A 142493-nucleotide genomic window follows, 5' to 3' on the forward strand; every position below is an offset into this window, starting at 1 on the left:
CCAGGGGGAGCACCCTATTCCCCTGTGCAGAAGGGGTGCTCCTCTCCAGCACCTTACCCCAAAAGGCCGCCGTATCACGACGAAATAGTGCTCTGGCTACTTTACAATTTCCTCCTGCTACATTTTTTCAATTTGAAAACCCTGGTTGGCCTGAATATCATTCAGGTTAGCCTGTGTACGGTTAGCTCTCCGGTTTGTGGGAGGCGGGGCCGTGGGGAGAGGAGCTGAGGTTGGTCAGAAATTATGGAACAGCCTTTCAATTAAAAATGAGATTATTTTATACAGTCAAGCAACTCGCCCTTACCTCATCGATTCTCCCGGCTACCTCCAGAGCTTTTTGCTTAGAATTTTCCAAAACATACTCATATGGATGTTTGAAGACGCTTTTATCGAGCGTTTCCTCAAATCTTGATGGAATTACGTCAAAATTCAAGCCCTTCATTCAGTTGAAAATGAACACGAGTTATTAAACACGAATATCTACAAAATTACTCCGAAAATATGCCTCAAACATGCGTATATTGCAATATTCTTACAACTTTTCGCAGGATTTCACATCTTCTTGGCGAAGAACTTGCAAGAATTATCCTCTGCGATGATAAAACTTCGAGAAACGGTTCAAGCATGTTGATCGACAGCAGATATCTACCAGGCGTTGCTGGCGAAATTCAGAAGGCTTGGTCGCTAAGATAAGATGGCGGGAAAAATCGGACTAGTGCCCAGTCTATTCATGCCACATCAAATGACTTAGGGGTCGCTTGTACTGCGCGTTAAGACAGACTAGGGTTAGACGTAATCCACCTGGTGATTCATTGTATTCCTTCAGGAGTCCGTTATTGGATTTAGAAAAAAAAAAGACTTGACATTCTTACATTGCTCGTCGTCTGCCGGGGAAAATGGAAACCGCAATTGGGGATAAACAATTCCTGGCTAATTCCTGTGATAAACGAAGCTCTTAGAAAAACAAAGTGGTAAAAATCTTAAAGCTGTTATAGCTTTCTAAACTTTTTTTTTCGTTGTATGGTGCCGAGGCCGTTCCACCGCCAATCAGCGTCCGCGAGTCTAGTGAAGGGTGTTAAGTATTTTTTAACAACCATGACAAACCTCTTTTATCACCAGTGCAATGTTGATCGAGATCTGTACTGCGCAAAAGACATAAGATCGAAAAAAAATGACTAAGTCATACAATTAGGTTTTTTTTTTTAAAAAAATTGACTCTTGGAGTACCGCAAAAGTTTCCCCCAATTTCGGTATTCTACCGTGGCAAGTTTTCAAGTGAAGTTTTGTTTACTATCCGCCTACCCACTTTATCTCTGTTGTATCATGGTCCTCAAGTCTCAGGATGTGTTGAACTTCCAATCCTGGATCCGCGCCATATGCAGTAATTGACTTATAAATAACTTTGCGCTTATCCTTTAACCGGAAACCATAACCTACTGGAACTGTTTCCGGAATTATAGATGTCATGACTGACTTGTGTCGAACACACGTCAATCAGGATTCTATGTATATGTGGGAATTGCGCAAACAAATGGTTTTTGGGTCAGAGGTGCCGGCTTATTAATCCTTTTGAATTCTCAAGCGGTTGTTTGGAACAAACTAAGTGCTGCAGTAGCGTAATATTTACGTTGAAAAGCGACACTCCGTAGATTCGTTTCAGTCGCGTAACATTTTTGCACCTCGATTCCCTCGTGAGAAAACAAAGCAAAATAATAATAGCTCATTAATGACATTAAAATGGAGGTGTGATTTGACAAACGACATGCCTGGCCCTAAGGAGCGTTGTCCGACCCTCGTTAAAAAATTACGTAAATCAAATGAAGATAATTTTCGTCGATGTGTAATAAAATGTGTGCTTTATATACACGACTCGCTGAAATTTGTGTACTGCCGGAGTCTTTGACGCTGATTGTAGGGCGTTCCGAGAAATTTACAGACAAGTATGTAAACACATCAATTAATGTTCATGTGTTTGTTTGGAAAGAGTTCATAGCACTTGACAAGTCCAGGAAAGTTAAGTACGGGAACCATTTCCTTTTTCATTTATGCGGAATCATAACAAAGGGCAAAACGGTTTACCCATATTTTTCTGCTGGCATCAAAACTTTACAAGTACGATTCGTAATTACGTTTGTCAAAAAAGATCAATCTTATCATTAATTCCACGTTTTTAGAGCCCTGTAATTGGATGATAAGTGTTAGCTAAGCGTTGATTAACTTCCGTCAGCCAGTTTATGTCACAGTTGGGTCTCGTTTCACAGCTGCGCGCGAGTTTCACAGCTAATTCGTCTACAGTGAAAGTGGTTTTGCAATTAAGCCGCGGCGCTTTCATTCACTCAAGTCCTTTCCTTTCGCTGTGGAACTGCGAGATTTTCAGTAACCGTAAAATGGAGCAGCCGACGAAAGAAGAGAAACCCAAAGTCGAGCCCTGCGATCCACCGACTTCAACGGTTCCCGAATCAAACAACTCTACCGAGGTACCTCGCGGCTCTGCAAATCGTAAAGAGAGAAAGCGAACCCTAACCATGAACTCCGCGTTTGCTGAACTTCGTGACCATATCCCCAATGTTCCACCTGACACGAAGTTGTCGAAAATCAAAACATTGAGGCTCGCCATCAGCTATATCAAGTTTTTAATGGAAATTCTCGAGGAGAGCAACGATGGAAAACCAGGTCGAAGTCATCGCAACTTTGTGGCAGATTTGGCTTTCCAGAATGAGGGACGCGAAAAGAGGAAAAGAGAAAGCATTGTAAGTATAATATATATAAACGGATAGGTTTAGAAGCATTTGCCCAACGCTTCAACGAAAAGCACAAATTGTAATGTGTTCTTGATCTTTAGTGTTGCATGTTTCTTATTCGATAGCCTGCAGGTCCAAACGACTCGTCCCAGAGGAAGCGAGGCCGGACTGGATGGCCACAATATGTTTGGGCAATGGAGCTGAGGAACTGAAGTCCTCCTTCACTAAATCTCGATTCACCATCTACAGATTGCGCTTTTCCGCACCACGTTTACTACGTGTGATCTTACGAAATCGCGACCGACGTGCTCACAACATGACGGCAGTGGCGCATCCGAAAGTTTTACGAGCTAGCTTCGCCTGTTGACTATGGGACGCTAGAAAAAAACACTGTTCGTTGTCGCTTTGCCGAACATTCATCGTTTCACAATTGCAAGTTATTTGGTAGCTCTGGAATTCCGTTGTTCTACATGAGTTAAGACTTATACGTGGACACAATACGTGGGTGTAAAAACTGTAAGTGTGATGGGAAATGTTCTTCTCCTACGGCGAGCCACTGACGGTCTCAATGTACATTTAAACGATCGGTGAGTGAAGTTGTTAGCTTTTTTTGTGGTGATCGATGTTCGATACACTGAACACTGTTAAATTAGTTCGTGATCGCTGGAAAAGTCAACGCAAAATCGTCAAAATTTCAAAGACCACTTGATGAAGATAATTCAATGCTGATCTTAAAAGGCATTCTACTATACTTAAGTATCTTGTAGTGCCCTTTGTTATGTTGCTCTTACTAGTTAGCTCTTCAAAACACGCTGAGTTCGTATTTGAGCTACACAACCGGCGATAAACCACATTTTTTTAAGACAACTTATGTACTGTGCAAATGAATAGCCGTTGTTATTTGTATAATAGCGAGTCTTCCACCAAGAGCTCAGCTCTAGATGATATCTAAGAGCCCTGAAAATCTTTTGTTGATTGTTTAAACAAGTTGGTTAAACTGATGGGAAACTCTTAGTTAATGGATCAAACAAAAATAGCGTTAGATTATTTATTGTTTATATTGTTAGATTGCACTCAAAGTTGTGTATATTTTTACAATTTCTTTGTAATTCTGTCTCAGTCACTTTAAAATGAGAGGTATTCAGAAATGTCTGACTTAGTTGTCCATATGCGAAACATTATTAAAACGAAATTATTCCCAATTTTTTCTTTTGAATCTCTTCTAATCACTTTCTCTTCAATTTCTTTTAATTATACGTGCGATGTTTATATATTTCGTAACCGGGAAGCCAAATATCATTGTTAAAATATCTTTCAACTTTTATTGCACAACATTTGGGGCTCCATTTTGAACACAATTTACCAATGCATCTGCTGCAAGCACGTACTTACAGCAAGCCTTTTAGATTTTCGACTTTTGTGGTTTGTGGTTGAAAGCGAGCCGGATTTCACGTAAATAAGGCAGCTAAAGCTAAAGTTTAGTTCAATCCCAGTGTGCAACACCTCTTACTGTGTGGGAGGGTCCAAAATAACAAAATGGCCCCCTTTGACTTCACTGGAGAAGGCTACCCAGGTTAATAAACGATCGAGCTCTTTCATCTGCACTTTTCGATGAAAACCTGAAGACAAGAGACCTGTTTGGTTCCCATATAATCGTGAGACGGAACTGCAAAACGTCGGCGCCATAAAGAAGGGATGTTCCTAAAATAGTCCTAAAAAAAGAACATAGAAAAATAATCGCCGCGAGAAGAACTTTCCGACACGCCATCAAGAAATATTGTGCAGTAAGGACGGTGTTGTGGTCAGGTTTTTACGTCGATTTTGGAAGGAAGGCATTCAAATGTATCAATTTCTGTACACTAGTGCATATTCCTTCCCAGTCAAACCTTTATGACACCTGTGTGGTTTATGTTTGCGATTTAAACCAAACCACAACGGTGCCTACAACAAGAACGTCGACCAACCTAAAGGTTATGAGCTTCACATTGGCGCTGCACGTGCGTTATACATTTTGATACAGTTTCGTACAGCCGTCCACTGCAAAACAACGACACCAAGTGAATGATGCAGTAACTTGTGAAATACAAGAAGAAACGAACGTATATGGCCATATTCTTTAAGCTAAGGATAGTTTTGACATCGGGAAACAGGCTGAGTTGATCCAGATAACCACGAGATATAAATTTAGTGTATATATATTTTAGATACAAACATCATCCCTGCTGTGGTCGTCTACTTTAAGTGATAATATAAAAAACAAGCATAACATTTTATTCGGCAGAGAGGTTGTCAGAAAAACACTTGTTATCTTGAAGTTGGTACGCCATTTCCCAAGAAAACTTACCAAATTTCAAGAGTTTCGACCAAGCTATAACAGTGAAAGCTGAAGGAAACGATAAAAAGAGAACTAATAATTTCATGGGTTAAACTGTTTGACTGTTCGGGTATCAAACCAGTCTTTGGAGCATTGTTTCCTGTGCACAAAAAAATGATAGCTTGAAAACCTGGTGTTAAATCACTCTGCTGTTAAAAGGTCTTAATATAAAATTTTACTCATAGATTTTTTTTTGTCTGTGTAAACTGGTTTAGTTCTAAACAAAGCTATTATGCCCGGGCCCCTAGCTCAAAGAAACTAGGGAACTAGGAAAGTCATTTTGGAAAGCACTAAATCTCAAGGATTTTAAAATCTGTCAAGTTAATTTTAGGGTTGATTACAGGAAATGCACTACACCACTACAAACTTTTCCTAACACGAAGGCTACAGTGGCATCTATATTTCCATGAGGCATAATTCAATTGTATTTTATCTGGCAACGTATTTTGCAATGAAGTGTTTGTTTTCTGAGTTCCCCGGCTACGATTCGTGAGTAATTTTATTAAGAAATTAACTCTCTATTCCCTGGTGTCCTTTCGTACTTCAGCAGAATCTAGATAAAGTGATGTTTACTTTTCAAAAGTTTACTGAGAACTGAAATTGGCCAAGGTCTGAATCACACAACTGCTCTGGCCTTTGGTAGAACGAGAAAATGTTGCGGGAACACCAGCCATAGGTTCATCGTCATCTTGCAAGGTAAAGGCCTACAAAGTCTAGTCTTGACAAACTTTTAATTGCACCTCTCTTCCCGGTGTTAAACTGCAAAATATGTTTTACTAATGTTATTTCTTCTTCGATTTCGCTTATTTCAACAACAGCGTGTTTACAAAAGTACTTTAGTGTATCTTGTAATTCACACTACAGGCGGAGCTTCAATAACGGAAGCTATCGACAGATGTGCCGCCCTTTACGAAATCTTCTTTAGGCGGTAAAATATCAAAGAAATCGCGTTCAAATGACTGATTGTGTAAGGAAAGAATGATATGTTATTTACGGACTAATCAAAAAATAATAATAATAGTGGGTGGAGAATTTCTGAAGCAGTAGGGACACTCGAGGCAAAGGATCAAAAGTCTCGTTCGACCGCTCTCTTGAAACTTGTTAAGTCAAACTTTCTGCTTCCAGGCTAGTTCAACCTTAGAAGCAATTAAGTTCAATTTGTTCAAAGTTCTAGAAACAGAAATGTAATCAGAATTTACCTATATTCCATGATTATGTCATTGAGTATTCTTGTGTGTTGAGGATGGCGCCATTTTATAGTGAGAGTAACAACCCCGAGGCTTTTAAACAAACCACTCGGTTTTTTCATGATCTCTCGGACATTCTTGTTGTCAAGACATTTTAGGAATAACAAACTAAATCAGTCGCTTTTTCATCAAGCATATTCTACTACCTGACGTGACAATAGTCGCCACGTTTAGTTTTTCCTTCTGAGCCCATTTTTACTTCCTTCGCTGAGTGAAAACTGCAGAGTGTAGTAGTATTGTGTTTGATCGGATTTGATTTATAATGGGTGCATAGTAAAACAATGTCAAATTGCCTATTTCACGACCCGGTTCAAAATAAAGTGCCACTTTTCGTCTTCCAGGCGAGCCAAATCTGAACGATTTCAACTGAACGATTGTCTAAACTCTTGCAGCTTGGCTAACACACATGGTCTTAAATGCCTAAGATAGAGAAACAAGTCTTCGTGAGAATGTTTGTTGTACAATTTTCTCATTGTCTAGTTAACAGCTTTATCGGTTTATTAAACTAACTATCGGAGACAAAATACACACGCGTAGAGTCGGGTTCTGGTACACTAAGACTTCTGATAATAACAAACGAGCGGCAATTCCTTTTGAAAGTGTATCATGGGCTCCAGACAATAAATATTGATCAGAACTTAACTCAAAATGCCGCTGACATGCTTAGTCTATATTGAGGAAGCTTGTAATGTTTGGACGTATAAACTTTCAGCACTTAAGAGAAAAGAAAAGGCGCCTCGAGTTTCTTGTCGAAGCGTTCAACAAGGACGCCTAACTTAAATGCTTCGATAAGATTTCCATTTCCCAAAAAAAGAACTTTCGTTTCTTTTGTAAAATATTCAAAATTTAACGACATGTCAAAAAGTACACAACTCGAAGGCTTTGATTTGAATCATCGCGCATTAGGAATTTATGCTAAAAGATATTACAGTGAAACCCCGCTCTACGGACACCCGCTTATAACGGACAGTTTTCTTTGTCCCGACAACTAAAAAGCTCATATATTTTCTTTTAAATTAGCCCGCTTAATACGGACACCCGGATAATGCGGACACTTTATCATGTCCCTTTGGTGTCCGTATTAACGGGGTTCCACTGTATTAGAGAGGGTTTGACTTTGGCAATCATGGTGTTTACACAATACGATACAACCGAGAGTTGCATTTTTTGTTGCGGTCGTTCAGTTCGGCCACAAGTTTCAGTGCTAACGATACTGTATGGAAAGGGATAACGATGCATTCTTGGGGAAACTTTTCTCGTTCAATTTAGCTGTCCAGTTGTGCTGCTCAATCGGATCAGTAGCTTTGACCATATACGGCGTTACAAGTTTCCTTCTAACACAATTCGCACGCAGGTTAATTGAGAGAGTTTTTACTTTAATTTGTTTGTGTTTCCTTAATTATCAATTCGCCCTCTCACTTAAATATGTCTTTCATTCATCCTATATCATCGATAACGTCCACAAACTCATCTAAAATACATTAGACGAACACATGTTTGCGATTATTTGTGTCGCTGAAGTACTTAAAACAATGCCTATTATTTAGTCAAAATGACAAAACGTCGATGACTCTGTTATCTCGACATCTATGAATTTTTAGATAACAAAACTGCCTTGTCAAAGTAAGTGATTAATTGAGACAATCTTTTTGGTTTTAACTGAATCCCACTCGGTTTAAACTCGCTTGCAATCTGGGGTTAAGTTTTCTGTATTCCAGGCTACTATTTCGGATTTCGCGTATTTTAACTTAAAAGGTATAATCTTTCGTAAGGTCAGACTTACGGCATAACGTGTTTATTTTCACAGAAAGGCCTCCAGTGAAAACAGTCTGAAGATTTAAGCTGCTATTGATTACAGCATCTATTGATTACAGCATCTATTGATTACAGCGTCTTTACGTATATAAAGTTTGTTGTCAATGTGAACAGCTTGATTATTTAGCGGAGCAATGCAAAACGAATATGCACTGTTTACTTGTCAAATACTGCCGGTAAATAACTGAAGAACCCTCCTCGCTTGTTTAGCTGTTCGCCCATTGCACTGAGCAGCACACATTCAATATGCAAGAAAACTTTCAGTAATTTTACTTAATTAGTTGCACGATACACTCAGGTTGAATCAATAACTTTGCCAATTTTCTTATTTTTCTACCCTTATGATAGCATAGTCTGTTTTTACAAAAGTAAGAGACAAGTCTAAAATATTTCCACACAAGACAGTTTGCTCCCTTGTGACAGTCAAAAATCGCCGAACTTATTCTGAATTTATCTTTTTTTGATACTTTTCTTTGGTTAGATAACCTTGCATCGCGTCTAGGAAAGTTCTGTCACAGACAGAAAAAACACGCGAAAGTCGTTTGACTAGTCGCGACTTCAAATTTTGTAAAAATACCAACGAAGTGAAAATCTAAAACGATTTCAAAACGTCTGCAATCAAGAAATCACAACAACAGCAAACCGTCATCGCCTCAAGTCGAGCGAAATCCGGAAATAACACACTGCATTTTACTTGACTAGTGTTTATGTTCAGTGTATACCAGAATGTAGTGTTGATAATTCGGTGGAAGAGCCATCTTTCAGCAAGATAAGACGCCGTTTTGTGTCAAGTATTTAAGATGGCAAAGACTTTACGAGCCAGTACATTGTTTGAAGAAACGACAACTTTGAACCCACGAGAAACAGCGAAACTAGCGACATGCGAACGAAAATTAACACAACAAGCTTGCCACCGTTCGTTTATCAACAAAGAGCTGTTATCAAGGACATAAAGGAAACGCGAGGAAAAGTTCCATCAATTTTCTTTCGCGTGATCTTCCTATCAAACGGAAGTTATTGCGATAATCCCATTACCTCAGTCTACCTCTAGAATGATAAAAAAAAGAGAAATCGAGATTTATCTAAGATATATGCGTGGGATCTCCATCTGAAATTGTCTTGATTGTTTTTAAACTGATGCTAAGTCTTGATTTTGTTTTCCCATAATTGTCTTCCACTATTCAAGAGAAAATGCCTGGAAAATACTTTGTAGCTCGCGCTATGCGCTAAATAGGTTTGCATGATCAAAAGTTAGGGGCAATTGGAAACATTCGAAAAATTTAACTAATATGATATGGCACACGATGAAGAGAATTCTCAAAACAGTTTCAACACCTGAATGTCTACGTAATTTTCCAAGGTTGCAGACGATTAAAAAAAACCTTGACCGATCCCTTTAACCATAATAAAGGAATCTGGTCTCTGCTTTTGTTACCGGCTTACGTGTGATGTTCTCTTTGTTACGAAAATCTTGTTTTGAAGTGGAAGAGAGAGAAAAAAAATCAATAATTGAGGGCATTGCTATTTATCGATAACCGTCAGAATTTCATTTATGTCGACAACGAAACTACCATTTTAACCTTGGTAATTTTGACCATGATTACCAAGGTTACATATGGTCTTTCTAAAATAATCCTAGCATCTAGTATTCAAGTAATGAAATTGCAATGCATTTGGAATACCTAAAACAATGGCTTTAATTAAGTTGGCACACTGCCAATATTCTCAGAAATCGCGATGACCTCTTAGATTCAGGAGGAAAACGTTTAGCCGCATGTTCTACGTAGAAATACTTCATACCTTTAAATTATTTCTCTAGTTCCATGTTAAACATAATCCTATCGATACTGCCTGTTCATGACTTTTGGGGCCTCAAACCATATGTTTAATGGCGAAGCTGGGGAAACAGTGTAAAATTCAAGACAGCTTTTAGTCGCATTTGTTCAGTAACGTGTAAAGCTGTGTAAAACTGAGGTATGCTTTTTAAACCTCTGTTAGAACTAGCCAAGAATAGCGTAAAAGGATTTGAAATTTAAACTAGAACAAGGTCGCAGACCTTTTATGTTAGTTTTTCAGCAAGAAAAAGAGTAAACACAGAGAAGAACATAGAAGCAAAGAAAAAAATTAAAGATTTTTTTTTTTTGGGGGGGGGGGGGAATTTGAAGAGCATTAGGTTAATCCTTTAGAACTTAAAAGGAAACCCGCTCAGTAAAATCTGACAACAGTCAAAATTTTACTCCCAGTTTCCACGCTGTATCATTTTACTCAGACATCTTTAATCAGTAAAACAAACGAAACTGAGAAATGTACGGCTTTGTGTTTACAATGCTAAATCAACAAATAACCTTACGCCTACAAACAATGCCACCGACTAAACAGACACTTCGACAGACGAACAATGCATGACGTTGTGTCGAGAGAGGTCTCTACGGGAGAGGTTTCTGAATTCGAATGGGACATAATTTTAAGAGTCGTTCAGAGAAAGCAAAAGTACTGCTTTTCGTGACGCAGTTATTGAAATTTAGACCTCGAACTATGTTTTTTTTTTTTTTTTTTTTTTTTTTTTTGTAACAGGCGCTTAACTTAAAGTTATATCCGCACATATCTCTAAGGAAACAGTGTGACTCGATTTGAAAGTCTTCAAAGGTAGCTAGTTATTTTATTACAATTTTAAATTTTAAGATTTTATGTTAACTGAATCGGCCGAAACAAAATTTAGTAGTTATACTGGAAGATTGGTTAAGACAAATCTTACCTTAAATGCTGACCCCTTTTCGTGTCGAGAATGAGATCAACTTACTTAGCTTGCTGTTACTGTAATTCAGAGTATATGTTTCAGGCTTCCTACACTATTATACGTTTCCCAAGTCCCTTAGATAAAGCGTAAGTCCCCCTGCTATGACTGTTTATTGCAGAACACCATCCCAATTCGAAGAGCGCATAACTTGAGGATTTAGAGCAAATTGTTAAATTTCGCTCCACGATACGCTGGCGGCGATACCTTGAAAGTCACGAAAGTGTTTCGTTTCTGGGCAAAGTTTAAGCTGAATGGTCCCCTCGGTTAAATATCAGAATCGAGTCAACCATGTGCTATGTTGTTACTGTTTGTTATCTTGCTCTTCCTGCATGACGGTAATGCCAAAACCGAAGCGTTTTCATGTTATTTTATTTTATTATTTTTTTTTTTTAGCGTCTTTTTCGTGAAAATATATATATATTTTTTTTATTATTATTAATTATCTATTTTTTACAGCACGCATACTTACATTATTAATTACAAAAAACTACGTATAAAACTACAACAATACAGCTACTTACGCTAATTACAACTTGCTCTAATTACAATGCTTGACGAAACAACAGTATTATTTAAACCGCTTACGTTACACTACTTTTTAATCGCGGACAATTACTACAAACTTTTACTACGGTTACTAGAACTAGTGAAAACTGCAAAAAAAAAACAAAAACAAAAACAAAAAAATGACAAAAAAGCGACAATTTACAGTATATTTAGCTATATTTACAGTTTAACTTGCACCTTTGCTCTGCTAGTTTCTATTTCTATTTTGTTTTTAAGGATAGCCAAGAAAGCGTCTAAAAAATAATCTTCCTCATTTTTTGAAGCGGTGTAAATATAATATTTTGCAATTATTGTACAGAGGTTTAAACCGAGACACAGAGGCACGGTGTCTGTGATGCCGTAAAGTATTTGTGCTTCAGAGAGCGTGATTACAGTATTGTTTTTTCTGTACCACCAATCAGTAAACTCTGTCCAAAACAGCTGGACGTTGGGGCAAGTTACGAAGAGATGTGTAATTGTTTGCTTTTCAGCACATAAATGACAGCGGTCGTGCTCTTTAATACCGAATTTATGTAATGCAGCATTGGTGGGTAAAATATGGTGTACAATCTTGAACTGAAACATCGAGAGTTGAATATCTTTAGTGGCCTTGAAAGGCATCATGTACGTTTGATAAATTTGCTGGTCGTTCAAATTAGCTCTTTTCAGTCTTTTTTCGGCGGTGGCAGAAACGAACTTCTTTTCAACAAGGTAGTTAGTAGCAAGTTTGCAAGAGAGCTTCTCAAGGGGAATTCTATCTATGTTTGTAGGTTCCTTCGAATGCGGCTGTAATTTGCCTTTCAAAGTTTTAATCCAGTTAGATGGAATTGCTTGGCATAAACCGTAATAGGTTAGAAAGTTAGTTTTAAGGGCAAAGTGAGAGCAGAAATCTCGGTAAGATGTAAATGTGTCACCGTTGAAGATATCTCTAATTTTTTCTACACCCGCTTCATGCCATTCTTTGTAGTACACTGAGTAGTTACCAATCCTGATGAATCTATTGTTCCAAAGAATTTCATCAAGTATTTCCTCTTCTGAGGACGGAGTAAACAAATTGATTGACTGCCAAGCCAACAAGGCTTTCTCGTAAAATTTGAGAGGAATTCTTACATTGAGATTTTTGAGATCAAAATTGCACTTAAGGAGAAATTTGCCACCACATTTTTCTAACATGGTAACAGGGATATGCGTCCAGCTCGCGGAAGGGTAACCGTTATCAAGTCTTCGGATCCAGGTCGCTTTGAGAGCGTTGTTTATTGCATCAAAATCAGGCATTCCAAGACCTCCTTTTGCTCTCGGTCCAATCATTGTGGTTTGCTTTATCTTTGGGGTTTTCTTGCGCCATACGAATTGGGATATAACTTTATTAACATTTTGAATGAAATTAGATGTAACAGGGAGGACAGCGGTGTTATAAATAAGTTTGGAAAGGGCTAGTGCTTTTAGGATGACAATACGGCCATGTAGAGTTAAGTTCCTAGGGTACCACAGGTTAAGTAGGGAAGTCATTGAAGACAATTTCTGTTCAAAGTTCTTTTGAAAGGCAGCCTCTTCATCATAGGAGAAGTGTATACCGAGCGCAAGTATGGGATCTTTTGGCCATGTTATGTCTAGAGGTTCCTCCAAGTTGTTTTTGTTTGCGCCCAGCCACATGCCCTCTGTTTTACTTTTGTTTACTTCGAGACCTGAGCAGTTTTGAAAGGCATTGAGCAGTTGGAATAAATTTTGGGCAGATATACTATCGGAAACAAAAACAGTGGTATCGTCTGCGTATTGTGAAATTTTGAATTCTTTTCCGTAAATATTGATTCCTTGGATACCTGCATTAGACCTTATTGCGTTAGCAAGAATTTCGGCGCAGAGCACAAACAGGGAGCCAGAAAGTGGGCACCCTTGGCGAACACCTCTTTGTAGATTAAAGAAAGCGGAGGCGTAACCATTATTTGTTACACAGTTTGAACAGTCAGCGTAAAAGGTTCGAATCCACTGTTGTAACTGAGGGCCGAAATTTAAAGCCTCCAAGGTCTTAAAAAGGAAGTTCCAGTCAACGGTGTCGAAGGCTTTTTTAAAGTCAATAAAAATCGCCATGCCGGGAATGTTTTCCAGCTCAGTTATCTTCATGATGTCATTGATGAGTCTAATATTCTGTCCTATGTAGCGGCCCTTGACATAGCCAGTTTGGTCTTCATTTATTAATTTGAGAAGGACTTTAGCGATTCTGTGAGCTATTGATTTTGTTGCTATTTTATAATCAACATTAAGTAACGTTAATGGTCTCCAATTTTCTAAATACAGCCGGTTCTTTCGTTTTTTTGGTATGACCTTTATTATACCTTGTCTTTGAGTGATATTTAGTTTTCCTAATTTATGGGCGTAATTAAAACTTTCTACCATTTCTTCGCCGAGTAGATGCCAGAAGTGCAAACAAAACTCAACCGAGAGGCCATCACTGCCTGGGCATTTGTTTTTGGCACACTGTTTGAGGACATTGAAACACTCGCTTTTAGATAAAAGCTGTTCAAGCTCATGCAGGTCGTGCTCTTCTAACTTAACCAGGTTAGGGTCTTGTAGGAAGGCATTATGTGTGTCACTATTGCAGGGGGCCTTTGCATACAAATTTTCATAAAATGCTCTTTGCATTTCTAAAATCTCATTTTCACAGGTAGTTTCCCTTTCTTCGTCCGTTTTAAGTCTAGTTATATGTGTTTTTGTGAACCTCCTTTTTTCGAGATTTAAAAGTATTTGGTGTTTTTCTCCCCTTGTTCATGCCAACGTATTCTGCTTCTAATCATTGCTCCTTCAGTTTTATATTCATGTTATGTATCAAACAGGACAGACCGTGTTTGACCACATTTCCAAACACCGAAAAGAGAGTTGAAAATACGACGTGTAGCGGAGTATTTTCGACGAACTTTGAAGTTTTTGGAAATGTGGTAAAACATAGTCTTGAGGGATTGATATATCTTCCCAATCAAAACTAAAACTAAGGAGAAAACGGAGAAATAAAATCGTAAAAATGAATGTCATTTAAGATCAGAAATCTAAACACCGCCACAGTCACGGTTTACTTTGTTTAAACTCGATGAATTATTTTAAAATGAGTTTGAGAAGAACTGTGATATAACTAGAAGTAGTGGTATCAATTGAATTTATCCCTAAGCAATAATCGTCTTAGCTTAAAGAACAAGGTGAATGAGTGCGATTTGACAATGTTCGCAAGGTACTTTTTTCAGTCTCCGTGCTTGGTATCCTAGGAATCAATGTTACAGCGTTATCATCAAATATACACCAACAGTAAAGTTATTGTAGACGTTGTACACTAGCAAGCAATTAGAAAAATACATACTGACGTCATAGAGGTTTGAAATACCAGAGTTCTCGCACGTGCGAAGTCATCATCTCACAATTCTTCGAACACTTTTCCTCAAGAGAACTCTTTTACGCGTCCATCAAAGTTATCATGTAATTCCCAAACATTGTCAAGATTTAAAGAATTATTTTAAGGTCTTTTAAGGATCAGCAATCTTTAGATCAGCGATTTTGCCTTGGTGTAACTTCTAGGATCAGCGATCCCTTCAGGCCTCTTCCACACTACGCCAGAGGAGTTTGAAAACGGAGGTTTCACTCTGAAAACGCATCAAATGCTTTCCGTCCACACTACACCGGATGAATTTAAAAACGCAACAATGGAGTTGTGTTTGAGGAAAACTCTGCCGGAGAAATCACATGATTGTCGTGATGTCGTCATTTTCAAAAAGGTTCGTTTTCAAAATGTTTTCCGTCCACACGAAAACGCAAAGCCGGCGTTTTCAAATTCCTCCGGTTTGAAGAGCGTTTTCGAAAAGCTCCGTTTTCTTGACGAATCGGTTTAGACGGTAGGCCTAACCGTAGAAATAAAGCTGCCTTCCCTTAGTTTGAACGGAGCCTTGGTGTCAGTGCTGGGGTCAGTGATCCCTTCAGAGTCGAGCTAAATTTAGGTAACCAAATTAACGCTTTCAAAGCACTTAGGTGCTCGTTGAACGAACCTCAAAAAGCAACCAGCTGGATTGTTAACTCTCCTTGTTGATACCAAACATTGCTATCAAAGTTAATTCTGAGAATTCAACAGTAAATCAATAAATGTTTCCCAGTTAATAACACCTGTCTGCTTGAATTAAGATGTTGGTCAAAATCTGTTAGGTATTTTAATGGTAATGGTTCACTCCCTTAAAAGACCTTAAGAACGAAACTCGGAAGGAAGCTTGATGAAAACTAATAAAAGGTGTGTTGATCGAGCGATTTACTCACGATTCAGTTGTCAATCTTTCACACGCTTGCAATTTAAGAATCGATTCTCGTGTATTCATATGGTTTAACGATATAACAATTCGTTAATTAGTTATATAATTAAACAATCCGGAAATCACGTTTTCTTCCAAATTTTTTATCTCCACTTTAACCTCTTTCGAAAATCTTGCACGTACGATCCGATGGCTTCCTCGCTGAACATGTGATTAACTTACTCAATGATTTAGTCGCTAAACGTGAGTTTTATGTTCCGTTTAAACAATATTTCGACGGTTCGAGTCAATAAAAGACGGTCTCAATGGGGTGTGGCTTTTACATGTACGACTAAAGGTTGATATTTTGGTTTTTATACGTCTGAGGGTTAATTTATTTTGCTAACGGTTTACGGAAATCTTAAAATTTAAGTACTATTGTTTAAAATTAATTTTCCTTGTTCAACAAAGTTAATAGTTTATTTTGATTAGTGTTAAAGATATTTAAGGTTTTTGGACCATTCCAGGATGGAAAAAATTATTATTACAGAAATTATAGATTAATACAGCTTACTACTAAATCACCCGGCTTTTCCCTTTACCACCAAACCACAAGGCTAGACACAAAAAGGTCTCGACAAGAGATCTTGAGACTTTCTCGTTCGTGGCTAATTTTTTGGCGGTTTTCAACTTTTTACGGCTAAATGTTAAAATTTTCCAGTTTTGACGTCTAGCGGCTAAATTTGTCACCCGATTTGCCGCCAGCGGTCAACTCCATTGAGACTTTTCCTTCGCTTAGTGTAGTCGCAGCGCACATAGAGATTTAGACCTCTTTATTGGCAGATGGCGAGATTAAATTAATCAAAAGACTATTCAGGGCAAAATTAGCTATAAGAACATGCAAAACGACAAAAGACTTAAAGCTGATCCATTTCTAAATTTTCAAGAAGAAAAGGAATACTCTTGCGCTGCTACAACAACAATGAAATATTTTCTTTATTGTTTTATCAGAAAATAGCTCTGCCCGATAAATTTTGGGTGCTGAAATTCCGGGGCTTTTTTTTGTCCTCTTGAGATCGACAATCAACATCACCCGGACTGTAAAAGGAGCAAAAACTAACATTAACAATAGCTGTTTGTTAAGCTTAGTTCACACCAGCGACATAAGGAAATAAACATGACAGACCACAATGATATAATAAGGACGTTTGATCGTTATGTTTGCGAACACCCCAACATAATAACTACATGACAAACGTGGCGACATAAGAAAAAAAAGGTCTTTTCCTTATGTTGATCTTTATCATGTCGATGTTCACATGACCGACTTAAGCGAACATGTCGTTTTGTCATTATGTCGCTAGTGTGAACAAGGCCTTAGGCTATTAGCAAAAACAGCAGGTGTCTGGTAACCTTATTTACTTTCTGAGAAATTTAGAGGCCCACAATTCCATGAAGTGGTCTGAGGATAAGACCACTGACATAAATTAGCCAAAGGGGAAAAGTTCATGAGAATTGTCACGAACTCGACTTGATCCAGTTTTCACTCAGCAGTATACAGCAAGGTTTTACACAGAGCAACAAGTTCTATCCAGTAAAGCTTTGCTTATGCACAACTTGTAAAACTACCTCTCTCCAGCTGAACCGCGTATCTGAAACAATCAAGCATGGTTTCATGTATTGGAACACAGAAAGCGTGAGACACAACTGCATGACTCAGGGCAGACAGAAGAAAGGGTTTCTAGCTGATAACTGAAGAAGGCTAGCATCGTTTAAACGATTGCGTACTTAATGCGGATCTCTTGGGGCGTGTAACATTCATCTGTTAACAAGGTTACTACTTGAGAAGCTAAAAGCTCTAATTTGTATTGACGCGTAAGTGTTGTGCAAGACAGAATGTGTGAGGCAAACATCCACAGCCTCGGGGCAAACTCTTTACCAACATATGTTTAATTGGAAAAAGCTGTAACTCACCAAAGTTGGTTTGCGAGGAATGCAGTCGTTTTTAGTCTTTTAATAACGGTTTCTTTGTTCTTTTTACTGAGCAAGGTCTGGATATTGGCACGAAATCGTAAAATTCTCGCTCAAAAGTGTTCAAAGTTTTTAAAAGATTTCAACTTCGGAACAAAACCATGATCTCTAAATTAAAACGACGCTACATAGATTACAAAAATGTTACCGCAAATAAAATAGTCTTATGTCTCATTTCATGGCTCCAAAAATTATAAGCACTATATGTATGGAACATTCATTTGATTAATAACAATAGGTACAAAGCAAGAAATGAACGCAAATCGTTTGAGCCCAGGAGGGAAACCGACAGCTTTTTTTTTTTTTTTTTTTTTTTTTTTAATGAATCTCTTCGTCAGCATTCTGATTTAGTTGTCCATTCTACTCCTTCCCACTACTTTGAATTGATACCCTTTTTCTAGCCTTTCAGTTGCGACCTCGATAAGCTACTGGGCTAAGCTTTCCTTCATTCTGAAAAGAATTTCAGGCCGCTTCAAAATGACTTGTGCATTATCGTGCTTACCGAACCCTCAAACTGGCTAAATTCACAAGATTGGAATGGCGAGAGCAAAAAAACCACGAGATTAGATTCTTCAGAGGATATCAGCGAACTCGCCGCACTGCAATCAAGTTTGTACGAAGAAATGAAGATTTCGTTCTTTATAAATACTACGAATATCTTGTTTATTAGGAAGTTCCCCCCCCCTCCACCCCGTATAAAGAGGAATAGTCTTAAGCCCTTGCTATAACAGACACATATCCCAGCCCCTTGACATTTCAGTAATCTTCGTTGTTTGTGACATTTCAAAAGAAGATACAGACAACGCAAGTATTTAGAGCTAGGAAATTAAAAAGAGATTTAACTTCTAAGAATATAGTATTAGATTCAAGGTCAAACCACAAAGTGAATAGGCAAACATAGCGTATTTATGTGTATTTTCCTCAAATGCAAGTTCATGAAGAATATTAATTCTGCTAAAACTCTCTCTCTCTCTGACATAATTGGTTTCTTTTCTGGCCCTTGGATTTCTTGAATTGACTTTCATCGTAGCGTTCCGAACTGGTAACGCATCGAACTGAGTGGGTTGCCAAAGGAGCTAGGAAATTAAAAAGAGATTTTACTTCTCAAAATATGGCATAGGCTTCAAGGTCAAACCACAAACTGAATGGGAAAACAGAACGTATTTACGTGTATTTTTTCAATTGCAAGTTCATGAAGAATTCTGCTAGAGCTCTCTTTGTATGAGACTGGTTTATTTTCTGGCTCTTGCTGTGATTTCTTGAATTGACTTTCATCGTAGCGTTCAGAACGGGTAACACATCATTGAACTGAGTGGGTTGCCAAAGGTTTAATTAAGATTAAATTATACCTTCCTAAGATCAACTTGAAGCTGCTAATAATCGAGTGAAGGTCAAAGTTTCCTCTCAAATGTAAATTAATTGGTTATGTATATTACACGATGATAGAAAAGCTAAAATAGTTTAGACACGAAGTGTCAAAACTAAAATGGATTAAACTGGGTGACATGCTGAAAGACGGAAACCTTTATGTACTTCGATTCTCACTTCGTTTTGCCAACACAACCCAATGTCCTATTACTATTCAACTGGATCTGTCGCCGTGATACTATTTTTACGAAGAGAAATCCGGCTTTGATAGCTCCAACCTTTGTGGTTTTTCATCTGTCATTTAGAAGGTAATGCCTTTAATTAATAACATTGCGAGCTGTCGATTTGCATGGATCGCCCGGACTTGTTGCGGTAGGGATTTTGGTATAAAACGCCTTGCCTTAATCCCTCCCCATATTTCAAATACTCAGGTGCAACTCGCTAAATTGTAGTGTAAAAAAGAATCAGTTTACACATTGCCGAATTGTTCTGTGACCTTTACATCATGCACTTCGATCAGACTGAAAACCATAACCATTCTTTATTTTTCTCTCATGATCTTACAGTGTCGTGGCGTATACTTTCTAAGCGAGAAAGGTTAGTGGCCATGATACAGGTGGCCGGATTGGGTCTACCAAAATCAGTCTTGTTTGAAGAACGTGACATGACAAAGGATGGGGCAAATACGGAAACCCGAAGCAAAAACATCGATTACGATTTTACGAAAAAAATATTATCGCTTGGCTAAATTTTATCTTGTAACACTTCCTGAGTCCGTCGAATGCTCACGTACTAGCCGAACAATAATTAACTGAAACAAGTTGCGAGATATTTGCACAAATTTCCATCTCAAGTTATTCAAGACATTTCTTTTTGGAACGTTGTGGAACGCAAGAACATTGTTACAGGAAATAAGACACGATTTATCAGGAAGAATAGGCTTGATTTTCTAAGTGCATTTCGAAGATAGTGATCGATTTTTCCGTCGTTGATCGGAAAGTTATGCGAAAGTTTCCGCCATTTTCCAGATGCGTTTCTACTGAAACTGTCAATACAAACAGTGTTTAAGTTGTGTAAATTGATAACAAATGAAATACATCAGGTTCTCCTGTCATTTGTGAATATTTATGGTTTAATATGAACTTTAGAGACCTTTAGACTGGGGAAAAAGGTCGCCTTTTCCAGAAGAAACCTTTGTTCCAAGCCTTGAGACAAAAAACGAACACTCTCAAGCTCTATTTCGGCTACTTTAAATTATGGCGCGAAAATCGTTTTAATGAAGAAATAAAACACAGGCAAGCAAGAATTAACAATTGAACATATGTCAGTCCTAGGTTAGGTCAAAGCCGATAAGGGAGCGGAAATCGTCGAGAGATATCGGTCAACACGCACGCACGTGAACTGGCCTCGGGTTGGATTCTGGGACGGATTCCCCCCCGACCGAGACATGTTTGAAAACAATAGCACCTACGAGCTCTAGGAACATACGTAAAACTTTCTCATAACCTGTGCGGCAGCTGTTTGCCTTGTGAACACGAAAAAAACATCCATACGGACAGTTCTGACCGAGATATCACCAACGGTTCTCGCTGTAGCCGTGTCGGTCTGAAATTACAAAGTTAGTGATATTGAAACATGGAAGATCATAACGTTCAAGGGACAGATTTCGATGGAGAAAGTAGTTCTACCGCCAACAGGCCAGACGTTGGTGGAGGCTGTAGGAGACGAAAAGCCAAACCTAAAGCAGCGACCAGCAGGAAGGAAAGGAGGCGCACGCAAAACATCAATGCTGCATTTGATGATTTGAGGAAGCACATTCCTAATGTTCCATCTGACACTAAGCTATCTAAGATCAAAACACTGAAATTGGCTATGAGTTATATTCATCATTTGGAAAATCAACTCGAAGACGAAGCCCAGGGCCAGGAAATCGTTACGCCTGCTGAGGAATCCCGCCGCAAAACAGACAACAACGAAACCGATAGCAATGATAGCAGTAGCTTTGATCAAGTGGATTCGCCAAAGGTAAATAACAGGAAAACATCTTGATATTTCTGGGGGTTCACTGGGACCTTGAAATACTAAAATACAATTTTCGAGTGGAGTTTCCTGCTAAGGTCATTATTTCTTAATTGCTTTCTATTTAATAGCAGTCCTAAGTACTTTAACAACTGACCATGGTCAAAATGTTAACCGAAGAAACTGAACACGGTAGGTACTGCATCGATATTCCGCGTTCCGACAAGATGGGCTCATCACGAAAGCTACAAATTATGGCACCAAATCTCAGAAGGTGAAAGAGATAACGCGATTTTCTCGCATCACAATACTTTAAAGGTTCTCGATGGGGTTCCATCTCTTTTCTTTATTAAATGTGTAGTTAATTCTGAACAGATTGTTTGGTTGTTTTATGTTCATCATATGCTAGCATGTTGACCTATTTTAGTTGCGATGGAGTACGCCGCATACAACTGAAATGTCGACACAATCATGGTGACTTCTTAGTGTTATTGATAGCTGGGATTAAATCTTCTTTTGCTAATTTGCTTATTCATTTTTTTGTGAATAGAGTAGTGACGAAAAACAGAGATGTTCTGCTCCGCCACGTCGCAGCTCAAGAACTGGATGGCCACAACATGTCTGGGCATTGGAATTGATGGGGAACCTCAAACAACAATCTGTAGCGTAACAATAAACCACATTTGGCCTTCCTTCCTGAACGAAATCTCAATAAAATGTTCCAAAAGTGTGTCTATCCAGCTCTTGAAAATCAGTTGCAGAGATTATTTGCTCAACTCATGATGATTGCGAACACGCTGTGGAAGAAGAATTTCAGTGACCATTTGAAGAGCTTTCTTCTGTTCCTGCGTTATTGTATTGGGGACAATAGCTGTAGCACAGCGAGAGGGCTACAGCATCTGGGAAGACTAGAGACATCGGTGTTGTCATCTAAGGTAGCAAATAAAACAATATTGCAAATTATTCAAGAATCGTTATCTATAAAAGGAACTGTTAAGTCCAGAGGCAGCGTAGCAACAGCAGTTCATGAAGGTGGATTTGATCGTGGGTTTCAACTTAAGACTCCTCGACCGTTCTTTAGAATGCCTGTGCAAGTAATTCGGGAGGGTGATTCTCATCAATGAGAATCGGTTGTGTAATGATTAAGATTTTACGCCAAGCCGTTGTCTAGTATGCATATTTAAAACTCATCACCAGTCATTCCCCATAGGTGATAGAACGCAGAGTGACTGGAACTGTAGAAAGAGCTGGCAACTGTTTCATATCTGATTTAGGTGGCCATGATTGTTGCAGGGAGTCTTCCCAAATGATTTACATCTAGCACGCATCAGTAAACTAGTTGTCTCAAATACAAGTAGACAGTGAAATAAAGGCATATTATATTCACGATTGTCGTAATAGTGCCTTGTCGCATTTCCAAGTGCATTGATGAAAAACAGGGAACCTTTGGTTTAGTGTCCAAGTGTTCTGACAGGGTCCAGAATTCGACCAAAATGTCGACCTGTCACATCTAGCAGCGAGTACTGGGGCCTTCTTCAACGTTTTGTCCAGTGTTTATTTCAGAAACACTTTGGCACAGACGCTAAAGCTGTGTCTAAATACCATTGGTCTTAGTGGGAAAGACGGCTAGACGAAAATGAGCTATTTCGAGTGATATGTAGGGACGGCTTCATCATTCACGGCATTGGGAGTTGTTCAACAAGGATTTCTGGTACGTCAGTTAATAGCCAATGTAACTATTTCGATCTTACGGTGACCGTCTTTTCTGTTTTGTTATACGACAACTGGCATACGTTAGTCAGAATCAACGTTTCGATCCTCTAAATTACAAATTCAGTTCAAATCGTGCAAAAGAAGGCTTCGTTTTGCCTCCTTGAAACTTCGGGCAAACTTGAACAAACCATTCCTACACTGAAATTAAGCCACCGAGTGGAAAACTTACTAGTCTAGGTACTTCGAAAACTTCTTAGGGCCAGGTTAAAGGCACATTGAAGTTGAAAATCGGATTTAACAATTGCTAGCGACCAGAAGAGATGGAAAGATTCCAATTTCGAAACAGTTTGGGCGAAAAAATAAGAAGCGTTATCGTGGTAATTAATTTGATACTACATTTATCGCTTCTAAATATGCCATTTTGATAATTTACCAACCGCAGTAAAGCAAAGACGCTTTGTTATGAGATTTTATTAGGTTAAAACAAGTTAGAAAGAACAACCTCTCCACAATACGTTCGCTACTAAAGTCCCACTGCCTCAAACTAGGTATGTCGCTTCGGTTATTATGGTGAGAGCAAATGGTCACATAAACCGTCCCATCGGTAAGGACAGATCGACGATTAAGGGACAGACTTTACATTATGGTTGTAAACTGAGTTTTTGTCAACTTTCGTGAAATAAAAACCTAATATTTGTTCACGTTTGAGAAGGTTTGCCCCAAGTAAACAGATAAGAATCGCATTAGGTACCCAAACAATGACAAAACCGCCTGAGCTCGGAAGTGCTGCATACAATGGAGTCCAAGATGTCACTCTTGTGTGTGCCGCAGAGTCTCATCTTCATACAACACATTTCTCTTTAGAAATCTCCCATGATTTCTCAGTTGAGTTTTCTAAACGTTAAAACGCCTCGACAGGAGGGCGGAGTCGAGTTATAAATCTTGAACTGGGGGTGGGACATTGCGGGTTTATAAAGAATCCCCTAATTAGTTTGATAAACAACTGTAAACAACGTTTTATTTAGGGCAATTTCCTCCCATTCGAGGCAAGCCACAAACAGGTTTCTTACACGAAAGTAACTCATTTTATAAATTCACTTAACCACTAACACATTTGATGCCTAGCTGAATTCATAGCCGGCTTGGCGAAACCTTGCAGAAAATTCGGGCTCTCTTTGAACCCATAACCTTTGCGTGCAAGACCTAAGACAAAGGCGCTTATATTTTGTCTGTGCAATACTTGTCATGGTCTTCCAAATTTAGTAGACTAATTAATGTATAATGAACACAGTGAGTCTAAATTTATATCGTTCATTTTCTCACGGTTTAATCAGTTGTGTTTTTTTTAATCGAAATTCAAATTCTGGGCATATGCATGTCATCGAGCTTACGAAACAGTGAAAAAGTTGAGTGAAATTTTGATATCATTGCTAAATAAACAACGTTAGGCTTGACCTTGAAAAGGTAAACTTAGTTGAAAATGGGCCAGACAAATTGTACTAAAGCTGAACTAAAACAAACTAAAACAAACATTTTGCAGATTTTCCAGCAGTGTTGTTGCTATCAAAATTCCGGTCAGTAATTACCGGACATTATGTACGTGCTCCAAACTAGCCATCGTCAAATCGATCCACTTATGAGTTGAAAGTCAGGTCGGGCAGTCTCTGCCTCTCATTGTGATAGTAAAGATTTGTTCTTTTCTTTTTTAGGACTGAGAGTAAATTTTGCTGAACACCATAAAGTAAATATGCGTGATGCATTCTGACCACAACTTAATAAAACTGAAAGGTGCTAGACAACCACAGAAACTGAACACGATATAATGACCTCAAAGAACACACATAATCTTGTTGCGTTTCCTACAAAATCCTCCACCAGATGAACGGAGTACATAATTCAAAACATACTTTGACCAAGAAAAACGTTTTAATCAATGATTTTTGTTCGGTGATGGATGGATATTTTGTTTTGGTTTTGGGAATACCAAACTTTATGAAGAGAGGGAAATGCGTGTGGCTGAATTCCATGCATACAGGCGAATTCATGATGGCCCTTTTGGCTTTCCGCTTCACTTTTCATATCAACGTTCTAGCCATGCCATGCTTAAATATCTGAATACATTGCTGAAAAATACTGGTACAAACTGACAATCCACAGCGAAGAGAAGGACGCTGTAGCCAAAAATTGTAAAAATGTATATCTGTTTATGAAAGTAATTAAATCTCCTCAAAGTTTCGAGGATTGAGTACCCCTGCCAAAACAGCCAATTGAAAGTAAAAGCCAAGTGAGCAGCCACAGAAAGTCTTGCGTTATAATTGTCAATTATCAAAGGATGTTTGAAAATTCATGTAAAAGTCAAATAGAAGTCCACCCCAAGCTAAATGCAACAACGAAACTGTCGAAATATTCTGAGCGTATACCGGAGCAATGATGTACAAGCATTAAGTAGCTCTTGAAGAAAGAACCCTTGTCGTTTCTGGTGCAAATTTCCGCTTTATTTATTTGACATATGTATGAGAAAGTTTTATTAGCATGACTTCCATGACCACAATTGTAAGAAGGGCAAAGACGTTCCCTCTTGCTGTCCTCCATTGAACTTACCGCCATTATATTGTAGTCAGGCTTAAAGCGCTGAGACACCATTAAGAATGAACGAGTTTTTTTTATTGTGTTAATGTTCCTAGAAGGTTGATGAAAAAGGAACCTACGTTCTTCAACTAACAAATGTTTTTTGATGATTCATGACCTTGCTTAGCTTCTTCCAGACAACAAGATCGATGAGGCTAATCTAAATTCGATACTGTACACTGATTCACTGATGAAACATAAGCCTTCAAGTGTAAATGCTTTTCTAAGAATTGGCTTCTTTGCTATAACTATGCTTTTGGCAGAACAAAATGGAATTGTACCTTTGCCAAAAAAGGTCTCAACAGTGTATTAACAATTTTATCATAACTGCCTTCAGCTAATCCTTTCGTTTCTTACGGCCCAAAAGGCTACGATCTTCATCTTTACCCCGAGCTCTGTTGCCGGTTCTTCGGACCCGGGCGCCATCTTCCTTGTGCTTCGCTTCATGAATTCCACCTATACGCACAGTTATTTTCCTGGCCCGGGTTGTTCGAAAGGTAGATAACGCTATCCACCGGATAAATCACTATCCAGTGGATAGCATGTTTGTTTTGATACCATTTCTCCACTGGATAGCGATTTATCCGGTGGTCTTCGAGCAACCCGGATCAGGGGATTTCCAGCTTTGTACCGACAGAAAGAGAAGGAAATCATTGTCTCACAGGGTACTTATACCGTAAGACTATTTTGGTACTCCGACCCTAATCTGCAAGGTTTTTTTACCGATCTCCATATTTATTTGTGTCTTCCAGCAATTAGTTTCTTTGGAAAACGTTTGGAAGGTCTCATTTAGTTCCTGCATTCTTGTCAGTACATGGAATCATTGCCCTCTTAGACGACAAGAAAGCGGTTATTTAGCTATAATGGAAAACGTGCAGCCCTCAACCGGTCAACTATCAAAGAATGGTTTGCTTTTTTGAGAGCAAAGGTACTTGAGAGTTTAATTCACGGTATGACACGTTTAATCCAGTGAAGCTGTAGTCACTTGCAACCTGAATATAACTACGAAATAACATGAAATATTTAGGGTATAAATTGCAACCAATTCTTGGCTTGAAGAAGAGCAATTTTTGCCAAGAGTTCAATGCTTAAAAAGATTCATTTAGTTAAGTTATTACAACTTTTTGACATCCATGGTTCTTCCCATACTTGTCATGGTGAGCAAATTCAGGTTAAGCACAATCATCAAAAAAGAATGCTCTTACTCTGCTTATGTTGGGCTCACTTAGAATCGCCGTGCTATATTAGAATACGCATAGATACAAAGCAACTTATTGCATCGTGTTTCTTGTGCCTATGCATGTAAAGAAGGAGCGAACACTGATTCATCAACAAATGAATGCCACAGGTCGAGACTTTACTGCTCTTCAGTCGGCATTCGACGGATGTATAACCACTGAATCATTGAAACAAAGACTTTTGGATTAAAGTTTGCTGCATGCTCTATGAACAGCCGACACCGCAATCTCTGCATTGTGCTCTCAGAGACCAGAAACATTTTTAAGGTGGTAGTTACAACTTTAGCATAGCTGAACCGTCGATTAATCCGGCTTTAATGTCTCGAGGCAGCAATGGCCGAGATCTTCGATTCAACTAAGTGGCTTGTTTGAGTCATTCGTTTCATGATTTCCACCAAAATACGGCCGGCTGCTCTCAGTTCCCACGGCCCACGGATGCAAACTCTTCCTCCCTCTCTATGTTATTCTGGGTCTTCCAACATTTTGCTTTTGTGACTTTTTGGAAGGTTGTATGGATGTTACTAAATTAAAGATCCACGAGGTCCTCTTTTTCTTGCCTGGCATAGTTGCTAGGAATGTCCACTTAGCTTTGATCAGAGAGCAATTCTTTTTGCTACAAAGAACATTGATCTAAAACACTGGAGTGGCTTGCAATACAGAGAAAATACCATTGCAATCCTCTTCTTACTACAACAGGCTAAAATCATGATTATAGGCTTTTTGACCCGATTCATTGCTAAACTAGCTATTTCCTTTCAGTTTTGCATCATCGAACTCTTGGTTTCCATTACATGAGGAAGCAAGCGTATTTCGTCCATTACCTTTTCGAGTTTTATAACTTCGACACTTTTTCATCATGCTTGCGCCCTCAGAGAGCTTGTAAATTTTTTTTGGAGAGAGCAAGACCCAGGAATACAGTACATTACCAGTGTTGAGGATGCAAAAAGAAAAAAAATCTGAGCTCAGGGGAAAAGTTTGGCTATTGTAAAAAGGAATTGTAAATATTATCAAACGTGAACGGAATTCGATGGTTAACTATCTTGGTCAAGATAGACACCAAGAAAAGAACCAAGCAAAAACCGAGAATTACCTCCTAAATTATTACCTCAAAAAAAAAAAAATCGAACAAAACTGGCAAATAAACAAATAAAGCGTCAGAATTGAGAGCGAGATGCTTGTACCGCATGGTAAGAAAGGAAACCTGTTTGCAAGTAATCATACAACTGAATGGAAAAGCGAGCAAACTTTATCGACAGTACTGAACCTGGATTACATTGATTGAAAGTACATTGATTTATAACGGGAGATCTATGCCACTGAACACTGAACATTTGTGAAAAGCTAAATACCTTAACCCATGCTACGGCACCCACAACAATACTGTCAGTAATTTTAATCCAGAGTAGTTTAAAGAACTACTCTGACTACTGACTGATATGCGAAAGCTCCAGTTGAATCAGCGGATTCCAAACTGTGCCACCATTGTTCATCGAGAGCGTCCTTACAAACTACGCTGTTAATGAGCTTTCCAACACTGAGTAGCTTACGAAGAAGAAAAACCGTCTGTGTGTTCCGCAAACGACGAAGTCATCACGTCTTTAAATCGAAAAATGTTTTAAAATTCTTTTCAGTCTTTATTTGCATAAAAGAGAGTAAAAATACAATGTCAAAAAGGATTACGCCAATATTAGAAGTAGAGGAAGTAACAAACTGCAATACATATTTATGAGCGTGGAGGTTCTAAAATGAACCGTCTAAATATGTAGTAACGGTATCCCGAGGCTGGAATAGATTAAAAAAAAATCTGTAAGAAGATTTCTGAAAGACAAACAACGTGGAGACAAACTGTCAACAGTGATGTTTCAAGAGGAGAAAGTAAATATTGTTTGTAACACAATTTCACTGTAAATCCAGAAGATGGTTACATGCGCAGTAATTGCATTTTAAGGCCAGGGAAGCAATTAAGTCCTTCAGGTTGATTTACACTTTTAAGGTCATGCGTTTGTAGTCCGCTGTGTATTTTTCAAAGCGTATGTGATTCTTTTACGACTCTTCAAGGAACGCGCTATTAAATGTCTTAAGCTGGGAACTGACGAATCATATAAAACCACTCGCAACGAGCATCCTCGGAATTTGGAATCTCTCGTGAGTAGATTTCTAATGAGATTAACAACTCGCAAGTACTTCTGCACACGATGTAGTAACGACGAAAACGAGGAATGATATCTGAGATTTATGACCTTTTAAGTAGTCCTTTATCTCTCTAAGAATCTCAATATCAAAAGTTATTTCATGGACCAACATGAGACTCTTAAAACGTAGTGAAGGGTAAATATCAAGTTTTAACCACAAGCTAAATGTTGATAATCGAAAATTAAATGGCTCAAAAGGTGTTCCAGTATGGCGATACGAGATTGCCTCGTATTCCTGATAAACATATTTTGGATCGTTTCCTAGAGGGTGGCAGTAACATCCGTGTCTTCAACATTATTATGGCAACTAATGTTTAGGATGTTTGTCAATTGGGCAGCTGGGATGTCAGAAGGATTAAAAAATGTTTCCATTTCAAGGATAATTTATTATGTTTGTTGATTACCCACAAACACCAGAGCCAAACTATTCATCAAAAACCAACTCCACTCTGACGACAGAGGAGAGTGCATTTGGTAAATTTGGATTTTGGAAGTTGACAATTTATCAAAACTACAAGTAATGACTGACACATCGACCCACATCGAGCTGAAGAAACATTTCTCCTCATGAAAGCTATCCTTGAATCGACAATTCCAGAAATGCCTAAGGCGTTCGGCTAGCCTCGGTGTATCGTCTTGAAGACCTGTTGATAGAATTTTGCAAAGACGAATCTCAAATCCATTTTGTGATGGCAACAGTTGATAAGAACGTCATCACCAGTGCCACGGAATTTGCAGTGCTAGCGGACGCCACAGTCGATCGAGGAAGGCGACGAAATCCCTCATTGAGTTAAGAGCGTAATGTGTTGTTTTCATTGTTCAAGCATCTGTTTCAAAAAATTACGACTTTGAAGAGTGTTAAAATACTTTTTCAAATATTTCTTACAACTTGCATGGGTAGATCGAGGTTTGTTAGTCTGACAGGTTTTCGTAGTCAACTCAGTTTGTCAACTAAGACACCGACCTCGCGTATACGTTTACGTCTGAAAACGTTTTTTTTTTTTTTTAAATATATATATATAGTTTACGCCTTTCGCCCACACGTAAACCACATAAAAGTATTTGTCAGGAGCCCGTGGGCTAAACGTCCTAAACGCCCTTCAAGATGAATCGTTACTAAAATATAAAGATTTTGATGAAAAAGTCATTTTTCTAATCAAAAACAAAAAAAACATTTTGCTGAGTTTGCCTTTAGATTATTAGGATGAGCGTTGAATTCAAGGGATGTGCACAGTGGTTGAAGCTTTTTCATACAGTAACAGCCATAGTAACGGCTGCTTACAGTCAGTTAATGACTACAAATATAGGCCACAACAAATCTTTACCGGGACCCATGACCTTAGGCTCCTGGGGAAATCACGCGTACATTAATTGAAGAATCTTCAGCAAATTTAAACAAACTTATTGGTCCTTTTGAGAGTATCAATTTCGTATAAACTGAATGGAGAAGTTTCTGAATGGAGAAAGTTGAGAACGTCACTTAAATGCCGCGTCACGGAAAAGCTTAGAAATTCAAGCATAGTCTATCACAAAACCAAGAACCCATTCGGAGCAAACGTTTGTATGAATATTAGTTTTCAGCTGCTCTTATACATCATGAAAGTGAAATATAACGAGAATCAATAGTTTTGTAGTTTGAATTTTGGTGAAGTCATGTGAAAACCGGCAATATCAGTCTGTAAATGCTGACGTCACCTCAAAAAATCAAGGCATGCTTAATGTACCCAGGCTTTCTAGTTTAATAGCTGTCTCCGTCATATCTCGTCCCAGATGCGGCAGTCTTTCTTGAGTGGATGGCCAAAGGGATCGCGGGCTCTGTAGAGTGATATCATAGCGTTTAGAATTCCCTTTATCGTTAATGTGTGGACAAACATAAACGACACGTAAAACAATCGCCCAACTCGTGGGAATATGTTAATCAGAGATCTATATTCGCTATAGTCCTTAAAAACACACATGTGGACATACCCTATAACCATACCCATTTTGTATAGAGCGTTGAACTAGCTATATAAAGACACTAAAATTGTACAGCAATCTAGCGCCAAAGTGTTTTTCTTAACAAATTATCTATTGAGAGCGATTGTCCAATTGAGTGTCGTAAAACCAAAACCAAAGTAATTAATCACTCTAGTCAACCACAGAGGACGCAGACAATCCATTGAACCAATCAGAACTCCAATACTAATTATGCAACGTTTTGGAGTGATTTACCGTAGAAAATCCCACGAGCCACTTGAATTTTATCGGTGTACACACAATCAAGCTTTTAGACGAATGTGTACACCAAGAAAATACAAGTGACAAGTGGGATATTCCGTGGTATATTACGAGAGATGCCATAGAAAATACAGTGGATAACACAATCAATGCGACATACGCGCGACGCATGATGGGAAGGTTGGATGTAATACCGTCGAATATACAACGGCTTTCCTACATTCTGACTGGCTTTATTTTCTATTGTATGTTATAAGGCAGTGTAGTGGACGCGAAGCGCGGGCAAACATGTGTGAGCGAGTCACGATTGGTTTTGGTTTTACCTCTGATTGGATGACAAAGCGGCGCGAATTTTTTAGGCCAATCACTTAGCGTTGTAATACAAGACCAAAGTAAGTGTTAATTACTTTCGACGCTCAAGTGAAGGCCCGCTCTATCCACCTGAGGTGTAGGTTTGCAGCTACCCGGCAACCTTTTATTGAGCTAGCTTTAGGAAAGCAATTCACTGAAGTGAATAAAAGGGTGGTGTCTAGCAAGAAAGATGTAGAAATTAATAACTACCGAGCATCAATGTAAATCTAATAAAGTGTTTCAAAACCTAGTTTGTCTGCAGTCTCTTCTCTTATTACGAACAAACAGTAAAGTTCAGGGGACTGGGTTAAAGTAGCTTAAAGTTAGGGACTCGACTCGAAGGGGATGTACGATGAGTAGGGTTCTTTCTCTTTTTCACATCCTCCCATCTTCTTCTCCCAACTCCTCCTCTTAAAGGGGTTTTATACCTAGAAATGATTTTTGTTTTATAAAACAACTCTGTGGGACAGTTTTGGTACCACGTTAAAGGACTCCGTGGCGTGACTTCAAATATGAGCTTTTCCAGGTCAAATGCCACAATAGTTAATGAATAACTCGTCCCTAAGTGTTAAAAAGTGTTGTTCATTACAAGCCCGATAACCTACTGATGAATGGTTCGAGAAGCATGGAATTAAGTTCATCCTGTCCGTAAGCAAGTTGTCTAGATGACAAACCTCTGGAAACAGCGTTTTGAGGGTTTTTTTTTCTCGAAAATGGGAAAAAGTTTAAAAAAATATTAACAATATTAACTGAATAACAGGAAAAACATTTCATATACTGAAAATTTTATTGGTTTATAACCTAGATAATTGTGTCCTTTATTTACCAATCTTGAACATTTGACAACATTCGGTTGAAACCCAATGGATCGAGATATCGTGCTTGAAATATTGGTGATCTGTCTAATTGGTCTTTTTTAGAAATAAGCCTTTAAAGTTTTACTGCGGTCACCAAAAACCCAAATTAGCCCTTTGAACGAAGGGGGGCGGGGGCAGAGGCAGGGGGAGGTGGTATATAGAAAAGACTTACATAAATGTTTCATTGAATACCCTAATACAAACCGGTCATAGAAATGTTAACCAAGCAGGGGCGTCTAAGATGGTGGAGGAAACAATGTTCAGGACCATGATGCAGAATTCCATGCATTAGTACACATCTTTAAAGCTTTCCTGTAAAGTATAATTAAAATGTACTGTATTGAATCCATTTTGTGAGTACTTTTGGACTGTAAACAACTGTTGCTATGGGCGCTGCTACGTTGAAATATGGCTACAGGTGTGCAGATTTCTCAATTTCAACTTAAATCGAGGAGTGATTATAGCAAAATCGTTTCAAAATACGATTTGCAAATGGTCAGAGATGTTGAGTTAATCTTCATGTTTCAGAAAAATTCCACGTTTTGGAGAAAAAAATTATATTTCAGGGAAAAAGACCTCTTTAGTATTCATCAAAGACAAAGTGGACTGCTGAAGCGCATTCATGTTCACACTTTGTTTTCACATAAGTAGGAGCTTCCGTATGTATTATAGTTTTCTATGGGCTTCTGGTTTTCATCATGATAAGGCAGCAGGCCGGGCATATTGCATGGTGTTCCCCCAAGAATGAAATTTTCTCTTTTGTATGACGGGTTTTTTTCTTTTACAAAAATTCTTTATTCAGTAGGAACACTAATATTTGCGTTTCGTTGACGAAATTGCAGCAGCTACGCTCGGTTTACGTAACGATGCAACAGAAACAGTTGAGAGCCGTTTTGTTTCAAACCCAAATTTAGCAAAGACTGAGATATAGATAAACGCTGCTAGGCTGTTTACCGGGGAATACTGGGTTCTAGTGACATCAAATCTTATTAATCCACATTATCCAAATAAGGCGTTGGAACTGGTTAGTATAGGAAATCGTATGAATGCGAGTGCAATCAAGGATTTGCCGCTACGAGTGATGTTTGAAAATTTTATCAACATTGCACGAGCCTTTAGGCCGGTACAATTTGAAAGAATTTTCAAATATCACGAGTAGTGTAAATCCTTAATTAATTGCTCAAGCTTTCAAACGATTACTCACTCATTATATGACTGAGAAAATTGCGAACGTGCGAGCGTTAGTTTGCATTGCTGGGCAAATTAAAAATTAACGATAAATTGGCCTGCTGTCAGCCAATCAAAATGAAGAAATTTTCTCAGTCATACAATAAATGATATAATCCTGTGCATTTGTTGAGTTTTGGAATTGATTCAGAAAACTGACGCTGCTTTTTCAACCAATTAGAAGCAAAACGAAACGCAGTAATGAGCCAGTTTATTAGGCACACCATCCGCTAGTTCTTACTGACCCTTACTGGTTCATTGTGTCGCTTGCGGAATAATATACAGAGACAGCAGCTCATCACTAGAGATGGGCTGCTGTCAGGGAGAGAACAAGACCCCAAGAAGGACTCCCATATAAAAGTGAAGGGAAAGTTCTTTAGAACTTTGGAGAATAATTAACAATTAGACCCGTAGCCCTTGCGGGCTACGGGTCAATAGCCCATGAGGCGAAGCCGAATGGGCTATTGACCCGTGGCCCTCGAGGGCGAAGGGTCTAATCGTTTTAGTATCACCCAACTAGTCGGACAGAAAAGGTAATAATAAAGTTAGCAAATGCAAGTTGAAAAAATATTTATTTGGGAATAAAACGAAAGAAAGCGTCACGCTCGACGGCGCCAATTTCGCTACTCGATGACTATTACTAATAGTCCCCTAGTAGCGTAGCCAATCAAAATGCAGGATTTGCATTAGTCCACTAGTTGGGTGATACTAACCTCTATTAGGGCCCGGAATCAATTTTGAGGATGTCCTTGGAAATTAACTGGAACATGTCGGCCGGTGTCACGATCTCTCATCAGCAAAAGAGTTGTTGTTGTTTGTTACCAAACAACAACAACTCTTTTGCTGATGAGAGATCGTGACACCGGCCGACATGTTCCAGTTAATTTCCAAGGACCCTTACCCAGCAAGCAACACTTAAAAAAAAAACAACAGCCAATTAAAGCGGGTCATGTAGCAGCTCTCGTAAGGTCTCACATGAATGGCTTGCTACCCCTTTGAGAGAACAATAGAACAAACAGCAGAAACAATGCCCCTAGCCCTAAAACAATATCAGGTGCTACCAAGCAAAAGAATTACAAGCTTACGAGGTGCTGCTGTACTTCTGGTTAAAGCTGGGTCAGTCAGAATCAGGATCAGCAAGAACTTGTGGTTTACGCATACTGGGCCTCGATTGCAAGCTTCTAAGAGAGACAACCCTCGGTAACGTAACGTATGACCTTCTGAGCTATTTGACCCCCACCCCCCTCCCTCCTGGTTCCCTCCCTCCTCAGGTGAACGCTTGGCATTCCAGGTTCTGGTGGCCGTATAATAGAGATGTAACTTATTTCCACAGTCATTGAGGCGGATTTTAGATGAAATTTTGTTTAAAACATTAGGAAGTACTGTAGGACCATACCCCACCCCAACGGGGAGGGGGTGGGTCGACCATTTGGGGAGGCGGGGTAGAGTGTCAGAAAATCATGAACCAAAGCGCCTGCCGGTGTCGAGTTTTGCATACTTAAGTTTTGTTGAATTTTGGCAGAAAGTGCCATGTTTGACCAGGTCTGTTTCAGAGACGAGTTCAAAGATAACTCGTCAGTCCTTATTCTTAACTTTGGGCTAATATTACACGAACCCCTCCTCTTCTTGTAATCACGTGGTGAAAGCGGAAAATATTAGTCAGATATTATTCTGAGCCTTATTACTAGCTTTTAGAGTTCCGCCATAAACAAGAAGAATTTTTCCCACGAGATTGCGTCATTGTGTAATCCTTATCTTGTTATTGTTTCGTTTAACAACATCAAAGAATGTTTTCATTTACACTGAAATCAATAATAGCCATTGTGGTGGAATTAATCTTGTAATACGCGGAGAATGTTTTCATGTATATTGCTCTTTCCTATTATGTCATTAACAATAATTATTCACTCCCTCATATGATTTTAACACTTGTTTTTTAGTTTGTAAACACGGCAGTTCTAACGCATCTCTAATGGATGACTGACCGTGGGAATACATACAACCGTTGCTGAGAATTCATTGGAGACATTAGTTTAGATGTTACGTTATTTCTAAAATACAACATTTCAACCAAGCAGTTGTTAGCTTTAAAAGTTAACTATTTTTTGATGTAACAAGTTACCGGCGTTCACCATAAATCGAGTTTCGGCTCTTGCATCAAAATCTGGCCATGTTTCGGTCCGCTCCACTTTACACTCTTTTTGTTTATTATTCTTAAGTCTGTAGACAATTGCACTTCGCAGTAACGTGCTCTAATTGGCAAACTGAAAACGTACTTGGCTTGAGGAATGAAAATACAAGTGGATATTGGAGAGACGGCAGTCAAGATGGTGTTTAAGTGCAAAAATTGAGCTTCGAAAAGACGCCATTGTATGCGCAAATTATCCAAAGTGTAAACCTTTTTATATCCTTAATTCAGTGGACGGCCGACTGAACTTTAGCATGAGCGAGGCCAATGGCCATTCTGTGGGAGTTGGCGAAAAACTGAAAGTGTTGCTACGTAAAACAGCAGCTGTATACATATGTTTTGACAGAACGAAACCATCTAGTTTTTTTTTTACACTTAGTAAGATTCTTTTTCCTGTTTAGATTAAAAGAGGTCGTAATACCTTCAATCAGTCATTCCTAGCATATGAGAAATTTATTTCCACACTACAATATGGTTCAAAAATATTCCTGAAAGCTTTTCGCTTGAGCGTTAACCAATCGATCAGGTTTTCAATTACACTGCAACTGTTACTGATTTTACACGAAACCCAATTGTCCTCAGGCCTAGCAACTCCGGTTTAATGTATGCGACTTTTCCAAAATTTATTCTGTACGTGGCAAATGTAAAATTTAAGTTCGACTCTTCCCTTTTTTTTACTTTCTATCTGACATCACATTTATAGGAAATGAAAGCTTGAAGGATTTCAAAAAAATAGACCGTTTTAAGAAAAGTGTTGAAAGTTTTTAGGCAGAGAGTGAAACCGTGAAATATTATCGATATATCGCGTGCAGTGAAATATCGCGTGCTGTTTACACGATGTGGATGGCAGTTTAACAAGCGATGACAGATTTAAAATGCAATGCGGTTTCTTTTGTCCTATTGAAAAAAACGAAAAAACAGCGACAGAACCAAAACACTAATTTTTTTTTCGGCTTGGTTAGGAAATATTTTTATTTTTTTTACATTAGTCGAGAAATTCAAGACTGCTTATCAAGATCTATAAATGACAAAACGGACTTTTTTCCTGCAAGGCAATTAACCTGATGTCTTATCTGTTGTCTGCCGCATTTTCCAACAGATACGATAGTTTTACAGGATTTATCAAGAAATGCGGCAACATTTTTTCGTTTTATGGTTTTTAGATTTTACCCAGTTTCTCGGCGCAATATGCATGACAAAATAATCAAGAAAATTGGTGCCTCGTGACTTTACTCCCGGTCTATCGTTGCAGTGTTGGGCTCCATCCACGACGACCGCATCTTTAATATTGCTAGCATGTTGTTGGCCAATTTCGGAAGAATAACATACTCCGCCTTTATCTTACATTGCGCGGCGTTTTGCATTCTTTCCCTTCGAAAATGCGCCTGTTAATCAGGGCGATTAGCAATGCAAAAAAAGTCTATCTAGTCTTTGACTGAGTCGCTTCTCTCGGCTGGCCAGATGGTAGTAAAAACGAAAGACCAATGTCACGGAATCTATGAGTTGTCGACATGCAACGAACTTTCTTGAAGGTTTTGGTGATGCTAGGATGTCGTCGTGAGTAGAACAAAGCGTGTTAGCGCTTTTCATGCGTCTTTCGTGATGCCAAACGTGTGATGTCGCGACATCACGTTGCCGAATGTCATTGTCAATCGTTTAGGCGCCCGGGTAAAAATGCTCTCCGCTATAAAGAACGGAGCGCATTGCGTAATGCTCTGCTAAAGAAGAAAAACACAAGTTCGCCAATGATGTCGCTTCATCACTGAACAACCAACTTTTTCACCAGCTAGTACTTGCTCGGTTTGCATTTTTGTGTCCCGGTTTAAAGCCGGAAGTTGTGTGAAGGATTCATCGTTCAGCCCTCCACGCGCTCTCCATGAAGTCGATTTTCTTCCACAATGACACTTGAAGTTGCACCTTGAATCGAAGGCGTTGAAGTTTGTCAGATGGTGCTTTTTCATGTTGAATTTTGAAGCAGATGGAGAATGACTGAATGACAATGCCAGAATATCATTTACACTATCACCGTGAAGAAATATGCGCTCTATCACCACAACCGAGAAAGCATGTTTCCTCAGTTCTGGCTGGTTCATTCACACGTGCAGCCCGAATTTTGTTTCAGCCCTTCCCCTGACGTATGTATGTATTGCTCCATTGATAGTACAATGAGTGGGTATAATTTAGGAAGATTCCAAAAACTATTTCACTTTAAGTCGGTAAACATCAAACAAGTTGATCACTCCAATTTTGTTTTCTTTTAGGCGTGGGAAAAGAACTAAAAATGACTACGTGATGGAGCATAGAATCATTAACAGACAAATCATCTTTAAAGAATGCTGTCATCGGCAAACAGAACGACTCGCCAAAACAACAGGAAATACCTCCTTGTGGCTAAATCCTCCAAATTGTTTTCACAGGAAATGTTGATTATTAAGAATAATGAGGAAACATACGAGATAGCTTAGAAAGTCGAGTGAACACGTAGCGGAGATCAGATTCTACGAGAGTCCTTTTGTATTCTGGTTTTGAAGTACGATAAAAAAGTGAACATACTAAACCAGAGTAAATATATTTAAGTGAGATGTTTTGTAATCTTTTCTGGTGGGAGTGCCGGAGCTTTCTGATCATGGCATGATAACATGCCCCATTTATCACAGATGAATTGCACCCACAAAATCCAGAGACCACTGCTTCAATTGTCTGCTAAAAGCTTGAAGAAGTAATCGATGGATAAGCTGAAAGATGAGTTCCTAATGCTTTCGGTACGGCAAATTCGGAATATTCTAACGTTTACAATCCTGTACTTACGAAGAATTAGGCTGTTTATTTTTCCGAGCTGGGGTGTTAGGTTTCTTTCCTGCACCTTCAATAGTTTTTCTGTTTTCAAATGAGCAGTTTTGCTGTAATAGAATGGTTTATCGCTGCCCTGAAATGGCTTCCACCCTCACTGTTGGTCAGATGACCAATGACTTTACAATTTATCGATTTAACGTATAAACTGTGATCTGTTTTGCCATGAAAAAGAAACCTCGATCTGCTGATTTCAACGGCTTTATACCGCCCAGGAGGAAGGCGTTCAATTTAGCGCCTGATCTTTTCATCGACTTCTAAGATGAATTCTAAAAAGTTGACCTTCTGGCGCCATTGATCTATGATCAAAAAGCCACTTCTGTAGTAATCTAGTTCACCAAAAACTCGTTTTTTGCCCCACCATTGTTACATATTTGCTGATAGCTTAGATCGTAGATTGAGAGTTAAGAATCTTGGGAGGATTCCTGATAACAGCTTTGCTATGTACTGAACAGTTGTGCTGGCTAAAGTCATGCCATGTTTGAATTTTTGCTATAGGAAACGTACACCCTTTAGAAGAATTTTTGAATAGTTTTAAGTTTTCCCCGATGCAAATTCGCATTTCCTTTCATAACGAAAAACGGTATGTCAAACTTTGCGACAAAATTCTGCCCTCAATGATTCAATTTTCATGTTCTTTTATGTCAAAGATGAATGTAAAAAATGTTTAAAATCCACCATTCTGATCTAACTTCATCTTCTAAACTTTAAACATATACTACAAGATTTTGGATGCATATCTATTTGGACGCGTAGAAGTGTTAATTGATCGCGAAAAACTGCGGCAAGAAAACGAAGTGACCTAAGAGGATTGCCTGGAAAAAGACCGAGAACTCCGCTAGGAATAATGAAAGAATAACGCAGACTGTTTTTTTTCCAAGCCTCTCGGAGCAATTTCGCGCTTTTCAAGGGATCTATAGACGTTCTGGGTTTCAGGATGAAAGGCAAAGAGCAAACTTCAAGTTAAAGGGACCCATTCCAGTGCTTGTGTAGTGATGGGCACCTGACAATATTTGCACTGTGTCAGGGTCACGTGAAGCCAATAGGACAGTTCGCTTCTCGGCGGCGACGACATGGCGCAGTGTTAAAAGGTTTTAATTGATTGTTTGCTAAAGGTAAAATTCACTTATTGCTTCAACGTTCTTGATAAGTTCATGCGTGGTCCAAACGAGTACACTGTTCTACGCGTCTCTCGAGAGGACGTCGTCAGGCCGCGAAAATGTCGCTTAAACATCCAAGTAGCCGCAAAACAGCAAATCTGTCGAACAAAGCTCGAGCATTTTCGATTGCCTCCCTCGTGCACAAAGGTAAGCCCTTTTATACTTCAGCCGGGTCAAGATTATTCTTGCGGAGTCGGCGTAATGATGTGTTATCCGCTTTTCAGAGGGACTCGCGGACAGAAGAGACGAAAGCGATGACATAGTCTTTTCCACGGAGAGAGAGAATCGAGACACGCCGGTGCCGAGAAAAAAACTCAAAACCTTGAAACCAGAGGTGATACTAGAAGGCAAGGAACTGTGGAACTGCTTCTATCGGCTAGGCACAGAAATGATAATTACCAAGACAGGAAGGTCAGTTAAACTTTGCTATTGCACATTCGTGCGATAAGATAATTATTTACCTCAGATCTGGGAATTACGGTGAATTATACCGGCGTTTATCCCGTGCGTCTTTATTTAAGGGCTTTGGGGGTCCTCTTTACTTCAGGTTATTTAAAATTATTGTTTTGTCTAGTTGTCAACTAACGCGTTTTGCTTGTATCGACGGATTCGGCTTGCAATTGATACCTACGATAACACAAAGTGATCGCTTTGACAGGAAAATGACTTCAAATGCGGTTTATCCGTTAAAACTCTTTAACAGCATGTTTTCAAACAACGATGTGTTACTGTGGTTATGCCCTTTGTGGTTTGCCGCTTGCTCGCGAAAATCAGACGGTCTTAGCATTCTTCGTAACACTGCTTTTATTGCGCTATCAGCGATTTAATCAAGAACTGTGCAGTTTAATTTTCGAAACAAAAACAAAATAGCAAGTTTCTAAACGTTTAGTTGAAAGAAAATCTACAGTATACATGTTAATATAACTTGAGCTAATCTGCGAGTAATTGTTTTGGAAAATTTGCTTTGGAAAAAAGGCGAGAAAAGTACTGAAATGTGAGCTTTGAAAAGTGTATGGTTTGCACTACTCAACACTCCCTAATAACAACAAATTCGCACATTTTCAACAATTTGCTGCACTACCATTACATAGCAGCGGGCATACTACTACATAATACTTGATATAATATTCCTCTGCGTCGAAAGCGACAGTATTTTTAGCTCTCAAGAGTCTAGAAATGAGGGAGAAATACTGAGAATTCGAGAGATACCTAACTGAATGGGAATTAAATAAAACGCATGTAAAAAGAATGCAATCCAGCACGCTCTTTCATTTTCGCAACTTGTGTGGTTTTGGTCTAAAATTCTGATCTCCTGTCTGCCCTTGTCTCGTTCAATTTTTCCGCTTTTCCTCTAAACCAGCAGTTGAACTATTGAACACTTTTGATATCAATATTATATCACAAAGTCCAAAAACCGCTTCGGGGGGTTTCTGCCAGCGTTTTTATACTATTACCTTTTTTTATATAAACTCGCGTGACCGACTCCAGCCCGAATTTCATCCAAATTTAGAAAATGTTAACTCTTTTGTCTCTAATGATTTCCATTTACGCGTACATCTGAAATGAAGGCTTTTCTACTTCTGCGACAATTAACGGCAGCGTGGCCGGACAGGAATTCCTTCTTCAGTGCTCATTCCAAATTTCGCTTTCAAAAGTTAAATGGAATAAAGCACGAGGTGTGGAGCACATCGGGGGACAAGGGGAGAAGAAGACGAAAGTGCAAGGTGCAGGTGCGTCATTTGACCAGCGTCTTGCTTCAGACGGGGGAAACATGACCAACGTGGTGCTCCGCCAAAGTTTTTGTAGTCACTGATACACAGGTTTTTTCTCATAATATAGACGCAGTATAAAAGCCACGAAATAAAAGCTAAGCGCGCGGACATGATTTAGGTCACATTCTTTGTAGTACGACTTCAGTTATTTTAAGAACACGCTGTAACATAACCCCTTTCATGGATTAAAATTCACCGTTTCCAACTTGAAATTTCTCAAACATATTCCGCAGTGAGATGTAGGCGAATTTCCGTCGTTCATTACTGAAGAAAACCCCATTAAGGGCGGGAAACGAGGCTTTTTACGAAGTTTAACGAAATTTTTACGCATTTAGACGAGAGTTTTCACTTTTTTTTCTTATAGAAAAAATAGCGCTAAGTTATTGCTTCTCTCACAGCGTTGACGTAAAGTTATTTCGAGCCTATTCAGTCACAATTTTCGGTAAACTGAAGCAAGTGAACACAGTGATCAATAAAAACTTTCTCGGTGTGCCTTTCTCCGTAAGCACCTGCCGAGTCGGTAAGGGATAACTAAGTTAGCGTCTCCATGTATTCAGTGGGACAACACACATTTTTTTCTCCACTTTCAACATATAGAAATTTTCCGCTGGGATTCCTATCTGCAAACTACGCAATCATATTTCTTTATCTACAACTTTCTTTCCGACATTCAAGGGTCGATTTTGCGAAGTTTCTGGCTTGAACCTAAAACTGTATTAAGTTTCAACATTTCAGCCCACTTGAAACTGAAACTTAGGAAAGTAGCACGCGAAGCTGGTCACGTGATAAGTATGCGAACATTAGGGGCGAGACGTTGCGACGGGTTTATGACAAGAGTAATTTTTGTCTTTCACTTTTCGACAAACAAAACAATCGGTTATCTAGGGCTTTTGCCGCTATAGAGATCCAAAACGGATGACACATACTTTTTAAAAAGAATCTTATTTTCACATGACTGTAAAAATATCTCAAATCGATGACTTTTAGCAGCAAATAGAAGACGATTTGAGTCGGCAATCTCTTCACAGAGTTTAATACACTTTTATTCCATTCAATTAAGCCGATGTTTTAAATTTTAATAAGCTAAATGACGCGACTTTCCCTATTTTAAGGCGAATGTTCCCGACAGTACGTGTGTCATTTGTGGATCTGGACCCTGATGTCAGTTACGCTGTCTTGTTGGACATCGTTCCGTTGGACACGAAAAGACATCGGTATTCTTACTCGGACTCCGCTTGGTTTGTTGCGGGAGAAGCTGATGCTGTGCCTCCAAAAGTAACGTGCGTTCACCCTGACTCCCCATTTACAGGGCGGCAGCTGGAGGGACAAGTGCTCTCATTTGAGAAAGTCAAGTTAACGAATAACCGGGATGACAAGCGGGGAAATGTAAGTGCAAGACATCTAGTCAATATTTACTTTCAAGTTGATAACAACCCATGTAAGACTTCCTTATTTCGCGAGTCAGTTGTTTATCTGATCAAAAACTAGCCCCGCGCGGGTCCGCACTTTTCCGGCTGTTAGTCTTGAGTAGCGTTCTTTTTGTTGTGCTTATAAAAACTATAAAGCCCTTTTACATTAGTACTAATTATTTTTTAATTAACAGAACAAGAACGGCTATTAGCGCAATTAGTGATGTCCTTTTTGTAAAAACCGATAATTTAGCGTTCGGAAAAAAGCATTTAGTCGAATTGCACTCTAAAATCATCACGCACGTTTCCGTTATTATTTAAAATCGATCCGCGACCAAATTTAAAGTTTTAAAGCTGTTCTGTTTTACACGATACGGTGTCCCTATCATGTGCGCCCTCGGTCCAAGTCCTCAGTGGTTTTCCCATGAAAGGCGTACGGATTTGCAGCTTCATTGCATTAACAAAGTTTCAGCACTTTTTCGAAATTTACGAGCCATAAGTTCGGCCTCGTTCAATATAAATACCCTATTTTCGTTACGAATTTCCAAAAAGGTTTCAGAATTGGGTGAAAAAATTGCCGGAAAAACTCTTGGAAAAATTATGCCGCCTTAAGACGAGAGGAGTTCATGGTAGAAAATATTAACCCGATGTGCGGTGAAATTTGCCCCTATAGTTTTCTTCAACCTCATAAGCAACTCGCGAAAATAACGAAAAGAAATCGGCACGAAAATAAAGGCCTACAACACGTAAACTGTCTTCACCATATTTCAATTACAAAACTTTCACGCGGTTTCGTTTTATCTTCGTTTTCATCACAACTGTTCACGACTTGACTTGTTTTGAGTTGTGGCTGTGTTTGCCTGCTGTCAAGTAGTTTTGACAGTAAGGCGATCCTCTGCTTGGAGTTATTCCCGGTAAGCCATTAGCCAAGTGTGATACCCTTGGCCTTATTCCGCTGGAACAGCAAACAAAAGCGAAAATTCACCTGTTAAAATTTAGAGCAACCCAACCCACTTCAGTTCGCAACAGAATAAACAAAACTTAACGTGCACGGTTTTCAGAGGACTTCAGTTGGAATTCTTTTTGTAGAATTTTCCTCAGTACTGAAAATAATTTGTTGCAAAGTTTCTTTTGTTTTATTTATTTGTGTTTCTGAACTTAACAGAATGTAAATGATTTAGTAGTACAGAGGACTATACCTCTCTTGTTACTTGTTGACATGGAATTTGTATGCAATAGACGCTATTCTCCTCTTTCACAATGTCGAATGGAAAACCCGCAACGGGTGTTACACAGCCAAATTGATGACAAAGTCGCCATCTCGTCCAAAGATGTCGAAATTTACTATCTATAATTAAAGAAGAACAATCTACCTGCGTTATACTGGTTCCTAAAAGGTAGCATTTGGTTATTATTTAATTCATTTATTTCATCCATAGCTCCAATTTTAAACACTCTGTGATCAGTTGTTACTTGCTTCGCCTTTCGGTCACCCTGGTGGCTTTAGTTTCTTCAGTAAGACGACTGCGTTTAACTATCTTAAAAACTTTGGCCTGAATTTTTCAAGTTCGTCGTCGTTTATAATCCGTGTTAACCTTCTCCATCCTTAACCATCCTTGCAGCTGTCCTTGTTCCATTATTTTTATTACTATTTCTTTGGTGTTTTTCTGTCTTAATAAACTATTATTTTCAGGTTTCTTTCAATTTACAGGTACTCTTGTACGTGGCCCAAACAACTCAAAATACCGTAGCTGAGTTCCCCTTAAAAGTCTGCTCATTGATAATTTTCGCTACTCATGTAAAAGCTGGGTATATGCCTTTGATAATATAGTGTCATTTTTTACGGAGCCCACTCGTCCATTGAAAACCTCAGTTAAACATTGAACCCTAACCCTAACTAGATTCTAGGGTTTTGGGGGTGAATTTTCCGCGTTTTTATTGAATAAGTTCTCGTCGTCAAATTTCACGAGTTAATTTGTGAAGCTCTGTCCAGCACAGTATCTAACGCAAACTACATCATGTAGTGGTTATTTAGAATTGGTTACAATCTACCTTTTCTATCGCCAAGTTTACGATCTGGTCACGACTATGTCAAATCAAAGAGCTCCTGTGGGGCAACTCGTGAATGCAAACTGGAGCCAGAGGCCGGTGGTCGCTCAAGGGTGTCGAAAAAGTACGTTATATTGTCATCAGCAGTTTTGTTGCGCTGTTTTTTTGTTTGTTTGTTTGTTTTTGTTTTTGTTTTTTTTGCTTTTAATTTTCCATGAAATGATGCAAACCATTTGAAAAATTCTCACAAGGTACGTCTTTGCACTTACTTTTAGTGACCGTATAGTAGTGAAGTCATCAGTGACTTTAGGGAGCTTAGTCATGGCGTTTTGAGTTATTTTGGCCAGGTACAAAATTACCTTTGAATTGAAGGAAACCTGAAAATAGAAAAACATCAAAGAGATGATAATAAACCGTAAAGGAACAAGGATGGTCAAGGATGGAGAAGGTTTGCTCGAATCACAAAAGACAAACTTGAAAAATTTATGCTAAACTTCTCAAGATGCCCAAACCGTGATGTAGTTAATTTAAGCAACCCCCTAAAAAGCCGAAATGTAAACATCACGTGTATATATGGCTTTTTATTGAACTGTCTATTCAGCGTTTTATGGAATGTGATGAACGATCAAATTCTTGCCATGGTAAAGTTCCATCAGTTTCATTAAGATTAAAGGAAATAAACAAACAAATTCCTGCAAAATTCACAAACGCCTGAGCAACCATTCCTGCTATCCCCAGCTAAATAACCCAAAACATCCTCGTCACTTTAATTCCATGAGCAAGACCCAAGAAAAAGTACATCACCCTTGTGACAACATGGGCGAAAATATTCAAACTAGTATTATCTTTTAAAATTTTCAGATCATTTTAAACTCGATGCATAAATATCAACCAAGAATTCATTTGATCAAGAATCCAGAGGAGCAAAGCGATTCAACGGACTTAACGAGAGCAGAGACCTTCGTTTTTCCAGAGACGACATTCATGGCTGTCACATCATACCAGAATCACCTTGTGAGTGTTTAGCAACGGTGGCAACCGGTCAAATGAAATGAATTCCATATCACGTAAACATAATGACAAGAGAGAGACGCCTCGTCACTCTCTCGGAAAGTTCCTCCTGAGTTAATTATTTTAACTTTATTTTATAGTTACATTACTCCGCAGTGGCTGAATTGTTGCATGAATGTGTCGTGGGTGGATGTTCGTTCGGACTTATGTCCTGAATCAACATTTTTGAGGGCAATCGAATTGGCCATTGTTTTCTCCAATGCCAGGAATTTAAAGTTGATTTAACAATAACCTTATAGAATCCATCATGGAAGTAAAGTGAACTATACAAAGAAAAAACTCTCTGAGTGTCTTCACTCGACTCTCTACTCTGTTTACTATTCTACCGGGAGTGAAAAAAGTGACGTGGACTTTATACTACTACTAATAATAATAATAACAATAATAATAACTTTATTTATCCTGGTAAAGACCGGTCAGTCGATCAAGATATAGATTGACTGGTATTTCATCAGAGTCAGCTTAATTGCCAGCAATGTAAAATGTTCTTCAATATTAAAATCACAATTTAAATTTAATAAAGTAAGAGATTTTCTTTAAAATAATTTTGCAGATAACCCGCCTCAAGATTTACAGCAATCCATTTGCCAAGGGATTTAGAGATTCAATTAGGTTCTTAGGTGACACGGAAAGGTTTGTGTAAATTTCTCTCAATAAAATAACATAGGTCTAACTTCTGAAAACCATTCAATAAAACGGGTCCGAAATACGACGACAATCTCGTTCCCAGAGAACGCGATCCTTTTGGCTAGCACCAGCGGCTACTCTTTCTACGCATGCTCAGAAACCATGAACTTGAACACATGCGCACAATCAAACTGGAACTAGGAATTTTTGGTTCCTGTTTTTGATTTTGCCAAGAGCGTCGATCGAGTGCTCGATCACCACCGACCGAAAACCCGTGGGTTCTGGGTACAAGAATTGAAATACTAAAGAATGCTGTTATATTTTACTTCCACAGAGAAAGCTACCTGATGTCAAATGGCATTCAGGCGTATGAAAACGGGGACGGCGCATGTTTCCTTTCAAGTGGAGCGCTGACCCATGGCTCACGAGACTTATTTAGTGAAGGTTGGTACAGTTTCATTTGCCAGTCTCTTGAATCAGCACCAGTCCTCCTGTATTCGAGAAGCCAAACGGTTTTTCATGAGCTCTCGTGTTCAATATGCAGAAGACATTTTTAATATAATTTTATGAACCCATAAGTATCAAAAGTTAATCACAAGAAGCTGCACATTAATAAACGGATAAGCTGTCAGCGCTCAGAGCGACGCTTTACAACTCGTTAGGGGATCTTTGATCAAATATCATTGTTGACGAACGTGTTGCGCGCGGAGGTAAACAACAATCATTTGGTAAACAAGTTATGATCATCTTTTGTATAGATGTTGCCATGGCAACAGTTTACCCAAAAATCCCTAAAATGCAGGTTCTTATCAGCCTTTAAAAAATGAGCTTTGTGACTCTCATGTTTTTATCGAATAATCAAATTGTCATGACAAATCTTTCAGCAAAGTTTTAAATAATTCCCACCTGAGAGGTGAAACACAGCCTAACAACTGTTTGTTTTTCTTTGTAGAGTTTTACCAAGTATCAAGTCCACCCCAGTGGGGGCCATGGGAAGACCTCTCTTGTTGTCACACAAATGACGTCTCTATTGCGAACAGCTGTTATCCGCATTCGATCCAGTGCGCGGGCTCAAATGATATCTACCCCAGAGCGCGTGCGTGTTGGCGCTGCCCAATTTCGCATGCGGAAGAGGGGCTTATGATAAATTACTAACTCTAAACAATTGACGAAAATTTGAGTGTGAAAGCATTACAAGCGTAATGAATAAGCTTCGAGCTTCAAATTAACGCGAAAATAAGCCATTTGTCTTTATACGATAGATCTGAGATATTTCTAGTTATTTATTTAAACGTTTTGTGGGAGTTTGAACCTTTAACAATTAAAATCCTCTCTTTAGAAAAAGCAAAAGGTCAGTAGCTTGTGCCTTGCTAACTTATCTAGAAATCGTAAACTAACCGTATGTCTTCAACAAATAATTTATGAGGAATTATAATAACTTTTAACGTTTCTTTTTGACTTTTGTGATTTGTTGTTCTTTCTAAGCTTATGAGAGATACTTTTTGGTGTTCCGTAAATCTCTCACAATATTTCTATTTCGGAGGATTGAGAACTTTTTGAAAAGCGAAAACATCCGCTATCATTTGAAATAAGCGGTGAATTAAATAACAGATAAATAAATTTTCAAAATAGTAGGAAACATTGCATGCTAAATTTCTAAAAATACAGTGAAACCCCGCTCTACGGACACCCGCTTAATACGGACACCCACTTATAACGGACAGTTTTCTTTGTCCCGACAACTAAAAAGCTCATATATTTTCTTTTAAATTAGCCCGCTTAATACGGACACCCGGATAATGCGAACACTTTATCATGTCCCTTTGGTGTCCGTATTAACGGGGTTCCACTGTAATTATTTCGTATGGATTATATGAATTAAGAATGCTTAGCGCACGCTCTTTAGATAGTCTTTAAGTAACTTTTGTTTTGTTTCTTTAAAAATTTAATTTTCCTATGATGCAAAAAAACACGGCTTCTTCAGCTCCGTGGTCTAGCGACTGGATACAAAGTGTTGCCTTTAGGAGTTTCTGTGCGCGTATGATGATGTATTGAGATGTTAATGTTATTTACCGTGTGGCCGACCCGTTTAAAGGAATCTGGACGGTTTGCCATACTATATACGGACCTCTCAACCAGAGAGTAACTAAACAAACTATATTTAACGAAAAAAATAGAATTTGTCTCACATACCGGACAAATTAACAGCGGATTACAACCGCACTGTATTTAATCTACGTGATTTTTCTATGACAAATTTTAGGCTTCCAAAAAGTCTGAGCCCTTGCTTCTTGTTGATTGGTCAGTGACGTTGCTAGGTGACGTGACGTCATTACGTCACTCTCATGATGCAGTTGCCGTGACAAGCATGTTATCACCGGACGATAGCAAACGGAAGCTTTCAAACACGTATTTCTTTGAAAATTGTCGTATTTTTGTTTGTCTGTTAAGTGACAGACTTAGCTAGCTTGTAGCGAACGAAAATTACTGCAGAGAATACAAGATTGTAAAAGTTGTTTGCTGGTCTCAAGACCATTTGTAAATTAATTCGATCGATTATTATTCTAACGATCCCAAGTTGTACATATTACTTCTTATGTGTAGCTAGGAGGAGAAGTGTTCAAAGTTACAGTTCCTGAAATAAAAGTTGTGTTCTTCAAAGTGAAATGGAGTACTACTTTAATTCCGACGATGGGGTGGAGGGGGGTGGAGGGGGGTGGAGGGGGGTGGAGGGGGGGACGTGTTTACATAACACGGGGATTGGCGGCTGCCAAATGACAACGCTACTGTTTTTCAGCAAGGCGCAACTGAAATAAAACCTAATGTAATACGAAGGCTTTACACCGAAATTAAACTACAATGTCCTATTACGCAAAGCACTCACGGCTTTATTCAAAGTTTTAACCTGGTTTGTTAAATCTACAGCTCTTTTATAACAGTCAACATTTTCTACAACTTTTCTTGCAATATGTTTCCATGTAATCTTTGTACGAAATGCAGTATCCACTGTTTGCCCGTAGGCCACAGTTGCTGCCTTTATCTTGGCACGCATCTAGAAAAAAAAGAAATAACAATTTATCTATTCAAAAACCTATTTAACAAACAAAGATACAAAGACATGAGCTTCACTCACTCTCCACACAAAGACAACTCTTCTGACAGTTCAGGTCCATGTAATCCTTATGTTCAGTTTTACAGAATCCTTGAGAGGCCCAATAAGGACAATACCTGTGTTTGTCAGTGTAGCGACAACCTAAAAACAGGGTGTGATTAAATTAAAATTGATGAGGAAAATGTATTATTTCAAACTTTCAAACAGTATTTGAAACGCCCAAGTCTAATCAACAAGTCCCAGTCTAATCAAATTTGAGGTCAGATCAAATAAATTGTCATGGAAAACTTGAAAAGCAAGCGCTTCGTTTCTTCTCTTTTTTTTCTTTTTTCTTTTTTTTTTTTTTTCACTGTAGTGAAGTGGTAACGCTGGAAACCTAATCTTTCCAAATTAGTTCGACAGTCAAATCACCTTGGTATGCTCCACTAGTTTTGGCTGATCTGTAAGTAGATCATGTTGATCTTTTGTTCCTAAGGTTCCTTAAACACAACTTTCAGGCGTTTCACCAAATTCTATCCAGTTCTCCAAAGCATAAAAATTGAAAATTCAAAGCGTTCTTGACGTGAAACAGATAGTCGCAGTAGTCGTATACTCGTCCCCTAAGGCGAGGCCGCGATCCTTTTGGTCGGCATGCTCAATCGAGTCCGGCGAGTGGTCGTGATTATTGGTGCTGACAAAAAAGATCGGCCTCTGGTGACGAGAATGAGATAATCGATCTTACCTCCTGGTGAATGAATGGTAGGTTTTAATGTCGGTGGGTGGTCTGTTGGCTTGGTTCTACAGTACAGGAACCACGCCTGCTGGATGTCTTTAGCACTTAGTCCCCGTGTGTTTCCGAGGCGCGTGTCGCCATTTTTACGAGCGATAGTTGTGCGGCCATTCATGCTGAAAGTACGCGAGTCATAGTGCATTACACTGTCATAGTCATACGAAACACCAAGACTATTGATTCGACTGTCTGCATACTTGTGGAACGCATATCTAAACCCTAGCAAATTAAATCAAAATTAAATCGTCAGTGACTAGCATAAAATGCATTTAGTAGACCAAATGCCCAAAGTGCTCAAGTGCCCAAATCTAATTATTCGCACATTTTTGCCTAGTTAACAATTAGACGTCGAGCTATAGGTTTCTATCCATTGATATACGGCTAGATTACTCCGAGTCAACAATCAAAGTCAATCAAAAGCGAGAGGAAACTGTCTGAACAATTTGAGCATAATCTGCTTGAAGATCAATCATTATGGTGCCTTGTATACTAATAGCGCTCATGTTCCACGAGCGACAGGAAACTTGGCTGCGCTGGGGACTCAGCCTAATTGTTAAAAATTTCGTTGGAGTAACACAGTGGTTAAACGGCTGGGGAGTTGAACTCTGAACATGCATAGCCCATATGTTCAGTCCAGCATTTGTACTCGTGAGGGCGAGACGCCCGGACCGTCATCCTATCTAAGGACTGTAGCAATACTCCTAGTCTCCTCGCTTTTTGGACACCGGAGTTAAGCGCTGGCACTGATGAGGCACGAGATCTGGCTCCTTCTATGTCAAGGATAGGACAGTCTTTCAACCTTTTCATACTTACGGGGGTAGATATTGTTCCAGTAAATGTTGATGTAACGGTCTCGGTCGGGCCGAGACTGCTCGTGCCAGAACCCCAGAGCATGACCTGGAACGAAAAACACATCAAACAAGGTCGTTAACAACACTATGCCGATAAAATCTTTTTTACATCGCACTTTAAAACCCATACACCGTGCTTCAGAATAGCTTACCTATTTCGTGTACTACTATATGAAGGTGTTCACAGCCTCGTGCTATGGAAATCCGCTGAAACCCTCCTTGCCGTCCCACGTTCGAAAAACACCTACAACAACAGACAAGAGTCAGCTGAGATGTAGCTGGGCCGACAATTAACAGAGATTTAAAAGGTGACAAACTCTTTACTCACCCTCCCCCAGCAAAAAAAACTGATGTAAGACCGCTGGTTTGTACGCTGTACGAAGCGCAGGCACGGTACGTGTTTTACCCAGTGATCCATTGCTTGCTTGATTAAACGATGGGCGTGACCTGGAACCCGGGAACAAAGTACATTTATGGTATCATAGATATGCAATGCGTGCAAAGAGCTACAGCAATATATCTCATTGCGCGCGTTAAGTGCGTGTCAGTGACGCTCGTGTTCAGTTTTTCACGCATGCCAAAATTTACTAGCCAAGGCCGGGTAGTCTAAAAATAATATATCAATAACATTTTAACTGCCGTATCCCATAATAGTAATTAGTTGTCGTTACTTTAGCTTACTTCACCTTTATCAATGAAAGCATGGGCATTCAAAAGTGTTCATTTTGTTTTTACATCTACAGCTATCTTGAAACACAAGGTTCGACAGTCAAAACTGTTGTTGGATTCTACAGTTTATATTCTCGTATGTTTGCTTTCTAGAGACATTGCTTTAAAAATAGTTAGAAAAGACCTGTGCCTCCCGTTACATTGTTCAACCTAAGATAAACATGGAGAAGAACTGTACATAGAAAATTCTCCGTTCACTTACGAACACTCGGTTCAAGTTGATACGGGATCTCCGGTACTCCATTCCCGCCAATCCATCTCCTTGCGAGACTTGATATGGCGGCTCGTTTAGATCGCCTTGTTGGACTTGTCTGACTGTCACGCGATTTGTTTGCATTAGATGGATATAGTCCCATGTCTCGCAACTCCTTTCGAATGTCGTCGGTCATCAAAATGTCACCTTGAAATAGCTCGTATCCGTCTAGCAAGAGAGAGGCGGATTAAATTATATTCAAAAGAAATTGGTCTTTGCTCGATTATCACAATGAAATGTTTATCCCATCTTCAGTTGTTCAATATTTCAATTCTCCAAGGTGATGCTACGATCAATAACTAGCGATCGGTATTGAGAATTCATATGTTGATCTGTATGAGAGAGAAGATGGGTTACTGACCTCTACTTCTTCCGTTGTTGCCGTTCGCTTCCATAATCATTGCAAAAGCTGTTTTTGCTGTGTTGGTTTTGTCGGTTTTATCAGCTTCTGCTAGTGTAGTGTCATCACCTGTTCCAGCAATATTAACAGCAAATATAAGGCTCTAGACTGCAGAGGACCACAAAACATAGAATGAAATAGCTGACTTGTCTGTTTCTGGATCTCCTTTTTGAGAAATGTACATACCAGAGACTGGCCACTTCAAGCATAAACCAAACCAAATTGATCAGGTAAGGCAAATCCTACGAAAACTAATTCTTCCCGCAATGTTTAAGCATTAAAACCCTTCTTTTGCTCCCTTCCAGTTCAGTTCAGTTTTTATTATTGCACACTGTTTACAAAAAACAAGAAAACAACTTCCGGCCCCTTCGTTTGTAATTGATCTGGATAGAACATATCCCTTGGATTTTAGAATAACCCAGGGACAAACCCATGCGTTAACCTTGATCCCAGTCTCTCTCTTCTCAGCGACAAGGGAGGCTAAGGAGACTGAGGAATATCGAGGTTGCCCGTGTGTTCAATCGGCTATGGCGTCATGTTACCATATACAGTGGAATCCCGATTTCTGGAACCCTAATGTTTTTCGAACCTCCCGATAACTCGAACCAAAAGTCGTTTCCCTCTCCTCAGTCGAACACTGTAAGTTTATCCCCGATTTCTCGAACCATCCGATTTTTCGTTTCCCCTGGAGGTTCGAAAAATCGCAATTCCACTGTAGTAAAGAACGTGTTACTATAATGGAGTATGGCCTTTTCTTAACTGTACGAGAAATCAGTTGCTTTGTGAGCTCGGAACGTACAATTACAAGGGTTACACCAGAAGCATATCACCTATGCTTCTGGTTACACTCAACGAAGACAAACGAACAAATTTTGAAAGTTTCGATAAACTAAAGAAAAAGAAAATAGTCTAAAAGGACTAAAATGCAACAATCTCGCTTAGGGACATTTTGCTTATCGCTCCCCATGCAACTTGCAAAATATTCAGCCGCTCAGCTTATAAAGATCTTGGATAGCACACAAGCCATATTCATGAAGCTGGATAAGATAATAAATCAGTACGTCTTCTATTAAAACGAGGCCATTCACGTCATATTCAAACAGGTAACTTTATGTCCTTCATTCATCCGTCTTATCCGTGACTAAATCAATACTGAAACAATTCAGCTTACGTACCTTGATTCTGTATACTGCGCGCTTGAACAGAAAAAAACAAAACAGCAAGTATCAGATTTCCAGTCACACCTGAGTTCAACATCACGCAGAGCATAGAGAGAGGGAAAATACAGCTAACGGCCAGTTGTTGAGCTTTCCTTGCATGCAGACAAGCGCTACTAATATGTTTTTTTCTCGCGTAATTTTGTTGAAGGTGCTGACAATGTTTCCGTTTTAACCTCTACCAGACACCGAATGTGGTTGCCTCCACCCACCCCTACGTACAACCGGCAACCCACATGCCCCGCCTCATGATTCATTCACACCTTTACATTTGGGGAGACAATGTGATAAAAAGTTACCTCTTTCGATCCCACGCTAAGAAAACAGTTGTCTTTAAAGATTTCGATTCATGTTCTCAAACATTTGAAATGTTTGAGAAACTGTTCATCCGTCAATATTATACTGCTAGTTGAGCTTCAAAGGCAGTGGGGAGGACCGGAACATCCGGATGCTTGCCAGTAAAACACCCGGCCAAAGGTAAAACAACAGAAGCTAATAGACAGCAAACATTCCTTTATTCGATCAAACAGTCATGCGAACTCAAATCTTCAGAGAGCGATGAACGATTGAGATAAGCCCATTTGTGAAGATTTTTTTCATTGGTGATTCTCCCTTCTGCCAAGTCTCGGCCACTTTTTTATCTCGCTCGACTATCTGAAAACTGCACCGAGGGGAGAACTTTGCAGTCTACTGGTTTTCCCATCTCCCTCCCCTTTGAACGCCTGCCAGGCAGACTAAAATCACATTCATGCACTGGCTAAGTTATTCCATCTATTACAGGCAGACCGATACTATTACTTAATCCACTAAATTATTGTAATTTAGTTACATTACATACATACATTACATACATACATTACATACATACATTACATACATACATTACATACATACATTACATACATACATTACATACATTACATACATACATTACATACATATACATATTACATATTATATTTTAAGGTAATATCATGTACTCATATGGGATCGGGATACGGAAATAAATTGTTGTTGTTGTTGTTGTAGACGAAAAACAAACGATTACTTCCGCTTCAAGCAGCGACTGCAAATATTTCTGGTGTGCAACGAGTCTAACAAAGAAGTCTTTTAGATGTCACCGAACAAACCCGCATTTCTCGCTCGAAATAAAAAAAGGTAGAATAACAGACAATCATTATCTGAAACATGGTACTCTTCAAATCTCTGGCACATCAGAATTTCCATACACCACAGAAGCATGAAGGAATTTGAATCTTTGGACATCTGTACAACTCTCAGAACACTGGGCAAATTTCATTTTTGTCTGAAAAAGAAGTGCCATTGCGTGACGCCCTTCTCTTGCCGTTTTTCGCGATGCGCCCAAACTAACTGAACTGAGCTAACCAACTGAACTGAGCTAGGGACGGCCTGGAAATTACGGCTGCGAGAGAAATTTACTGCTGCTGTTCGGCATTTGAATTTAAAAGTAGTAATTTTTTCGCAACAGTATTGACGTCATAAGGTCCTTTGTTACCGCCAGTCACTTCCGTCACGCCCTTGTACGTGTCTGACGCCACAAGTGCATGAAAAGCCTGAAAAGTGCATATTGATTAATTCGATTCGAGATATAGCTCCTGGTATCTGATTTTAGATTATTCTGCCAAAATGTAATTTACAATTACTAAAAACCTTCACCAAAATTAAACGTAAATTTATATGTTCATCTTCCTTCTTTTAATTTATTGGAATGCGTGACTTGGGTCGAAGCCAGGCCTGTAATGTTGGTAAATTATTTTTCATGCATTGTGATTGTAAATTAATCTAAAGGATAACTCAAGTTTTGCCCAAGACGCTACGAAAAAAGATTACGTCATTTGCGTTAGCTTTATAGCAGAGGTTAAAACTCTGGAAAAAGGTATCACGTATGCAAACAGCTGCGATGGTTCGACCTAAAACAAAGATAATGAGGCTATAGTGTCCATATCGCAACCTAATTAGGAATATGCAAGCACCTGACTATTTCCCGTGGTAAACACTTTTGATCCGGTGTAATTTACTCTGAGAGCATAAAATCGTTTAGCGCCGGCCCCCGCTTTTGGAAAATCGGAAATTGAGTAACAATTTGCCCTCGCTAATTCGCCAGGCCCCTGTCTATGACGTAGATAGCGCTTGCCCCATTACCAAATATGTAACTCGATGTTTTAGTCGTGATGCCGGTCCCAGTTTCTGCACGCCCCCTTTAAGAAGGAAGCATTTATAATAATAACAAACGATATATAAAGGATAGACTGCAGCATTCAAGATACATTGGTTCCGCAAGTGCGTTCAACTGAATTAAGAGTTTGCAAGCTGTGGGAAGAGAAAACGATGCTTCGAACAGCTCTGTTTGCCGTTTTTCTGCAGTTGGCTTACTGTGTTTCTCAACCAGGGGAAATTCAACAGCCACCAGGTAAGAGAGAATAATTCAGGCTTTTACAGTGCAATACCGATCTAAAGATAGACAGTCTTGAAAAGTTTATTTTTCCATTTTGTCTCTGAGAATTCGGCAGACGAATCGAAATATTCCAATATATTCTTTAGCTTAGTCTCTATTTTCGTTACTTTCTCTCATTGAGTTGTGTGTATTTAAAAAGTGTGATTTACCTGTTTCAAAACTCTATGAAGTTTTCACTTGATCTCAGTTTTTTCAATGTTAATCGACTGAGCTTCAAGTGGAAAAGAAAAATCAATAAACATAATACCGCTTATCGTAACACGGTATTTTTAATACTCGTCTTGCTTATTCCATAGCTCCGGGTAATGGAAGAACATTGGAAGGAGATGTCTCAGTAAGGGCAGCTTTCCAAGTGATTGAAGAGGCTAACACTGATGTTGGAAATTTACGACGTAAGTATTTTTTCAGACAGTAATAAGGTCTAACAAAGCACTTATAGTCACTAAAAGCGTTGTATAATTAAGCAGTTAATTAAAAAGTGATTCGTTTGACTTTTGTCCCTCTATGAGATTTAACCCAACAAAGGATGATCATGTTTTAAACTCAGCATATTTCGTTGATTGCGTGAGTTCTTTTGGTTTCGTTTGGTTTCGTTCAAAGGTGCTCAAACATCATTCTAGTAGCACAAACCAGCCGTCTTTAACAAAACACGGGATTGATGCTGAAAACATTGGCCAAGGTTACTCCAGTTGCCTTGTGTTTTCCTCTGGAACGCAAAGAATGAAGGTCGCTCAAAGGCGCTAACATCCAGTTCTCGTAGCACGAACCAGCCGTCTTTTACAAAACACAAGATTGTTGCTGAAAAAAAAAACTTGGCCAAGGCTACTCCAGCTGCCTTGTGTTTTCCTCTGGAAGCGTAGAGATAGGAATTTTAAAACCTATTCATTGATTTTTCCGCACGAAATAAGGGAGCAAAAACTAAAATACAATGTGTTTTTGAACTCAGCGCAAAGTCGGTAGAATCAAATATGAAAACCATTGCTCATCACCAGTCTTGCAATATGCGATTTTTACCCATTCTAGTAACGGACAGACACCGAGGCGATTTACATGAAGGAGACATCAAACTGACTCACGCCCAACGACGACTGCTTGGGCTTCCTGTTCAGCGGGTTGATGGTGGACGGCAGAAGCGTGCAGCCATGAAGAGTCTGGCCCGCCGATGGATGGATTCAAATGGCCGACCTGTGATACCGTACCGTATTGAAGGCAGTGTTGGTGAGTGGGGCAACTTAAAAAAGTGTTACCCTAGCTCAACTTATTCTTTAAAAAGGTTGTACCCTAGGGCAACTTGTTTTTTAAAACGTTTTACCATAGGGCAACTTATTCTTTTAAAAGTTTTACCCTAGGGTAACTTTTTCTTCAAAAATTACCCTAGGGTAACTTATTCTTTAAAAAGTTCTACCCTAGGGCAACCTATTCTTTAAAAAGTTTTACCAAAGGGCAACTTATTCCTTAAAATGTTTTACCCTAGGGCAACTTATTCTTTAAAACGCTTTACCCTAGGACAACTTATTCTTGGTATCAGTAAGGGGAAAATTTGCAATTTTGCATAATTTTACTTTTTTAAGCGGTTGGATAAATCTTAAAGTAATCTTTAAGATAAAAAAAACTCCACTAAAAAGTCTTATATCTGCCGCTAGTTATCGCGCGAGAAAGATTGTTTTGCATATTAATTACTTAATTGAGAGTTGACAAGTTCTGTCAAATGAAATAATTATCGAGGCAAGAAGTCACATGACATCAAGATCATGCTGAGTTGACACGCGATTCGCGCGCCATAATCAGTGGCGGATGTCTTCGAAGAAGACAGAGCGATCTTGCCCGTTTTCATCGGCTAAAGGAAGGCCAAAGAAGGCGAAAAACACTTTCAACAAAGAGTGGGCCGCTAAATTAGCGGAAAGCGGCAAAAGGTTCGTTTTACAATCAAGAAAAATTGCTGGATGAACGCGACAACGATCGCGATCACGAAGCCAGCGAGCAAGCCGAAATGAGCGCAAGCCACGCTAAAATACTTTTGCAAGAAACTGTCGAAGCAGAGGAGATTGACGAAGAGAAGTGGACGAAATTGAAAGGCAGATCGATTGTACAAAATTAGAATCAGCAGTGCAACATTTTTTTTTCTTACCCAGCTATTGTCATTTCTTCCAGTATCTTTGCCTTTGCATCAACATCAGTCGATGTAGTCCCGTTTACGACGTCCTCTCCAGCGTTTCCCTTTGTGCGCTTGCATTTTCTCGGGAACCTTCTACGGGCCTTCGGCACGTTAACAGTGACATGGTCATAATTTTGAAGATTAGTCAACCGATACGTAAAATTTCGAACGCTAATATGGTAAATCAAAAGATAATTTCACGTTTACTAACTTTGGAATTCTGACTTCACACATGAAAAAGCGTTTTATTCACTGGTGAATAATTTACCGCGCGCCGTCGCGGAAATTTGTACCTGTTCCATGTTAACTGTCACAGTCCTATTGTTATACAGAAAGTTGATTCCTCTGCGGTGTCTCCCTTGGTGTGATAATCTCATAACACTTGGATGCCGCCGAATTTTATTTTTTCTCTGTTTCTCGAAAGTAAAAAATAGGCGAGTTGTACGTGCATTTCGAGTTCCAGGTCGGCAGCCCCTGGACCAAATTGGCTGAAATTCGGAGAGAATGTTGTCAGAACGAACGCCGACAAAACCGTGTCTGCGAATTCTGATTACTCTTTTCATTAAAAAGTTATGCCTTTTTTTCGCGGGCAGTCCTATTTTTCTCCCTTTTCTAACTTTATCCTCTTGTAAAATAATAACAAACGCATGTGCCAAAAATCTGAGACACGGTTTTTGAGATCAATGTGTGAAGAAACGGGTGCCATGTTAATCGTTTTCTCCGACCTAAATTTAGCGGGCGTATACCTTGATTTATGGGTTCGTGAAGCTTTGTAAATATATTCACATTTTCGAAACACGGTAAATTTTTACCGTTTTAAACAGGTCAGGTCATAATCTGTAGTTATTAAGCTTCCAGTAAATATACGGTTTATATGGGTTTTTGTTAAAGCCACGAACGCTAGAGCGGACCGCGCGCGGATGGTCAAATGGGTTATACTGATACCTTAAAAAGTTTTTCCACAGGGCAACTTATTCCTTAAAAACGGTTTTAACCTAGGGCAACTTATTCTTTAAAACGTTTTACCCTAGGGCAACTTATTCCTTAAAAGGTTTTACCACAGGGCAACTTATTCCTTACAAACGGTTTTACCCTAGGGCAACTTATTCTTTAAAACGTTTTACCCTAGGACAACTTAGTCTTTAAAACGTTTTACCCTAGGGCAACTTATTCTTTAAAAAGATTTACCTCAGGACAGCCTATTCTTTAAAAAGTTTCATCTTAGGGCCGGCTCCTCAAACTCGGTCAGTTGTTTGCCTTTTACAACCAAGCTCTCTCATCGTAACTCGCTAAACTGTGTGCCATAGTTTTTATCAGTATTTGGTGGGATTCATGCAACAGTATTTTTCATTGTCCACTGTACGGCCGATGCCAGTACCGGAAGGAAAATTAGGAGAGCGTTTGATTTTGAACTGTGGCATGACTCCAGTTTGTTAGAAGAACGCTTTTAAACAGATTATGAAGTGCTAATTGCATAGATCATTCAAATGCATGGATCAGTGATCTGCAAGGCTTCAGTCTAATGACCATGATAACTACTTTTAACGAGAATTTTCGTCTTTGTCTGTCACAGCGCATGCCCGCGATGTAATCGATGCAGCTATTAAACACTGGATGACTTACGTTCCTTGCCTCAAGTTTGTACTACGAGCTCATCACCATGCCAACTACGTCAGCTTCTTTGCTGGAGGAGGGTAAATACATTTACATTTTGATTTCTCTGGTACAAAACCTGAAAGAGTGATAACGTGAGACGAGAATGTGCACCTGAACTCAGAGATAGGTGTAGAGGTTCTGACAAGAGAGCAAAGCTAGAGTGGGCGAGCGAGAATTTGGGAGGATAGAGAAATTTTCTGAACGTTCAAATCAACCTGAGAAAGAGTTCTTTTCTAGTTTCGCGTTTGCATGAAATGTCTCCTATATTCTTCAGAATTGCATGGTTCGCCAATTTCCCCGTTCAGCATCAGGCTGTTTGCCTCCAGTTTATCTGTTCATGCACTGAAAATTGTCACTCATTTTCTTAGATGCTACTCCATGGTTGGAAGAATTGGGGGACAACAGAAGATTTCTATTGGTCGAGGCTGTGAATATCTTCACACTGTTGTTCATGAAATTGGTGAGTTGGTTGAAACATATGAGAATTAATAAGAAAACTTGAATTAAAACTAATTGAGGAATGAATGATATAATAGTGTAATAAATTTAACTTCTTTTTTAAAATTCTCTATAGGACACGCCCTCGGGTTCTGGCACGAGCAGTCCCGTCCCGATAGGGATCGCTACATCAATATTCTCTGGAACAACATTCCAAGTGGTAAGTAAAATAAACCAATCAAAATCGGGAGTAAAAAGAAAAATACGCAAGCGCAGGAAAATGTGTAGCAGGTGTCAATGGCTGGAACAAAATGTAACCAATAGCAAGCACAGGAAGAGTCACGCGGTCTTCATTACACAATGGCAATTTACATTGGTATTTGATCGAACTCTCAACAGCTGCAAAATAGTTTCGATTTTACCGTTTGCTTGGACAGGGCAGTTTCCTTTTGCGATACTAGCTAGCACCATAAAGTTCTTTAGGCCATTTTTACTCCCTAAAATTAATTCTAATAAATAAAAAAATAAAATATGGTTAGCAAATTGAAAAACTGGCTACAAATTACCATAGTATACGTAAGCTAAGTTTGTCAGAGAAAGATTTTTCAATTTGAAAGTGTGAGTTTATTTTTTTATTTTTTATTTTTTTGTGTGTAACTTGCTCGAAACTCAGCAATGAACAGTTTCATTGACGGCGAGCAACTTCACTTCATTTCAAATCTAAAATCTTTTCCATTGTCCAGGAGTCCGCTCTCAGTTCACCATAATGCCCTCAAATGCCATCAACTCACGCGGGGTCTCGTATGATTACGACAGTGTCATGCACTATCACTCCACTGCTTTTGGAAATGGACGGACAACCATCACACGTAAAGACGGAAGCACAAAGCTGGGAAACACGCGCGGGCTGAGCTTCAAGGACATTGAACAAGCGAAAAGGATGTATTGCAGTGGACAACCCACAAGCAGGCCTGTCACTCCAAAACCGCCCACGGGTAAACAACAATACAAGAAACAATACAGTTCTGTAGATAGACATGCCCTCTTTAAACGCGTCACGCAATCACGTCACGCAATGTTTCCTTTAAACCATTGTGTGACAAGTCTTCTTGTCTCGTTTTATCCATTTTAGTAGCCTATTACTTTGTGTCTCCCGCTTGTTTCTTCTTCCCCGTGTCCTGTGCTCTTAGCTGGGTCTCTGTGCTTACATTGTCCCAGGGTCAGAGGTCTCAGAGATGGCCGACAATAGACCATTTTACAGTTGTCTGCTCAGTGACCTGGCCTTTGTGTGGCAGCGAGGCTAGAGTTGACCTTGTTTTGATACAGACCTCACTGCTTTTGTCATGTAAATGCACCTAGTTAGCATCAGAACAACTTGTTTTACACAACAAAAGCAGTGACGTCTGTATCAAAACAAGGTCAAATCTAGCCTCGCTGCCATAGAAAGGCCAGGTCACTGAGCAGACAACTGTAAAATGGTCTATTCTTATGATATGTACATGTTCTCTCGATAGGCTGTCAGTACAAAGACGGATACTCCAGTTGTCCATCTTGGGCAGGCCACTGCAAAAGCGGTCAATGGCAGTCATTCATGCAAAAGTATTGTAAAGCAACCTGCTTCTGTAAAGGTAAGTACTCAAACTTCAATCTCGGTGAATATCAATGGATAATCTTTCCTAGCTTTTCCTATATGTTGTATTTATTGTTCAATTGTCTGTTTCTTAGATACCAGCTCATGTCGCGACCAACACCGAAACTGCCAAGCCTGGAGACAAAGAGGTTACTGTCAGGGGAGGTACCAGGTGTACATGTCCGCCAACTGCAAGAAAAGCTGTGGTATATGCTAAAGAATCGTGTCCTGCGAATGAACTGTACAATCGATGATTCTAAAACCAAGTAGAAGAAGACTGAAGCCTGAAAAGAAGAAGAAGAAGAAAGAAGAAGAAGAAGAAGAAGAAGAAGAAGAAGAAGAAGAAGGAGAAGAAAAAGACCACGACGACGAAGAAGAAAAGTGAACTCACTCACTAAGCTAAAAGTGGAGAAATACACTTTGTTTTCCGGAGTTTTTAGTTTCGTTTGTAATAACGTTTTGCGTTATTTCATCATAGATGCGTCAATCCTGTTAGAAATTGTATATTAGCTGCTATATTTATAAGAATGTCCTACGTTTTAAATAAAAAGTGCTTTTCCTTGTTGTATATAGATTTGTCACAGACTCTGTCTCCTGTACTCTTGTCAGTTCATTTCAGGTTCTTCTTGACATGTTCGCCTCTTTCGTTCCTGGTCTTCTCTGAAAAAAGGCCCTGCTAAAAATTTTATGCTCTCTCTCATGAAGGGCATTTTGGTCTGTAGTATCTCGATATACTTAAATTCTACCATTCTTGTATTTCAGAAGGATGAAAACAAACAGCGGTTACAAACATTACCAATAGACAACGCATGGTCTAAAAATTAATGTATCAACTTGACGTTTCGTATGTTACAACATGCGTTGTCTATTTGTAATGTTTGTAACCGCTGTTTCTTGTCGCTGTCTATTAGAATGTTTATGATTTTACCATTCCTGTTGCCCTTCATGCGTAACCCTTAAACATGAAATACAACAAGTAATGAATAAAAAATTATATAAGGATGCAACAAAATATCCATAAAGTCCTTTTCTTTTTCAGTTGGAAAAAAAGAACGATACAAGATTAAGATCATCAGTACAAACGAAAATGTACCACAACGAACCAGGCGATAAGATAGATTCATCGTTTAGGTTCAGATATGTTTCTTAAAACATTTGGTTGCCGGACTACAGAGACTCAAATTATAGATTTTTCCAGAGTTCAAAATGTTCTTTCACATGGTTGTCTAAATCCCTCTAAATAAACGTCCTATAGTGGCTGCTTAGCCTGTGGTGTGTCCTTTGTACCTGTATAACGTTCTGTTGGAAAGAGATTCTTCCCATAAAATAGTGTACACAATGTTTCTTAACCAACGTTTTTGCATGTTCCCCGAATTCCGGAGAAATTGAAGCATGCTTTTCGTCACATGTAGTCAGTAATACATAATCCATTTCTCCTCGATATTTTGCCAGAAATAGTAAGAGTTTGAACTAACGGAAAGTTACCAAGGAGTCAATATAGACAGTATGCAATATACTCCATGTGTATCACGAGACTTGGTGGCCTCCTAGCTACCAAGACTCTTTGATCGCCGCGCAACTTCCTTTCCCCCTCCCTCCCCCCCCCCCCCCCTCAACGTTCGCTGGAGAGGAGTCCTCGACGAGCTTTTATAAGGACATCTCCGTATTAAAGCACCCTCGTATTCAAGTAGCCTCCTGGCTACGAGTACGCGGACGCTTTTTGGGCTCGTCACGCAATCTAGCCCAATGAACGTCTACGTAGGAGGCTTTTGCGTAAGAGGCTCGTGCACACACGAACTTCGCACTCAACTCGCACATCGATTATCTCGAGAGAAAAAACAGCATCTATTTTCGTCTGCATTTGGAATTCCACAATCTGGTTGAAGTTTTGTCAATTTCTCCCCCGGGTTCTCCGAGCTTAATCCGGGAGCTTAATACCCTAGCTCGGCTGCAACAGATCACAACAGGGAATGGAGCGGCAGGGGAGGGGGAGGAGGGACTGAGGGGGCACGGGAGGCGTTTTCGTCCCCCATGTCAAACAGATTGCTCTGCTCACAAGTCTGTACGTCATTTGGCGAAACCTGCCGAGTTAATCGGTCTGTGTATGGCAACGTTTAGTTGCGAGCAGATTGTCCATTTCCGTGATGTATGATATCCCAGACTAGACTAAGCATAGACAGTGTAACGCATCACTGGGCGGATTTCTGCCTGGAAATACAATACACACTGAGTATACGGTGTCATGTTATTTACATCTTTCATCAACAAACTGGTCAACAAAAAGTAATTTCCTGGTTTTTTCTGTCAGGTAGTATTCCCTGATAGCACTTTTTAGATCTTTATAACTCGAAACAACACTCTTACAAAGGTTAGTGATGGCAAGGTCCACTAATAATCTGACAACAGAGCGAAAATAGCGAATGACCTTTAAAAAAATTTACGAGCACGTGCCACAAAATTGCGGGGTAAAACAAAAACCATCTGTCCGAGGTGATTTGCCGCATGACATAAAAGGAAAGGTGACGAAAAACTGAAATAAGAGAAGGCATAAAAATGTACCTACGACCTACGCGCGATTGTGAAATTCACTGCGTGCGTAATCTCGAGATAATGAGCGTCTAAAGATTCCTTTAGTCACCTTTGTTATCATTGATAAAGTCCTATAAAGCATTTCAAGAACCCCATTTTTTCACACCTGACACAGAAACTACCGCAGAAGCTGACGGTCGGAACAAATGATGTTGAAGTGGATTTTTACAACCTTCTTGATCGTGGCGCAAGTTCAGAAGCTTTCGTCGCAACCTACAGGTAAACTGGAATTTTGGCACTAACAAGTCACGGGCAGGGACCAGATTTTGCTTGCGAGTTGCCTTTGCTTTGGCAAAAAGTTAGTCGCAAAAGATACATGAAAGAGCGGATCCTAAAAGACCACTGTCTCTTTACCATAAATCTACTAGCTGATCAACTTTTTGCTTCTTGTCACAGGCATGCTTTACCTTACACCAATTTGTTAAGGAGAAATAAGATGTTGATTGGCTTTTAAGGCGGAAAGGTTTTTCAGTAAGTGTATTTCATTTTGCAATTGTTCGTCAGAGAACCAGGATTGCAGACGGAAAATTTAAAGGCGGTATGTAGTGTCTGAGACGCAGGCTAGGAATTAAAAGGTGTGATTTTGTTTGTTTGTTTTTTCACAGGCCAAGTGTGCGACACTCGCAAAACAACAGATGGCAACTGTTGTGTGTTTCCTTTCACTTATCATGGCGAGCTTTTCTATGAATGCACGACACGAGACTTTGACGGGAGGGAGTGGTGCTCTCTGAAGGAAGATTATGCACCAAACAGCTGGGGATTTTGTGGTAGGCTGGCATAATTAATATTTTAGTATATTTTTGCCCTCTTTACGTTGACGATACTCTGGCCCAAGAACTGGCTTTTCCTGGAGCCTAGAATAGCAAGCCAAAGCAAAGCGCGCAACGTTTCTCTCAACTGTGGGTGACCTCAGCTGGAAAGAAATGACGCGCTTTGCAAACACTAGTTGACATCTGAAATCTGAAAAATTTACTGCCCTCTGAGAAACGGGCTGAAATTTTAACGTTATTTAAGCTAAAACACCATTGCCGAAAATTTACAGCCACGGTTCCACCCCTCCTCCATCAGGCTTTAAATCTTGTCAGTGGATAACCATTTGGAAGACCTATAATTATCTCAGATGTTGTTTTGAAAAATATTGGATTTCCCTATGGTTACTATTTGCTCGAATTTCGTGATACATACTCCAGACAATGCCAGCTGTTTTCATTGAGATAAAGCTGTCGTTTTTCTCCGCAGCTTCAATTCAACCCGGATTCAACCCGCTCGTACGTAAATTCGTGCAATATGATTTTCTGGAGCTTTCTTTGACGTTGATAAGACCCCAATCCGGAAAATTTCGGGTTCTATCGACGCCCGATTTTTCGTTTCGTAGATTGATGAAACTCACAGGTACATATCCCGTTAACAGACCCTACACTACAATCGAAACCCCCCCCCCCGCCCGGGGGTACTCTACAGTTTTATACTGGGAATACGGGGAGGCTCCCCTTGAAGGTCCAACTCCCTACCCTTTTGTTTACCATTTTGACAGAAAGGTAGCCCTTTCGTATACCTTTTTTGAAAAAAAGTACTCCTTTCACATGCTTTCATAACCGGTCCGTATTAGTAATAAATCGCCCAAAAATGGAAATCTTCTTGTCATTTTCAGCCATAAGATGCTACTATTAGAAGAAGGCATAAAAAAATAGACATTGTGGGTTAATTGAAGTTTTGAGTAGTTTTTGTTTAAATTTCCACTCCCCGCGATTGCGATAAGACTTGAAAAGGTCCATACTGCATTAGTACAACATGTAAAGACCGTAAAGTGTCTCTGAGCACGTGACTGGTGCAGATGTCCATCTACACCAGACCCAGGTAACGATTACCTTGTCAGCAAACCCCCCCTCCCCCCAACCCCCCACGACAAAAACTACTTTCTAAATTTGAGTTGATTGAAAAATTAAGTACAGTGAAACCCCGCTCTACGGACACCCGCTTAATACGGACATCCGCTTAATACGGACACCCGCTTATAACGGACAGTTTTCTTTGTCCCGACAACTAAAAAGCTCATATATTTTCTTTTAAATTAGCCCGCTTAATACGGACACCCGGATAATGCGGACACTTTATCATGTCCCTTTGGTGTCCGTACTAACGGGGCTCCACTGTACCTGAAGTAAGGTTATCAAGAGTTTACACATCACTGGTATTGGTTTCCCTTCCCTGGGCTTCCTTTCCTTATACATTGATGTGCTTTAAATACATTTATAAATGGCAAAAATAAAACAAGAACAAGAACATCACGTTACACATACGACCTAAACACTGAAGACTGTGTTTTGTGGATAGTAACTAACTTATTGCTATCTTCCGTAGCAAACCAGACGACAAAGCCTGTCTTTGATGCGATCCTTGAAGCAACAGGAGATAATGGCAAGACAACAGGTAAATCGTTTGACGATAGAAAAGTCAATTTCGACAGAGCAAAGGCTGGAAGTGACTCTGAAGACACCTCGTCCCCAGTCTCGCGCAGCCACTTTATTTTCTCTCGTTTTACTTTTCACGCTAAGATTGAAAATCTCAGAGAAGTGCGGATTAAGCGCAGTCCACGCAAAATACGAGAAATATAGTTGAATTAATCTTACACCGTCGGCGCTCGTTTCTCTTTCCCTCTTTTATAGATGGAGTCGACGTGTTTCAAGGTGACATTGTTATGACGCCAGATATACGCAACAGCCTGAATAGCCGAGGGATCCTGGTGCCTGGTGATGATCCGAGTCGTTTTCTTCCTCAGGGGTGGGGTAAGCAGCCTCAGAGGAGATCTAAGAGGGCCTTGATGAAGGTATCCAGAGGTAGTGACTTGAGATGGCCCATTGGGAGAAGTGGAAAGCGAGAAGTACCCTATGAAATTACCTCTAGTAACAGTAAGTTTTAATTTGCTTCGTATTTCGAGTCAACTTTGATTTTTAATTAGTCAATTGAATGAGAAAACAACTTATTTTGTTTAAAGCTTCTAGAATCATCGAGAGAAATATTGTTTTTCATACTAGGTAACGAGAGACCAGTCATTCTGCGCGCTCTCAACCATTGGATGGAGAGAGTCAAGTGCCTGAAGTTCGTTCCCAGAAACCGTCACAGCCGTTATCTCAGCTTCTTCTCCGGTGGAGGGTAAGACGATAGTTCTTTATTTTTTCTTGACGGTTTTCATTTCTTCTTGCCGCTGGCTGACGTCTCCTCCCTGCCACTGATACTCGCTGAAAGCAGGAGTCCTCCTGGACTAATGGACTCCTGCTGAAACTGTAATCGAAACTTTCATTTTCGAGCAAAATCTTGGCGACCTAGTGAACAAACTTGTCCTGAACTTGCCTTTGTGTAGGCTTCGTATAAAAACGTACGAAACAGACTGCAGGCCTGCTGTCCACCGATTGGTCAAAGCCTTTTTCTTTCCAATCCGGAAGCAGCATTTATAGATCCTACTTTTCGAGGCCTATTTTATTCCTCGCCGATTTTTTCAACCTTCCCTCTCCTCCGCTGCCTGCCACTGAGTGTCCACGGGTGTCTACAGATTAAAGAGGCGTGTCTACGAACGGGACTATCTGCTTTCTTAACCACTTGCGAAGGACAGAAATAGAGAGAATGTAAAACGCTGGGTTCTGGGTTCGTACTGTTTGTCACTGGATGGAAACATCGAAAGCTCCTGAGTCTTTCTATTGATATAAACTGTTACCCATGATTTGTTTCAGGTGTTATTCTATGGTGGGTCGTCAGCCTGGCTCGGGCCCACAGAAGGTCTCAATAGGAAGAGGCTGTGGGTATTTGGGTGTCGTCGTACACGAAGTAGGTACGTATTTTGTGAATTGTTTTTAAAACGTATAGACAACTCTGCTTGTGTTCTTTGCCTAGAAGCCAGGATGAAGATCGTTGATTGACTGACTGACTGACTGACTGACTGACTGAATGATTGATTGATTGATTGATTGATTGACTGATTTGTTTTGTTTTGTTTTACACACAGGCCATGCGCTCGGGCTCTGGCACGAGCAATCCCGTCCCGATAGAGATTCCTACGTCACCATCAACTGGGGAAACATCCAAAGAGGTAAAGTATGAATATCCTCACATATCGTTAAATAATTTTTTAATAAATATATCCTCATATATGTTCGTAATAACGAAGCGCGCGAAGTCTAAAAATAGAAGGCAAATTATTGGAAGCCCGCGAGAGTCAGACAACATAAGCATGTTCTAAGAGAAATAGGAGGAAAATGAACGCCAAATTTTCGTTTTAAAAATTGTTTTGGAACACTTGCTTACGAGCTTGAAAAGGCGTCAAATCTTTTACTACTCCGTTTTGTTTGTCTGAGTTTGTCTGAGTTATGACGTCACTCGCGCGCTTCGCTATTGTCCAAGGCTAAGTTACTATTAATAATCTTATGCTTAATGATCTATAAATTCCACCTCAATCTTAATGCGTTGTTTTATTCGACGCTAGTATTTGAGTTTTCTCTGTCGCACTTTCACGACATACTGGTTCATTTTTTTTTTTTTTTTGCAATTTGCAATTTGCAGAATTTCCATAAGATATGATCAAAGGAAACCTTAAAATATGAAAGAACCTCAGAAACATAATGATGAACGAAAAAGAAACAAGAACTGGGGACGATTTATACACATTGCATTAAAAAATTTGAAACATTTTGTCTACATTTTCCGTGACGTGTGTTGCTTTTTAACAGTTCTCTCCCCTGTCCTCTCCACTTAGGAATGGCGTACAACTTTCACAAGTACGGAACCAATCGTGTCGACAGTCTTGGTGTTTCTTATGACTACGACAGCGTTATGCATTACTCCTCCACTGCTTTCGCCAACCGAGCGGGGGTAAGAACTATTGTAGGCAAGAACGGTCGCACTAACCTTGGACAGCGGTATGGTTTGAGTAAGAAGGACATTGAGCAAGCGAATCTATTATATTGCGGACGACAACCACCAGTCACCAAGCCCCCTCCAAAGCCCCAAACTCCTCGTCCACCAGGTGGGTCAGAGAATTCTGCAATCTATCCTAATTGAGGGATGTCAAAGGGTTTTGTCAGTTGCTATTGGTCGGTTAGTCAGTCAGTCAGTCCGTGAGTCAGACAGTCAGTCAGTTGCTTGGTTAGTTAGTCAGTCAGTCAGTTTCTCGGTTAGTCAGTCAGTCAATCAGTTGACCGCTTAGTGAGTCAATCAGTCCGTTAGCCAGTCGTCACTCAAGTGGTCGGTTACCTAGCTAGCTAGCTAGTTAGTTAGTTAGTTAGTTAGTTAGTTAGTTAGTTAGTTAGTTAATTAATTAATCAGTCAATCATTCTGTCGCTCTCAGTCGATCAGTTACTCATTTGGTCAGTCAGTCACTAAGCCGGTTAGTCATCCAAACATTCAGTTAGTCAGAAATTTAACTGTTCAATTGGACAGTCGGTCACATTCAGTAGCTGAAACTGTCGGTCGATTACCTTCTTTATATAACAAAACAATTCTGACTAAATAGGCCCTTTGCAGCTAAGCCATCACGTGACCTATTTTCATAATATTATGGGCTATAACTTAACGAATGCCAGAAATAGAAAAAGCTTGTCGAAAATATCAAAATGGCCAAGTTTGAGGCCCCCATCATTAAAGAAGGAGATTTTATGACGGTCCGAATTTTTGAAAGGGTAAGAAGATTTGTATGGAAAAAGTTGCTGGAGAGCAAGACTTTGCTCTCCAGCAACATTTTACATACAAATCCTCTAAATTTTCCGAAAATTCAAACTGTCTTATAAACTTACTCTTTAATTCCAGGGGCCTCAAACTTAACTATTTTGGTATTTTCGATACGCTCTTTCCATTTCTGGCATTCTTTAAGTTATAGCTCATAATATAAAAATTTTCTAGGAAAAATTTGGCCACGTGACCCCAGTTGCAAAGAGCCTATTAATTTGAGATATTAACGCAAAACTGATTTATTAAGCGGTAGTCGCCGACTCATCGAAATCTCTGGTCTTCTCTTCCAACTTTGCAAATAGTTATGTTTCGTGTCACCCGAATGGAGTGTAGTAATAATTTCCGTATTTTTTTTAAAAGGTTGTTCGTACACTGATCAAAACACCTACTGCTCATTTTGGAAGAGTCAAGGCTATTGTAGTAACCCACAGTACTCAAGCTACATGAATCAGAAATGTCAGAAAAGTTGCAAGTGCAACGAACCCGGTGAGTAAAACATGCTATTTGCTTGTCATGCAATTCAGGTGTTCACACAACGCAGCGTTTACGTGACGACCCACATCTTCAGTCCGCCCCCGGGCTTCTCACCTGCAGGGAAGAAGAATTTGATGCTACATCGCGACAACACAGCTACATCATTCCTTCTTCCCCAAGGGTGGTATGATAGTCCTTCACGGGTTATTTCTTGTCTGGTTGCCCCAAAGTTCAATGCATGATATACGTATCTACTTATTCTCCAGCGTATAGAGTAAGGTAATGTGTGGGAATTAAGTGCCTTTGTTAGTCAAGGGCATCCACAAAGGTCACAATCCAAGGCTCAAACCTACCTACTCCCATACAGCATTAAAAGGAGTGTGTTTATGAAAAAAAAAAACAAGAAAAAAACAAGGAACCTTTGCTGTACGTAGCGCTGCATGTAGACTTACCACAAGTCGACCTCATGAGTTTCAGGGTAGAATAGCGAAGCCGACCAAGCTAACTTTTCTGAAAGTCTACTCTAGATGATAAAATAAAGTTCTCCTCAGTTAGCTTTTTACTAACATCTAGTTAGACAACGGATTGGGTCCGCTTTTCCCATAAAGGCAGTAACTAGTTGTAAGTTTTGTTGTTCAGTTAGTTGATAAGTCTTTTTTCTTTTCACCTAGTTGTCTGTCAAGACAAGCACAAATACTGCGCTGGCTGGGCCAGGACACCGGGAACCTGTAGACGTTACGAACGCTACATGAATATCTACTGCAAGAAGAGCTGTGGAAAGTGTTAACTGATCCAGTTCAATAGCTTTTTCTGAGAATCGAAAGCCATAGATGAATATACCATAAGCTCCCAAATAAGACTTTTAAAAACAGTTGCACCAATCGCTCCTGAAAAGAATCCTTTTTTAATCCATAGCTAACTTTTGGACGCTTATTTACGAAGGATTTTAGTTGCCACATTAATTAAATCGAAAATACTGAGATTGTACTGTGTATTAGCTTGTATATTTTAGCAAAAACTCAACATTGGGCTAAACTGCTGTCAAGACTTTTTTTTATTAAGGGGCAGATTTTTATTTCAAGTTTATTATAATTTGAGACGGTATGAAATGTGTTTCTGTGAAATAAACTTTTAAATTTGATGAAGGTGAACTTTGAGTTACATGTTTTTTGTCTTCTCATCATGCTAGTCAAAACCAAACGTCACATGCCACAAACACGGTCGAAGCTTTTGGATATTGCTCTTAGAAGTTTAAGCATTTAAACTGTGGTTAATGAGCTCTGTAGTCTACATCATAGCTGTCATTTAAGGTTGTCACCAGTTCTGTTATCTTCCCCCTATTAGCCATTGTGCAATAGCCTTAGGTCAATGTCCAATGTAACGCAATCGTTTTACCATATGGGAAATCATACGACAAAGCTCCCAGTGATTTTCCACCATGCTTTCATGTGATTTCAGCGTGCTATACCCCTCCCAACTCCTTCAATCCCCAGTTAGTAAAATCCCATTGTTTTCTGACCCAGTCCCAGTTGTGAGCTAGTATTCAAGCTAGGCCGTTCTCCGCTTTCCCCTCCCTCCCTCTCTGTATTGGTAGCTTTGTCCTTTCCCATCTTTTTCCTCCATGTGGTTGTAATTACCTTTCGTGAGAAGGTGGCTTTCGCCTGCTGAACCTTCTCGGTTTATTCACTGCCACGTTCTATTACTTATATTGTGTGTATTGTGTGCAACCTAGGCTACATTTTGCCCTACAGTAAGTGCTATGGCCACCCTTGGAAATAGGTCCGGATCTCTCCAGGATGGTGTCATCGTACCATCTGACCTATTGTCCTCCCAGAAGGGCACCCCTCTTCTGGTCCATCCTATGTTACCCCCAAGGAAATAGGTCCGGATCTCTCCAGGATGGTGCCATCGTACCATCTGACCTATTGTCCTCCCAGAAGGGCACCCCTCTTCTGGTCCATCCTATGTTACCCCCAAGGAAATAGGTCCGGATCTCTCCAGGATGGTGCCATCGTACCATCTGACCTATTGTCCTCCCAGAAGGGCACCCCTCTTCTGGTCCATCCTATGTTACCCCCAAGGAAATAGGTCCGGATCTCTCCAGGATGGTGCCATCGTACCATCTGACCTATTGTCCTCCCAGAAGGGCACCCCTCTTCTGGTCCCCTCAGTAACATAGGTTCCCCTAGAGACGCCGCTACTCTAGGGAAGATAGGCTCTGTCTTCCCTGCCACCCATGTTTTGCCACCATAATCAGTGTTTTGTTTCTGTTTCCTGCTTCTACCCTGCAAATAAAGTTGGGGTTGCAATGTTGTTACCCATATAAATACCCTCGCTGGTACTGTTAGACCTGCCCCTCCCCCTGTATGGGTGTGACTTTAATAAATTATGCTAAATTGCACAGCAGCAGAGTCGAGGTTAACGACGTCAGTTGCATTATCGTCCCCGTAGCCCTTTTAGCTTCTCTTAGCTGGCGGGGCCTGGCCTTTGTTTCTCGTGCCAAGGCCCCGCTTGCAGGATGGGCTCCTGCCGCCGGCTAAGAGAAGCGAAAAGGGCTATGGGGACGAGAATGCGTCAGTTGGCATTAAGTCAAATGATTTTGGATACCAACGCTTTCCCAATCTCTCGCCTAGTCTCTTTTCCAGAGCCCCAGATCGTTTTGCCTAATATCAATATGGGAATTGGTAAAAGCTTGTGATAACCTTTCCTTGTACAAGTGCGTGTTTCCTTTTAAACTTGCTATTCGCTTCTTCCTTGAAAGGTTATTACTAATACTACGATGTAAAGCGAAACTCGTTCATAGCGTTGTATCTATGGGGCTACGGAAAGACTGTAAATTTGCTGTATTTAGCTAACGCCCTCCTCCACCACCTTCTTGTCATGCGCCAGTGCCAACTTCCAATTGTCATTTCCAAAATAAATTCAGTCGCACGCTTTTATTACTTTTCTAAAATACTTCACACACAATCTTTCTCCCTGTCTGCATGTCTCCCTTTCTTTCTTCCTTTTTTTCGTTTTTCTTTGTTTTCTTTTCGTTTTTCCTTCTTTTTCTTTCTTCCTTCTCGCTATCTTTTTTTTCCCCGTTCTCCGCTGCTTTTGTCTGCTTTTTTTAAAAATGATAATAAGAAAGTTATACGCGGTGTATGGCCTTTCTTTTTATTTTCTTTGAATTCGCCTCGTTACAGGCCAGTTCAAGCATTTAGGTTCCGAGAATCCGAGAAGCTTCAACCAAATAAAATAGCGCACAAGAACCATTAATCACTGTCTGACATAGCACCTCAATCACAAATAATGTCTGACTGAGGACTAGGAGAATTAAACAGTGAGGAAAAACAAAAAAAAGAGCTTTAATTGTGGTTTATCCCCCTGTTTATCGCGGAATCAAAACGCTGTTTGTTGAGGGAATGAGTCGAGTCTGTTTTTAGCAAATGACGTAGTTGACGTCATGACACAGAAAATTGCGGGGAATCCCCGCCAAAATCCGGGGTATTTGTAGGCGCTTTCGCTTTCCGAAGTGAGTGTTTAAAGAAGGTGTTTGTATGAGGCTGTTTCTCTTCCAGCTTCCAGCTTATTTTGTAGCCTTGCTTTAAACTAAGAAGTTCAAGTGTATCTTGAGTGGGAAAAGCATTCAATTGTGCTGAACTTGTGGCACGATTCAAAGACTTTGCACCCTTCTGAATTTCGTAGCTCTATCTTCGATCTTCACGACGAACACAGTGGGATTTGTAATATTCTCGAATACGAAACTTCGATCTTAACAGCGTCACTGGGTTCCCATGAAGATTTAATTCGTGTCAAGAATCCTAAATGCTTTTAAGTCAACGTTGAACGTTAAGCTGGACTTTATTTCAACGATCCTTGTCAGTTCGCTCAGTTTCCTTTCAACGAATATTTTCCCATATCGCCATGTCTGAATCGGGAAGTTTCACTCCCTCTCAGGCAATGACTAGTTCACAGTCTAGCAGCGAAGGCAGCAGTATTGGCGGCTTTGTTGTGGTGGACAAATGCAATGAACATTTTCAACACTCGGACCGCTGCGAGGATGGAAAGACAAGTGAGATTCCTGCCAAAAGTGAAAGCTTGGCTCATGCCGGAAGTACAGCAGAACCTCAAGGTGAACTCGTGGAACGAGTACAGAATCTTGCTAAGGAAAATGAAGAATTGAAAGGGGTCCTTCGTCAAAACAGTAAACTTCTTGAGGTAATGTTTAGCTGGAGAAAGGTTTTGTCGATATAGGGGTGGTTTCGAAACTAGTGTACCTTCAAGGTAGAGTTGTACGTTTTATGCTTTATATCAAGCTGAAGTAATTAACTTACATGTGGTTGTGTTTCGATTGTTTCACTGCCTCTGCTAGGCGACATCTTAACTCTTCTCCTTGAACAGTTAGCTGCATACATGCATAGTGATTTTTTTCATTTCATTACGTGCGAGGTAGAACACATCTACATGTTATGCCTTCACCTTTTTTGTTTTCAACACATGAATGCAACCCAACAAGGTCTTCTGCAGGGGGGGTGGGGGGGGGGTGGTACTCTATAAATCTTTGGGCAGGGGTGTGCCAGTGGAACACTGAAACCCTTACCCTGTACTAGACCATGATCAGCTTGATTTTGCAACCCTATTCTAGACCTAGACACCGAAAACCCCCTGCCCTATCCGAGACTAGTGATTTTCCATGCAGAAACTTTTATTACCACCATCATAGTCCAACTTAATCAATATCATATAAAGTCGTTCTGGGTTTTGATTTCTATTATGGAACTGCAGGTAAAGAACCCTGTTAAAGCCTAAATTATTTATACGCTGGCCACTTTCTGATAAATTATACCTTATCCTACAATCATGGACAAAAGCAGTTGAGACACTCCCTGAAAAAGACCTGTTTCGTTGACCGGGTGAGTTTTTCAATCTCCAATTTTTACATTTCAACCCCCTCTCCCCCTTTCAATGTTGTAGCCATGTGACAGTGTCCACAGAGCGTATTTCAACACTGAAAAGGGGGAGAGGGTGGTTTGGCTATCAACAAAGGAGATGCTTTTTGAAATTACGGAAGGACGCAGATAGAAAGCGTTTGTTTTGCTCAAATGTGTCAACATTTTTGTCCATGACTGTAGATCAAAACTGTCTGATTTCTATACCCTATCCCAGACTAAACTGTCTGAAAACCATACCGTTCACAGCAGCACATACACTTATAGTTTATATATGGGATTGCCCCTACCCCCTTACCCAAGGTCTTTTGTCAAGACAAAGTATGAATATAATGGTTTTATCTTTTATTTTCCAGGAGTATTTTCAAGATCTGGCGAGCATGCAGAAAAACCAAAAGCAGGCCAGTGAATCTTTACGAAAAGGGTATGATCATGCTAAAGAGGTGGTGAAGAAACTCCGAGAGAAGAATTGCACACTGAAAACTGAGCTGAAGAATGAGCAAAACAAAAATTTGCAACTTGAGGAGCTACTGTCAAAACTAAAGGATGCGAAGCTGAATGAGCCATCTCTCCATCATGGCAATGCTGCTCGAGAAGATCAAGGCAATCCTGTTCAAGTAAAATCTCTTGAAGAAGAAATCAAGAGATTGGAATCTGAAAAAGATACTCTGGAACTGAACAACAGCAAACTGCAGGAGCATATTTCCTGTTTAAAAGCAATGCGGGAAGCTGAGCAAGTAAGATTTATAGCAAACAAATGATACACCTGTTTAAAATAATTTGTTAGTAGTGCTTCTTTTACAACACACCATATATGCGAGGTAGGTTTCTCTGAAGGTTATTTCTGGTAGTCTTATGAAAATCAGGATAGCAAATCCATTCTCAGGTTAAGATTTATCACATGTATCAGTTTGTGTCAGATATGTAGACATTTACAATGTTTTCATTGGGTTGTAATGCCTTTCAATTTTTATAGCACACTGAAAATGATGACTGTGAAACTCTGATTTCGCTGGATTCTCTAACATCTGACATTCAGACAAGTCCTGAAGAATTGCAATCTGAGAACTACAGGAAGCTAGAAACAGAAAAAGAAATACTGAAAGTGGATTTGGACAAGCTCAAAATTGAGAACGAGCAAAAGCAACAGCAGTACAATCAACTTGAAGAGGAACATGACACTCTTTTGAAGAAACTTGCCGATATCGAGCAAAGGCAGATGATAGAGTTGGAAGAGATTAAGCCAGAGATAACTGACACTCAAGCTTCTGTGGCAGTTTCAGAACAGGTCACTGCACTATGCCAACAGCTTCAAGTACAAACAGAGGCACTGAGCAATCTACAGGAGGATCTTGATGCTGTAAGACAAGAAAATGAGATGCTCAAGAAGAAGGCTGAAGACCTGGAGAAAGGAAAGGTAATAATAAACAAGAAACAATTAACATCCATAGCACATTTGAGACTCTATTAGGGGGATATTGAATGTATTTAGCTAAAATAATACCAGGATGTGGGCTATTTAGGGGAGCAATTTATGGGGTATGGGATATTAAGATCAGCTAAAGCAGGAAAGTATTACATGTAAATGTGAGGTCCCATTACAGTGAGGAGGGGGTGGGGTGGGGGGGGGGGGCCCTCAGAGTATTCCACGTCCTGTTAATTTTTGGCTTAAATATCCTGTATGCCATTAATTCCAAGTGCAAGAATTTAACAATTTTCCTACTCCATTTCAGAGTATTGCAATAGGGAGGCTCTGGGAAAGACAGCTAACTTATAGTATTTCAGTCTCCTCTGACACCAGTGAGTTAATGGGTACAGGTGTCTAACTGTTGTCCAGGGCCAGGTTGTTCAAAAGCCAGTTAATGCTAACCAAGGATTAAAAGTTAACCGAAGTATTAATTTTTCTTGGATATAAATGTTTTTCGCTGGATATGTTTTTTATAGTTTGAGATTTTTCAAATTCAACACTAAAGGACAAACAATACAAACAGAAAACACGACCAAAGAGTTACAAAACTCAAATCAAAATTCTCACTAATCCTAGGTTAGTGTAATCGGGCTTTGAACAACCCGGCCCAGGGTAACCATGCAAAATGATCCTAGTCATGTCATGCTTCTAAAGCAAGTTAGAGTAAAGACTGGGCACTGCAAAGCCACCTGGCTCCTCTGATCTCTGGTGGACAATCAACAGATATGTTTTTCATTGGTCTGAAGTGTCTTCTTGTTATTTTCTTGTGCAAGTGTTGGGGACACTGCCTCTCCCGACAACATGCTGGGTGTTGATAACATGTGATTCCTGCCCAGGTTCATGTAGTAAGATATAGCTTGTTAATCCCACAGGAAACCACTGAGAATAATCAGGACATTGAAACAATGAAACAGCAGCTCCAAGCCTACCAGGAGAAGGAGCGAGAGAATCAGGACGCTGCTGATAAACAGGAAGCTCATCAAACAGAATTGATGAAGGAAATTGCCGAGCTAAAACAACAGCTTGAAACTGAGAGAGAGGATGTTGGAAAGCTAAGGGAAGATGTTAACAACTTGACACATGAGAGGGATATCTGCAAAAGAAAGATTGAAGAAATGGAGATGCAACCAGAGGAGAGTAAGGTTAGTATTATTGTTAAAAATCTGTTCAGAGCTCTCGGTAAGCACCAGCTGGCAAAAGGAAAAAACAACATCTTGTAGTCCTTGCTGTACCAGCTACTCTTGAGATGTTTCACGATGCAAAATGTACACAAGAGACCCAGTTGTACTGCTTTTAATTGATGCTTTTTCATACCCTTTCATTGTCAAAAATGGTGGCTTTTCAAGGGCGATATGCTCCATTTCATCATTGATTCATGAAACGTAGACCGTTTTTGTAAATGGCTGCCAATTACATGTATAAATGCTTCTGTAAGTTTTAAAATTAGCCTGACTAACTTCATTTATAAGTTGACAATTCAGATTTAAATAGATACAAAGGAATTTTAAATTGGCAGACATTATTTTATGAAAAAGGGTCTGTATCAATCTTGTGAGACTGTGTTCTACCAAATTTCCAAACACAGAGGCAAGACTTGAAAATGTGATGCATTCATGTAGCAGAGTACATAATGTATTTTCGATGAACCCTAAAGTGTTTGGAAATGTGATAAAACATTGTCTCAATTGCTTTGTAAATGTTCTTAATTGAAACTGAAACTAAGGAGAAAACAGAATTCTAAATACAACTGTAAAAAAGGAAATGCCTATAGATTAAGATTAGTTCAAAAAGGTTATGTATCATTATTATTTCAGCTCTATTATTTAAACTTGATGAATTATTGTTGAGCTTTTGATTGATTAGTTTTCATAAAGCAAAGTGTAATTTTAAAAGGTGATAAAAAATGCAAAATAGATTCACCCAGCTTCTTGTGTAAATATCAGTTGAGAACAACTCAAGGAGACCAGCAAGTAGAAAAACTTTTTCCCTATATATTTGATCTCACATTCAGGGAAGTGACAATGAGTCATTTGGAGAATCAGGAGACGCACCACACAAGGATGAATTAATTGCAAAACTAAAGAAACATGTCTGGATCTACCAGAATCGAGAGGGAGATCTTCTGAACAGAGAGAATGCTGTTCTTGAGAAGGAAAATAAACATAAGCAAGTAAGTTACAATTAAAGGAGTCAAGATATTCAATTTGTTGCTTTGCTAGTCACCCATGGGATGAACATGAGAGGGTGGCATGTACAGTATGCTTTTCATTTGTCAAACAGCAATCTCCAGGCAGATCCCAGACCATCCCTTCGAGACAAAACATTTGGAATACCAGTAGTCTTCAGATTAGGGGCAGCGAATGGTAAATGTGAGACTTTACGAGACGGCGAGACAAGCATTTTTGTCTGCGAGCCTGAGACATTTTGACCTTTTAGATTGCGAGACCAAGACTTCAAAGTGTTTTGAGTGTGAGCAAAAGACTTTCAGACTCTCAAAATTTGAGCCCCAGATTTAGGTGAGAGTTAGAATGAGCTTGTACAGCCTTTTGACCAACTTGTTCAAACTGGCTGGGACTTGAAATTCGATTATAACACACTACGTTATGATATCGACTGTTTTTCTGGCGCCAAAATGGACATTGCAGTAGCTTTTTGTGGAATTCAGACAATTTAAGAGAGCATCCATATGAAAACCATGCAGTATTAAAATGTGAGTCGACATCGACCCTCTCAGATTTTGTTCAAATTCTTTGTAGGGTTACATAATGAGGTGGTAATACAGTGGGTAGAATATTATCATGAAATTCTTGAATGTCTAGGAGATATCGCGGTCAGCATGCTCATGATCAAATTTAGGCCAAAAATTGACCATATTTTGACCCATTTTTCGACTAAAACATTTGTAAAAGCATTAAACCTTTCCAGCTCAAAATGCTGGTGTAATGAATATCAAGTAATTAGATTGCAATGATACCACTGAGATTTCAAATGACTTAGCGGTCTAGTAACACGCGCATTTTAAAAATAATGCCCTGAAGGAAGTGTTGAGCGGAAAGGATTTTAGGGCAAAAATAAGTTTGAAAATCGACGATGCGGCATTGTTTCAAAAGTTTCTTTACCTACTATTTTATGAAGCCTTTATTTGTTTAATAAATACCAGCAAAAAAAGTCTGTAAAGTTTAAAACGATCATGAGATTTTGATGGACAAAAACGTGCTATATGTCAGTGCAGGAAAACAAAGAATTACAACGAGTGTCATGGCATAATGGATAGGTTAGTTGAGTAAGCACCAGATTCCAAATTCCATATACCCTAACAGGTACCGGGAAAGCATCCGCTGTGGACCTTTTAAGGCTGAACACCCTAAGAGGTACGATAACTGCTTTTTAAATCTCTAAAGGTACAACAAGCACTCCTGTCCTATTTATATGGGAGTACCCCCTGATATAAGCTTCTTTTTTTTTTACCAATTTCAAGGTTTTCCACAATTTCAGCTCTGCTTAGTTATGTTGCAAAAATGTGAGCCTACCTGGATTTGAGTGGAAACAATTGACCGAAAAACTTATTATTAAGTTCAAACTGAATGACAATATTGATGCCATTATTCATAGTCAGTGATAGTGGATGATAGTTTTGCGGTCAAACGGTCAGCGTGAGTTTTAACTATCATCAGTCAATCAATGTGTTATCATGTGCCGCTTGACAAGGGAATTGTGAAGGGGGCAAATAGTAAGGGAATCTCCTGCCTCGTCAAACATACAAAGTTTCCATTCCACTTCAACACCCACGGATGTGGTTTTATAACAGAGGTCTTTAGTGGTCTTTGTACCGACCAGATACACCACACTCTTTCTTGGAATGCCCTCTAACAGAGCATTCAAAAGAAGCCTAGCGATCGTAATGTGATTGGAATCAGGGTGAAATTTGATACAAAATACAGCTGTAAGATGTCACAAGTGACATACTCTGTCACGCAATCAATCATTCCAGCTGGTGTGTTGCTTATAGTAAAACAACAATGCAAAAAATCAATGTTCTGGTGATTACCGGTACCATTGCATGGAAAAGAAATAAGTAATATAAGATTTCGTTGCGAAGAAAAAAATTGTTGTCACTGTTTGAACAAAACATGTGACTGGATGGTAAAGAATGAGTAAAACAAGTCGTTGAAGTATTAAAATGCTTGGATGTGATGCTGCCAGCTGGCCGAGTGGCTCGATAACATCTGTTCAGCAAAATTATTATGGTGTTGGAAACACAACAAAATGAAGCTTAGTTGCCAAACGAGCTATGTTATTCTACCTTCAAGGCAGTGATTTCTAAATGCTATGATGTGGCTTTCTATGAAAACGTCTCACTTCGGTGCGAGGTTTGTATGACAACTTATGATGTTTGCAGCTTAGCTATATGCCAGCTAGCAAACAGCAGCTTAAATACTAACAAAATAACTAAATTGGAGTTTCAAAATGTTTCATAACAAGGTTTCTCTTCTCGTTAAGTAATGTTTTATTTACATATTATTATTTCCACTCCATTCTGACAGTACTTCCTTGTCGAGCTCATTTGCATATTGTCACAAACAAACATTAGTTCAATGCAAAGAGAGCTTTTCCCACAGAGTCCTTTACAGAGTTTTTGCTTTTTAAACTGAAAGATCATTTATTTGGCAAGCTTTAGATAGCTTCGAATTTGATTAGAAAAACACCGCATCTCTACAAACAGCGACTTTTTGAGACCCTACTACTTACAGTAGGTATGACCTGACTAGGGGGAATGGAAATTTAGCTCCTGGTCACATGAGATAAGCCACAGAAGTTAAGTCAACGTTCTTTTATTGTTAGAGATTAGAACTATTCTATGTACAAATATCATGTCATTTCCTGTTGTTTCTAGCTTGCAACAGATGATCAAACTTCATGTATATTTTTACCATAAATTTGAACACTTTTCATTGTCTGACAGTTTGATTGACATATCTCATAATCAATAGACAGTTAAACCAAACTGTTGCACTTGGTGAATGTACTAGTTGGTTAATGACCTAAGTGTGCCAAGTTTCAGGGGAATCAGTGACGTGCGCTGTAGACTTGCCTGCATGGTCCTCAGGTGGACTCTCTCTTAAAAGAAGTTGGGATTAACTTTTTCTCGGAAATAATAAATAATATTTGTAAGTTGCTTCATTGAAATTCAATGTCAAGTGACAGGAAAATGTCATTTATAAAAACAGATAAACCAAGGAATCCAAGATTCAGAGACAGCTTCATATAAAAATCGAGACTGCGAGACGCACATAACCACTAAAAAATGAGACTGCGAGACCCCTGAGATTCGACTAAAATTTTGCAAGACCCAGAGTTTTCAAAGGGCCATTAATATTTGCCACCCCTTATATTAATACCCCTTCAAAACTTCATTCTTCATTAATTTTAATATCTTCATTTCTCAAGCCACTGTTTTTGCCAAAAATGAGTCTGTTCACAACTGTAGTTACTCAACAGAGATTGAAATATAATTTTATAGCACTCACCATATATGTGAGTAATATAAGTGACCTTAAGAAATGTGCCTCAAATATGGACAACTTGTAGTCACCCATGAGGTTTGAGGCTCACCTGGACAAATGGGCGCGATCTCCAGGCCTGGTTATTCAAAAGCTGTTTAACCCTTCTTACGATCATAAGTTAATCAGGCTGTTAATAATATTATTTATCTTGCTTAGAAGAGAAAAAATGAAAACAGAAAATCTTTCTGAAAAAATTATTTCGAACTGAATCAAGTAGCTAAGTAGTGAAGTTATTAATAGCACTTGTTCGCTCTTTCGTAGCTCCTTGAGGAGAAGAAGACACTTGAACTTCAACTGGCAAAAGCTCTAAAGGAAAAGGACACACTTCTGGAAGAAGGAAGAAAGCAAGAAGAACAGACACAGACACTGCAAAGACAGCTAAGCAGTGTGTCAGATGAACTCAATGAGACACACGGACATGAGGTTAATCAGTTGAAGGAGGAGTTACAACTCAAAGATGCAGCAATGGCAAAAGTTTTAAATAATGCCGAGCAGCTGAAAGTTAATGTGACCAAGCTCATGGAGACGAAGGAAAACTTGCTTGCAGAATGCCAGAAGCTGAAGGAAGATTGCTCTCAAAAGTGGGTTTAATTCAAAGTCTCATTTATTCCTCCGGAGCAAAGATTCATGAATGGTGCATGCGCAAAGCCATAATAAAGCTCTCTGCACGCATTGCAGGCCTATGATGAGGGAGCATTATAAAGCTCTCTGCACGCATTGCAGGCCTATGATGAGGGAGCATAATTATAAAGCTCTCTGCACGCATTGCAGGCCTATGATGAGGGAGCATTATAAAGCTCTCTGCACGCATTGCAGGCCTATGATGAGGGAGCATAATATAAAGCTCTCTGCACGCATTGCAGGCCTATGATGAGGGAGCATTATAAAGCTCTCTGCACGCATTGCAGGCCTATGATGAGGGAGCATAATTATAAAGCTCTCTGCACGCATTGCAGGCCTATGATGAGGGAGCATTATAAAGCTCTCTGCACGCATTGCAGGCCTATGATGAGGGAGCATTGAAGGGGTGAGTGCAAAACCATGCTAAGTGACGATTTGGGTGAAAAAAAATATTTTCGCGAAAGGGCTTGAATTTTTGCATGCGGTCTTCAATGTAATAGAAAAACGTGGTCCTGTATTTTTGTCGCTGGTTTTTGCTTCGTTTTCGAGTTATAACGTATGCAAAAATACTTGGCTTTTCCTAGCCATGTCTTTAGGAGTTTATTTGTTGAACAGCAAACAGGCAGACTGTTTATAGTGTATGAAGTCAAAATCAAATCTCACAGCATATATAGAGCGGAAATCTGGGAACAGATTGTTTACATCGGCTATTGTGACGTGAGCACAACACGTGAATCGATCGAGCGGCAAACAAAATACCATCGAACTAAAAAGAGATGTGCCGCATTAGAGCTCTGTCAACTAATATCTTAAGCATTGTGTTAAAGTACCTTGTGTGCCTGCCTGGTGGTTGAGAGGCATCATTAAGCCTCGATAAACCCGTAAGTCATCAGCACGTTTTAAAGAATCAAAATGTGTTCTGAAACTTCGAAGGTAGCTGATATACCGTAATCGTGTTATCGGCGTTCGAAGTCAGATCGAGCCAGGCAGCAAAGTCCAAGAGCAGTTCTTGCCCAAGAAAAATACCCTCTCGTGAGTTGTGGCCCATTTGCCAAGCATTGCTAGTGTCAAAGTTTGGAAAGCGAGAACTGGTTTTTGAGTGATAAAATTTGTCTTGTATCGACCGCCATGTTTTCCCGCGCACGAGGTGTAAAGACCCTTCCCGGCATGCATTGCGATCACGTTCTGCTCGCGTTTCTCGAACTGGTAACTAGATTGTTTCGGCTTTTTTCATTTAAAGATAATAATGGCCAACAAGTAGCGATCGATTGTAACATAGATCTGTGATCCAGGTTGCTTTGATTTTATTTCATATCGGCATGATTTGTAGTGTTTTGAACTTCTGGGATCAGCGGACATGCAGATGTATGGAGACCCGTACGTTGCGCAGAAGGGTTAATTTGTTAAACTGTTAGGCGGTGCGTGACATAAAGCTACGATCGCGTTGGTCGAAAAATATGTATTTATCTCGTGATTTTTAGCCATTTAAGACGTTGCTGTATTTGGAAAAGTGCTTATTTGATGTTTATTTGTTCACTGCAGATAGTCATTGTCCCAGATAACCAAAGTAAGTTCCAGATGTTAACACTATTTTCCGGCCGCCATATTTTACCTATTTAAACCTGAAATCAACATTTTTGAGCTTATACGTTGCGTGAAATTAACATTTTGCTGTTTTCTAAGTGAAATCAACATCCTTGCCGTCACGCGTTACGTGAAATCAACATTTTTACCTATTTAGACCTGAAATCGACATTTTTGAGCTTATACGCTGCGTTAAATCAACATTTTTCTGTTTTCTAAGTGAAATCAACATCCTTGCCGTCACGCGTTAACGTGAAATCAGCATTTTGACCTATTTAGACCTGAAATCAACATTTTTGAGCTTATACGCTGCGTGAAATTAACATTTTGCTGTTTTCTAAGTGAAATCAACATCCTTGCCGTCACGCGTTAACGTGAAATCAGCATTTTGACCTATTTAGACCTGAAATCAACATTTTTGAACTTATACGCTGCGTTAAATCAACATTTTGCTGTTTTCTAAGCGAAATCAACATCCTTGCCGTCAAGCGCTAACGTGAAATCAGCATTTTGACCTATTTAGACCTGAAATCAACATTTTTGAGCTTATACGCTGCGTGAAATTAACATTTTGCTGTTTTCTAAGTGAAATCAACATCCTTGCCGTCACGCGTTAACGCGAAATCAGCATTTTGACCTATTTAGACCTGAAATCAACATTTTTGAGCTTATACGCTGCGTGAAATTAACATTTTGCTGTTTTCTAAGTGAAATCAACATCCTTGCCGTCACGCGTTAACGTGAAATCAGCATTTTGACCTATTTAGACCTGAAATCAACATTTTTGAGCTTATACGCTGCGTGAAATTAACATTTTGCTGTTTTCTAAGTGAAATCAACATCCTTGCCGTCACGCGTTAACGTGAAATCAGCATTTTGACCTATTTAGACCTGAAATCAACATTTTTGAACTTATACGCTGCGTTAAATCAACATTTTGCTGTTTTCTAAGCGAAATCAACATCCTTGCCGTCAAGCGCTAACGTGAAATCAGCATTTTGACCTATTTAGACCTGAAATCAACATTTTTGAGCTTATACGCTGCGTGAAATTAACATTTTGCTGTTTTCTAAGTGAAATCAACATCCTTGCCGTCACGCGTTAACGTGAAATCAGCATTTTGACCTATTTAGACCTGAAATCAACATTTTTGAGCTTATACGTTGCGTGAAATCAACATTTTGCTGTTTTCTAAGTGAAATGAACAACCTTCCCGTCACGGGTTAACATGAAATCAACATTTAAACCTTTTTTGACCTGAAATCGACATTTTTGAGCTTTTACGTTGCGTGAAATTGACATTTTGCTGCTCTCTAAGAGAAATCAACATCCTTGCCGTCACGCGTTAACATGAGTCAACGTTTTAACCACTTTTGACCTGAAATCAATAAATTTGAGCTTATATAAGTTGCGTGAAATTGACATTTTGCTGGTTTCTAAGTAAAATCAAAGTCCTTGCGGTCGCGGCGGGCCGATCCTTTGTTATAATAAACCGAGGCGAGACTTCGACTTATAACAAAGGCTTGGCTTGGCTATTATAACAAAGGGTCGGCTCTGTTTATCATAACAAAGGCCCGGCTTCGTTTATTTGAAGACCTCGGCGGGAAAAGGGCGCTAGGTATTTTAATCAAAAGTGAACTTTGTCGAAAACGCTCCAAATTTCCCATACAGTTTTGTTTAGGTATGTTTAACAATGTCCCGTAGTTTTTCCGCTAAGCTTCGCTTCGTTTTCGAGATATTGCGTATGCAGAAAAACCACTCGGTTTTCCTAGCGGCGTCTTTATGAACGAAGCAAAAACCAGCGACAAAAATACAGGACCACGTTTTTCTATTACATTGAAGACCGCATGCAAAAATTCAAGCCCTTTCGCGAAAATTTTTTTTTTCACCCAAATCGTCACTTAGCATGGTTTTGCACTCACTCCTTCAATTAAGAACCCTATAACCTGGCAATACATGTTTTTATTTGTGATAGTACATTCTAGCTATGCAATGCTTTTGAGTAGTACACCATGGAATATCCCATGAGTCAATTGTATTTTCATAGTATACACACAAGCCTTGTGTACAAAGAAAATACAAGTGAGAAGTGGAATATTCCATGGTTTACCATGAGAGAGGATTGCATAACTATTTTATACCACAGTGTAGAAAATACATTGGCCAACACAATCAGGTGACATATGTGCTGCACACAATAGGAAGGTTGGCTGTAATACCACTGAGTAAACAACGGCTTTCCTGTATTCTGATTGGCTGTATTTCTCTCTGATATCGGTATTAAATTAACCATATAACTATTGCTCCATTGTTCCCGATTTTTCTTTTTTCTTTTTTCTGGTTGTTTTTTTTTATTTTTATTATCATTTGGTCAAATGTTTTTAATTACCCCAAATGGGACTACACATAAATCCTGAGTGTTTTTGCCATTGAACATTGTTGCATTAAGTTTTTTGCCAGTGTTAAACTTTTTCAGTCAAGTGATTGTGTACAGTGGTTTCCTCTTATATTGAAACAAATGTTGCCAATTTGTTTTTGTTTTTTTTTAACCTGAAAATGGTGCAACTACTATTACTTAAAACTGGATCGTTGGATAATGCAGTTTCAAAATCATTGGCTCAGCCCTCATGGCACATGTATATGAGCAACTATACCATGCTCTATAAATATGGCAAGCATATGCATAATTTTGGGGGGCATTTTTATTTATTTATTTATTTATTTTAGTTTTCTATATTTTAGGGCTGTTTTAATAAACAATTACTCCATTGCACTTGCTGGATATGAGTTAATTATAGCCAAATTGATGCTTGTGTTTGCCTCGTGGGCTAATCTATCATGTCATATCCAGTGTGAGCTTGTGGAATAATGATTTCTCGTTAATCATTATTTTTTTTCGACAAATACCTATGGCGGTTAAGATTAATTTTGTATTACTCACGTATAAAAGTATACTGTACACATTTTAAAAATTAAAATGTTGATGCAGCCATATTTATAAAACCATGATCTTTGATTGTAAAATAAGGTGAAAAAAATATTGTTATTATGCCCTTTTCAAACAGAGAAGAGGAGGTAGAGTCCCTAAAGAAACAACTAAGCGATATGTCCAATGAAATGAATGAAACTCGTGAACGTGAAGTTAACGAGTTGAAAGAGGAATTAGCAAGAAAAGGCGAAGTACTATCAACTGCTGAGGTGACCATGGAGTCGCTGAAGGTTCAGGTGACACAACTCATTCAGGAGAATCAGTCTCTTGCAGCAGAAAGAGAAAGGATAATGGACGATTACACACAACAGTAAGTTCTTCATGTGTCATCACTCATAAGTGAATCCAGAGGGTGGGGAGATTGGGACAGTAAATTAAACCTCAGTCCCTGGCCCACCCTTTGGGAGCGGTAGCCTCATGGTTAGTGCACTCGTCTCCAGATTGAGCAGTCTGGATTCGAGCCCTGGCCGGGGGCATTTTGTTGTGTTCTTGGGCAAGACACGTAACTCTCAGTGCATCTCTCCACCCAGGTGAATAAATGGGTACCGGCAAACTTAATGCTAGGGGTAATCCTGCAATGGACTAGCATCCCATCCAGGGGGAAGTAGATAAATACTCATAGTCGCTTCATGTTACAGAAACCGGGATATTAGCTCTGGCCTGATGGGCAACTTGACTTGTATGCATACTTTATCTTTTACGTGCTCCACCCCATTAGAAGTTCTTTTTTTGTAGCACAGACCTCCCTTAAGCTAGGGACATGAGTTATGTATCTTCTACACTCATGCTACATGTACCAAAAGCTCCTGTCTCCCTCTTTTCATTAAATCCACCCTTGATGTCTTTAAGTGTGGTTGGGTGTGTTATATTTTCTTTTTCTTTTCTCTTTTAATTTTCCATTAAAATAATTTTCACAGTTTTCCAAAATTACGAAAGCTAGCTCAGCTGTACTGAAGGATAAGAATGTTGCTGGAGTAATGGAGTTTTATGGAGTAAATTTTCTGGTCAAGGATAATTCAGGCACTCTCTTTTTTTTCTTTATGGGTGAAAACTCTGGTAGCCATATTGTAACCTTTCAAACATGCCTCTCAATCACTCCAAACCCTTACTGATGTGTGCTTTTAACAAAGGTGTTAATCAGTATGTTTTGTTGTTTTTAAGGGAAAATATGTATCAAGATCATCTTCACAAGATTACTGAAGACAGTGAAAGTCAAAGGACTAAAAGAGATGAAATTATCAAGACTCTTAGAAAGCAAGTGACGGCAATGGAAGTGGAGTTACAGAGGACACGAGTACAGCTAGAGGCTGACAGGTACATTTAGGTTAATACAGTTTGCCTGACGTAAGAATTTCATTCACTTCAGTTCACACACTACTTGTATATAGGAATGTCGTTGCTGACGTCCTTGTTTACATTTTGCACCATTAGCATACGACTTTATGACTGAAATTATGACTGAGGCAATCTCGATGGTTAAAATTTCCTCCTATATACCTCTTAATAACCGAATTCGAGGGCCGTACTGTAAGTTACGGACCGAGTTTTTCCCCATCGATTTATGGCCCGCGCGCTTCGCGCTTGGGCCATAAATCGATGGGGAAAAACTCGGTCGGTTTTAAACTTTTACTTGTTAAAAAAGTTAAGAACACTTGGCGATAAATCACGAAACATTTTGGCAATAAAAACAGCTTTAAATTTTAGCGGGCCGTACAGGAGAATACGGCGCGCTAAATTGACCAATCACAGCGCGCGTACTAACTGAGAGATATAATAAAGGTATTTAGCAGCTTTTGTACTTTCCCCCTTCAAAAAAGAAACTACAGCCGGAAACGAGAAAATGACTGAGGCAAGTGCCTCAGTTTGCGTCATACTGGCTACGCCGGACCCTGAGCATACAGTATATATTCAGACTCACCATACATAAACACCACTTGTTCTGACAACCCTGAACATTGATGAAACGTTGTAATTATTTTTCCACCAACCAGGTTCAATACCCAAATTGTACTTCTTTATACAACTCCCCCGTGTACCGCTTCATAATACACTCTACTTTCCGCATTGTGATACAATTTTCCCCGCGTTTTACGTCACTTACCTCGCGCTTCCACTGTTCCTTTTCCGCGATTTCGTACAACACGTTTCTGCACTTTTTTTTCAGCATTTTTTGCTTAGCGTTTTGTTGTTTTAGAATCGTGACGGTTGTTACTTTCTAATTATAATATATCACTTTGCTTCTGTCGTCTTCTTAATTTTTATTCCTAGCTAAGGAAAAACTTGGCTTTTATAACATTATATAAAGAGATTTTAACATCTCTCTCCACACTTCAAATTTTAGATCTTTCATATATTTACGTGCATTAGTAGGACCCCGGTGATAACAGTACTTTGTACTGAAGGGTTATCCTGAGGAAATAGTCGATTATTATTATCATTATTATATCATTATTATTAATAAATAATAGTAATAATAATAATAATAATAATAGTAATAGTGACAATGATAATGATAATGATAATGATAATAATAAAGTTCTTTTAATCATAAGTCTGTCTTAAACTGGTGTGGCTTATGAGATGAAGATGAATTGCTTCTTAGCACTTGTTTTTTTTTTTATTCCTTGTGTTTAATGTTTCATGTGCTTGTTATGATTTCTTAGCACGGTACATCGGCAACTTCAGGAGGAATATGAACGCGTTCTTACGGAAAAGGAACAATTGTTGGAGGAATATCAAACCAGTAGAGACGAAAACAAGGTTGGTCTTTATGTTCAACACTGTCACCTGTGTGGATTGTCTTAATCTACCGTTGTAAACTATTGTTTGCGGAACAAACAAGACTAAACATTCACCATCTTTATTCACTCTTCACTAATCACGATGACTTCGACAGTGCTGATCCTTGCAGTGTGTAGGACGCCTGTCACATATGAACTCAGTTAACAAAACGGACTCCCGCTTCGCGGTCGTCCGATTTTGTTAATCACTCGTATGATTACATACCGAATTGGACTCCACTCAGTCCTATTACCATTATTAATTTTCATTCTTGTTATTATTTCAGCATCGCGTGAGAGAGTTGGAAGATTCAGAGAATCACAGAAGAAAGTTAAAAGAAGACCTTCAGCTTAAAGACGATGACTTAGGAGACTTGCGACAAAAACTGTTTGACTTAGAAAAACAACAAGAGGAGGAGCTTCGTATCCGTGAAGCTCAAGTAAGACAATTTTCATTCGGCCGAGAGTTTATGAAAAACGAATAAAACCGTCGCTAGAGGCTATTGATTCTGGTTTCTAAATGTCTCCGCCAGTTAAAGCCTTATACAGTTCAGTTTGGGTGGGGCTATACTCGGGGGAGCTTTTATCAAGGGGCGGGGGGGGGGGGGTGGCTGCTAGGAGCTGTACAAAATACTGTTTGGAAGTGAGATTACAAAAAAAATTGATTAGGGGTACATAGAAGGAAAGCCACTCAGGCTAGAACGTCTTGGTCTGGATTCTAATTGTAAACTTGTTTCGTTGCCGTGTACTGCCCTACGATTACGTTGAAACGTTTATAACAAAACTTTGAATGGAAAAGGGTTCCGTATCGTGGGAAAAGAGGCAAACTACAACCGGAATTTTTTTTACCTCGTTAGTAAACCGATTGGCCTACAACCTGGAGTGGGTAAGGTGGGGCAGGTGGGGGTGGGGTCTGATAACCGCCTTATAACCAGCATGTTGCGGTGTACACAGTGTATTTGTATTGATGTGCTGGTTTCCGTCTCTTTCCCATGTAGATGGAACTCTACCGATCAGATTTTCAAGTTGAGCGTGAAGCTAGAGAGAAGCAACACGAGCAAATTTTGCGTCTTCAAGTGGACAACCAACGCTATCAGGAAGAGATTGATCAACTTGGCAACAGAGGAATAACCGAGATGCAACGAAGGCATGGCAGTTTCGTTCCAGAACCTCGCGACATCCAACAACAACAACATGAGCAATCCAGGGGATGGTTTGACGGGTTGTTGCCGATGTTTTCCCGTGGACCTGGGGACCCGTCAGCATTCCCGAATCTCGAGGGCACAATGGGAAACTATGACCGGGCGCAAATGGGCGGTGATCAACGAGAACAGTTCCCTCGTGCCAACGAGGAGGACTGGCAATGCCCAACTTGCCGTGGAGTGTTTCCTGATTTCGACTCTCTTCAGATACATGCTGTGGGATGTAATGGAGCCCAGGTCCACCCCGCCCCCGCCGACGTAGAGAACCAGTGCCCAAGTTGCTTAGGGACATTCCCAGATTATGACACCTTGGCAATCCATGTTGAGGAGTGCTTAGATCAGCATCAGGGAAATTGATCCAGAACTGATGAGAAAGGAGTCTTTCTATCGCCGATAACTACTATTTCCAGAGTTTCTGGATGAAATTTTCCTGACGAGTTAAAGCTAGTGAGCAGATCCTTCATGAAGTAGTTTGTTTTTATGACTTTGCTCCTAGAGAAATTTAAGAACACTTTTTTTCAAAACTATGTGTTGAAAAAAAAAAATTAATTGATAAATGGCGAAGCCTTCACGACTAGAACTAGGACCTTCAAAGCTACACTGCACAGAGACATTTGTGGAATGCGACAGTTATATATCTTATGTAATCCTAATTTGCTACCAGCATCTATAATAGCTGAGCTTCGAGCAGTTTGTTCCTAGTTACGTTTTTCATTACAAAGTGACTGTAGACATATTAAGTAGCTTATTAGCTGTAATGTTGCCGTTATGTTGTTTTGTGCTAGTTATAAAGATACTTTTAGTCAAGAGTCGGTCTCGATGAACTCTAGGCCCGCGATTTGGGCCAAAGAATTTGCTAAGCAACGTGGCGTCAATTTTAGTCATTTTAACTCTTGTGACAAACGTGCATATACCACGCATGGCTTTTATCATCATATTTTTTTGTCGAAATGTTTAGAAGGTAAGGTGATTTACACCTCAATCTTCCGTAGGAAAAAAGATGGCGGCTGTTCATTTTACCACAATACCATGCGAACCTTCCACAGCCCATAAAGTACAAGGAAAGCCACACTTTCGCAATACATGTCCCTGTGCTGACGACATAGTGTATGCTAGGTTTGAAGCAGATGTTGGGACTTCGCTATGTGCGCTAAGAATTGTGAGTTAAAGTACTAGTCGCCATCTTTTTTCCTACAGAGGATTGAGGTTTCCACGTCATTGTTAAACCGCCACAGGTTTTGAAGGTCAACAGAATTAGTTCTTCACCGAGCAATTAGCTATAATTGGACGCATATTACAGGCTTTTTTTATGAGTATATACCCAGCGAACAGGGTCTCCTTCGCAGGATAATGAGCATATTACGCCAGGCAGAATTTGGTAACCTACGAGAAGAACTTTTGAGGTGAATTCGTGAACAGGACTTCCTTAACCTTATACCTTTGGCTTTGAAGTATACTGACCCAGTAGCTTAGTGGGCACGTTAATGCTGAATAAGAGAAAGTAGAGTTACGATAGTATTAATATGTAGAAAAACTTATATCGACAATGTTGTTTCCGTTGCACCACGCGAAAATCTTTGATGTCTCTCTTGGTTTCTCAAACTTATTGGACAATCAAATCCATCGCAGTGAAGAGACGCCGAGAAGTTGCGGAAAATGAATCATACCATTTGACACAATGCTTTTCGATATAAAGTTGCCTTGTTTCCCTAAATGTATAGAGATATTATTGTATATTGTCATACTCTCCTTATATTATTCGAAGCGGCCAATTTTGGTCGCATATTAATGACCACTAGAGGTATTAAAATGTGGTGATTGAAAAGTGATCTTTGGTGTCTGTCTTTGTTCTCTTTTTCCCTTAATGTTTCTTTCCTCCTTGCAAATTTTGCTTGCCCATTTTCTCCGTTCATAGTTTTCACCTTTTTGAACCGCCTGCGTGAATCTCTGATCTGCAATTCGGCTCTCCTGCCCGTCAGGGTAGCTCCCATCATAGAAAGGCGAAGAAGTCTGTCGAGGGATTGGGCGTATCCCCAGCTCTATAATTTTGCTGCCTTAGACGGTTTAAAAAACTCTCATTCGATCCAATCTGATCTCCAGTCCAGAGTTCTCCGGCTCCAAGGGTCAATCCTGATTTGTTTCCATGCCCTTTGTGGAAATAACGTATGTGAACGTCTCATAATTTACCAAAATCATACTAGCTGACATCATTCTCGTCACCAGTGCTACTCGTCTTAAAATGTCCGACCACGTGACCAAAAGGACCGGAGGCTCTGGTGTCGAGGCGTGGCCCGCGAAACGAGCTTTAAACTTTCGCGCTCTTTCCGATACACAATTTTTCTTTTCTTCCTTAGCCGTTTGTTAAAATTTTTCTCTCGTTTGCCACCATGACCCAGCACGCTGTCTGAGAATTGAAGACGCGTTTTGCAGACAGAAATTGTTTGAAGAAAACTCGTGTGCTCTCGTGTCGGGTCCTCTCGTCGACTCAACAGCAGGTCACGTGATCAAAGACGCGCTTTCGTTGCCTTGGTATTGAGATCGCTGCACGATTTTTTCAGAAGGCCTAATGAAATACAATAGCTAAGACGTTTCGGAATGTGAAGAGGTGCTAGGTCAGCCCTGTTTAAGAAGATTATTCAAATTACTCACAGAAATTTTGTCTGACTACGCTGTGGAAATGAGTTAGGAGAGAATACATCACAAACGACCGAGTATGTCCCACAAAGAGGTGAGGAAAAGCGTAGCTTTCGTCTTCTGAATTGTGTATTAGAACGAGAAAAAGGCAGTTAAACTATTAACCGAAGTCAAACGATGCTTAACTGTAAATTTCATTTGAATACCGTCTGGCTTCTAACGTCAGAGACCACTTATTTTAACACGGTTACGCCTTGCATTATTTTTTCTGTTTCAGAAATTCGTTGCATTTGTGATATGAACAGGCGCTCTTGAGAAACCTTTTTGAGTTACTCCTGTTTTTAGGCTTCACCAAAACTTGATTTACCACTTCTTAGCTAAGATTTAAAGAGTCCGTTGTTTACTTTCTGCTTGCTTGAACATTGTTATTTCAATCTGTTTCAATATATAAGTGATGGTATTGTGTAGCTGTCGACTTTGACCTTAAAAAAACCTTTATACTTAATCTCGCTTCGACAGTCGAAGAGCTGATGTTTTGAAAACTGTTCAGTGAGAGTCGGTCGGTTGTCGTAATAAGCTTTAAATCTAAGTTGAAATTTAAAATTTCGAGAATATATATGAGGCTTTCAGCTTAACTTCTATAAAAGACTGAATTGACCTCTTGCCGGAAACCAACCGATTTTTTAAAAGTTTGAGGACAATGAAAAAATTGAATGCTTTATACTTGTTTTATGAAGTTTTTTTTCCGAGAGTAGACTAAAAAGTGTGTTTTTACTAAAATTCCAGGCTACTAGTTATATTCCAAGCTCTACACAGAACGCAGAAATAAATCAGACTTCATCTTACCCTCCCCTCCCTGAAATCTCTAGTTTCTCGGATGACCCATCTTTCCCCGCGAGCTTTTCACGATGAGTCACATCCGTTTGCATGTTAATTTGGGAGGGAAGGAAATATCGAGAGTATTTTGCCCTAATAGCTGAGCAAGTAATTTGATTGTTAGCCACTTTTTTGTCGAACTTTTGACCCGAAGAATACCTACAGGACATCGTCAAAAGGATTGAATTTTCCGATCTGCCGAGGAAATGTCATCAAGATCGGAAGACGGCGTAAACTTACACATTCCGAAAAAGGTTAGTCGCACGACGGTTTGTTCCAAATTCGTTCTTGTATAATGCGATAACACAAGCCTGTTATTTTTAAGTCTCTTTGGAAATGTCTGGAATGTTCAGTTGGTGAAAGATCACGGCTGTTTATGTCGTTCATTCAAAACTGACCTAACGCAGTTGCGCGTAAAATTCAGTTCCAAGATTTTTGCTGAAACCACACAGAATGAAGCTTGTAGAGCTTACTATGTACGCAATCAACAATTGCAAGCATATCCTTCAACCTTGTTCGATCGGTTCTTTGTTTCACATGTAGTTTAGAGCTTATATTTTTCATATTCCGTCCGAGTTGTGCTGTACCCACTTGCACGAGTGTGTAGCAAAGTTCATTTGAGGTGGAGGCTGTTGTGTTTAGGGAGCAATATAATCTTCGTTTACAGAAGCTTAATTTATGTCAAAAAAACTGTTTGACTGTGATATCTGTCCTCTGACGGTATTGTTTCATCTTGCCAAAAGGGAATTTTTAGTGGTCGGAGATTTAAACTGTTTTATCGCGTATCTTTGGAAAAGTTTACTGTAGACTTGCTTAGATCGATGATACATGTAGATATATATCGATCTCCTGGTGGGGTTTATTAACAAAATAATGTGTTACACTCCGTTTAGCTTACTAAAATTCACGTTTAAAAAGAGCTATCTTGCTGGTGGCAGCGATGAAACATTTATGCCTGAATGAAAAATTGGCTGAATTTGATTTCAACATACTGCAAATTTTGTTAAAATCAACCTTGTGTGTAATACTGTGTGAACTTTTCAATTTTTTTGGTTATTCTGTATTTTGTCTTAAAGTAATAATACAGCTGTGTAAATTCTTCTGCATAAGCCCTTCTATTGCATATGTTAATCTCTCTATTCCTCTCTTTTCACTGCTCAACAAAATTGAAGTCCACCAACTGGTACAGAGCTAGTTGTTTTTTTCCTTACTTGTTTGTGAACATTACCTGTTTTGGTCTAGCAGAACTTAAAGACTGGGCACATATAACTTACTACAAATAGGCATTCCAGTATCTGAACTACACTCTGGTTTAAATTGTTCCCACAAACATTAGTTACTTACTGACAGATGAGGTTTTTAAAGATAATTTTTACAAACAAATATCAATTTTGGAAAATTGAGCCACCCTGTTGTGCTCGTAGAAAAATTATATTATTATTACAACTTGTATTTGTTTGTATAATTTAATGTCAATTATCTTGACTTCAAAATTTAAAAGATATAGTGATTGAAAAGGCATTGTAACAGCAAGTATTGTGTTTCTATTTTTTGGTTGAGAGTTATGACAAGAATCAAAGTTTGTTTGAATGTGTGCTATAAATTGTATTGTAGGAGATATTGCCAGTGTTCAGCATAATCTAGAACAGTTCCACTGATTCATGCACAACAATGCATGAAATATCCAAACTTTACTCCTAAAATCACCCAAATTGACCAAAAACGGGTGAAAATCCATTCTTAAATATGTGTACTGTCCATTCTTTCTCGGATATTTGAGAACTTTTGTATGGATTTGGAAAAGAAAAGATTTCATTTGTACCCAAGAGGATTTCAGATTATTCAATACCATAATTATTTTACTGGGCTGTCATTATCAAACTTGTGACTTTACCTGTAAGGTCAAGGGCCCATTAAGCATACTCAGCTGTTATAGGTGTTATGGGTTACAGCCCTCAATGACAACCATGGTATAAATGTTGTTAGGGTAACACAAACATGATGGCAAAAATGTTTGTGGATTATTATTTACCTACCATTATTACTCGTAGTTTTTAATTCTTAGTCAGCAGAACCCCATTTCTAATAGTACTTTGTGCTGAAGGGTCATCCTAGATAAATGTGCCATTGTCATTATTATTATTATTATTATTATTATTATTATTATTATTATTATTATTATAGAAATTATTTTAGGAAAAAAACTTAAGGAACAACAGAATTTCTGAATTTTTACCAGATAAATGTAAGATTCGAGTTTGTATGAAAAAGTACTCTTTAAAGTTTGTTATATTTTTTTAATAATAAAAAATTATTATTATTATTATTATTACTGTTATTGTTATTGATATTGATATTGTTATTGTTATTGTTATTGTTATTGTTATTATTATTATTATTGTTATTATTATTATTATTACAATTATTATCTAACTGACGATACTCATCTTTAGTACACTTTAGGTCATGAGAGGAATGCTGGGGCACCTTGCCTAAAGTGTGGCCCAGTGAAGTGTGAGGGGGGATTGGACTTGCATTTTTGGAGGTATTATTTGTAGTTAGGTGTGTTCTTTGAGCTGAAACAGATATAAATTTTCATAAGAAGAAAACAAGAAATATTATTTTGATGCTTTTAGGGCTCTCGTATACTTTCTTGGTTTCTACCTGTAGATTCTATCATCTGTAATTCAGTCAAGTCTTAGACTTGAGTGAAGCATCTTGCCTAAGAATAAATTGGGCCCAGCTGCTCAAAGGGTGGGTAATATTATCAACTGGATAAATTGCTATCCAGTGTACTAGTGTTCACAAAACTAGAACAACCAGAATCATTTTGTACTGCCCATCAGGCTATCATGGCACTGGTATAAAACCCTGAAGTATTTGTCAGTGGTGTGGCGTGATTCACTGCATAAATTTGTTCAGACAAGCTTAAAATATACCTGTGCTATTTTATTAACTGACAGAAAAATCTGCAAAACATGCAAGTGTAAACCTGAGGAACATGATATCAAGAGTGTTGAAGAGGAGGCCCATAAACTTGTGGTGCACAGTCTGTTCTCCAAAGACTCCCCTGTTGGACACATTCGTGACTACTTCCGCAAACTTGAAGAAGCTAACAAAAACAAAGGACAGCAGTCCGAATATGCCAAGCAGTTTGCCTGGGTTCCACCCGGTCTCCAGCAGGGAGTGGTAAGTAGTGATATCCACATGTAAGATGTTTTAAAATATAAAGGTGCAGTATATGTAGTTTTAGGACTTACATGCCTTGCACAATCTTTAAAGTATCTTAGATTTTGGAACTTATCTATTTGTCTACTTGAAGTTGATAAGGGTATTTTATTCTAAATTAACGGCTTTAGCAAGTTATTGAACCTGACCTTTAAAGCATTAATAGCCCATTGTCAGAGAAAAACAACAAAGTACCAATACTCAAAACATCAGCTTCACTAGCTTGTTACAGCAGATTATTTACCTTTGCAAACTTCAGGTGTTTCATTTGCCTGCTGTGGCAGCCCAACAGTTTATTTAGAAACTGATACATTCTGTACCTTTGTTTAATCATGCAGTTGTTTTGAAAATTCTCAAAGTTTTGAACACATCAATTCAAATTTGAAACATACTTTTGACAGAAATTTTTTGGTGACCATTTTGCCATTGATATCTTGTAGCTTAGCCTTGTAACTGTGTCAGTTCAAAATATTAGCAGAATATAAAGGAAAATCTCTTGTTCCTCAGGAGTCCTCTTTTAAAATAAACCTTTGTGTCCTTTTGGATCCCACTATGTTACGTGGTTTCTAGATTGCTTAGGCTGGGTTCAAGGCAGGCTTTACAGTGTGGTATTTGGACATTGAGGCATCTATTCTTAACCTCCCACTGCCTTTCGTCACCCGGGAGTATAAACAAGGGGTGCAAGGTTTAAAGTTTGTCACTTTGTTTTTGCAGTTGGCCATTTTTGAAAGAAAACCTTATTGTGAATGAGCAGTCGTGAATAAAGTACATGAAACCTGTAGTTACAAGAATTGTGTATTAACTAAACAAATGTGTGATTCATGAAATGCAAAATTACTCTGACTTGTTGTGTCATGGTAAGGAGTCTGCCTTCCCCCCTCCCCCCTGTCATAAGTGAATGGGTAGAGGAGGGTTCCTGCCAAATGCTAGGGTGTAACCCATTATTGAGTAGCATTGCATCCCGAGATGATAGCAATGCTACTGACCAATTCATACTAACAGAAACTGGGATACAGTTGGTGAGAGTTGGTTTAGTCTAAACAGACTGTATATGTCGTAGGATACTCAACTACTCATGACATTTAATTTAGAGTCTGTTTAAATACTGCTGTTAAGTAGTGTGTCTTTTGTTAATCAGAAACATGCATTGCATACCTACATGCAACATCATGCTTTCTTACTGTACTTCTATCACAGTTGATGAAGTACATGGAGTCGCTGCCTCCTGCAGTCAAGCCTAAAAATGGCAGTGAAGGTGCAAAATATCGCCGCAAACAAATGATGTACCAGCTTCCTATCCATGACCATGATGAAAATTATTGTGACGGTTTGACTGAGCCTGAAAGAGCCAGCATGAGGCAATTCTGTGAAGACAGAAACCAGAATGCCCTTGGTGTGGGCGATGTACGAGAAAAGACCAACCCTGTCTCTAAGTGGGTAAGTAAACAGATTCATGGTTCTTACAGATAGGCTAAATCCAGGGAGTGTCGAGCTTGTGTGTTTCAACAGTCTCGCCTCCCCCCCGCCCCCGCCCCCCTCCCAGCAAACTCCCAGGCATTTGACATTTATTTGTGAATTTTTGGTTGGTAAAATTCCCATTCCATTCTGGCCAAAAGTGCCAGTGTTCAAATGCCTGGGCACCTAGGGGTGATACTAGGCAATCAAATGCCCCTACCCCTGGGACATTCAGGGCAAAATGGGTGATGGGAAAGGAAAAAAATCACCCTTGAACACCACTTTGAAATTCCACTGTGTCCCAAGTATTGCTTTTTTTCACCATTAAAATATACATTAAATGATTACATACATGTATTTGCGAGCAAAACTTCTTACATGTATTTACCTTCAAACACAGCACAAAGCAAGGAATGGTGTTGTCTCTTGACAACTTCTCTAGCTTGAAAATGGTCTCCCCTTCTGCTCCAATGTAGTGTCAAATGCCTTATGCCAACAACAACTCCAAACATCCATTTCCCACTTCCCTGGGCACAAGAAATTGTCAAATACTGTGGGTGTGCCAAGAGGTTGAATGTTGATGTCTCTCTTTGATCAATACTTTAGACTCTAGTTTCGTGGGTTGAATCATTGTCTTATAGACTTAGAATAACAGTTGCACATTATTACAAATAGTTCAGTGATACATAAATAGAGGATATTTCATGTCTGTGCAGAGATACGAAGTTTCTCTTTGAGTGTTGAAAAATATAGAATACTTTTTAGCACAAAATAAAAAATTTTGTATCTCCAAGCAGCCATGTAATGTTCTATTTATTATATAAACACCAAAATCCAATGAAATACCAAGCCATTTAACTTTCTTGACAAGAGGTCTGATTAAATTATGTAATCATAGCAACAGTGTTCTTTTCACTTGTGAAGATAACATGTTATTTTCACATGTGAAGCTACCGTGTTTTTTCGTGATAGCTCACCTGGTATTTCATTGGTGTTTTGATAATAATGCGTATTTACTCATCTAGGAATTAGTTTCACTTGATTTGTTGCATTAGCATTAGTAGAGTGAGCTGTCAGGGAACCTTATGCATCCCTGCCAAATCACACTCTGTATTAAGCAATGATCCAGATAAGAACTGTAGCATTTTCTATTGTTCTGGGGCAATACACTTTCCCCACTTTTCCACCACTTTGTGTTTTTATACGGAGAATGTATCAACTGACGGAAAGCAGGTTTATGAAATAAAATGTATTTAAACTCTAATTTGGAAGGTACAATCGTGGACAAAAGTCTTTGGGACACTTGTAACATGTAACGAATTGTCTGTGTTTTAGAACTGAATTTTGAAAAAAACGCTGCTATATCCTTTAAAAACGCGATGCTGTTCCCCCTCACCACCCAACACAATGTTGAAAATCAGGTGAAATTGCAGGTACTAGTTTTCAACATTGTATGGGGGTTAGGGGGCGAGGTTAGGCAGGCGAAGTTGTATTCGCGTCTGGCGTGTGCGCAAAAGCGCCAAAAGTGCAAATTTGTCCCAAGACTTTTGTTCATGATTGTAGTTTCCTTAGTGTTAAAACATTCAACCAATCACAACAGTCGTAAACAAAGACAATAAAAGCTTTCAATTTTCCAATGTTCCCCATATAGGATTACTGTGGTATTTAGACTAGAAGAAGTTTGTTGAGAGGAAGATAGTTGATCAATTACGGATAAATATATATACAGCTACCTGAAGGTTTGGTAGAGTTTAGTGATTTGAGCCAATCAGAAGTATGGTACAACAATAGCAAAGTTGCACAAAAGTTAGCACCTTTTTATGTCCCTTGCCGCGTGGTGCTATCCTTCTTATATGGACCGTTACTTAAAGCAGTTCTAGCTACACAGGCTTTTCCATGCATTGTTATTTTTTCCCCCTTTTCTTTTTTTCTTTTCTTTTTTTGCTCTTCTAGTTTCAAACTATTGTTTTGAGGTTACCAGAATATAAGTCCAAATTCTTAACGTGCATTTGGTCAGACAGTTCACAGGAGTACTGAAATAAAATTCTCATTTGTCTTCCTACAAATAGAACGTTTGAAGGTGGTTTACTGCAAAGTCAAGGGGTCTAATCTGAATGACAGAGGTGAAACAAAAGAGGCATCGTGAAGTAACCCTGAAATAGTAACATTTGAAATTATCATTTGCAGGTCTGTTACCGATGTGGTAACAACATAAAACTTGGGGAGATAGCTGTGTTCGCCTCACGCGCCGGAGAAGACAAGTGCTGGCATCCGGGCTGCTTTGTGTGTTCAATTTGCAACAACATCTTGGTGGATCTGATTTATTTCTTCAAGGAAGGAGCCATCTACTGTGGCAGACATTATGCTGAGTTGTACAAACCCCGCTGTGCTGCCTGTGATGAAGTATGTAATGAAGAAATCCCGAAATTATTCTTTGGCTTTGCCTGGTGGGGCTTTTATTGGAAATAGGGGGCTTATTCGGGGACGGAATGTTTAACCTTAAGAACTCTTAAGTGCCCAGAATACTTAATGAGAACTCTGCTCCAGGGACGGATTTTGGGGGGAAGGATGCTGCCGTCTCCTTTTTTTTCTTGTATTTTTTAACCGACTTTTGAGGTTTGGAGAGAGGGGGGTTGGCTTGCGATCTGCCGCAATTTCCTCGGCCCCTTCTATCTGAATTTTCTGAATCCGCCCCTGTGTTAGTTCTAATGGATTAAAATTAACTTTTGACTTGTTCTCTGAACTGTCATTACCAGTATATTGGGAGAATGAGACTGCCAGCCATATTGCAAGTACGCTTGTGACAAAAGAACCTTCAGATTGGGGTATTGCTAGGGTATTTTTCGTCGAAGGGTTCACGCACGGAAGGTTATATTTTCACATTGGCCACGACGGCTAGGAAAATTGTGCGGTTACTTTAATACTCTTTTCTACCTTTGAACACTCCTATTTATCCGACTGACGGTTACTACAAACTTACAACTGTTGTTTTCTGTTTTCTTATTTTTTTTTTTTTCAGCTTATCTTTAGCCGGGAGTACACTCAAGCCGAGGACCGCAACTGGCACCGTAAGCACTTCTGTTGTTACGAGTGTGATCTGGATCTTGGTGGTCTGTTGTACGTAGCACGTGATGGGCACCCTCACTGCATGCAGTGCTACAACCGTCTGTACGCCAAGAAGTGCTTTGACTGCCGTGAAATCATCAACGCTGACGCTCAGAGGATCGAATACGAGGGCTACTTCTGGCACGCTACCGACGCCTGCTTTAAGTGTGGGTTGTGCAAGAGATCTCTGATTGGAAAGCAGTTTCTCCGCCATCCCAGGAAAAACCAGATTTTCTGCTCCACCGAATGCGCCAAGAGGTACTGAAGCTACACGCGATGTACCACGACTGATGCATGACTGTCTGACAAGGGACAGTAGTTTTTAACACCTTGATTTAGGTTTTATCCGTGAACGATGTTAGATTTTAGAAGTCGAGATACATTGTTATGAAAGAGCGACGAAAAGAATCGAGACAGTCGAAAGTCGCGAGAACGAACACCAGTTATCTTGTTGTGTTAAATTTTTGAAAACGAATGTTTTTGAGGGGTGGGGAAACTTCTTATTGTTAAATTAAGTATTCATATTGTTTCCCACGCTCGTGTCGTACATGTTTGGTGCATTATTATGATGTAGCCAGCGTTTTAATCGATCATACGGATACAGGAATTGTGAGTGTTTGTGTATTACCGTCGCTTGTTATTTGTTCAGACTTAACAAATAAATGTAGGGAATATTCCCTTCACTGCATAATTTTTTAACAAAATATCTTTTTCAATTTTGCCCACATTGTAATCCACATCATTAGTCCTCCTTGCTTCTTAAATAAGTTGTCACTTGTCGATAAATGTTATACAAATTAAACCACTTGCGCTGACTTGTGACTACCAAATGCGTAACATTTTAATCTTATGGATGTCCGAAATTACGAAGTTAACCCGAAGATTTCCAAAGCCTTTCAAAGATGACTCGAAGATTTTCCGATTATTTGTCGGCAGTGGGCGCCACTTCCAGTGCGGAACCGGAAAACAGCGTGACCTGGGTAAAACCCGGATCATACAGCGTTACGTTCACTTTATCTTAGCTTACTAAGTGAAGACAGAACGAAAATGGAAATTTTTATTCCTTGCGCCTTTTTAAGTCAGTGCACACGTATATGTGCCGTTTCCACATGTCAACCTGTGTGGCTATGCAAATCGTAAATATGGTAACTTGCGTTCACTTTGATTTCTAGTTTTTCCCGCGGAGTTTACACCATTTAGACCACCCGAACAGTTAGTTACGTACTCCTTCCCACAACGCCGAGAATCTACGCGCTATTAAACAGGTCAGAGACATAAGAGGCGGCTTTTGTCTACTTAAAACTCTTTCAACATCCACTGTTAATAGTGCAAGTAACATAAAATCTACTTGCACGTGCCGCTGCGTTGATTTACCCAAAAGAGAACAGCGAGGAGGGTTTTAATTCCCAAACTCATTTACACGGCTTTTTCCTTCCAATTTTTAAGGGATTTACATAATTATAATGCTCAAAGTTTTATTTATTTTTATCACTATTATGTTAATGCTCGATGTTCGTAAAGTCTCACTATTGTGCTCCCGTCCTTTTTACATGGGGGTCGCTCGCACCGGGCGATCAGTGCTCTGCCGAAAGCACGTGTTAAAGTATCCGTTTAGTAATGTAGTCGAATTCCACACCGAAGACATCCGCTTTTTTACTAGCGATTCGCTGAAAAAGGAACATAAACAAGCTAAATAAACAGAACGGGAAACCAAACAAAATATAAATAAAGCAAGCAAACAATAACTGAAAAATAATGAAACTTACAAGATGTGTGTGGTGACTACGAGACTAAAACATAATGACAAGGGCAACTCGGCAAGTAAAAAACTAACGACAGAAGAAACTATACAGACCAATAGAAACAACAGATGAAAAAATGCACACGAAAATACGGAACGTTACGTAACCGAAAATAACTGGCGAAACTAATTACAATGACGAATATGCCCATAATAACTGAAAAACGGAAACAAAATACTAAAACGCGAAAATACAATAACATTAAGTAAGGCTACGTTGGTTACAAGTGGTTGCCTTGCGTTTGGCGCGGTTTGCTTGTCCAATATACATGCACCGCCCTAAAGGTAATTAAGCCCGTTCGTCCTCTCTAGCCAATCAGAAGTCTAAAAGCTGTTGAAACAAAGAGTTATATTGTTCGAGGAATTAACAGCAAATTTATTCAAGGCTTCTGCAGCACGACCTCATCATCTTAAAAGCCGTGATTTTTGTCGGATTCCTTCTCACCGACCTGCGTCTGTAGCTACACTGCAGAAATTTATTCTGTGGTGATCGGTAAGTCCTGAGACTAATCAACGAAACTAAAGGTTTACTGTCAAATTGAGAAGTTTCATCGTCTCCGGTGCAGCCGATGTGACATCTGGTTAATTCGGTTCTGCAGTGAGATTTTGTATTGTAGTAGTTATGAATGAGCATATGGTGAACGGATCACGTAATGAACAACAGGAGATAAAATCGACCGACTCGAAAACCGGCAACACAGGTAAATACATTCTAAATCATTTTGTCGCATTTCATTTTAATAACCTCATAAGAATACTATACTTAATGTTGATTATGATTCACTGAGCTCGCCTGAACTCTCAATGTATCTTGATGCTTTTGCTACAGGTTGTGACGCCCTTGCAAGTGAAGGCCTTAGAATTACTTTAGTGCAAAATGGATGGCAACAATCTGGTAAGAAATGAGTTCGTGATTGCTGTGAACTTCAACTTCATAAAAACATGTGACCTTGATAAGCTCTAAACCCGAGCCAGCGATATGGTTACATGATACTGGTCAGCAGATACTTCGCTTTGACAGGTGTCAATTGACAGTAACATGGATGTCCAATATCAATGATGAACGCTGTAAACCAAGCCAAGGCTGCAGACCTCGGTCGAACTATTAGCTGCATTATGGCCGCCACGTTTTGCGACTTCGTCGTCGTGTGTACGCGCCCACGAGCAATACCACTAGCCATGATGACCATGAGAAAAGCAAACTCCAGGTTTTCATGACTGAGTATATGGTGCTCCTCTTAGCTGCCCTTCGAGCCGCAGGAGCTCCGCTATTGATGATTACTCTAAAATGCTACAACGAGGGTAAACGCCTTTGAAACGTAACCTGATTGTTCGCATGACCTACGCCGAGTACTAGTCAAGTACCTCCCCCCAAGTAAAGCTTAGTAACCAAGTGATGCTTAACTGTTCGTTAAGGAAAGGCTTCATCGGCCTCAACAGATTAAAGTCTACCCACAAAGTTTTCTTTCAAGGGTTTTATTTTCTCGTGTAAAGTTTTACCCCGAAAAATTCTCTGTACTGTGCCGGAATATTCTTTTCATGTAATTTAGATTTTCTTCAGTTGAAAAGGAAAAGCTTGCCATATTTTGCTGTTCTCACGAGCAAGAAAGACTCGGGTTTGATTAATTTTCATGCAGTAGAATTTAGTAGTTTATTAACTCGGACTGAAGGAAAAAAATTCTTAAACAGCCGACATCTAAAGCTTGATATGTTTTTTGTCTATTTCAGAGGTAACACATCATCTCTCACCTGCTGAGAAACTTTTTAGATTGTATGACGGAGTACAGACATTTGTGATGTTTATCGGATACAAGCGCAGTTGTCATAGCCTAGTGGCGGCCATGTTGGATGCCCACCCGGAAATTGTTATCTCGCCTGGGTACCAGCTGATAGAGAAATGGGAACAGTACCAGTCAACAAAACTTAAAGAGAAACGCATGCAAAAATATCGTTTATTTTACGATCTTCACCAGCATTCCTTGGAACATGCTATGTTCATTAAACGTGCTAGCAGCGAAAGTTGCCTGAGGCAGGAGTCAAGGTACAACTACCATATTCCGGGTCTATGGCAAGGAGGATTTCAGCACAGAATTAAGGTGAACTACCGTATAGCTACCAACATCCAACTCTTCTTTCACGCCCTAAGTAACCCCCTTCCCCCCCCCCCCGCCCACCTTTCAACAACAACATGCCTTCCAAGCCATACGTTTGCTATCGGAATATTACGCAAATGGGAAAATGGATACGCTTTTTTTGTCTTATTTTTGTTTTTTTTGCTCCACTCCGCACGATCTAAGTCTTTGATAGATCCGGTTCTCCTTATCGCTTCGTCTCAGCTCGTGTTGACCTCTTTAAATTTTTTTTTAATTTGTGCAATCATTTTGTTTTCAATCGATTTTCAAGGTTATCGGTGACAGGAAAGGAAAGGATACTGCATTGGCATTAACCGACAAGATGAGTGTTCTAGACGAAATCCGTGAAGTCGTCCAAGTGCCAATCAAATTAATACACGTCATCAGGAATCCCTTTGATAACATAGCAACCATGATGCTTCATGCTGTAGAGTCACGTGACGCTGTAAGAGGAGGTGGATTAAAAGTGAGGGCCAGTTTATTACACTTTAACACAACAAGATTAGTCATCTTTGTGTTGTCACATGCATATGCATTGTCACTCGCTCGTTCCCTCGATCTCGGATGATGACGACCTTAATTAATGGGTTTATGATACTGTAAATGTTACTCGGGTAGCTATTATTTTTTGGCGTACTTTGGCTCGACGTTTGAATCGAAAATAAATCAAAGACTTCTTTTACTTCATAATACTGCATTGTTCGAAACGTCGCTGTTCCCACAAGAATCCCACAGGGTCTTGTGCTGGTAATAATCACTCGTAATGACTGGCCCTAAGGGAAGCAGTGAGTTCTGTTTCCCCGAGACCCTCAATGTTCAACCTCAGGGGGAAAAAAATCACTGTTTCCCATTGTCGAACCAGCTGGTGGGGGGAGGGGGGGCGAGAGGGGCTGCAGGCCCCCCCCCCCACCCCACCTGTGTAAATTATGTGATTTTTCGGGCAAAACGCTCATGATTCGGGCAATGACCCTTGAGAGAAAACATTTCAAAGTAATGCTGTTGGCGTGATTTCCAAAACTCGTAAATAAAGTTTCTAGTCAGTTACCTGTTTTAGAACTTTTATTTTACATGTAAAAAGTTTTAGAATGTACTCGGATTAAGACTGTTGATAGAGTATGGTCATTTCGATTGATTGAGTGTGCAAGCTTTGAATATAACTATTTTTGGAATTACAGCAGTTTCATTAGATGTGGGAATTGTGAACGTTTTTGTTTTTCATGCAATTTGAGTGCGTTTGCATCCCTATTTCAACACTCACGCATTCGGGCATTGCGAAAATTTTTCGGGCAAGAAGGTTACCGCTCCCCTAGGTCCGAAGGTGCCCGTACGCCTTTTCTGTTTCCCGAAGGGCCAGTCATATACATAAAGTTATTAAGTATTTTGTTTTATTAATGTATTTGCTTGCCCGTTTTCTTTTGGCCAACAGATAGAAAACAAGGAAGAACTGGACCGGGCCATTGAGCGCTACTTTGAGTTAGCAGATGCTGCCCAATTCGTCAAGTTACACTGCAAAGATGCAGTCATTGATATTCCAGCGCACGAAATGCTACTAAGACCCAAAGAAACTTTGCGGAAATTATGTGATCACTTGGGAGTGTCCTGCCCTAAAAATTACGTGGATATATGTCGAGAGGTTTTGAGAGCTCCTTCGGTGACGAGGGATAAGGTACTTTGGACCAATGAACAAATAGAGCGCGTAACAAAGATGATGAAAGATTATCACTTTCTAGAAAAATATTCATTTGACGAGCTTCCTAAGTGATGTCTTCAGCTAATTACGACAGAGACGAATGTGTTGGCGTCACTTTGAACATTTGCTCTCATTTGCACACATGAGAAATAAAAATGAAACATTTTCTCTCTATTAGAGTCATTTGTCGGTGACTATTATGCCTGGATTTATTGTCAAAGTAATCTGCGGATCCGCTCGGCTATCGCCTCGTGGATCCACAGCTACTTTGAAAATGTTATGACGAAATTCATAATCAATAACAGGACGGGTGCATGAAAAGCTGACGTCAATTTGTTAAATGTAATATATAATTTACGGAAAAATCACACAATTCTAATCGACATAAACTCAAAATGTTCTTCGAACCGTTGTTTCCAAGGTCATAACTCACATCTTCGAGTAACGGTTTTGTGCACTCTTTTAGCTATATCGTTTTTTTTCCTTCCGAACGATTTTTTCTCAATTTTTTAACTTAAAGAGGATAATTTGTTTTTTTCGCTGTCGAGCTTAGCCTGAGGGAAATCTCTTACGTTGTGTATGTGCATGCGCGCAGTAGGGATGCGCAAAACAATACTGAGGAATAACTTTCATTGACACTTTCATTGCGATAAAGACGAATGTCAAATATCTCCAGACATATTTGTTTCGGCTCAGTACCCTAAAGGTACTGCGAAAGCTTCCGCTATGTACCTTTGGAGGCTGAACACCCTAGGCGGGGTACCAAAACAGATTTTTTAACCCCTAAAAGGAACGACGAGCTTCCCCGTCCTTTTTATATGGAAGTCCTCCCCCCCCCCCCCCCCGGGACTGATCTCCTCTTCTACAGCTCTTCCACAGAGTCTCGTCTGCTTTCCGTTGTCCTGCTGGAGGTTCAACTGAAAAAAAGAATTGCAAAAATCAGGCTTGCAGTCCTAGAAGCAACCGCTTGCATTGCTTCATTTGCTGGCAGCTTGTTTCTTTTAGGAAAGCAAGGCGTATTCAATGCTATCAGACATCAAATTCAGGTACGTATAGATGGTTTTTTTTTTTAAAAAAAGTAATTTTTTAATCAATAAATAACCAATATCAAATAAGGTGGGCATGTAATGGTCCAAGAACCAATCATAATCAAGAATTTTGATCTCGACATGATTAGCAATAGTAATTGGTTCGAGTGGAGTACAATTCAGGGAGTAACAGCTCGAGTAATTTCAAAATCGGACGAACATGAAGCCCAAAGCCGATTTAAAATTACGAGCACGATTATTCCCTGAATTGTACGACACGAGGTCCAATTATTAATTACAGTCAAACCTGCATATAACGGTCACCATTGGGAAATGGCCAAGGTGACCGTTATATACAGGGTGACCACTGTACACAGGTTTCCTTTAAACTCCCCTGGAAGGTCAACAAATAGCATTTTTATGTGCAAATAATCACTCAATTTACCTTTTATTTACAATAACGAGTACCAGCAACGCAAAATGAAACACGATAAGAAAATGCCCATAAAATGTCCGTGGTATGCTTTAAGTCTCCTGTGAGTGGCTGCATCGGAAGCTGATAGAAGAGAAATTTGATGCCGAGCGCTGTCTTGGTCTAACAAAGTGTAAAACCGCGGCGGTCAACTTGGTAAGTACAGAACAGTGTTATAGTCAGGGAATTATGACGAAGGCCAGTGTGGTACGGTTGTGCTGTTACAGTTACAGTAACTATTGTTTGAAAGCGACGACACTTGTATTAGTAGTTGTGTTTAGTACTAATATTTGTATTTTTGTGAGACCCCTGCCTTGGAGGCTGCTATTTAACGAGCTGATGAATAAAGCTTGTCATTATTCGTTAATTGTACCCCAATTTCGTGACCGTTATATACAGGTAAAAGATAATGAAATTGTGGATTCAGGAAGTATAAAGGGTGACTGGGTCCGTTATATATAAGTGACCGCTATATGCAGGTCAACTTAACAGTAAATATATGGGACGGTTTTGGGGAAGTTGTTCAGTGACCGTTATACACAGGGTGACCGCTATATACAGAGCCGTTATATACAGGTTTGTCTGTAATCATATCTATAACAAATTTCGAAATAAAAGTCATTTGAGAACTTCTTTTGAGCGAAAACGTCAGTAGCGCTTCATAAGTTTTAAACATAGGCACGCAAGGCGTGCAAGGGTTATTTTTTTGTGTGAAGTGTCGGAGATAGGAGCATTCATGGTACAGAAATGATTTGGTTAATTTGACATTTTTTCTTTGGTTGCGATGTTACATCGGTCATGGTAAGATAGCTAAATAGTAAGCCATAAAATGTTTGACTGAACAAACTACAGTAATCTGACATGTCTCCAGGTTAATGTAGATACCATCTTATTTTCTAACAGGCAATTTGATTCGTTCTTCGATACAACCCGGTGTGACACGCGCACATGCATAACTCCCTCACTCACCGAACACATAACCCTTCCAACCCCCAAGAGGAATTTTTGCTCAAAAATACTCAAGTTAATTTAGGGACTTTTTCGCATTTTATACGAGACGTAAGTTTGCCTTTTCACACAACACAACACAACATAACTTCACCGAAAATAGAAAGAAAGAGGAAAAAACCTCTGACACGTTAAAAGTTGCACGTTAACTTGGTGCCGCGCAGTCTTCAAAGAACATTTGAACAGTTTTCATACTTTTTACCTTAAAAAATATCGGACTGAAATGAATGTCATCAAATAAAACTATTAAACTGCTACTGCAGAGACGTAAAAACCGTCCAGAAATGAAAGCTTTTTTGTTTAATATCCTGGAAACAATAGCCGATAACTTGCCAGGTCTAATTGAATTTACTCCCATATAAAAAAGAAAAGTGTTAAGTTACCATTTGTTACTAAAGATAGCAAACATCTCGTGGGAAAGAGCGGTGACGATTCGTCCGCTCTAATTGAATTTACTCCCTTGTGAAAAACAAGAGTGTCACATTACACTTTGTAACTAAAAAACAAAAATATCTTGTTATATTTGCATGCAACAAGAACAAAACAATCGTTACTCGCACTTACTATTGTAAACGTCAGAACTGTTTCAAATCTAGTCTCGTCTCCTCTAAAACATGTCCTAAGAACTAGAAGCGACGATTCGTGGCCTCTAATTGAATTTACTCCTTGTGAAAAACAAAAGTATCAAGTTACCTTTCACTTAAAATAAAAATATCTTGTTGCATTTGCGTACTACGAACTCACGAACTGTTTCAAACCTCAAGGCTCATCTCGTTCATTTAACTAAAATCCTCAGCCTAACCCACAGAAAATGTCGAAGTAAACCCAATATAAGAATACTTCCTCCTCTTTTATAGAAGAATGAATACGGCCGTTCTGAACTTTATCGGGATCAGATCTTCTCACATACCATTTACCTTTACAACAAGAAATTTGATTGGCAATCACTCACTCACTCACTCACTCACTCACCCATTGACCCGTAACATACTCGACGCGCCGACTAAGAGGTATTTTTTTGTGAAAAAAATAACTCAAAAACTGTTGGAAACATTAAGAAGGAAGCAATTAAAGCGCGCGTTATTGACGTGTGAATGGCGTGGGCATCCAGTTACAAAAAGTTGTTATTGGATATCTGTAATTAGACACCCACGTAATCGCGCACCCATTACGTGACGCGGATTAGGCTCTCGGAGAACCAACCTCGATCGAGAATTCTGTTATAGATAGGATTAAACGTGCACTCGTTCTCTAACCGTCTTTGGTTATCATCTTGGAAACAGACGCTGATTAAAGAAGAGATGGACCTATGTAAGGTGGTATTTAGTAAAAGGACGAGGTTAGTATTTCAGCTGCACGTGCACGGACCCACAGACTTCTTTCCATATACAGTAATGCCGTTCCTAGGTTTCTTTCTGCTGTCAATTTCAGTCTAAGGGAAAAGCATCACACACGTCAGACTTTGTGGCTATAAGAATCGTAAAGATGGTAACTTGCTTTCACTTTGAGTTAGCTCCAATTCGCACATCAGCCGACACAGGTTTTTTCCGCGGGGTTTACACCATTTAGATCACCCAAACAGTTAGTTACGTACTCCGATCCTTCCCACAACGCCGAGAATCTGCGCGCTATCAAACAGGTCTGGAGCATAAGGGGCGGTTTTTTATCTACAGTAAATCTGTTTCAACATTCAATGTTTACATGTACTTCGACTTGCAGCTGCGTTTATTTAACCCAAAGGGAACAGCTAAGAGGTGCTCGAAGGAATTCCCAACCTCGTTCCCAGGGCTTTTCCCTTCCAACGTCTAGGGGAAGAGCCCTGGGAACGAGGTGGTTCCGGGATAGTGGCCAGGGTCCTTGATGACAGGTCAGAGCCTAAAGGTGTAAAACCAGAGGGATCATGGAGTGGATCAAAAGAGTGCTTTTTGCAGCTAAAAACTGGTCATTTTCTTTGCAGAAAAGCCCAACAAGATGAAATGCGTGCTGTCAAGGAGCTGGCTATAGCCAGCCCGATATTAACTTGAAGCAAGGTGACGTGTGCATGCTTTGCAGTTGCAAGTTTGACTGGCATTGATTGATTGAAAAAGCAGTATGTTTCATTTTCATATTTCATATTTGCAAATGGGGGTAATTGGCAAATGTCCAAAGTGAAATCAAAACACTCGTCCCTGTAGTGGCTGAAGACATTACTTAGGAAGCTCGTCAAATGAATATTTTTCTAGAAAGTGATAATCTTTCATCATCTTTGTTACGCGCTCTATTTGTTCATTGGTCCAAAGTACCTTGTCCCTCGTCACCGAAGGAGCTCTCAAAACCTCTCGACATTTTTCCACGTAATTTTTAGGGCAGGACACTCCCAAGTGATCACATAATTTCCGCAGGGTTTCTTTGGGTCTTAGCAGCATTTCGTGCGCTGGAATATCAATGACTGCATCTTTGCAGTGTAATTTGACGAATTGGGTAGCATCTGCCAACTCAAAGTAGCGCTCAATGGCCCGGTCCAGTTCTTCCTTGTTTTCTATCTGTTGGCCAAAAGAAAACAGGGAAGCAATGCATTAATTTGTGTACATTTTCAACGTCCGTGGTACACGCGAGAGTTAAAGGACATAAATGAAATATAGAGATCATTAAATACATTATAGCGTTACCATACGAACAAAGGATCCTGTGAGCATCTCATGGAACAGAGACGTTTCGAATGCAATTTTATGAACCGAAAGTCTTTGAGTGTATTCTATTTTCAAACGCCGAGCTAACTATTGTCAGTAACCCGAGTAACAGTCAATAGATTTGAGACAAAGCTATATCCCTACGGTGTGGAGCAAACAGTGCTCCACTTCAGTGCATTGTGCGTAATTTTATTTCGATTGTATACTCGATTAAATCAGCCTTTCTCACTTTATGAAGGGAAAAGCCTACAGCCACTTACCGTTTGCTCAGCCTGACTGCTAACACCCGATAAGGCCAGTTTGGGAGAATGTAAAATGCACTACAGCTAGCTCGAATTGACATAAATTTTCCAGTTCTCCCAAACTTTCTCTAGTGTTTGCATCCAACTATTTAAACATGACCAGCAATCCGTATTCTCATTAAATTCTTCATGTTCTAAGGTTCCAGCGCGTTTGTTTTGTTGTCTCCACGATTTCATAAACACATTAATTAACCTCGTCATCATCTAAGTTCGAGTGAACGCGCGAGTGAAATACATGTCTTGTTGCCCCGTAGGGACTCCCATATAAAAAGGTCGAGGATGCTCCTCGTCTCGCTTAGGGGTATAAATCAAGGATTCTGATCTCGCTTAGGGTGTAGTCGAAGAAAAAATTATAAAAAAAAAACACTCTTATTTCCGTTTTTAGGCTCGATTGAACAGCGGCTGGAAATCGAAACTATCTTTTAAAGGTCAAATAAAGCTCGAGACACGCGCAGATTGGTCTCCGTTAGGACTTTAATTCAGAACTTCCGAGGAGCATCCCCGACCTTTTTATATAGGAATCTCCTCCTCTGGGTTTTGTTGTATTAAAGTTTAATGAACTGGCCCTCACTTTTAATCCACCCCCTCTTACAGCGTCACCTGACTCTACAGCATGAAGCATCATGGTTGCTATGTTATCAAAGGGATTCCTGATGACGTGTATTAATTTGATTGGTACTTGGATGACTTCACGGATTTCGTCTAGAATACTCATCTTGTCGGTCAATGCCAGTGCAGTATCCTTCCCTTTCCTGTCACCGATAACCTTGAAAATCGATTGAAAAGAAAGTGATTATACAAATTTTAGATGTCAACGGGACTGAGACGAACCAATAAGGAGGGCTGGATCTGTTAGACCTGGATTGTGCGGAGTGGGGAAAGAAAAACAGAAATAAGACAAAAAAAAAAAACGTATCCATTTCCCCAAGAATGTAAAATTCTGATAGCAAACCCATCGCCTTTATCTGCGTGAATGTCGTGTTGTTGTTGTTTTTGAGGGGGGGGGGGGTATTAGGGACGGATCATCATTTTTTGAGGGGACGGGCGGGTTGGGCAATTTTCAAAAAAAAAAAAAATTCTGCACAGCAAAAACTGCTGAAAAAAAATCCTGCAAGGAGAGCCATGGGCAAAAACTCGAGCAAGTACTTTCTACTATCACTATTTTGATTTTTCATGTTAAAAAATATTCTTGCACAATCTATTACCCACCAAAAACAGCAACAACAACAAGTAGCTTTATTTGCCTGACCATAAATTCACACAGTGTTGCAAAAGCTTTTGTAAAACTAAAACAGTAACGATTATTGTGATTATGACATAGCAATCAAGTTACATTGGTTTGATTTGAAAGTAGAATATTGCGTAGATCAAAGCGAGATGAAATAAAATTTTGCTGATTGAATATTAATATAATGATTTGAAGAAGTCATGAGTTCGTCAATGGCTTGTAACCAGTCTGGCTTGTAACTAACATACTTGTTTAAAAGTCGGAATGATATGTTCTATTTTTTTATAAAATTTATTTCTTACAATAGAGTATTTATTGCAATAAATAAGAAAGTGAGATTCGTCTTCAATTTGATTAGAGTCACAAATAGGGCAGAGTCTGTTAACCCATGAAATTTCAAGTTGATCATATCTAAGTCTCAATCCTTAGTCTGTGATTGCCTATCCTAAATTTCACTAGTTCTTTTCTTTCGCTTAGTTTGCTTGTTAGGCCTAAATAAGAGGAGGGTATATAATCGTTCTTAAAAGTGCTGAAAAATTCTAGTTTAGTAGAGTTTTGCATGGTATGTTGCCAATATAAAATATACTTTTGCTGCATTAGGCCAACATACTGTTTGATTTTAGCGTTAGTTAAGTACGTAAGATCCAAACAAGGGAAATTGTAAAATTCAGACATACTTATTGTATTAGAATAATAACTATTTTTACCAGGGTGACGAAGATCTTACGACATGAGAAAGATTTGTTTAACAATAGAGCAATTATTCTTACTTAGAAGCTATGAGGAGTAATTCATGATTTCCTGATTGATAGCTATAATAAGAGGAAACCTACCAAGTTCAGCTCTGCATGCTACATTGGATGCATTATTGCTTACTTGTAAATAACGTTTACAGAATTGGAGATGTGTTTTTGTCGATCTGGGAACTGTCCCAAGTCTTGAGATCAGATTTTGCATATGCACCGCCCCAGACTTCACTGTATATGTCAAAATTGGAGAGATAATTGCGTCGAAAATTTTATTCGCTAGGAATGGAGGTAGTTTGCTGAAATTTGTGTGTTTTCTAAGAATGAAAAGGGCGCGAAAGGCCTTTTCTTTCAATTTATCAAGTACCAATGAAGAGTTACCCGTTGAAGAAATGAGTGTTCCCAAATAAGTGTAATTTTCAACAATTTCAACAGGCTCATTGTCGATATGAAAATTAGACTGGATACATTTCTTAGCACGTTTTTGAAAGATCATAACCTTTTTTTTATTGATACTTAACATCCATGTACCGCGATAGGATGATAGAGTGTTAAGGCAAGTTTGCAGTCCTATTTTTGATCTTGACAATATGACTAAATCATCTGCATATAAAAGTGAATTTAATTTTGGGCCGTTTGGAAGGACAGAGGAGTCAGATAGAATTTTTTCAAAAGAGATCATGCCTAACCTAAAGGTGAGAAAAAAGATTCCTGCCCCAGAAAATTCCTCCTTCCGTCCCTTTAAAAGGCGTGAAAGAAGAGTTGGATGTAGTAGGACGGTAGTTCACCTTAATTCTGTGCTGAAATCCTCCTTGCCATAGACCCGGAATATGGTAGTTGTACTTTGACTCTTGCCTCAGGCAACTTTCGCTGCTAGCACGTGTAATGAACATAGCATGCTCCAAGGAATGCTGGTGAAGATCGTAAAATAAACGATATTTTTGCATGCGTTTCTCCTTAAGTTCTGGTGACTGGTACTGTTCCCATTTCTCTATCAGCTGGTACCCAGGTGAGATAACAATTTCTGGGTGGGCATCCAACATGGCCGCCACTAGGCTGTGACAGCTGCGCTGGTATCCGATAAACATCACAAATGTCTCTACGCCGTCATACAATCTGAAAAGTTTCTCAGCAGGTGAGAGAAAAGGTGTTTCCTGTGAAATAGACCAAAATCAGGTCAAGCTTTAGATGTCGGCTGTTTTAGAATTTTTTCCTTTATTCCGAGTTATAAACTGCTAAATTCTACTCAAAACGGTAAAACTAATCAAACCCGAGTCTTTCTTGGTCGTGAATACGACAAAATATGTGAAGCGTTCTTTTTCAAGTCTCCTCATCAATAAAACACTTGAATGCTGGTGGGTTTCTTTACGTGACCCTCCAAGAAAAAGCTTGTTAACAGTCAAAACTTGTTTGTGTTCTGGCACAAGTCGATCAACAAGAAAAGTCTAATTACATACGGGTAAAGAATATTCCGGCTCAGGACAGAAAATTTTTCTCGGTAAAATTTTACACCAGCGAATAAACCTATTGAAAGAAAACTTTGTGGGTAGACTATAATCTGTTGAGGCCGATGAAGCCTTTCCTCAGCGAACAGTTAGGCATCACATGGTCACTGAGAAAGGTACGCGACTAGTACTCGGCGCGGGTCATGCGAGCAGTGAGGTAGTGAGGTCACGCTTCAAATGCGTTTACCGTCCTTGTAGCATATTAGAGTAAATATCATACAGGAGGACATAACTTCTTAGCAGTCACGAACTCATTTCTTATCAAATTGTTGCAATTGTCGCCATCCATTTTTCACCAAAGTAATTCTAAGACTTTCATTTTCTAGGGCGTCACAAGCTGTAAAAGCATCAGGATACACTGAGAGTTCAGGCGAGTTCAGTGAATCATAATCAACATAAAGTATAGTACTCTGATGGAGTTATTAAAATAAAATGCGACAAAATGATTAAGAATGTGTTTACCAGTATTGCCGGTTTTCGAGTTGGTCGATTTTATCTGTTGTTGTTCATTACGTGATCCGTTCACCATATGCTCGTTCATAACGACTACAATTCAAAAACTCACTGCAGAACCGAATTAACCAAAGACCAAAGGACACATCGGCTGCGCCCGAGACGACGAAACTTCTCAGTTTGACAGTAAACCCCTAGTTTTGTTGACCTCTGGCCTGACCGTTCACCACAGAATAAACTACCGGCACACGTCGTGTAGCTACAGCATATTAACTCTGTATTAACTGGTCGGCGAGAAGGAATGCAACAAGTCACGGCTTTTATTATTGCAGTGACGTCATGCTGCAGAAGCCCTGAATAAATTTGCTGTTAATTCCTTGAACAATATAACTCTTTAATTTGTTTGAACAGCTTGTAGACCTGGACACATCTTTCTACTTTTGTACGCGTGCGTTTGGCAGAGGACTGATTGTCTCTTCCACAAGCGAGTCTCGCCTGCTTCTCGTTGAACTGGAGATTCAACTGCAAACCAAGAAAAATAAATAAAAATCAACCTTGCGGTCGTAGAATAGGTTTTTGTACATTATGCTAGCATTTTTTCGAGCATTTTAGTGAGGCAAAAGCATTAAGCATTATTCGAGCATGTTACTGGCATTTTCCTGGAAAATTACTAATATTTTTCCACAGAAAATAGAAATAAAAACTATTTTTTACCAGAAAATGAAGACTTAACTTAGCCTCTTCACTTAAAAAAGGGATAAAGGATTAACAGAACAGATCATTCAGAGAATTATCTTTTGGTCTATTAAACCTATTAGATACTTTGTTGTTAATTGTGTTGAAACGTTAAAATTATTAAAAATTAAAAACCGCATGTATGAGCATTAACCGAGCATTTTAGTGACTTTCTCGGGGGGAAACCGAGCATTTTAGTGGGAAAAATGGAGCACTAAGGTGGAGCATTTTAGTGGGGAAATAAAAGCATAATGTGCAAAAGCCTATCGTAGAAGTAACTACTTTCTTTGTTTGCCGACAGTTTGTTTCTTTTGGGAGAGAAGGGCGTATTTTAAATTAATCGGCTGTTACACATGGAAATTAATGTATAGATGCTTGAATAGTGCTTTCTTCTAAATAAAATAACAATACTCAAATAAGGTGGACATGTCATGGTCGAAGAACCAATCATAATCGAGAATTTTGTGCTCGACATGATTAATTATGCAATCGTTCTCTGGTTGTCTTTGGTTGTCACCTTGGGAACAGACGCTGATTGAGAAAAGATGGACTTACACAAGGAAGTATTTAGTAAAATGACGAGGTTAACTAGTATTTCTGTTCCATGTTCACGGATCTCTTTCCATGTACAGTACTGCTGTTCTCAGGACTCTCCCCGCCCTCAATTTTTAAGGGACAAGCCAAGAGGTGTAGAGCACATATTATGCACGAAAAAGACAATGATTTCATAGAAAAGTTAAATTTATGCGAATTTCTTGAAGGTTTATTAACCTTTTGAAGTCAAATGAACCATATGTTTTGTCATGTTCCGTTAGACTTAAGAGTATCCTTGAATTTCGCCCATAAAATAAAGCTTTAATTGAAGTTGGTATAAAAATATCAAGAAATTTAGGCAGTAACTCATTCGATTTTTGCCATTTTATTTACAACTTTTTTGGCATTCCAGTGAGCAACTTTCCAGCATTTTACGAGCACAATCGGGGCAGGCCTAGACCTAGACCTAGAGGTTCAAGGCCCAGGCGTAGAGGTTCAAGAGTAGTATTCTCCAAACCACCTCTTAGGGGACCGTCGGTGGAGTAACATCCGGGCCCTGTTTATTATCGCATTTCTCCGATGAAACATTGATCCGGACAACTGATGAATCGTGGTCTTCGATCACCGACCTGAAACAAATCCGATCTGTTACGGAAAACGCAATTGTCACAGATCTTGAGATTCCTGTTATTATCACTGCCTTCGAAAGACAAAAAAAAAATGGATTCTTGTTCGCTTCTATGACTGAACAGTTATTTTAAGGTAACAGCTATGTACCCAATATATGCAGGATCTCAAGTTTAAGTGATATAAGTAGCACACACAAAAACAGAAACTCGTTCAAGATCACTTTGCTTGAAAAGCGATATTAATAATTGCAATATAAACAATATACACCTCATTTTTTCCGGAACTGTACCCTTAACATACTTTTCTCAGTCAAGACCTTGAGTGGCTGTTAATACCGTAAACAGCAATCCATTTTTCAGAAGCCTTTTAAATAACCATCGCTTTGATTGGGGTCGTCGAAAATGTCCGATATTGAATCTATTTTTATATATACAAGATTTCTGCTGTTTCCTATATTGGACTTGGAGTTTTGTGGAAGGAAATTTTTACAGAATTGTTTCCGTGTAAGAATGGGAAAAATCACAAATATTAAAACCCGCAAAATTTGAGGACAGTAGTTTCGTGACTAAAATGATTCCGTTTTTTAAGAGAACTCTTACAAATGTCAACCGCAGTGTAAAGTACCTTCAACTTCTCTTCACGCTACTATAAAATCACTTTTAGGAAGGTTGCAAGGAAAAGTAATCATTAATAACTTTAATCTTTGAAAATGACATGACAAATTACGGAGAGATCACTTAGAAATCCATGACAATATTCACTACTTTAGGCAAAGAAAAGCCACAAGCTGCTTTTTCCTTGTCAAACAAACCTTCAAGCGCTTATTCTCGAGCAGGAAATGAAAGACGGATATATCAGTTTTGACTTGTCGTGTGTAATCGCTTGTCTATACAAAAACCAATTCGCTGTCAGCAACAATCTGACGGGATTTTTTTCGTGATAAAACTTAACCAATAAATAAATGAAACAACGTTTGTTGGTAATATCGGCCTGTCAGCCGAGACTGTCATCAGTCAACCCTCATTCAAGCATAAGAGCGATGGTAGCAGCCGTAAACAGTGATTTTGTTGAAGTTTGTTGACGTACGGTACTGAAAGTAATTTGTCTTCTTATTCCCCCGCGTAGACTGATCTTCTCTTTGCTTGATGACCACAAATCAACACCTAATGAGACACCTTCGATAAATGCACGGAATAAAACAGATGAACAGAATATTCCCAGAAGGAATGGGCTTTCGCCGTTAATTTAATAAGCGGTGCTAAGTGGTCGAGTTCTATTTCTGCCTCATCATGGCAAAATTGCCTACTCGTGTCATTTAAATCAATGAGTGTATTGTTAGGCGCTCAATAGAGCAGTAACAAGCGTTAGTCTATGTAAATCTACTTCCTGGCTCTTATTGAATCAAGTAATATCGCGCTGATTGATCAACTTGTCTGTGAGATTAATAGCTTCTTCAGCAAGCCCCACACATGCAGTCGATTATGCAAATGTCCTAAACCTCAAGATTAATTTTCGTATTTCGCCCAATGACGCTCTGAGCTGGTCAGTTAGCAAGCTCATTGTAGCTTGGTCGGGGTACAAAGGCAGAGTTTAATCGTCTCCTGATCGTGAGAACTATTTCTCTAAAACATTTGACGATATAAGGTAAGAAAACACTTCTATAAAATTCAAAGCTTTTCAAATAATTTCAATTCGACTAGCAAAATTTTCCACAGTACGGTACGAGTTGTATTGTATAGTGCCACTTTGAAACTCAGTTAAACAAATATTACAACGCGATTTGTAGCTAGCTTAGCACAGAATTCAGAGCATCGTAGGTTAAAATCAAAAAAGTGAAACGGTATAAACATTTTAAACTATAAAATAAGAAAGTGAGTTGGCTTTTTTATAATTTTCAATGTTCGTGTTTTTCATAAGCTTTTGACGTGATAAATGACAAATGAACTGTGAGAGCGCTTCAGGCAAACATTCTCAAATTCTTTGTCCATGATTCAATAACCAAAAGAATAGGCAAAACACACATGGCTCGCATCGATGAGTCGGTTTCATTCTTTTTTTGTTCATAGGTTAATCGGGGTACACGGAGTATCATGTACAGAGTTACAATCACCTCACGAAACAGAGTTGCGCTTCGTTCGAAATTCTAAGCGCGGGTCTCGAATAAAGATAGTTTACCAACAAAGCAACCTCGTGTTTTCATCACTCAAGGTAAAAACGTGGTTTCTACAACAACCACAAATTTAAATAATATCCATTCGGAATGGCGTGAGAATTTTTTAGAATTAACAGAGCGTGTCATTTTGCCCCAGTCGTGACACTAATTCGAGTCGAACTATTAAGAAACAATGCGGTTTTTCACTGGCTTCAACTAAGCACTTTCATTCATTGTACAAATACAGCCCCAATAAACTAACCCTTGAAACAAGTGCCTACGCAATGGCAACACACAGCTTAAAAGTTGCTTTAATTAGTTCAGCGCTAAAGAGCTTGATTAATATGACCACTGATCAGGTAGGCGAAACGCTGGATCAGTCAAAAGCATATCAGACGAAAGTGGTTTGTACAACTGAACACTATGGCCGTGTAGGTCTCCGGTCACCGCCCAAAATACAGATAAAAAATCTTCTCCTTTGCCGTGATCCGTCATCAGGCAAGCAGCAATTTGAAGTGATTTTCGTCTTTTACTTCAGACTTATTTAGTCGCTTAGACAATGAGCCGCCGAGGCAAACGCCTTAGAGTCGATAATCCGATAATTTTGATCTCAAACGCGGCGTTTTACAGATCACATTTTTGGCATAAGAGAATGTAAGGAAACTGCTCTTCTTTTGAAATTGTTTAAGTGATCAAAACAAATTGATGGATCTTTGTTTAGAATAGCAAAGATTTCATCTTCTTCGATTCCATTACTCGTCGCACGTTCAGTTTATTACCGGCATTTATCCGAAGGTATATCTATACGTTATTTTTCCACGATGCATGATATGTGCGTATTTTATTGCGCAGATAAAATGCTATTATGTGACTAAATTTCGACACTTAAAGTTAAATTAGAAGATTTTTTTCCCTTAAAATCGTATAAAATGATTCGATCACCTCCTGGTTCGGGCTTTTAAACTGATGACCATCAAAAAAGGAAATATCCCTGTTAAAAAAAAAAAAACCGCAAGACCTTTTCGAGGGCTACTTCACGATAGGGTAAGGGTTGAAGATTCTTTCGTTCATTTTAACAACACATTAGAATCGGTTATTCATTTGAAGAAAATAATCAAAACCCATCAAGATATCACCCGAGGAAATACTGCTTTCTTTCCGTTATTTAGGCGGTGTTGTCTGAATGTGGATAATTGTTATCACCCAAGCAGGTGCATGCATATAAACAGGAATTAAGAAGTAAAAACAAGATATCCGAAACAGTTCTGTTTTTGTGGACACGTCCGTAGTTTTTCCTGCCGCGTGGACATTGTATATGTTGCAACTTTCCGAGCTAGTTCAAGTGAGATGGGTGTTATATTGAATAGTCAAGGTTTGGGCAAAATCATTCAACAATATAACAGACTTCTAGCTTGTACTTTACGATTCATACCTCTTACTAACCGAGTTCGCGGTCCGTACTGTAACTTACGTCTTCGATTTATAACTTAGACGAGTGTGTTTGACGGTGGGAATCCAGGCGTTTTGTGCGTATCATTTTCCATTATGTTGCCTTATAAATTGTTCATTCGAGCAGGCTCTATAGCAGATTTTGGGCGTCCACGGTTTCAAATCCTGGCTAAAAGCCTGGTTTGGGAACAGCTTCAAAGTTTAGCAGACCGTACTGAAGACTACAGCCCGCTTAATTGACCTATCACAGCGCGCGTAGTAAGTAATTAAGAGGTATAATAATTTAAAACATCCGAGTAAAAAAATGTACGTATAGGCGTATTACATGCTGGTATATATGGCTCCCAGACGGGAAATTTTTTTTGGTTGGTTTGTTTGTTTGTTTGTTTGCAAGAAACAATATCAACACTGGACAGGTCTCTTGCTCGTACTGTATAATTGTCTGTTTGAATGAGCATTTACTGTTAATCCTTACTCCAAATAACTGCTTCAGGTTGTAAGGATTAAAGGACTCCAGTTGCCGCTTTGAATAGCTTCACTTATACTTATTCATGACACTGGCAGTGAGCACCACTGGCAAAAATAAGTGAATATTTAAATCGAGAGCACTTTCCAAATGGCTCCTCGAGCGACATAATCATCGGATAGTCGAGGACCGGTGTCGACTTATGAATACGCATATTGTAAAAGATGAGTAAAACTTAAACTGAAGTTCTTTGCTTCATTATGCAGCAGCCTTTTTCCTGCGTCAGAACGGTTAGCTGAGGATGCGCTGACTAACCACTTTTTAACATCGTATCGCCTGGCTTCAGTTTTGAAAATATCTGTAAAAAAGTGACCTTATGCTTGGGAGATTCTGCTCGCACTATTTCCATCACAATTAAAAGCAATATCCTCACGGATCCAATTCCAATATTGCTTTACATCGAACAGTTTCGAAGCAATAAAACTTCGTAAACAACTACATGTAAGACCAGATTAAATCATGCCGTAAATTAATCACTTCAGTATAGGAGGTAAAATAATCAAAAACCGCGCGCATAATTTTGAGGATTGCGGGAAGTTCTAGAGTAAGAAACAAACTCGGACAGAGCTCTATTTCCATCACAATTAAATGCAATATCTTCACGGATCCAATTCCAATATTGCTTTACATCGAACAGTTTCGAAGCAATAAAACTTCGTAAACAACTACATGTAAGACCAGATTAAATCTGCAGTAAATTAATCACTTCAGTATAGGAGGTAAAATAATCAAAAACCGCGCGCATAATTTTGAGGATTGCGGGAAGTTCTAGAGTAAGAAACAAACTCAGACAGAGCCAGCCGGGTGTAATTATAAAGATTAATCCGATGAAACTGCTAATGCTCGTTCTTAGCCGTTCAGCCATAAAGGCTTGTTTCAATGTGGTTTCGGCGATCTCTATAAAATTAAAGTGAACCTAAAAAAAAGCACTTTTATACCTTTCACCATTAACCGAAAGAAGTGGGCCGGTGTAGTCTAGTACTAATAGTCACAAACGTAATAAAAGATGGCGCCAATTGGTTGACAAACCCTGACATGCGACACTTAGTTTTTCAGACCTACGATAAAAGAACCAAATGGGAGATTTAACAAGGCACAATTTCCTCCACACACACAACTGTTGAATTAAAAGGCCGAAAATCGTACCGTTCTAAAAGTACCGCTAATGCACGGTCAAAATTGAGTCAATCAAGAAAGCAGCCAGTATGCGAAGGAAGCAAAATGACGCCAGTAATTTGCGCAGCTTCAATCTTCTTAAATTTCCATTTAGCATGGAGCGTGGACAATCTCTCCTCCTGTGGCAGACAAAAGCAGACAGAAAGAGATGGAGAATGGGGATGAATTACATTCAAAACAGCGCCTGTCTGTCTCGCTGAGTATCGCATTACAGCAGGTGCATGCAACAGCTTCTTTTGTTTTCTATCGCGTGCTCTCTGCTCTGATTAAATTTTAACCGTTAGTAATCAAGTCGCTCGCTCAAAGGCTTTTGACCGAAGGGTAGCTATTGTCACGAGAACATATTTGAGGGTCGAAATCCGGCGAGAGAAAAAACGAACTGAAGAGTCACTTGTTCTTAAAAAGAGGAGTTTTAATACTTGAACAGTTTTGAAAGAACCTAGCTGGAAGGGGTGAGTGAGTGCACAAATTTACCGATATTTCTTTGACAAATTCGTTCTTTAAACACGAGAGACTCCTTTTAAATTTAATTTAACCTTAACCTAACTTTGCAAACAAACGTTTTAGCTGCAGCGGCTGTCTAGAAATTAAAACACGGAAATTTACCGACTATCTAAATGACTTGCGGCAACCGTATGAAGAACTGTAGTTAAACCAAGTTAATTTTACCCTGTGTTTGCGACAAATTCAGAATTACTTAAATATTCACAAAAAATGCACATGCATTATCAAACTCACAGAAGGTGTGCAGCCAATTGTCGAACGAAACTTCCGCCGCCTTTACATCCGAGTGACCAGGCCCTGTAACCAGAATTGCACAGTAAGTGAAGACGAATTTGAAAAAGTCACGGAATGAAACGAAATTTCTCAACTAGTACTTACGATCTTTTTAGTAGTAGTGTGTCTTGTAGAAATATGATCCCGCTAAAGCCAATTGCGAGTGGAGACTAGACCTGGATTCTGGTTCTATAGGCTCGACCGCTGAGTAGCGCAAATGCTCTACTGACAGCAAATCAACCGAGCGAATCGTCGTCTTTTTTTTGCGTTTTGCCAGAGGGTACATTGTACCAGCATAGAAAGTTACAATTTTTCAGGGCTTGTAAAGAGAGCCCCACTTTTTAACCCTGTTCAATCTTGTTCCGTTTTGCTGAACCATCTATTTACTCTTGGCGAACTAGAGATCAGCTAGTGAAAAACAGTGACGGACTGCTGAATGTGACCGCCAAAAAAAAAAAAAAAACTTTCCTTTACTTTTCACTGCGCGTGCTTTGGCTTTTGCTTTTTTTTCTGGTTTGTCGATTGTGAATTGAAGAGCCGGGTTTCATTCTTTGCCACACAATCGCCTAAAACAACAACGCAATCACCCAAACAGATATTTCCGTTCTACGATCTTCTCTGCCCACGCAATAATCGGTCTCTTTTAGCGAAAAGAAATTTCCATTTCTTTACAACTTTTAGTTACTTTTCGCTGAGTCCTTACAACTCACCGCAGCGCACGATTACTAGTAAACTCATTCGTCCACTGGCATTAAAGACGATGAACAACTTCTGACCTTGGTAAATTAAAAACCAGTGACCAGAAACCTGTTTGATCTATGCAATTCAGACAAGACTAAACATCACAGAGGCATTGTGTTACTAACAAATGAAGCTATTTTTGCAAGGCGTGTTTCTTTGTAATTGGTAATACGGAGGTGTTACGCACCGAGAGCAAAATGACCTGTGTAATTAATTCCAGAATACTGCACAGTAGGCGATGACTATTATATCCTATAGCTGATTAGTCCTCCGCGCGCGGTGCAAGCTGTATGTTATTTTCTAACATAACTTGATAAAGCGGCAACATGTAATCGGCAAGCAAACCGAGATAAAGTTGAACAGATAACAAAAATAATAAAATTGTTCTTTCTTGTCGTAACGCAAGGGCGGATCAATACAGATGACTTGAATAGAAAAAATAGCGGTATCCTGTTATACTACTCCCCACACATTGCGCCATTGTTAGATGTCGGTGTTACTTTGTAGCTAATTACCACAAGAGCCAATCAATTTTCTTCAAGACCACTTTTTCATAACTTTACAATTATGAACTAAATGTTAAAATATTAAGAATCGACGAGTCGCCACGCGCAATCTAGTAGGTATTTCACTTTATCTCCTTTTAACATTTCCAGGTGCATTCCCTTCAGTCCACACGTGTATGCAGTGTTTAGATTTCTCATGTTTGTCTTGGTGCTCTTTCGTCGGCTGGCTTGGGATATATCCAGTGTATTACTTTACGAAATCTCTACCCTAGCGGGTGGCAGAGCGGGAGGCATGTTGTCGAGCGCACGTTGCTCGAAGCATGCAGCCCATCATAAATTTTTGAGCCATGTTTACCGCTGTTTCTAAGTATACAAACGTTGTTCATTACCGTTCTTTTTCAAAAGGTTATCATTTGTTTTCTCGAGTATTAACTCATAATGGACCGATAAATGACTCCGATTGGTTAATTTTCTGGCATTGTTCCTTGCGCATAGAAAAGCTCTTCGAGACTTGACTTCCTTTACGCGGAGAAGTAAATGCCCTCAGCAGCAAGAACTTGTAGACAGGCATTTCCTCCCCGGGATGGGGGACTGAAGGAAAATAGTAGCATCCCGGGATTTTTCCACGGCTCTCAAGAAATCAAAGAGCGGTTACTTGTGGAGCGAAAGTGTGATGACACTCAGGAATGCGCACGGCGCATCTGATTGGATTATGCATTAATTACCGCAGAACAGTGTCAATCAACTGCTAAAAAAGAGTGTATTGATTTTGCCTTGTTCTACAGCGCAGTTGCACGTCTCGTAAGCCTAGTTGTCGTCGAGCGTTTTGTAAACCGTTGATCCTCTATGTCACAAGTGAAAAGTCTTTTAAGCTTTCTGGGCGAGACTCAAAGTTGTAGCGTAGCTGTTTGACTGAATAGGGTAGAAAGCGATGAAGAAGTCAATCATTTCGTCGGTAAGGGAGTGCGATTGCTTGTTAGGACTTGGTGTAGTTAGCGAAACTGAAGCGAGGGGTTCTCAACACTGACGGACTTTCCTTATGACTTTTAACAGAGCATGGTGGTTCATGATGAGGACAGCAGGAAAACCTGTAACAACTGCGGCGATTTGTGTCCAGGATTTTCTGCGCATTTATGGCGGTAAGTGCTAGATTGTTTCACTGCAGTAAGCAACAGGTTTTGAATTCAAGTAAAGAACGGTCGAGAGTTGTTTTGTTCCCAGCGTGAAGGTAGTACATACTGCTTTAGGAGCGACATCCAACACAACACAGATTTCCAAAGCCAACTACTTATAGTATGCCCTAAGGTGAAACAGGCATTTGCCTTCGGGACATTGTGCTTTGGAATTTTGTGTATCGAGAACTGGGACGCCACCAGGCTTCAACGTGTGGCTTTGTCCAAAAGATTAGATAGGTATTTGCGATACCGCTCCTCCGTAGCAAGGGTCAACGTGAAAGATACGTAGTTTCTAGTATTTCCTTGCAATTCCTGTGCTCCTATTTATTCGGTGTTCACTGTTTTAGCGGGGAGAAACTAAAAGAGATGACAGAATTCGTGTTGGTGAAATCAACAACAACAATAGTTGACCTAATTTTACGGCCTCTTAGGCTTTTGATTATCGTAATTGGCTTCAAAAGACTTCGGTTGTTGTGCATGCATTAGAGATGTTTCTTTTAACCGGAGCTGTGTACAGAAGGTGCGGATTGATTTCAAAGTTTATAAGCAAGCAAGAGGCTTTTTGTACAGTGGTGAGTCGATGCTTGAAGCACTCGTGCTTGTTTGTTTAGTATCGTTTGATCAATCACTGATTCGTCACAGCAGCGTGCCCACTCACTTGAGAGGCGCAGGGCCTGTTGCCTTGTTTTATGCATCGAGTTTATGTCAAACATAACGCGGAACGGAAAAATTGTTTAGAAATAAAGATGTTGTTTTCTTATTGTTAACCTCGCAGTTTTGTAGACACAACAGAGATTTTTGAAAGCTTTGCGGATAAGCGTCACCCATTTTCCGAATTCTAAAGCACTCGGAAGGAGGTTTAGCGGTGAACCGAACTGCCAATTGCCAATAACACGGGTGGGAACTTCGAGTATTTTGAACTTCTTAGACATGAATTCAGAATACTGAAAGTATTAAATTTATTATACACCGAAATTTGAAATCTGCTGGTGAGATTTTTCTTCTTTGTTCCGATGACGGAGTTAAACACTTGAATTATGAACACAAGTGAATACGCTCTTAATGAGCCTTGAATTTCGTTTAGTACTTCCTCGCCCGGAAACTGCTGCCACTGAGAAATACCATTCGTAATTCACGGTTGTCCCTTTGATGAGGCTAATCTGTAAACTCCACAGTCGCGGCGGAATTTTTCCCTCTGTATATGCCGCCATCATCGCTGTAGCAAAATCAATGCGTGCGCGCTAGAACGAAAGTGTTAATGCTGAGCTTTGCCCGTGAATTTTTTTTTTCTGTCTATACACGCGTTGAGTCGACGTTCCGAAAACAAATCAGTGCGCCAGCGCTTCCTTTACTGACAAAGACTTCTTATCCTCGCTGTTTCTTGGTACCGACATTTTTATTTCGGAAAAATGTCGCTCACACACATGGCTGGAAGCTGTTTTAGCGATTTTTTCGTCTTATCTTCGCAGTTTTCCTTAACTGACGATTGTAGTTTTTTTAATCTGTTTATTCTCGGATCTACAGTTGAAGGAAGATGTCGGATAAGACAAATACGGGTATCGTTTTCCCGGGCGAGAATCGTATCATCAACAACAGGTTTGACCCGCCTAATGGCCGTGGCAAATTCTCGCGATTCTGAAAATTTCTTTCCTCGCATTTTTTAGGTGAAAAATGTTCTGGTGAGAACACGCATGGCTATTTCACTTTCAGTGCCATTGCAAGTTTATTTGGACCGCACGAATTTGTTGCTATCATTACTAATATCTCGCTTTATCGACGTCTTTTTCTTCTAAGAGACATCCACATGAGATAGCAGTGTTTAAAATGTAATTATTAGAAATTGCTGGCTCCTTTTCATTTATTACAAAAAGAAATTTCTTAAGGTGACAATTTCCCAGTTCGTAGAAAATCAATAAGAACTATTGTTAGAAACAGTTTAAATGAATTGAAATTTACATTTGTATGTATAAGCTTTCCCTAAAGCAAAACCACGGTCGAAATGTTCTTGATTATAGCACAAAATCGATTTATATTCTGCTGAAGTTCTGTAATAGACAACCAACATATCCCAATTTTAACCACAAAACCCTTTCATTGAAAAAGCTTCACACTAAAAATAAGCATATTATTACGACGAGCTGTCGCCATGGCAGAGTTAATGAATTTTGTTGTAGTTCTAGTTCGAACATTTACATTAGAATGGCAGAACAAAGATTTCAATAAAATGATTTATTACATTGACAGAATAATCTGACGGAGGGTTTCTTTGTAATTTTTTTCTTTTTGCTTGGTGTGTGGTCTACGATTAAACAGAGTGTAAAATATAAAAAGCTGTGACAATAATCTTCAAATGTGTTGAACTTTTTATGGAATTAAACGAAATCTCCAAATCGGTTTTGCGTTTGAATGAGCGTTTCTTCTCAAAATCGGCTTTGCCCTTAAGTAACCGATATCCTGAAAGTGTTTATTTTAAACGTCTTAGTCCACAGAGCAAGAAAAATATTGACAACTGTCGAGTTTTTAAAAGGAAGGACTCTAGCAGGTTGAATAAATTGGCGTCGTTTGGGATTTTCTTTGTCCGTCATGCGAGACATCTGTTGTATTTCCGAGGCTATTAAAGCTCTTTTATTTGAAATCAATTACCGGGTTTTATTGTTGTGAACAACATAAATATATTTCTCTCTAAATCATCTATGTTTCTCTTTGTCCTATGGGGCTATTTACTGATGATTTTTTTGGTATATACGTGTAACAAAACCACCGTTTCATCGACTGGTTTGTAATAATTGTTTGACTTCTTTTCACTCTTATAATATACAAAAGACAGATAGCTTTACCATCTGTACAGGGATAGATCCCTACAGCTTTGCATCATTAACCCTTTTAAGAAAACCTACCAGAAAAAAAATTAGGTTGGCCCTTTTTTCTATTTCTTCTTTCAGCCTTAGCAGTTTTTAGTATTCTGTAAAATAGTAACATTTATTGCTTTTTTAGCTTGGGTTTTTTTTTTGCGAACTTAAAACGCTTGAAACGTGCCAGAGGTTAACCTCTGCTAAAGCTATATGACAATGAAACAATTGATCTCAGAACTAAGAGAACATAGAGGTTAAGCTGTGAGTATAATGATGTCTAAGATCAAATATTATTTGTTGCATATAGGAAATTATCAACCTCTAGCCTCTGGTAGCTATGATATACCATACCAGGCCGAACAGGGATGTAATAGATAGTAATATTTTATGTCCTGCTGTGCTGTGTGCAACTATAATTTAGCCATTTCTAAGGCTTGCCCTAGCTTGTCGACTTCGTCAATTCAGCAAATTTCCTATTTGGAAGCTAATCAGTTGAACAGATGTTTTGCATTAGATTTATTCTGGTAGAAATCTTGGCAAAAATAGAACCAATATCTGTGCACTTGATAGCGACTTTGCTGCATCTCTTATAAGATATGTTCACACTTACGTAATGTGTATATGTAAGACCATTATTTCCTGTTTTTAAATCATTTTCCACTAAGTTTACTTTTGTACAGGGTATTCTCTATGGCAAAGCAATTACCTGACACTGAACAGACATGTCTAGATACATATATTTTACCTCTCTTTGGGTCTGCAGTTATGATAATGTGTAAAGAATTTTTGTTACATGTGGCTTAGTAGAAAGAAAAATTAATTCAAGCTTAGATCAATTAAATATGTGAGCTAGGAGCTATCATTAAGTTTTAATAAGGATAAGGCTAACTTTGAAAAATATTTAAATATCTCTCTATTTCATCTACATTCTGGTGACCCAGAGACAAGAGAGTGTCTTTATTTTACAATAGGTTTCTTGTAATGGCTAAGATGGAGAAGACTTTTTCAGCTGCTGTTTTCCATTGGAAAAATATTTTGAAAGCAGTGTGAGCTAGAAGCTGCCATTAAGTTTTAATAAGCAGTAAGCTAACTTTGAGAGAAATTTAGTGAAAGGAACAATAATTATTTATCTCATCTACATTTTGGTGACCCAGAGACAAAGAGAGTGTCTTACTTTAATTTCATAAATTATAGGATTCTTTGGCTGTGATGTGCTAGAACTTTTCCTCTGTTGTAATCCACTGGAAAAAAATTATTTTGAAACTAGACTCCAATTAGACTGCAGTATATTTGAATGGATTTTTGTAACTCAAATTGGTCTTGTCTAGTTTCTTTCAATATTGATTGGCCATTCTGAACATTTGTTACTGCAGGAAAATTTGTCAGCACTGCAGGTGTCCAAGAGAGGATCACAATATTATTGAAGATGATGCCAGGGAAGGCTGCAGTGTATATTTAGGAGATGCCAACTATTCTGGCTTTCCTAGCGATGATGACAGCGGTTGTGCATTAGATGAATATGCATGGATTCCTCCTGGACTTAATGCTGAGCAGGTGAGTACAGATGCCAAATGGATTTTTGTTTTGTTTCAGGTACACAGTTTCTTTCCAAATATAATGGAAGTAAATTGGTATCCACATTGTCTGTTCTGGTTGTGAGGGTAAAGGATGGTGTTCTTCATTCCAGCGAGATCATAAAGAGAGTTGTGTTAAAAGAATCATTTAGCACTATTTTGTTATTGTGACGTAAAAAAAATGGAACCATTCCCTTGATTATCACCTTTCATTCAAGAGGGCTTTGGAGGGTTATCTGAGCTTCCTGCTTTTGTAAGTTGGACTTTCAAAGACTACAAATTGTTGTTGATTGATTTGAAACAGCTCAGGTACACTGTAGGTAGTTTATAGTTGTTGCATAGGTCACAGTAATTTTGAATTTTAAGTAGGACTTTATTTGTTGAATTAAACTGCTGTATGTTTTGGCTCTGGTAGGAATACAAATTTATTGCTAGTATTGTGGTTTGCAACCTGGTTTGGATTATAAATGGTATTGTTTATCCTCACATCTGTAGGGAACTAGTGTTCGGCATTTTCATCTGTTTCCAAGGTTAATCAAGATTAAACCAAAACCATGTATTTGCTAATTTCAGGTGCACGCCTATATGAGTTCCCTTCCAGAAGAAAAGGTTCCATACATAGACAGCATTGGTGAAAGGCACCGCAACAAGCAAATCATTGTTCAACTTCCACCATATGATAGTGAGGCAAGATTCTGTAATGGCCTGACAGATGAAGAGAAAAAAGAGCTACGAATCTTTGTGGCACTGAGAAAAAGAGATGCTTTAGACCGAGGAGTGGTGAAGCAGATTCCAGATGTCTCTGAAGGCTACAGTTGTAGAGAGGTGTGACTAATTTATATTCATGAGTAATATCTGTTGAATGATATAGTGGCTTCCATAAAGCTTTTGGGAGGCCTTAAAGCTGACTGAAATAGGGTGTAGGTGATAACAGTTCAAGAACATTCTTCATTAACATTTGACAAAACAATGAGCCACTGCATTCATATCTGGCTGCTTTAGCAAAAATAGGCTTCCAACAGTCCGCCAAAACAAATACTCCCATTGTAGAAATCTAATGTTGAGGGACGTGGTTAATTTTCTTGTAGTGTGGTGACCGTGTCTGCCCAGGATCCATGGCAGTTTTTGCTCCAAGAGCAGGTCAGAACACAAGTTGGCATGCTTCTTGCTTTGTTTGTTGTGTCTGCAAAGAGCTTTTGGTGGATTTGATCTACTGCTACAAGGATGGAAGGATTTTCTGCGGAAGACACCACGCAGAAACATTGAGGCCCAGATGTGCAGCATGTGATGAGGTACATGTACAGGAATTTTCAGAAAATTTGACAGTCGTAATAGTAATAAGTCAATGCCTAAAGTTTATTGGAAAATAAGGAAGACTAGTCTGGTTGTGGTCTGTCTATTAGTATAGGTGAAGTGATCACCTTTGCGATAAGAATCATGAAGCACCATCACATAATTATGTAATGCAAGCACAGACAGGATTGCCATTAAGGGCTGTAACCCATAACACCTGTTACGGCTAAGTATGCTTGATAGGCACTTGATGTTACCCGTGAACTTGTCTTTTGTCAGTACAACTCTCCCACAAAGCAACGAGTGCAGTGTGTATGTTATGAGTGTGAAGATCAAGGCGACGAGGTTGACTCAAAACTCAATGACAGCCCTGACTGAGTTGTTAATATCAAGCATTTTTTTGTTTTATGTTATCAGATTATTTTTGCTGAGCAGTGTACAGAAGCTGAAGACCGATGCTGGCATGTGAGCCATTTTTGTTGTTTTGAATGTGACTGTCCCCTTGGGGGTATGCGTTATATAATGAAGGATGGAAATCCATTCTGCTGTCACTGTTTTAAGTCAATGTATGCTGAGTTTTGTGATGCTTGTGGTGAGCCAATTGACCCAGATGCAAGTCAAATGGAGCACAATGGACAGCACTGGCATGCCACAGACAATTGTTACTGTTGTTACAATTGCCGCAAACCACTTCTTGGACAGCCATTTCTACCAAAGAATGGAGAGATTTATTGTTCTCCAGAGTGCAGCCGTGGTGTGCCTACTGTTTACCAAGGACATGAACATTTTGCTCCTATACAATCAGGCTTTAACACAAAACAATACAGTGCTCACGAGTCATGCACTTCTGATCTTGGAACCCTGGAGTCAGACTATGTGGCCTCCAGCACTCCATCTGCCTCTGGCAGGTTGAGTGTTCCATATGAGCCAAGTATTGACGGTGACAGTGTTGGCCAGTATTCAGGAATTTTGTCCAATCGCAGGGCTGGAAACTTGGGAAGACAATGCCATGAAGATGCTTCTGTTGGAATTGGAGGATTATCTAGCACCATGTTTGGTCTCATTGAATCTTCAGGATATTCAACTGATGTATTTGACAGTGTAAGTGTACAAGGAGGCAACTATGGCAGCTTTGATTTTGACAATGACCGATTCCATAAAGGTCAGAATTTCCAGGAGGTCTCAAGGGCTAGACAAGTACCTGATAACTTAGAGAGAGCTTACCAAGTTGAAATATATGACAATAGAAGCACTTCTGACTTCATACGAGCAACTCCTGTGGATGTTGAGTCTGCCAAAGACAGTAACTACGGTACTATTGAGAGCAGGGATAGTAACTATGGAACAGAGATCTCTTCAGCCAGTCAAGATTTAAACAAGGCTATTAAGCATGTGAAAGTAAAGCAAAGGGTTAAGGAGAGGCATGCCTCTGGATATGCGTCAGACCACTGCTCAAGGACATCCAGAAATTCAGGTTATCGAACAAAAGCAAGGCAAATAAAGTATTATGATTTTTCAGATATTGATGACTTTGGTAAAAAATGTTACTTCAGTGAAGGAGAAAACCCAAGGCCATTGTCAAGATCTTTGGAGAGTTTGACATGGAGGCCAAACTCTGTGCCCCCTCCACGACACAGTCACATGAGAACTTCTTCGGGTACGTATGTGTCAGCAAGGAAGGAGCATATGATTAATAGGAAGGGCTCTACCCCAAAGGAGCCAAGTAAGTCACGTAATGGACACACTCAAACAAAATCAAAATCATCTCAGCTACCTTGGGAAGATCCTTTTGCCAATCCAGTGGATAAGAGTAAGTCAAAGCCTGTTAGACGTCCAAGAATCGCTTACACAGAGGATGGGTTCTGTGAAAAACCTGCACCACAGATTGTGAACACAGCTGATGCAACCAAGAAAAGGAAAAACAAACACAAAAATTGCTTGGTACAGTGACTTGTCAAATTTTGGTAGCAAATGCACATGACCACTTCAATGTGACCATTTGATTTTGACTTTCATGCATGCATGAAATCCATGCATTGTGTATGTTTGAAAATAATGTTGGACTGCATGTACTAATATAGTCAAATGTGAGCTGTTGTTATAATGGTTGCCACAATAGATACATACATGTGGCTTGTATATTGTAGTTGTTTGGTTTGTTCCAAGTTTTTGTTATTGCTTGAATCAAAGAGACATATTAAGACACTTTATTGGAATTTGGCTTTCCTGCAGTTTTTAACATTCCCTGTGTGTCAGGATCAGTATATTTTTGACATGTTAAAAAGACAAGTTTTGTTTACTGAAAAGGTGGATATTGATCAAGTATGATGTCAATGAGCCAAAAGAATGTTGCATGCTTTACTCACTCACTCATCCTCATCGGGCCCATGACGACTCTTGCTGCATGCTTTGGTGTTATCTAAATTCATTACCTCAGAAAATTCATAAATTCTCAAATGGGCCTGTTAGATACCATGAAAGCCAGAATGCAATAAAAGTGCACAGCCATTTTGTTTTTACAATTTTATGGGGTTATAATTTAGTAAAAAAAGTAGTAATCAGGGTTGAGAATGGAAATTTTTTGTTAACTACAATAATATTATTATTGATGATATCCTTAAAAATCAATATAATAGAAGTGCTCTAGTTAAATTTCCTTATTTCATTTCATGAAATCAGTTGACAAAGTAAGTCAGTAATATATGACAATTTGCAAAGAATTATATATTATCATTTGATACTGTGCCAATAAACACAATATCAGCCACACAAATTTGAAATGATGTTGGTTAGACGAATGTTTGTAATCAACTGTGAACTCAGTGTACACATTTGAGCTGCTAGTGTAAACATGTTTGCATTACAAAGAAAACATACTGTTACCATCTAAAATCCATTTTTAACACCATATATTTGCCTTTTGGATATTTTAGTTATAGTCCTTTCCTGTATTGCCTAAAACACTTTAACTGCAGTGCAAACAAAGACTTTGTTTCAGAGTTAAGTGACATGAATGAAATAAAATACCAGTAGCCAACATAATGTATCATGTACTTAGTTGAAATAAATGACTATGATAAGTGAATATTCATGGATAAGCCAGAGTTTTTGACACTTGTTTGCTACCTTCAATGGTCAAGTATTCTTTTTATTTATTGCACTCTCATTGGCTGAAGTTAGAAATATTACTTTTTAGCTCCGGTATACCTCAAAATTCTCATTATTTTTTTAGCGAAAGTTTTTGTTTATAAGGACTTGGAAACTCAATGTAACATTAAACTTGTGCAAGAAAGATAGATCACTTTTCTTAAACAAAGACGAGGTTTGGCATCAAGCAAGATTCTTAGATCCATGCATTTTTCTCTGTAACATCCACAAGTCATTTCTTACCTTAACTATTTACATTTGTTGTGTTCTGTTTCGGTTTCTGTTCCCTACACAATCATATCTATAGATGACGGCAAAAGTTGTTTTAATTCTCACATTTTGACATGTACCGGTATGCGGTAAGCAATTAGTAGCAACTAAGGTTTCTTTTGTGAAATAGTTTTTTTTTCCCTAAAAGCAAGACAAAAATGGTTTCTACATATCACTCCATATTTGCATATAGCAACATTGTATAATATTCGTGCAAAGCAAGAAGTGAGATATTGACTATTTCTGCTTTTGGTATGATCTCTCGTATTACTAGATGAGTGCTCCTTTGCTCCTGTTCTGGTAGTAATTTGTTTTTGTCTTATTCTGTAAAGTTTATTATGTAGTAAGACAATATTTGCCACAACTTAGATAAGATTTTGTGACTACAGTTAAAATGCTGTGTTGGTTTATCCATTGTGAATGCATCATTACTGCATAACTCTTGTTATGGTTGGTCACAGTTACACTATTTTAAATTAATATATAATAATTATTTGAGAATATTGGAATTTTCAACTTTTAAGTTATGTTAGTGGTTAATGAAAAGTTTTCATAAATTGTTGCTGGTTTCAGAATAAACCCTTCAGATTCAATGTCATTTATGTTGGCCAGGTATTTTGTTACATCTAATATGCCCAAGTATTATATGGCTGTCTCACAAGGACTGGGAACTACCAAATTCACGAATTTGATTGGCTGAAATCGATATTGAAAGCGGTCTAGAATTTCCCATCAAGACTGGCATCTAGACCTGTAATGTTTTCCGGTGAAAAAGCTGCAAACTAAAATGCAAAAAAATTGACTTTTTTCTTCTAACAACATTTATTTGTGGAAGTGCTAAAAGGCTGAGGAGAAAAAAAATTAAAGAGGACCAGCAAACTTGGGCAGAACTAAGTTCAGTGCATCGCCATTTGTAAGCAAAATGCCAGCTAGTACAAACCAGGTACATTAACAAATTAAATTTTTCTTGTTTACCATATAATAAACATCTTATTCACCAAGCTTAGTCAGTCTGTATGGAAGAATCTTGACCTCAGTCATGTGTACAGACCCCACTGCGCTGGGTCTGTACTCACGACCTCAATATTCTCCCATACAGACCTCCTGCTTGGTTAATAAGAGCTAAGTACTCGGTATAATAGTTGAAACTGGATTATGATCAATCCAAGTTTAGGTCACTGTTTTGTCTCTCTGGGCAAGACATTTGACTCTCACTCCCTCTCGTTGCCCAGGTGTATAAATGCATGGATACCAGCCATTTCAACCCAAGGGGGCTGGGTGGGTTATTTGGGGGGGGGGGGGAGGAGCCTGCAATGTACCAGCATCCCATCTAGGTAAAGAGGTAGTAGACATATTCCTAATCTCTTAGTCTTGCGGAAACGTGAATAAGCCTAGTATGGGACATATCCTCTCCCATCAGGTTTCCATCTCCAAGCCAAGGGACCATTAGGAGTGGTTTTGTATATATATTTTTTCTAAAAAATGTGAAAGGCACAGGTTAAAATTAATGTCACTGTCAGTTTGCATCTTAAGGTATATGCTCCAAACTACTCTGTCATTGAGCTCTCTACACTGAGGGGTATCAGTAAATGCATGTGATGGTACACATTAGGGAGAAGTATAAGCCCCCTTCCTCTGAAAAAAAATGTTGAATTATGCAGTGCCAGAAAATATCCATACTCCCCCACAGAAGGGATTGGAATTTCCCGGGGCTGGGGGTGCTATAAGACCAAATTTTTTGTAGAAATGTGTGAAGCTTTATTGGAATTTCCAGAAGGGTTGGCAGGGAAAGGTATGGATATTTTCTGGAACTTCACATAATTATGTATTTAGGAAGTGTTTTGAAAGTGTTAAAATAGTATTGTGTATAGCAGGTGAAAATTATATTACCAGTGAACTGTCCTAGGCAAGGTTTTTAACCAGGATTCTAGGAGACATGAATCGGCAGAGTAAGTGTAAGAATGCTTGTTCAATGCAAGATACCCTGGTAATTTTGTACGTGTGCAAACAACTTGCCAAGGCACATTGGATGTGATGATAGTAGCACTGTGAAGTGAATAACATAACTCAAACAGAACAGCTAGATCAGGGCTCGATCCAGGACCTCGTGATTCAAAGATCAACATGCTGTAACAAGTTTTAGACTAGTACGCTTTCTATAAGTAAATGTGACAAGAACGGCAGGGCAAAAACACTGGTAGCTGGTAGCTGGTCACTGGTCACTGGTCACTGGTCACTGGTGTCTGATAGATTAGATACTGTGAAATGTCCCTGACTAAAAGAAAGGCATAATTGAATGTTCAGAAAAAAATTCAATGCGTAGACAGGTCACTCTGAAGTGACACTAATTTGCCTTAATGGCAACATGTTTGTTAAAGTTACCTCGTGGTTGAAACTCATTTCTTAGAGGGCGCAGTCAGCAACAATCATTCCAATCTTGACGCGCACAGAAATATTCAGCGCCATGCGATCTCATTGCAACCCTGGTAAAATATGACCACCCACTATCATTTACTTTTGAATATTAAATTTTTTTGTTGAATGAATAGCTTGAAAGAGTGACAAAAAAAGGAACCATGGATGAAAACTTTACTTAATTTTGTATTAAATATACCAAAATTTACAGTAAAAACAAAACGGAACCATAAGAAAAAAATGAGGGTGTGGACAAATTATTTTTTATAAGTTGTCATAGTATGCTTAGTGTTGTAAGGTACACTTAGTGTACTGCATCGGTGCTTAGTGTACTGCATCGGTAGTAAGGGACATTTCACAGTATCTAATCTATCAGACACCAGTCACCAGTTACCAGTGACCAGTGACCAGTGACCAGTGACCAGTGACCAGTGACCAGTTATCAGTCACCAGTTACCAGTGACCAGTGACCAGTTGCCAGTTACCAGTCACCAGTCACCAGTCACCAGTTGTCAGTTACCAGTCACCAGTTACCGGTCAACAACTACCAATGACCAATGACCAATGACCAGTGACCAGTGACCAGTGACCAGTGACCAGCTACCAGTATTTTAGACCCGCCGTGACAGGAAACATGCAAGTGTCCCCAGGACCTTTTCTCAGGTTGAAAGGTGAAAGGCCAAGGAAAGTCTGTTTGGACAGTTTTGCAGTATATGTGTAAAACGCCCTGGCTAGGAATACCTTTACTTAACTATTCACGAAAAATTATTATTTAAGTTGCAACCGTCAGCAAACATACCACCACACATTGAACTAAACGCAAATTTTAGTTTAAATAAAACCGGTTTATGCCACGTGTCATTGAAAGCTCACCAGCACAAACCGAACAAAACAAACATTTTATTTAAACTTACCCCAATTGTAAGCTTAATTGAAGTCTTTTAAATAGTATTCAAACTTTGTTCAGGAAAATATTTATTCAAGACAGCTTAGATTTCGATTGATAAGAAACCGCAGTTCAGAAAAAGCGCAAAATAAATTTGACGGTGTTTAAAAGGAAAAAATCCTACCTTTGACAAACCCGCCAGCTGCTCCGGCTGCCCTTCTTCGCCCGCCCACATCTTCATTAATGAGCAAATTACTCCATTGTAATCGATATTCGATGTCCAATTGCCAAAACAAACGGAGAAAGGAAAACAAACCGCCACAAAGCAGAAACATGAACACAATGGCGAGAAAAACGACGTCCAGCGTGCCCGGATATACTTCTTTGACATGTCCGTGCCTGCCCACACTTTTCCCGCCAAAAGGAAGCCGACCGCCGCGCCCCCCGCCGGATAGGTGTGGTCTTCCGCTCTTAGCTACTACGGTGTTTTCTCATCGTTATAAAGGCCCGTTTACACAGGCGATTTCGATGCAATTTTTGTCGCGCCAAAGTTACAGCTTCAAAATCGCACGAGTAAACTAAAATTTCTATCTTCTGTATGTAGATAAAAAAAATGCGTCTTCTTTGAAGCAAAATCTTTGTCTTCTCTTTCGACTGGGTCACATTGTCTCTAGAAAAACGTAACGCCGGCAAAGATGGCAAACTGTCGCATGCCAATTCACAGTGCCGGGTAGTTTCTGCCGCTTACGCTGCTAAGGTCTGCTAACACATGCTACATCGGGATTTAATTACCCCTAAGCCTTTTATATTTTGAGGTTATTTTTTTTCCTGTGTGCTGCGTGACTCGCATTTTGACGTTGTCACACAACTGACCCTCGAGAGGTCGAGTTGCGTGACACCCCCTCCACGAGACCCTCAGACTAGACAGAATGGCACCATTTCCCAAGCCCTTAGGGGTAGACCAGTTG

General features: G+C 39.3%; 10 protein-coding genes and 2 pseudogenes across 16 annotated transcripts in view; 9 read left to right on the forward strand and 3 right to left on the reverse strand.

The window, feature by feature from the left end:
- Positions 1-1315, reverse strand: part of LOC145498274 (putative bifunctional dTTP/UTP pyrophosphatase/methyltransferase protein) — a 10157-nt gene extending 8842 nt beyond the window's left edge. The window contains exons 1-2 of the mRNA XM_081478176.1: positions 537-1315; positions 305-436 (exon numbers count right to left, since the gene is read on the reverse strand). Coding sequence (XP_081334302.1) covers positions 305-436; positions 537-626 — 222 coding nt within the window. The 5' untranslated portion in view covers positions 627-1315. The remainder of the gene's footprint in view (positions 1-304; positions 437-536) is intronic.
- Positions 1316-2124: 809 nt separating this feature from the next.
- Positions 2125-10301, forward strand: LOC145498275 (heart- and neural crest derivatives-expressed protein 2-like). Its single transcript, XM_081478177.1, has 2 exons — positions 2125-2750; positions 2867-10301. Exons 1-2 carry the CDS (start codon positions 2235-2237, stop codon positions 2951-2953), a joined length of 603 nt encoding a protein of 200 aa, XP_081334303.1. The 5' UTR covers positions 2125-2234; the 3' UTR covers positions 2954-10301.
- Positions 10302-19358: 9057 nt separating this feature from the next.
- LOC145498677 (heart- and neural crest derivatives-expressed protein 2-like) lies at positions 19359-26314 on the forward strand. 2 transcript variants are annotated; one of them, XM_081478592.1, is made up of 3 exons: positions 19359-19486; positions 20507-21203; positions 21748-26314. In XM_081478592.1, exons 2-3 carry the CDS (start codon positions 20814-20816, stop codon positions 21865-21867), a joined length of 510 nt encoding a protein of 169 aa, XP_081334718.1. In that variant the 5' UTR covers positions 19359-19486; positions 20507-20813; the 3' UTR covers positions 21868-26314. The 2 variants fall into 2 exon arrangements, with proteins under 2 accessions (XP_081334718.1, XP_081334717.1); XM_081478591.1 differs by having other exon boundaries at positions 19359-21203.
- Positions 26315-35864: 9550 nt separating this feature from the next.
- LOC145498676 (T-box protein 12-like) lies at positions 35865-49429 on the forward strand (annotated as a pseudogene). The gene is made up of 7 exons (XR_014050881.1): positions 35865-39968; positions 40046-40232; positions 42706-42979; positions 45913-46065; positions 46676-46755; positions 47084-47193; positions 47702-49429. The product of XR_014050881.1 is annotated as a T-box protein 12-like (transcript).
- A 46-nt stretch (positions 49430-49475) lies between these two features.
- LOC145496895 (zinc metalloproteinase nas-6-like) lies at positions 49476-54840 on the reverse strand (annotated as a pseudogene). Its single transcript, XR_014050616.1, has 9 exons — positions 54039-54840; positions 52825-52932; positions 52413-52631; positions 51810-51928; positions 51634-51725; positions 51444-51527; positions 50583-50849; positions 49883-50002; positions 49476-49801 (listed from the first exon to the last, which is right to left on the reverse strand). The product of XR_014050616.1 is annotated as a zinc metalloproteinase nas-6-like (transcript).
- A 1065-nt stretch (positions 54841-55905) lies between these two features.
- LOC145497835 (zinc metalloproteinase nas-4-like) lies at positions 55906-62831 on the forward strand. Its single transcript, XM_081477700.1, has 9 exons — positions 55906-56511; positions 56853-56948; positions 57580-57774; positions 60285-60405; positions 60736-60827; positions 60942-61025; positions 61549-61800; positions 62320-62433; positions 62531-62831. Exons 1-9 carry the CDS (start codon positions 56430-56432, stop codon positions 62650-62652), a joined length of 1158 nt encoding a protein of 385 aa, XP_081333826.1. The 5' UTR covers positions 55906-56429; the 3' UTR covers positions 62653-62831.
- A 2076-nt stretch (positions 62832-64907) lies between these two features.
- Positions 64908-72278, forward strand: LOC145497763 (bone morphogenetic protein 1-like). The gene is made up of 10 exons (XM_081477616.1): positions 64908-65243; positions 65630-65791; positions 67386-67454; positions 67691-67933; positions 68060-68177; positions 68753-68850; positions 69025-69108; positions 69772-70041; positions 71103-71228; positions 71888-72278. Exons 1-10 carry the CDS (start codon positions 65171-65173, stop codon positions 72001-72003), a joined length of 1359 nt encoding a protein of 452 aa, XP_081333742.1. The 5' UTR covers positions 64908-65170; the 3' UTR covers positions 72004-72278.
- A 2512-nt stretch (positions 72279-74790) lies between these two features.
- Positions 74791-92879, forward strand: LOC145497736 (uncharacterized). The gene is made up of 11 exons (XM_081477577.1): positions 74791-75416; positions 76504-76884; positions 77124-77564; positions 78488-78757; positions 79627-79785; positions 83441-83760; positions 88450-88683; positions 89535-89687; positions 91037-91133; positions 91441-91593; positions 92152-92879. The coding sequence occupies exons 1-11, from the start codon at positions 75123-75125 to the stop codon at positions 92710-92712; spliced, it is 3063 nt and encodes a 1020-aa protein (XP_081333703.1). The 5' UTR covers positions 74791-75122; the 3' UTR covers positions 92713-92879.
- A 2043-nt stretch (positions 92880-94922) lies between these two features.
- On the forward strand, positions 94923-104468 carry LOC145497770 (testin-like). Of its 2 annotated transcripts, none has more exons than XM_081477627.1 (6): positions 94923-95083; positions 98319-98410; positions 98829-99054; positions 100291-100530; positions 102736-102951; positions 103568-104468. In XM_081477627.1, the coding sequence occupies exons 1-6, from the start codon at positions 95069-95071 to the stop codon at positions 103916-103918; spliced, it is 1140 nt and encodes a 379-aa protein (XP_081333753.1). In that variant the 5' UTR covers positions 94923-95068; the 3' UTR covers positions 103919-104468. The 2 variants fall into 2 exon arrangements, with proteins under 2 accessions (XP_081333753.1, XP_081333751.1); XM_081477625.1 differs by lacking the exon at positions 94923-95083 and adding an exon at positions 95638-96119.
- A 1288-nt stretch (positions 104469-105756) lies between these two features.
- Positions 105757-109567, forward strand: LOC145497772 (uncharacterized). The gene is made up of 5 exons (XM_081477629.1): positions 105757-106155; positions 106284-106349; positions 107183-107550; positions 107858-108052; positions 109013-109567. The coding sequence occupies exons 1-5, from the start codon at positions 106077-106079 to the stop codon at positions 109346-109348; spliced, it is 1044 nt and encodes a 347-aa protein (XP_081333755.1). The 5' UTR covers positions 105757-106076; the 3' UTR covers positions 109349-109567.
- Positions 109568-112430: 2863 nt separating this feature from the next.
- On the reverse strand, positions 112431-128266 carry LOC145497838 (uncharacterized). Its single transcript, XM_081477701.1, has 6 exons — positions 126628-128266; positions 118697-119209; positions 118510-118571; positions 117518-117889; positions 115327-115521; positions 112431-114306 (listed from the first exon to the last, which is right to left on the reverse strand). The coding sequence occupies exons 2-6, from the start codon at positions 118773-118775 to the stop codon at positions 113971-113973; spliced, it is 1044 nt and encodes a 347-aa protein (XP_081333827.1). The 5' UTR covers positions 118776-119209; positions 126628-128266; the 3' UTR covers positions 112431-113970.
- Positions 121331-138826, forward strand: LOC145497741 (prickle planar cell polarity protein 3-B-like). 3 transcript variants are annotated; one of them, XM_081477587.1, is made up of 6 exons: positions 121331-122230; positions 128967-129052; positions 133314-133494; positions 134088-134339; positions 134603-134806; positions 135225-138826. In XM_081477587.1, the coding sequence occupies exons 2-6, from the start codon at positions 128970-128972 to the stop codon at positions 136755-136757; spliced, it is 2253 nt and encodes a 750-aa protein (XP_081333713.1). In that variant the 5' UTR covers positions 121331-122230; positions 128967-128969; the 3' UTR covers positions 136758-138826. The 3 variants fall into 3 exon arrangements, with proteins under 3 accessions (XP_081333713.1, XP_081333712.1, XP_081333711.1); XM_081477586.1 differs by lacking the exon at positions 121331-122230 and adding an exon at positions 125339-126341; XM_081477585.1 differs by lacking the exon at positions 121331-122230 and adding an exon at positions 128681-128868.
- Positions 138827-142493: the final 3667 nt, after the last annotated feature.

The sequence above is a fragment of the Orbicella franksi genome, chromosome 9, assembly GCF_964199315.1.
Source record: "Orbicella franksi chromosome 9, jaOrbFran1.1, whole genome shotgun sequence".
NCBI classification, from domain to species: Eukaryota; Metazoa; Cnidaria; class Anthozoa; order Scleractinia; family Merulinidae; genus Orbicella; species Orbicella franksi.

Excerpts from the sequence above, each read along its gene's own strand:
- LOC145497838 (XM_081477701.1), bottom strand. The coding sequence starts at position 118,775 with ATGAACGAGCATATGGTGAACGGATCACGTAATGAACAACAACAGATA. Across the intron at positions 117,890-118,509 it reads TGAAAAATGGATGGCGACAA|TCACAGGAAACACCTTTTCT; the intron begins TTGCAACAATTT and ends TTTTGGTCTATT. Across the intron at positions 114,307-115,326 it reads TAAGAGGGGGTGGATTAAAA|ATAGAAAACAAGGAAGAACT; the intron begins GTGAGGGCCAGT and ends TTTGGCCAACAG.
- LOC145497770 (XM_081477625.1), top strand. The coding sequence starts at position 96,072 with ATGTCATCAAGATCGGAAGACGGCGTAAACTTACACATTCCGAAAAAG. Across the intron at positions 96,120-98,318 it reads ACTTACACATTCCGAAAAAG|TACACTTTAGGTCATGAGAG; the intron begins GTTAGTCGCACG and ends ACTCATCTTTAG. Across the intron at positions 100,531-102,735 it reads CCAACCCTGTCTCTAAGTGG|GTCTGTTACCGATGTGGTAA; the intron begins GTAAGTAAACAG and ends TATCATTTGCAG.
- LOC145498275 (XM_081478177.1), top strand. The coding sequence starts at position 2,235 with ATGTCACAGTTGGGTCTCGTTTCACAGCTGCGCGCGAGTTTCACAGCT. Across the intron at positions 2,751-2,866 it reads AGAGGAAAAGAGAAAGCATT|CCTGCAGGTCCAAACGACTC; the intron begins GTAAGTATAATA and ends CTTATTCGATAG.
- LOC145497763 (XM_081477616.1), top strand. The coding sequence starts at position 65,171 with ATGATGTTGAAGTGGATTTTTACAACCTTCTTGATCGTGGCGCAAGTT. Across the intron at positions 69,109-69,771 it reads CTGGGGAAACATCCAAAGAG|GAATGGCGTACAACTTTCAC; the intron begins GTAAAGTATGAA and ends CTCTCCACTTAG. Across the intron at positions 70,042-71,102 it reads CCAAACTCCTCGTCCACCAG|GTTGTTCGTACACTGATCAA; the intron begins GTGGGTCAGAGA and ends TTTTTTTAAAAG.
- LOC145497835 (XM_081477700.1), top strand. The coding sequence starts at position 56,430 with ATGCTTCGAACAGCTCTGTTTGCCGTTTTTCTGCAGTTGGCTTACTGT. Across the intron at positions 57,775-60,284 it reads CCGTATTGAAGGCAGTGTTG|CGCATGCCCGCGATGTAATC; the intron begins GTGAGTGGGGCA and ends TGTCTGTCACAG. Across the intron at positions 61,801-62,319 it reads CACTCCAAAACCGCCCACGG|GCTGTCAGTACAAAGACGGA; the intron begins GTAAACAACAAT and ends TTCTCTCGATAG.
- LOC145497736 (XM_081477577.1), top strand. The coding sequence starts at position 75,123 with ATGTCTGAATCGGGAAGTTTCACTCCCTCTCAGGCAATGACTAGTTCA. Across the intron at positions 78,758-79,626 it reads TGCAACCAGAGGAGAGTAAG|GGAAGTGACAATGAGTCATT; the intron begins GTTAGTATTATT and ends TCTCACATTCAG. Across the intron at positions 91,594-92,151 it reads TTCGTATCCGTGAAGCTCAA|ATGGAACTCTACCGATCAGA; the intron begins GTAAGACAATTT and ends TTTCCCATGTAG.
- LOC145498677 (XM_081478591.1), top strand. The coding sequence starts at position 20,814 with ATGGAAGATCATAACGTTCAAGGGACAGATTTCGATGGAGAAAGTAGT. Across the intron at positions 21,204-21,747 it reads ATCAAGTGGATTCGCCAAAG|AGTAGTGACGAAAAACAGAG; the intron begins GTAAATAACAGG and ends TTTTGTGAATAG.
- LOC145497772 (XM_081477629.1), top strand. The coding sequence starts at position 106,077 with ATGAATGAGCATATGGTGAACGGATCACGTAATGAACAACAGGAGATA. Across the intron at positions 106,350-107,182 it reads AAATGGATGGCAACAATCTG|AGGTAACACATCATCTCTCA; the intron begins GTAAGAAATGAG and ends TGTCTATTTCAG. Across the intron at positions 108,053-109,012 it reads TAAGAGGAGGTGGATTAAAA|ATAGAAAACAAGGAAGAACT; the intron begins GTGAGGGCCAGT and ends TTTGGCCAACAG.
- LOC145497741 (XM_081477585.1), top strand. The coding sequence starts at position 128,845 with ATGAAGAAGTCAATCATTTCGTCG. Across the intron at positions 128,869-128,966 it reads AGAAGTCAATCATTTCGTCG|AGCATGGTGGTTCATGATGA; the intron begins GTAAGGGAGTGC and ends GACTTTTAACAG. Across the intron at positions 133,495-134,087 it reads CTGGACTTAATGCTGAGCAG|GTGCACGCCTATATGAGTTC; the intron begins GTGAGTACAGAT and ends TGCTAATTTCAG.